Source organism: Pseudophryne corroboree, unplaced genomic scaffold (genome assembly GCF_028390025.1).
Source record: "Pseudophryne corroboree isolate aPseCor3 unplaced genomic scaffold, aPseCor3.hap2 scaffold_1279, whole genome shotgun sequence".
In the NCBI taxonomy this organism is placed as follows: Eukaryota; Metazoa; Chordata; class Amphibia; order Anura; family Myobatrachidae; genus Pseudophryne; species Pseudophryne corroboree.
In genome coordinates this window covers 40,055-158,848 of record NW_026967904.1, presented here as the reverse complement: position 1 = coordinate 158,848, position 118,794 = coordinate 40,055, and the positions used below count along the sequence as shown (strand labels likewise).

At 45.0% G+C, this 118,794-nt stretch overlaps 53 non-coding genes and 5 pseudogenes across 53 annotated transcripts; 31 read left to right on the top strand and 27 right to left on the bottom strand.

The window, feature by feature from the left end:
• Positions 1 to 47,368: 47,368 nt before the first annotated feature.
• On the bottom strand, positions 47,369 to 47,547 carry LOC134993439 (U1 spliceosomal RNA; annotated as a pseudogene).
• Positions 47,548 to 55,683: 8,136 nt separating this feature from the next.
• TRNAN-AUU (transfer RNA asparagine (anticodon AUU)) lies at positions 55,684 to 55,757 on the top strand. The gene has a single exon. It is a non-coding gene; the product is annotated as a tRNA-Asn (tRNA).
• Positions 55,758 to 61,120: 5,363 nt separating this feature from the next.
• Positions 61,121 to 61,236, bottom strand: LOC134993445 (U5 spliceosomal RNA). The gene has a single exon (XR_010197240.1). It is a non-coding gene; the product is annotated as a U5 spliceosomal RNA (small nuclear RNA).
• Positions 61,237 to 61,511: 275 nt separating this feature from the next.
• LOC134993440 (U5 spliceosomal RNA) lies at positions 61,512 to 61,627 on the bottom strand. Its single transcript, XR_010197235.1, has one exon. It is a non-coding gene; the product is annotated as a U5 spliceosomal RNA (small nuclear RNA).
• Positions 61,628 to 61,901: 274 nt separating this feature from the next.
• LOC134993444 (U5 spliceosomal RNA) lies at positions 61,902 to 62,017 on the bottom strand. Its single transcript, XR_010197239.1, has one exon. It is a non-coding gene; the product is annotated as a U5 spliceosomal RNA (small nuclear RNA).
• Positions 62,018 to 62,303: 286 nt separating this feature from the next.
• On the bottom strand, positions 62,304 to 62,419 carry LOC134993442 (U5 spliceosomal RNA). The gene has a single exon (XR_010197237.1). It is a non-coding gene; the product is annotated as a U5 spliceosomal RNA (small nuclear RNA).
• A 270-nt stretch (positions 62,420 to 62,689) lies between these two features.
• On the bottom strand, positions 62,690 to 62,805 carry LOC134993441 (U5 spliceosomal RNA). The gene has a single exon (XR_010197236.1). It is a non-coding gene; the product is annotated as a U5 spliceosomal RNA (small nuclear RNA).
• Positions 62,806 to 62,949: 144 nt separating this feature from the next.
• Positions 62,950 to 63,112, top strand: LOC134993427 (U1 spliceosomal RNA). Its single transcript, XR_010197226.1, has one exon. It is a non-coding gene; the product is annotated as a U1 spliceosomal RNA (small nuclear RNA).
• A 671-nt stretch (positions 63,113 to 63,783) lies between these two features.
• Positions 63,784 to 63,947, top strand: LOC134993460 (U1 spliceosomal RNA). Its single transcript, XR_010197254.1, has one exon. It is a non-coding gene; the product is annotated as a U1 spliceosomal RNA (small nuclear RNA).
• A 152-nt stretch (positions 63,948 to 64,099) lies between these two features.
• LOC134993429 (U1 spliceosomal RNA) lies at positions 64,100 to 64,262 on the top strand. The gene has a single exon (XR_010197228.1). It is a non-coding gene; the product is annotated as a U1 spliceosomal RNA (small nuclear RNA).
• Positions 64,263 to 64,933: 671 nt separating this feature from the next.
• On the top strand, positions 64,934 to 65,097 carry LOC134993453 (U1 spliceosomal RNA). The gene has a single exon (XR_010197248.1). It is a non-coding gene; the product is annotated as a U1 spliceosomal RNA (small nuclear RNA).
• Positions 65,098 to 65,249: 152 nt separating this feature from the next.
• LOC134993434 (U1 spliceosomal RNA) lies at positions 65,250 to 65,412 on the top strand. Its single transcript, XR_010197233.1, has one exon. It is a non-coding gene; the product is annotated as a U1 spliceosomal RNA (small nuclear RNA).
• A 671-nt stretch (positions 65,413 to 66,083) lies between these two features.
• LOC134993472 (U1 spliceosomal RNA) lies at positions 66,084 to 66,247 on the top strand. Its single transcript, XR_010197266.1, has one exon. It is a non-coding gene; the product is annotated as a U1 spliceosomal RNA (small nuclear RNA).
• A 152-nt stretch (positions 66,248 to 66,399) lies between these two features.
• LOC134993428 (U1 spliceosomal RNA) lies at positions 66,400 to 66,562 on the top strand. The gene has a single exon (XR_010197227.1). It is a non-coding gene; the product is annotated as a U1 spliceosomal RNA (small nuclear RNA).
• Positions 66,563 to 67,232: 670 nt separating this feature from the next.
• Positions 67,233 to 67,396, top strand: LOC134993469 (U1 spliceosomal RNA). The gene has a single exon (XR_010197263.1). It is a non-coding gene; the product is annotated as a U1 spliceosomal RNA (small nuclear RNA).
• A 152-nt stretch (positions 67,397 to 67,548) lies between these two features.
• On the top strand, positions 67,549 to 67,711 carry LOC134993433 (U1 spliceosomal RNA). The gene has a single exon (XR_010197232.1). It is a non-coding gene; the product is annotated as a U1 spliceosomal RNA (small nuclear RNA).
• Positions 67,712 to 68,325: 614 nt separating this feature from the next.
• Positions 68,326 to 68,489, top strand: LOC134993443 (U1 spliceosomal RNA). The gene has a single exon (XR_010197238.1). It is a non-coding gene; the product is annotated as a U1 spliceosomal RNA (small nuclear RNA).
• A 152-nt stretch (positions 68,490 to 68,641) lies between these two features.
• LOC134993435 (U1 spliceosomal RNA) lies at positions 68,642 to 68,783 on the top strand (annotated as a pseudogene).
• Positions 68,784 to 69,474: 691 nt separating this feature from the next.
• Positions 69,475 to 69,638, top strand: LOC134993432 (U1 spliceosomal RNA). Its single transcript, XR_010197231.1, has one exon. It is a non-coding gene; the product is annotated as a U1 spliceosomal RNA (small nuclear RNA).
• Positions 69,639 to 72,357: 2,719 nt separating this feature from the next.
• LOC134993490 (U1 spliceosomal RNA) lies at positions 72,358 to 72,521 on the top strand. Its single transcript, XR_010197283.1, has one exon. It is a non-coding gene; the product is annotated as a U1 spliceosomal RNA (small nuclear RNA).
• A 152-nt stretch (positions 72,522 to 72,673) lies between these two features.
• On the top strand, positions 72,674 to 72,836 carry LOC134993474 (U1 spliceosomal RNA). Its single transcript, XR_010197268.1, has one exon. It is a non-coding gene; the product is annotated as a U1 spliceosomal RNA (small nuclear RNA).
• Positions 72,837 to 73,510: 674 nt separating this feature from the next.
• Positions 73,511 to 73,674, top strand: LOC134993450 (U1 spliceosomal RNA). The gene has a single exon (XR_010197244.1). It is a non-coding gene; the product is annotated as a U1 spliceosomal RNA (small nuclear RNA).
• Positions 73,675 to 73,826: 152 nt separating this feature from the next.
• On the top strand, positions 73,827 to 73,989 carry LOC134993487 (U1 spliceosomal RNA). Its single transcript, XR_010197280.1, has one exon. It is a non-coding gene; the product is annotated as a U1 spliceosomal RNA (small nuclear RNA).
• A 674-nt stretch (positions 73,990 to 74,663) lies between these two features.
• Positions 74,664 to 74,827, top strand: LOC134993479 (U1 spliceosomal RNA). Its single transcript, XR_010197272.1, has one exon. It is a non-coding gene; the product is annotated as a U1 spliceosomal RNA (small nuclear RNA).
• Positions 74,828 to 74,979: 152 nt separating this feature from the next.
• LOC134993480 (U1 spliceosomal RNA) lies at positions 74,980 to 75,142 on the top strand. The gene has a single exon (XR_010197273.1). It is a non-coding gene; the product is annotated as a U1 spliceosomal RNA (small nuclear RNA).
• A 674-nt stretch (positions 75,143 to 75,816) lies between these two features.
• LOC134993471 (U1 spliceosomal RNA) lies at positions 75,817 to 75,980 on the top strand. Its single transcript, XR_010197265.1, has one exon. It is a non-coding gene; the product is annotated as a U1 spliceosomal RNA (small nuclear RNA).
• Positions 75,981 to 76,132: 152 nt separating this feature from the next.
• Positions 76,133 to 76,284, top strand: LOC134993438 (U1 spliceosomal RNA; annotated as a pseudogene).
• Positions 76,285 to 76,969: 685 nt separating this feature from the next.
• On the top strand, positions 76,970 to 77,133 carry LOC134993449 (U1 spliceosomal RNA). Its single transcript, XR_010197243.1, has one exon. It is a non-coding gene; the product is annotated as a U1 spliceosomal RNA (small nuclear RNA).
• Positions 77,134 to 77,285: 152 nt separating this feature from the next.
• On the top strand, positions 77,286 to 77,448 carry LOC134993486 (U1 spliceosomal RNA). Its single transcript, XR_010197279.1, has one exon. It is a non-coding gene; the product is annotated as a U1 spliceosomal RNA (small nuclear RNA).
• Positions 77,449 to 78,122: 674 nt separating this feature from the next.
• On the top strand, positions 78,123 to 78,286 carry LOC134993467 (U1 spliceosomal RNA). The gene has a single exon (XR_010197261.1). It is a non-coding gene; the product is annotated as a U1 spliceosomal RNA (small nuclear RNA).
• Positions 78,287 to 78,438: 152 nt separating this feature from the next.
• LOC134993478 (U1 spliceosomal RNA) lies at positions 78,439 to 78,601 on the top strand. The gene has a single exon (XR_010197271.1). It is a non-coding gene; the product is annotated as a U1 spliceosomal RNA (small nuclear RNA).
• Positions 78,602 to 79,275: 674 nt separating this feature from the next.
• Positions 79,276 to 79,439, top strand: LOC134993470 (U1 spliceosomal RNA). Its single transcript, XR_010197264.1, has one exon. It is a non-coding gene; the product is annotated as a U1 spliceosomal RNA (small nuclear RNA).
• Positions 79,440 to 79,591: 152 nt separating this feature from the next.
• Positions 79,592 to 79,743, top strand: LOC134993437 (U1 spliceosomal RNA; annotated as a pseudogene).
• Positions 79,744 to 80,428: 685 nt separating this feature from the next.
• Positions 80,429 to 80,592, top strand: LOC134993454 (U1 spliceosomal RNA). The gene has a single exon (XR_010197249.1). It is a non-coding gene; the product is annotated as a U1 spliceosomal RNA (small nuclear RNA).
• A 152-nt stretch (positions 80,593 to 80,744) lies between these two features.
• On the top strand, positions 80,745 to 80,907 carry LOC134993482 (U1 spliceosomal RNA). Its single transcript, XR_010197275.1, has one exon. It is a non-coding gene; the product is annotated as a U1 spliceosomal RNA (small nuclear RNA).
• A 674-nt stretch (positions 80,908 to 81,581) lies between these two features.
• LOC134993466 (U1 spliceosomal RNA) lies at positions 81,582 to 81,745 on the top strand. The gene has a single exon (XR_010197260.1). It is a non-coding gene; the product is annotated as a U1 spliceosomal RNA (small nuclear RNA).
• A 152-nt stretch (positions 81,746 to 81,897) lies between these two features.
• On the top strand, positions 81,898 to 82,060 carry LOC134993488 (U1 spliceosomal RNA). Its single transcript, XR_010197281.1, has one exon. It is a non-coding gene; the product is annotated as a U1 spliceosomal RNA (small nuclear RNA).
• Positions 82,061 to 82,888: 828 nt separating this feature from the next.
• On the bottom strand, positions 82,889 to 83,051 carry LOC134993495 (U1 spliceosomal RNA). The gene has a single exon (XR_010197288.1). It is a non-coding gene; the product is annotated as a U1 spliceosomal RNA (small nuclear RNA).
• A 152-nt stretch (positions 83,052 to 83,203) lies between these two features.
• Positions 83,204 to 83,367, bottom strand: LOC134993465 (U1 spliceosomal RNA). The gene has a single exon (XR_010197259.1). It is a non-coding gene; the product is annotated as a U1 spliceosomal RNA (small nuclear RNA).
• Positions 83,368 to 84,041: 674 nt separating this feature from the next.
• On the bottom strand, positions 84,042 to 84,204 carry LOC134993489 (U1 spliceosomal RNA). The gene has a single exon (XR_010197282.1). It is a non-coding gene; the product is annotated as a U1 spliceosomal RNA (small nuclear RNA).
• Positions 84,205 to 84,356: 152 nt separating this feature from the next.
• On the bottom strand, positions 84,357 to 84,520 carry LOC134993468 (U1 spliceosomal RNA). Its single transcript, XR_010197262.1, has one exon. It is a non-coding gene; the product is annotated as a U1 spliceosomal RNA (small nuclear RNA).
• A 674-nt stretch (positions 84,521 to 85,194) lies between these two features.
• On the bottom strand, positions 85,195 to 85,357 carry LOC134993494 (U1 spliceosomal RNA). Its single transcript, XR_010197287.1, has one exon. It is a non-coding gene; the product is annotated as a U1 spliceosomal RNA (small nuclear RNA).
• Positions 85,358 to 85,509: 152 nt separating this feature from the next.
• Positions 85,510 to 85,673, bottom strand: LOC134993464 (U1 spliceosomal RNA). The gene has a single exon (XR_010197258.1). It is a non-coding gene; the product is annotated as a U1 spliceosomal RNA (small nuclear RNA).
• A 674-nt stretch (positions 85,674 to 86,347) lies between these two features.
• On the bottom strand, positions 86,348 to 86,510 carry LOC134993493 (U1 spliceosomal RNA). Its single transcript, XR_010197286.1, has one exon. It is a non-coding gene; the product is annotated as a U1 spliceosomal RNA (small nuclear RNA).
• Positions 86,511 to 86,662: 152 nt separating this feature from the next.
• Positions 86,663 to 86,826, bottom strand: LOC134993463 (U1 spliceosomal RNA). Its single transcript, XR_010197257.1, has one exon. It is a non-coding gene; the product is annotated as a U1 spliceosomal RNA (small nuclear RNA).
• Positions 86,827 to 87,500: 674 nt separating this feature from the next.
• On the bottom strand, positions 87,501 to 87,663 carry LOC134993492 (U1 spliceosomal RNA). The gene has a single exon (XR_010197285.1). It is a non-coding gene; the product is annotated as a U1 spliceosomal RNA (small nuclear RNA).
• A 152-nt stretch (positions 87,664 to 87,815) lies between these two features.
• On the bottom strand, positions 87,816 to 87,979 carry LOC134993462 (U1 spliceosomal RNA). The gene has a single exon (XR_010197256.1). It is a non-coding gene; the product is annotated as a U1 spliceosomal RNA (small nuclear RNA).
• A 674-nt stretch (positions 87,980 to 88,653) lies between these two features.
• LOC134993491 (U1 spliceosomal RNA) lies at positions 88,654 to 88,816 on the bottom strand. Its single transcript, XR_010197284.1, has one exon. It is a non-coding gene; the product is annotated as a U1 spliceosomal RNA (small nuclear RNA).
• A 152-nt stretch (positions 88,817 to 88,968) lies between these two features.
• Positions 88,969 to 89,132, bottom strand: LOC134993461 (U1 spliceosomal RNA). The gene has a single exon (XR_010197255.1). It is a non-coding gene; the product is annotated as a U1 spliceosomal RNA (small nuclear RNA).
• A 674-nt stretch (positions 89,133 to 89,806) lies between these two features.
• On the bottom strand, positions 89,807 to 89,969 carry LOC134993477 (U1 spliceosomal RNA). The gene has a single exon (XR_010197270.1). It is a non-coding gene; the product is annotated as a U1 spliceosomal RNA (small nuclear RNA).
• A 153-nt stretch (positions 89,970 to 90,122) lies between these two features.
• Positions 90,123 to 90,284, bottom strand: LOC134993446 (U1 spliceosomal RNA). The gene has a single exon (XR_010197241.1). It is a non-coding gene; the product is annotated as a U1 spliceosomal RNA (small nuclear RNA).
• A 674-nt stretch (positions 90,285 to 90,958) lies between these two features.
• On the bottom strand, positions 90,959 to 91,121 carry LOC134993481 (U1 spliceosomal RNA). The gene has a single exon (XR_010197274.1). It is a non-coding gene; the product is annotated as a U1 spliceosomal RNA (small nuclear RNA).
• Positions 91,122 to 91,273: 152 nt separating this feature from the next.
• On the bottom strand, positions 91,274 to 91,438 carry LOC134993483 (U1 spliceosomal RNA). The gene has a single exon (XR_010197276.1). It is a non-coding gene; the product is annotated as a U1 spliceosomal RNA (small nuclear RNA).
• A 670-nt stretch (positions 91,439 to 92,108) lies between these two features.
• Positions 92,109 to 92,271, bottom strand: LOC134993430 (U1 spliceosomal RNA). The gene has a single exon (XR_010197229.1). It is a non-coding gene; the product is annotated as a U1 spliceosomal RNA (small nuclear RNA).
• A 152-nt stretch (positions 92,272 to 92,423) lies between these two features.
• LOC134993447 (U1 spliceosomal RNA) lies at positions 92,424 to 92,587 on the bottom strand. Its single transcript, XR_010197242.1, has one exon. It is a non-coding gene; the product is annotated as a U1 spliceosomal RNA (small nuclear RNA).
• A 972-nt stretch (positions 92,588 to 93,559) lies between these two features.
• LOC134993458 (U1 spliceosomal RNA) lies at positions 93,560 to 93,723 on the bottom strand. The gene has a single exon (XR_010197253.1). It is a non-coding gene; the product is annotated as a U1 spliceosomal RNA (small nuclear RNA).
• Positions 93,724 to 94,415: 692 nt separating this feature from the next.
• LOC134993473 (U1 spliceosomal RNA) lies at positions 94,416 to 94,557 on the bottom strand (annotated as a pseudogene).
• A 152-nt stretch (positions 94,558 to 94,709) lies between these two features.
• LOC134993426 (U1 spliceosomal RNA) lies at positions 94,710 to 94,873 on the bottom strand. The gene has a single exon (XR_010197225.1). It is a non-coding gene; the product is annotated as a U1 spliceosomal RNA (small nuclear RNA).
• Between the last annotated feature and the right edge of the window lie 23,921 nt (positions 94,874 to 118,794).

Here is a 118,794-nt window from a genome sequence, read left to right as displayed (position 1 = left end):
AATGCAATGGTACAAGACAGCTTTTCCTTGCCAATATCTCTCTTTTGCAAAGAGCTGCGCATTGGAAAATTCAGGGCTATGTCGTGTAGATGATGGCCTAACAGGAGGCTTTAAAATTTTCTTTCTAGTGTCCTTCGTTTGGGAGAAAAATGCAAAGGTACAAGACAGCTTTTCCTTGCCAATATCTCTCTTTTGCAAAGAGCTACGCATTGGAAAATTCAGGGCTATGTCGTGTAGATGATGGCCTAACAGGAGGCTTTAAAATTTTCTTTCTAGTGACCTTCGTTTGGGAGAAAAATGCAAAGGTACAAGACAGCTTTTCCTTGCCAATATCTCTCTTTTGCAAAGAGCTGCGCATTGTAAAATTCAGGGCTATGTCGTGTAGATGATGGCCTAACAGGAGGCTTTAAAATGTTCTTTCTAGTGTCCTTCGTTTGGGAGAAAAATGCAATGGTACAAGACAGCTTTTCCTTGCCAATATCTCTCTTTTGCAAAGAGCTGCGCATTGGAAAATTCAGCGCTATGTCGTGTAGATGATGGCCTAACAGGAGGCTTTAAAATTTTCTTTCTAGTGACCTTCGTTTGGGAGAAAAATGCAAAGGTACAAGACAGCTTTTCCTTGCCAATATCTCTCTTTTGCAAAGAGCTGCGCATTGTAAAATTCAGGGCTATGTCGTGTAGATGATGGCCTAACAGGAGGCTTTAAAATGTTCTTTCTAGTGTCCTTCGTTTGGGAGAAAAATGCAATGGTACAAGACAGCTTTTCCTTGCCAATATCTCTCTTTTGCAAAGAGCTGCGCTTTGGAAAATTCAGGGCTATGTCGTGTAGATGATGGCCTAACAGGAGGCTTTAAAATTTTCTTTCTAGTGCCCTTCGTTTGGGAGAAAAATGCAATGGTACAAGACAGCTTTTCCTTGCCAATATCTCTCTTTTGCAAAGAGCTGCGCATTGGAAAATTCAGGGCTATGTCGTGTAGATGATGGCCTAACAGGAGGCTTTAAAATTTTCTTTCTAGTGTCCTTCGTTTGGGAGAAAAATGCAAAGGTACAAGACAGCTTTTCCTTGCCAATATCTCTCTTTTGCAAAGAGCTACGCATTGGAAAATTCAGGGCTATGTCGTGTAGATGATGGCCTAACAGGAGGCTTTAAAATTTTCTTTCTAGTGACCTTCGTTTGGGAGAAAAATGCAAAGGTACAAGACAGCTTTTCCTTGCCAATATCTCTCTTTTGCAAAGAGCTGCGCATTGGAAAATTCAGGGCTATGTCGTGTAGATGATGGCCTAACAGGAGGCTTTAAAATTTTCTTTCTAGTGACCTTCGTTTGGGAGAAAAATGCAAAGGTACAAGACAGCTTTTCCTTGCCAATATTTCTCTTTTGCAAAGAGATGCGCATTGGAAAATTCAGGGCTATGTCGTGTAGATGATGGCCTAACAGGAGGCTTTAAAATTTTCTTTCTAGTGACCTTCGTTTGGGAGAAAAATGCAAAGGTACAAGACAGCTTTTCCTTGCCAATATCTCTCTTTTGCAAAGAGCTGCGCATTGGAAAATTCAGGGCTATGTCGTGTAGATGATGGCCTAACAGGAGGCTTTAAAATTTTCTTTCTAGTGCCCTTCGTTTGGGAGAAAAATGCAATGGTACAAGACAGCTTTTCCTTGCCAATATCTCTCTTTTGCAAAGAGCTGCGCATTGGAAAATTCAGGGCTATGTCGTGTAGACGATGGCCTAAAAGGAGGCTTTAAAATTTTCTTTCTAGTGTCCTTCATTTGGGAGAAAAATGCAAAGGTACAAGACAGCTTTTCCTTGCCAATATCTCTCTTTTGCAAAGAGCTACGCATTGGAAAATTCAGGGCTATGTCGTGTAGATGATGGCCTAACAGGAGGCTTTAAAATTTTCTTTCTAGTGTCCTTCGTTTGGGAGAAAAATGCAAAGGTACAAGACAGCTTTTCCTTGCCAATATCTCTCTTTTGCAAAGAGCTACGCATTGGAAAATTCAGGGCTATGTCGTGTAGATGATGGCCTAACAGGAGGCTTTAAAATTTTCTTTCTAGTGACCTTCGTTTGGGAGAAAAATGCAATGGTACAAGACAGCTTTTCCTTGCCAATATCTCTCTTTTGCAAAGAGCTGCGCATTGGAAAATTCAGGGCTATGTCGTGTAGATGATGGCCTAACAGGAGGCTTTAAAATTTTCTTTCTAGTGTCCTTCGTTTGGGAGAAAAATGCAAAGGTACAAGACAGCTTTTCCTTGCCAATATCTCTCTTTTGCAAAGAGCTACGCATTGGAAAATTCAGGGCTATGTCGTGTAGATGATGGCCTAACAGGAGGCTTTAAAATTTTCTTTCTAGTGTCCTTCGTTTGGGAGAAAAATGCAAAGGTACAAGACAGCTTTTCCTTGCCAATATCTCTCTTTTGCAAAGAGCTACGCATTGGAAAATTCAGGGCTATGTCGTGTAGATGATGGCCTAACAGGAGGCTTTAAAATTTTCTTTCTAGTGACCTTCGTTTGGGAGAAAAATGCAAAGGTACAAGACAGCTTTTCCTTGCCAATATCTCTCTTTTGCAAAGAGCTGCGCATTGGAAAATTCAGGGCTATGTCGTGTAGATGATGGCCTAACAGGAGGCTTTAAAATGTTCTTTCTAGTGTCCTTCGTTTGGGAGAAAAATGCAATGGTACAAGACAGCTTTTCCTTGCCAATATCTCTCTTTTGCAAAGAGCTGCGCATTGGAAAATTCAGGGCTATGTCGTGTAGATGATGGCCTAACAGGAGGCTTTAAAATTTTCTTTCTAGTGTCCTTCGTTTGGGAGAAAAATGCAAAGGTACAAGACAGCTTTTCCTTGCCAATATCTCTCTTTTGCAAAGAGCTACTCATTGGAAAATTCAGGGCTATGTCGTGTAGATGATGGCCTAACAGGAGGCTTTAAAATTTTCTTTCTAGTGCCCTTCGTTTGGGAGAAAAATGCAAAGGTACAAGACAGCTTTTCCTTGCCAATATCTCTCTTTTGCAAAGAGCTGCGCATTAAAAAATTCAGGGCTATGTCGTGTAGATGATGGCCTAACAGGAGGCTTTAAAATTTTCTTTCTAGTGCCCTTCGTTTGGGAGAAAAATGCAATGGTACAAGACAGCTTTTCCTTGCCAATATCTCTCTTTTGCAAAGAGCTGCGCATTGGAAAATTCAGGGCTATGTCGTGTAGATGATGGCCTAACAGGAGGCTTTAAAATTTTCTTTCTAGTGTCCTTCGTTTGGGAGAAAAATGCAAAGGTACAAGACAGCTTTTCCTTGCCAATATCTCTCTTTTGCAAAGAGCTACGCATTGGAAAATTCAGGGCTATGTCGTGTAGATGATGGCCTAACAGGAGGCTTTAAAATTTTCTTTCTAGTGACCTTCGTTTGGGAGAAAAATGCAAAGGAACAAGACAGCTTTTCCTTGCCAATATCTCTCTTTTGCAAAGAGCTGCGCATTGGAAAATTCAGGGCTATGTCGTGTAGATGATGGCCTAACAGGAGGCTTTAAAATTTTCTTTCTAGTGTCCTTCGTTTGGGAGAAAAATGCAATGGTACAAGACAGCTTTTCCTTGCGAATATCTCTCTTTTGCAAAGAGCTGCGTATTGGAAAATTCAGGGCTATGTCGTGTAGATGATGGCCTAACAGGAGGCTTTAAAATTTTCTTTCTAGTTTCCTTCGTTTGGGAGAAAAATGCAAAGGTACAAGACAGCTTTTCCTTGCCAATATCTCTCTTTTGCAAAGAGCTACGCATTGGAAAATTCAGGGCTATGTCGTGTAGATGATGGCCTAACAGGAGGCTTTAAAATTTTCTTTCTAGTGACCTTCGTTTGGGAGAAAAATGCAATGGTACAAGACAGCTTTTCCTTGCCAATATCTCTCTTTTGCAAAGAGCTGCGCATTGGAAAATTCAGGGCTATGTCGTGTAGATGATGGCCTAACAGGAGGCTTTAAAATTTTCTTTCTAGTGTCCTTCGTTTGGGAGAAAAATGCAAAGGTACAAGACAGCTTTTCCTTGCCAATATCTCTCTTTTGCAAAGAGCTACGCATTGGAAAATTCAGGGCTATGTCGTGTAGATGATGGCCTAACAGGAGGCTTTAAAATTTTCTTTCTAGTGACCTTCGTTTGGGAGAAAAATGCAAAGGTACAAGACAGCTTTTCCTTGCCAATATCTCTCTTTTGCAAAGAGCTGCGCATTGTAAAATTCAGGGCTATGTCGTGTAGATGATGGCCTAACAGGAGGCTTTAAAATGTTCTTTCTAGTGTCCTTCGTTTGGGAGAAAAATGCAATGGTACAAGACAGCTTTTCCTTGCCAATATCTCTCTTTTGCAAAGAGCTGCGCATTGGAAAATTCAGGGCTATGTCGTGTAGATGATGGCCTAACAGGAGGCTTTAAAATTTTCTTTCTAGTGACCTTCGTTTGGGAGAAAAATGCAAAGGTACAAGACAGCTTTTCCTTGCCAATATCTCTCTTTTGCAAAGAGCTGCGCATTGTAAAATTCAGGGCTATGTCGTGTAGATGATGGCCTAACAGGAGGCTTTAAAATGTTCTTTCTAGTGTCCTTCGTTTGGGAGAAAAATGCAATGGTACAAGACAGCTTTTCCTTGCCAATATCTCTCTTTTGCAAAGAGCTGCGCTTTGGAAAATTCAGGGCTATGTCGTGTAGATGATGGCCTAACAGGAGGCTTTAAAATTTTCTTTCTAGTGCCCTTCGTTTGGGAGAAAAATGCAATGGTACAAGACAGCTTTTCCTTGCCAATATCTCTCTTTTGCAAAGAGCTGCGCATTGGAAAATTCAGGGCTATGTCGTGTAGATGATGGCCTAACAGGAGGCTTTAAAATTTTCTTTCTAGTGTCCTTCGTTTGGGAGAAAAATGCAAAGGTACAAGACAGCTTTTCCTTGCCAATATCTCTCTTTTGCAAAGAGCTACGCATTGGAAAATTCAGGGCTATGTCGTGTAGATGATGGCCTAACAGGAGGCTTTAAAATTTTCTTTCTAGTGACCTTCGTTTGGGAGAAAAATGCAAAGGTACAAGACAGCTTTTCCTTGCCAATATCTCTCTTTTGCAAAGAGCTGCGCATTGGAAAATTCAGGGCTATGTCGTGTAGATGATGGCCTAACAGGAGGCTTTAAAATTTTCTTTCTAGTGACCTTCGTTTGGGAGAAAAATGCAAAGGTACAAGACAGCTTTTCCTTGCCAATATTTCTCTTTTGCAAAGAGATGCGCATTGGAAAATTCAGGGCTATGTCGTGTAGATGATGGCCTAACAGGAGGCTTTAAAATTTTCTTTCTAGTGACCTTCGTTTGGGAGAAAAATGCAAAGGTACAAGACAGCTTTTCCTTGCCAATATCTCTCTTTTGCAAAGAGCTGCGCATTGGAAAATTCAGGGCTATGTCGTGTAGATGATGGCCTAACAGGAGGCTTTAAAATTTTCTTTCTAGTGCCCTTCGTTTGGGAGAAAAATGCAATGGTACAAGACAGCTTTTCCTTGCCAATATCTCTCTTTTGCAAAGAGCTGCGCATTGGAAAATTCAGGGCTATGTCGTGTAGACGATGGCCTAAAAGGAGGCTTTAAAATTTTCTTTCTAGTGTCCTTCGTTTGGGAGAAAAATGCAAAGGTACAAGACAGCTTTTCCTTGCCAATATCTCTCTTTTGCAAAGAGCTACGCATTGGAAAATTCAGGGCTATGTCGTGTAGATGATGGCCTAACAGGAGGCTTTAAAATTTTCTTTCTAGTGTCCTTCGTTTGGGAGAAAAATGCAAAGGTACAAGACAGCTTTTCCTTGCCAATATCTCTCTTTTGCAAAGAGCTACGCATTGGAAAATTCAGGGCTATGTCGTGTAGATGATGGCCTAACAGGAGGCATTAAAATTTTCTTTCTAGTGACCTTCGTTTGGGAGAAAAATGCAATGGTACAAGACAGCTTTTCCTTGCCAATATCTCTCTTTTGCAAAGAGCTGCGCATTGGAAAATTCAGGGCTATGTCGTGTAGATGATGGCCTAACAGGAGGCTTTAAAATTTTCTTTCTAGTGTCCTTCGTTTGGGAGAAAAATGCAAAGGTACAAGACAGCTTTTCCTTGCCAATATCTCTCTTTTGCAAAGAGCTACGCATTGGAAAATTCAGGGCTATGTCGTGTAGATGATGGCCTAACAGGAGGCTTTAAAATTTTCTTTCTAGTGACCTTCGTTTGGGAGAAAAATGCAAAGGTACAAGACAGCTTTTCCTTGCCAATATCTCTCTTTTGCAAAGAGCTGCGCATTGTAAAATTCAGGGCTATGTCGTGTAGATGATGGCCTAACAGGAGGCTTTAAAATGTTCTTTCTAGTGTCCTTCGTTTGGGAGAAAAATGCAATGGTACAAGACAGCTTTTCCTTGCCAATATCTCTCTTTTGCAAAGAGCTGCGCATTGGAAAATTCAGGGCTATGTCGTGTAGATGATGGCCTAACAGGAGGCTTTAAAATTTTCTTTCTAGTGACCTTCGTTTGGGAGAAAAATGCAAAGGTACAAGACAGCTTTTCCTTGCCAATATCTCTCTTTTGCAAAGAGCTGCGCATTGGAAAATTCAGGGCTATGTCGTGTAGATGATGGCCTAACAGGAGGCTTTAAAATTTTCTTTCTAGTGACCTTCGTTTGGGAGAAAAATGTAAAGGTACAAGACAGCTTTTCCTTGCCAATATCTCTCTTTTGCAAAGAGCTGCGCATTGGAAAATTCAGGGCTATGTCGTGTAGATGATGGCCTAACAGGAGGCTTTAAAATTTTCTTTCTAGTGACCTTCGTTTGGGAGAAAAATGCAAAGGTACAAGACAGCTTTTCCTTGCCAATATCTCTCTTTTGCAAAGAGATGCGCATTGGAAAATTCAGGGCTATGTCGTTGTAGATGATGGCCTAACAGGAGGCTTTAAAATTTTCTTTCTAGTGACCTTCGTTTGGGAGAAAAATGCAAAGGTACAAGACAGCTTTTCCTTGCCAATATCTCTCTTTTGCAAAGAGCTGCGCATTGGAAAATTCAGGGCTATGTCGTGTAGATGATGGCCTAACAGGAGGCTTTAAAATTTTCTTTCTAGTGACCTTCGTTTGGGAGAAAAATGCAATGGTACAAGACAGCTTTTCCTTGCCAATATCTCTCTTTTGCAAAGAGCTGCGCATTGGAAAATTCAGGGCTATGTCGTGTAGATGATTGCCTAAAAGGAGGCTTTAAAATTTTCTTTCTAGTGTCCTTCGTTTGGGAGAAAAATGCAAAGGTACAAGACAGCTTTTCCTTGCCAATATCTCTCTTTTGCAAAGAGCTACGCATTGGAAAATTCAGGGCTATGTCGTGTAGATGATGGCCTAACAGGAGGCTTTAAAATTTTCTTTCTAGTGTCCTTCGTTTGGGAGAAAAATGCAAAGGTACAAGACAGCTTTTCCTTGCCAATATCTCTCTTTTGCAAAGAGCTACGCATTGGAAAATTCAGGGCTATGTCGTGTAGATGATGGCCTAACAGGAGGCTTTAAAATGTTCTTTCTAGTGTCCTTCGTTTGGGAGAAAAATGCAATGGTACAAGACAGCTTTTCCTTGCCAATATCTCTCTTTTGCAAAGAGCTGCGCATTGGAAAATTCAGGGCTATGTCGTGTAGATGATGGCCTAACAGGAGGCTTTAAAATGTTCTTTCTAGTGTCCTTCGTTTGGGAGAAAAATGCAATGGTACAAGACAGCTTTTCCTTGCCAATATCTCTCTTTTGCAAAGAGCTGCGCATTGGAAAATTCAGGGCTATGTCGTGTAGATGATGGCCTAACAGGAGGCTTTAAAATTTTCTTTCTAGTGTCCTTCGTTTGGGAGAAAAATGCAAAGGTACAAGACAGCTTTTCCTTGCCAATATCTCTCTTTTGCAAAGAGCTACTCATTGGAAAATTCAGGGCTATGTCGTGTAGATGATGGCCTAACAGGAGGCTTTAAAATTTTCTTTCTAGTGCCCTTCGTTTGGGAGAAAAATGCAAAGGTACAAGACAGCTTTTCCTTGCCAATATCTCTCTTTTGCAAAGAGCTGCGCATTAAAAAATTCAGGGCTATGTCGTGTAGATGATGGCCTAACAGGAGGCTTTAAAATTTTCTTTCTAGTGCCCTTCGTTTGGGAGAAAAATGCAATGGTACAAGACAGCTTTTCCTTGCCAATATCTCTCTTTTGCAAAGAGCTGCGCATTGGAAAATTCAGGGCTATGTCGTGTAGATGATGGCCTAACAGGAGGCTTTAAAATTTTCTTTCTAGTGTCCTTCGTTTGGGAGAAAAATGCAATGGTACAAGACAGCTTTTCCTTGCCAATATCTCTCTTTTGCAAAGAGCTGCGCATTGGAAAATTCAGGGCTATGTCGTGTAGATGATGGCCTAACAGGAGGCTTTAAAATTTTCTTTCTAGTGTCCTTCGTTTGGGAGAAAAATGCAAAGGTACAAGACAGCTTTTCCTTGCCAATATCTCTCTTTTGCAAAGAGCTGCGCATTGGAAAATTCAGGGCTATGTCGTGTAGATGATGGCCTAACAGGAGGCTTTAAAATGTTCTTTCTAGTGTCCTTCGTTTGGGAGAAAAATGCAATGGTACAAGACAGCTTTTCCTTGCCAATATCTTTTTTTTGCAAAGAGCTGCGCATTGGAAAATTTAGGGCTATGTCGTGTAGATGATGGCCTAACAGGAGGCTTTAAAATTTTCTTTCTAGTGTCCTTCGTTTGGGAGAAAAATGCAATGGTACAAGACAGCTTTTCCTTGCCAATATCTCTCTTTTGCAAAGAGCTGCGCATTGGAAAATTCAGGGCTATGTCGTGTAGATGATGGCCTAACAGGAGGCTTTAAAATTTTCTTTCTAGTGTCCTTCGTTTGGGAGAAAAATGCAAAGGTACAAGACAGCTTTTCCTTGCCAATATCTCTCTTTTGCAAAGAGCTACGCATTGGAAAATTCAGGGCTATGTCGTGTAGATGATGGCCTAACAGGAGTCTTTAAAATTTTCTTTCTAGTGACCTTCGTTTGGGAGAAAAATGCAATGGTACAAGACAGCTTTTCCTTGCCAATATCTCTCTTTTGCAAAGAGCTGCGCATTGGAAAATTCAGGGCTATGTCGTGTAGATGATGGCCTAACAGGAGGCTTTAAAATGTTCTTTCTAGTGTCCTTCGTTTGGGAGAAAAATGCAATGGTACAAGACAGCTTTTCCTTGCCAATATCTCTCTTTTGCAAAGAGCTGCGCATTGGAAAATTCAGGGCTATGTCGTGTAGATGATGGCCTAACAGGAGGCTTTAAAATGTTCTTTCTAGTGTCCTTCGTTTGGGAGAAAAATGCAATGGTACAAGACAGCTTTTCCTTGCCAATATCTCTCTTTTGCAAAGAGCTGCGCATTGGAAAATTCAGGGCTATGTCGTGTAGATGATGGCCTAACAGGAGGCTTTAAAATTTTCTTTCTAGTGTCCTTCATTTGGGAGAAAAATGCAAAGGTACAAGACAGCTTTTCCTTGCCAATATCTCTCTTTTGCAAAGAGCTACGCATTGGAAAATTCAGGGCTATGTCGTGTAGATGATGGCCTAACAGGAGGCTTTAAAATTTTCTTTCTAGTGACCTTCGTTTGGGAGAAAAATGCAATGGTACAAGACAGCTTTTCCTTGCCAATATCTCTCTTTTGCAAAGAGCTGCGCATTGGAAAATCCAGGGCTATGTCGTGTAGATGATGGCCTAACAGGAGGCTTAAAAATTTTCTTTCTAGTGTCCTTCGTTTGGGAGAAAAATGCAAAGGTACAAGACAGCTTTTCATTGCCAATATCTCTCTTTTGCAAAGAGCTACGCATTGGAAAATTCAGGGCTATGTCGTGTAGATGATGGCCTAACAGGAGGCTTTAAAATTTTCTTTCTAGTGACCTTCGTTTGGGAGAAAAATGCAAAGGTACAAGACAGCTTTTCCTTGCCAATATCTCTCTTTTGCAAAGAGCTGCGCATTGGAAAATTCAGGGCTATGTCGTGTAGATGATGGCCTAACAGGAGGCTTTAAAATGTTCTTTCTAGTGTCCTTCGTTTGGGAGAAAAATGCAATGGTACAAGACAGCTTTTCCTTGCCAATATCTCTCTTTTGCAAAGAGCTGCGCATTGGAAAATTCAGGGCTATGTCGTGTAGATGATGGCCTAACAGGAGGCTTTAAAATTTTCTTTCTAGTGACCTTCGTTTGGGAGAAAAATGCAAAGGTACAAGACAGCTTTTCCTTGCCAATATCTCTCTTTTGCAAAGAGCTGCGCATTGGAAAATTCAGGGCTATGTCGTGTAGATGATGGCCTAACAGGAGGCTTTAAAATTTTCTTTCTAGTGTCCTTCGTTTGGGAGAAAAATGCAAAGGTACAAGACAGCTTTTCCTTGCCAATATCTCTCTTTTGCAAAGAGCTGCGCATTGGAAAATTCAGGGCTATGTCGTGTAGATGATGGCCTAACAGGAGGCTTTAAAATGTTCTTTCTAGTGTCCTTCGTTTGGGAGAAAAATGCAATGGTACAAGACAGCTTTTCCTTGCCAATATCTCTCTTTTGCAAAGAGCTGCGCATTGGAAAATTCAGGGCTATGTCGTGTAGATGATGGCCTAACAGGAGGCTTTAAAATTTTCTTTCTAGTGCCCTTCGTTTGGGAGAAAAATGCAATGGTACAAGACAGCTTTTCCTTGCCAATATCTCTCTTTTGCAAAGAGCTGCGCATTGGAAAATTCAGGGCTATGTCGTGTAGATGATGGCCTAACAGGAGGCTTTAAAATTTTCTTTCTAGTGTCCTTCGTTTGGGAGAAAAATGCAAAGGTACAAGACAGCTTTTCCTTGCCAATATCTCTCTTTTGCAAAGAGCTACGCATTGGAAAATTCAGGGCTATGTCGTGTAGATGATGGCCTAACAGGAGGCTTTAAAATTTTCTTTCTAGTGACCTTCGTTTGGGAGAAAAATGTAAAGGTACAAGACAGCTTTTCCTTGCCAATATCTCTCTTTTGCAAAGAGCTGCGCATTGGAAAATTCAGGGCTATGTCGTGTAGATGATGGCCTAACAGGAGGCTTTAAAATTTTCTTTCTAGTGACCTTCGTTTGGGAGAAAAATGCAAAGGTACAAGACAGCTTTTCCTTGCCAATATCTCTCTTTTGCAAAGAGATGCGCATTGGAAAATTCAGGGCTATGTCGTTGTAGATGATGGCCTAACAGGAGGCTTTAAAATTTTCTTTCTAGTGACCTTCGTTTGGGAGAAAAATGCAAAGGTACAAGACAGCTTTTCCTTGCCAATATCTCTCTTTTGCAAAGAGCTGCGCATTGGAAAATTCAGGGCTATGTCGTGTAGATGATGGCCTAAAAGGAGGCTTTAAAATTTTCTTTCTAGTGTCCTTCGTTTGGGAGAAAAATGCAAAGGTACAAGACAGCTTTTCCTTGCCAATATCTCTCTTTTGCAAAGAGCTACGCATTGGAAAATTCAGGGCTATGTCGTGTAGATGATGGCCTAACAGGAGGCTTTAAAATTTTCTTTCTAGTGTCCTTCGTTTGGGAGAAAAATGCAAAGGTACAAGACAGCTTTTCCTTGCCAATATCTCTCTTTTGCAAAGAGCTACGCATTGGAAAATTCAGGGCTATGTCGTGTAGATGATGGCCTAACAGGAGGCTTTAAAATTTTCTTTCTAGTGACCTTCGTTTGGGAGAAAAATGCAAAGGTACAAGACAGCTTATCCTTGCCAATATCTCTCTTTTGCAAAGAGCTGCGCATTGGAAAATTCAGGGCTATGTCGTGTAGATGATGGCCTAACAGGAGGCTTTAAAATGTTCTTTCTAGTGTCCTTCGTTTGGGAGAAAAATGCAATGGTACAAGACAGCTTTTCCTTGCCAATATCTCTCTTTTGCAAAGAGCTGCGCATTGGAAAATTCAGGGCTATGTCGTGTAGATGATGGCCTAACAGGAGGCTTTAAAATTTTCTTTCTAGTGTCCTTCGTTTGGGAGAAAAATGCAAAGGTACAAGACAGCTTTTCCTTGCCAATATCTCTCTTTTGCAAAGAGCTACTCATTGGAAAATTCAGGGCTATGTCGTGTAGATGATGGCCTAACAGGAGGCTTTAAAATTTTCTTTCTAGTGCCCTTCGTTTGGGAGAAAAATGCAAAGGTACAAGACAGCTTTTCCTTGCCAATATCTCTCTTTTGCAAAGAGCTGCGCATTAAAAAATTCAGGGCTATGTCGTGTAGATGATGGCCTAACAGGAGGCTTTAAAATTTTCTTTCTAGTGCCCTTCGTTTGGGAGAAAAATGCAATGGTACAAGACAGCTTTTCCTTGCCAATATCTCTCTTTTGCAAAGAGCTGCGCATTGGAAAATTCAGGGCTATGTCGTGTAGATGATGGCCTAACAGGAGGCTTTAAAATTTTCTTTCTAGTTTCCTTCGTTTGGGAGAAAAATGCAATGGTACAAGACAGCTTTTCCTTGCCAATATCTCTCTTTTGCAAAGAGCTGCGCATTGGAAAATTCAGGGCTATGTCGTGTAGATGATGGCCTAACAGGAGGCTTTAAAATTTTCTTTCTAGTGTCCTTCGTTTGGGAGAAAAATGCAAAGGTACAAGACAGCTTTTCCTTGCCAATATCTCTCTTTTGCAAAGAGCTGCGCATTGGAAAATTCAGGGCTATGTCGTGTAGATGATGGCCTAACAGGAGGCTTTAAAATGTTCTTTCTAGTGTCCTTCGTTTGGGAGAAAAATGCAATGGTACAAGACAGCTTTTCCTTGCCAATATCTTTTTTTTGCAAAGAGCTGCGCATTGGAAAATTTAGGGCTATGTCGTGTAGATGATGGCCTAACAGGAGGCTTTAAAATTTTCTTTCTAGTGTCCTTCGTTTGGGAGAAAAATGCAATGGTACAAGACAGCTTTTCCTTGCCAATATCTCTCTTTTGCAAAGAGCTGCGCATTGGAAAATTCAGGGCTATGTCGTGTAGATGATGGCCTAACAGGAGGCTTTAAAATTTTCTTTCTAGTGTCCTTCGTTTGGGAGAAAAATGCAAAGGTACAAGACAGCTTTTCCTTGCCAATATCTCTCTTTTGCAAAGAGCTACGCATTGGAAAATTCAGGGCTATGTCGTGTAGATGATGGCCTAACAGGAGTCTTTAAAATTTTCTTTCTAGTGACCTTCGTTTGGGAGAAAAATGCAATGGTACAAGACAGCTTTTCCTTGCCAATATCTCTCTTTTGCAAAGAGCTGCGCATTGGAAAATTCAGGGCTATGTCGTGTAGATGATGGCCTAACAGGAGGCTTTAAAATGTTCTTTCTAGTGTCCTTCGTTTGGGAGAAAAATGCAATGGTACAAGACAGCTTTTCCTTGCCAATATCTCTCTTTTGCAAAGAGCTGCGCATTGGAAAATTCAGGGCTATGTCGTGTAGATGATGGCCTAAGAGGAGGCTTTAAAATGTTCTTTCTAGTGTCCTTCGTTTGGGAGAAAAATGCAATGGTACAAGACAGCTTTTCCTTGCCAATATCTCTCTTTTGCAAAGAGCTGCGCATTGGAAAATTCAGGGCTATGTCGTGTAGATGATGGCCTAACAGGAGGCTTTAAAATTTTCTTTCTAGTGTCCTTCATTTGGGAGAAAAATGCAAAGGTACAAGACAGCTTTTCCTTGCCAATATCTCTCTTTTGCAAAGAGCTACGCATTGGAAAATTCAGGGCTATGTCGTGTAGATGATGGCCTAACAGGAGGCTTTAAAATTTTCTTTCTAGTGACCTTCGTTTGGGAGAAAAATGCAATGGTACAAGACAGCTTTTCCTTGCCAATATCTCTCTTTTGCAAAGAGCTGCGCATTGGAAAATCCAGGGCTATGTCGTGTAGATGATGGCCTAACAGGAGGCTTTAAAATTTTCTTTCTAGTGTCCTTCGTTTGGGAGAAAAATGCAAAGGTACAAGACAGCTTTTCCTTGCCAATATCTCTCTTTTGCAAAGAGCTACGCATTGGAAAATTCAGGGCTATGTCGTGTAGATGATGGCCTAACAGGAGGCTTTAAAATTTTCTTTCTAGTGACCTTCGTTTGGGAGAAAAATGCAAAGGTACAAGACAGCTTTTCCTTGCCAATATCTCTCTTTTGCAAAGAGCTGCGCATTGGAAAATTCAGGGCTATGTCGTGTAGATGATGGCCTAACAGGAGGCTTTAAAATTTTCTTTCTAGTGACCTTCGTTTGGGAGAAAAATGCAAAGGTACAAGACAGCTTTTCCTTGCCAATATCTCTCTTTTGCAAAGAGCTGCGCATTGGAAAATTCAGGGCTATGTCGTGTAGATGATGGCCTAACAGGAGGCTTTAAAATTTTCTTTCTAGTGTCCTTCGTTTGGGAGAAAAATGCAAAGGTACAAGACAGCTTTTCCTTGCCAATATCTCTCTTTTGCAAAGAGCTGCGCATTGGAAAATTCAGGGCTATGTCGTGTAGATGATGGCCTAACAGGAGGCTTTAAAATGTTCTTTCTAGTGTCCTTCGTTTGGGAGAAAAATGCAATGGTACAAGACAGCTTTTCCTTGCCAATATCTCTCTTTTGCAAAGAGCTGCGCATTGGAAAATTCAGGGCTATGTCGTGTAGATGATGGCCTAACAGGAGGCTTTAAAATGTTCTTTCTAGTGTCCTTCGTTTGGGAGAAAAATGCAATGGTACAAGACAGCTTTTCCTTGCCAATATCTCTCTTTTGCAAAGAGCTGCGCATTGGAAAATTCAGGGCTATGTCGTGTAGATGATGGCCTAACAGGAGGCTTTAAAATTTTCTTTCTAGTGACCTTCGTTTGGGAGAAAAATGCAATGGTACAAGACAGCTTTTCCTTGCCAATATCTCTCTTTTGCAAAGAGCTGCGCATTGGAAAATCCAGGGCTATGTCGTGTAGATGATGGCCTAACAGGAGGCTTTAAAATTTTCTTTCTAGTGTCCTTCGTTTGGGAGAAAAATGCAAAGGTACAAGACAGCTTTTCCTTGCCAATATCTCTCTTTTGCAAAGAGCTACGCATTGGAAAATTCAGGGCTATGTCGTGTAGATGATGGCCTAACAGGAGGCTTTAAAATTTTCTTTCTAGTGACCTTCGTTTGGGAGAAAAATGCAAAGGTACAAGACAGCTTTTCCTTGCCAATATCTCTCTTTTGCAAAGAGCTGCGCATTGGAAAATTCAGGGCTATGTCGTGTAGATGATGGCCTAACAGGAGGCTTTAAAATGTTCTTTCTAGTGTCCTTCGTTTGGGAGAAAAATGCAATGGTACAAGACAGCTTTTCCTTGCCAATATCTCTCTTTTGCAAAGAGCTGCGCATTGGAAAATTCAGGGCTATGTCGTGTAGATGATGGCCTAACAGGAGGCTTTAAAATGTTCTTTCTAGTGTCCTTCGTTTGGGAGAAAAATGCAATGGTACAAGACAGCTTTTCCTTGCCAATATCTCTCTTTTGCAAAGAGCTGCGCATTGGAAAATTCAGGGCTATGTCGTGTAGATGATGGCCTAACAGGAGGCTTTAAAATGTTCTTTCTAGTGTCCTTCGTTTGGGAGAAAAATGCAATGGTACAAGACAGCTTTTCCTTGCCAATATCTCTCTTTTGCAAAGAGCTGCGCATTGGAAAATTCAGGGCTATGTCGTGTAGATGATGGCCTAACAGGAGGCTTTAAAATTTTCTTTCTAGTGACCTTCGTTTGGGAGAAAAATGCAATGGTACAAGACAGCTTTTCCTTGCCAATATCTCTCTTTTGCAAAGAGCTGCGCATTGGAAAATCCAGGGCTATGTCGTGTAGATGATGGCCTAACAGGAGGCTTTAAAATTTTCTTTCTAGTGTCCTTCGTTTGGGAGAAAAATGCAAAGGTACAAGACAGCTTTTCCTTGCCAATATCTCTCTTTTGCAAAGAGCTACGCATTGGAAAATTCAGGGCTATGTCGTGTAGATGATGGCCTAACAGGAGGCTTTAAAATTTTCTTTCTAGTGACCTTCGTTTGGGAGAAAAATGCAAAGGTACAAGACAGCTTTTCCTTGCCAATATCTCTCTTTTGCAAAGAGCTGCGCATTGGAAAATTCAGGGCTATGTCGTGTAGATGATGGCCTAACAGGAGGCTTTAAAATGTTCTTTCTAGTGTCCTTCGTTTGGGAGAAAAATGCAATGGTACAAGACAGCTTTTCCTTGCCAATATCTCTCTTTTGCAAAGAGCTGCGCATTGGAAAATTCAGGGCTATGTCGTGTAGATGATGGCCTAACAGGAGGCTTTAAAATTTTCTTTCTAGTGACCTTCGTTTGGGAGAAAAATGCAAAGGTACAAGACAGCTTTTCCTTGCCAATATCTCTCTTTTGCAAAGAGCTGCGCATTGGAAAATTCAGGGCTATGTCGTGTAGATGATGGCCTAACAGGAGGCTTTAAAATTTTCTTTCTAGTGTCCTTCGTTTGGGAGAAAAATGCAAAGGTACAAGACAGCTTTTCCTTGCCAATATCTCTCTTTTGCAAAGAGCTGCGCATTGGAAAATTCAGGGCTATGTCGTGTAGATGATGGCCTAACAGGAGGCTTTAAAATTTTCTTTCTAGTGTCCTTCGTTTGGGAGAAAAATGCAATGGTACAAGACAGTTTTTCCTTGCCAATATCTCTCTTTTGCAAAGAGCTGCGCATTGGAAAATTCAGGGCTATGTCGTGTAGATGATGGCCTAACAGGAGGCTTTAAAATTTTCTTTCTAGTGACCTTCGTTTGGGAGAAAAATGCAAAGATACAAGACAGCTTTTCCTTGCCAATATCTCTCTTTTGCAAAGAGCTGCGCATTGGAAAATTCAGGGCTATGTCGTGTAGATGATGGCCTAACAGGAGGCTTTAAAATTTTCTTTCTAGTGACCTTCGTTTGGGAGAAAAATGCAAAGGTACAAGACAGCTTTTCCTTGCCAATATCTCTCTTTTGCAAAGAGCTGCGCATTGGAAAATTCAGGGCTATGTCGTGTAGATGATGGCCTAACAGGAGGCTTTAAAATTTTCTTTCTAGTGCCCTTCGTTTGGGAGAAAAATGCAATGGTACAAGACAGCTTTTCCTTGCCAATATCTCTCTTTTGCAAAGAGCTGCGCATTGGAAAATTCAGGGCTATGTCGTGTAGATGATGGCCTAACAGGAGGCTTTAAAATTTTCTTTCTAGTGTCCTTCGTTTGGGAGAAAAATGCAAAGGTACAAGACAGCTTTTCCTTTCCAATATCTCTCTTTTGCAAAGAGCTACGCATTGGAAAATTCAGGGCTATGTCGTGTAGATGATGGCCTAACAGGAGGCTTTAAAATTTTCTTTCTAGTGACCTTCGTTTGGTAGAAAAATGCAAAGGTACAAGACAGCTTTTCCTTGCCAATATCTCTCTTTTGCAAAGAGCTGCGCATTGGAAAATTCAGGGCTATGTCGTGTAGATGATGGCCTAACAGGAGGCTTTAAAATTTTCTTTCTAGTGTCCTTCGTTTGGGAGAAAAATGCAAAGGTACAAGACAGCTTTTCCTTGCCAATATCTCTCTTTTGCAAAGAGCTGCGCATTGGAAAATTCAGGGCTATGTCGTGTAGATGATGGCCTAACAGGAGGCTTTAAAATTTTCTTTCTAGTGTCCTTCGTTTGGGAGAAAAATGCAAAGGTACAAGACAGCTTTTCCTTGCCAATATCTCTCTTTTGCAAAGAGCTGCGCATTGGAAAATTCAGGGCTATGTCGTGTAGATGATGGCCTAACAGGAGGCTTTAAAATTTTCTTTCTAGTGTCCTTCGTTTGGGAGAAAAATGCAAAGGTACAAGACAGCTTTTCCTTGCCAATATCTCTCTTTTGCAAAGAGCTGCGCATTGGAAAATTCAGGGCTATGTCGTGTAGATGATGGCCTAACAGGAGGCTTTAAAATTTTCTTTCTAGTGTCCTTCGTTTGGGAGAAAAATGCAATGGTACAAGACAGTTTTTCCTTGCCAATATCTCTCTTTTGCAAAGATCTGCGCATTGGAAAATTCAGGGCTATGTCGTGTAGATGATGGCCTAACAGGAGGCTTTAAAATTTTCTTTCTAGTGACCTTCGTTTGGGAGAAAAATGCAAAGATACAAGACAGCTTTTCCTTGCCAATATCTCTCTTTTGCAAAGAGCTGCGCATTGGAAAATTCAGGGCTATGTCGTGTAGATGATGGCCTAACAGGAGGCTTTAAAATTTTCTTTCTAGTGACCTTCGTTTGGGAGAAAAATGCAAAGGTACAAGACAGCTTTTCCTTGCCAATATCTCTCTTTTGCAAAGAGCTGCGCATTGGAAAATTCAGGGCTATGTCGTGTAGATGATGGCCTAACAGGAGGCTTTAAAATTTTCTTTCTAGTGCCCTTCGTTTGGGAGAAAAATGCAATGGTACAAGACAGCTTTTCCTTGCCAATATCTCTCTTTTGCAAAGAGCTGCGCATTGGAAAATTCAGGGCTATGTCGTGTAGATGATGGCCTAACAGGAGGCTTTAAAATTTTCTTTCTAGTGTCCTTCGTTTGGGAGAAAAATGCAAAGGTACAAGACAGCTTTTCCTTTCCAATATCTCTCTTTTGCAAAGAGCTACGCATTGGAAAATTCAGGGCTATGTCGTGTAGATGATGGCCTAACAGGAGGCTTTAAAATTTTCTTTCTAGTGACCTTCGTTTGGTAGAAAAATGCAAAGGTACAAGACAGCTTTTCCTTGCCAATATCTCTCTTTTGCAAAGAGCTGCGCATTGGAAAATTCAGGGCTATGTCGTGTAGATGATGGCCTAACAGGAGGCTTTAAAATTTTCTTTCTAGTGTCCTTCGTTTGGGAGAAAAATGCAATGGAACAAGACAGCTTTTCCTTGCCAATATCTCTCTTTTGCAAAGAGCTGCGCATTGGAAAATTCAGGGTTATGTCGTGTAGATGATGGCCTAACAGGAGGCTTTAAAATTTTCTTTCTAGTGTCCTTCGTTTGGGAGAAAAATGCAATGGTACAAGACAACAGCTTTTCCTTGCCAATATCTCTCTTTTGCAAAGAGCTGCGCATTGGAAAATTCAGGGCTATGTCGTGTAGATGATGGCCTAACAGGAGGCTTTAAAATTTTCTTTCTAGTGTCCTTCGTTTGGGAGAAAAATGCAAAGGTACAAGACAGCTTTTCCTTGCCAATATCTCTCTTTTGCAAAGAGCTGCGCATTGGAAAATTCAGGGCTATGTCGTGTAGATGATGGCCTAACAGGAGGCTTTAAAATTTTCTTTCTAGTGTCCTTCGTTTGGGAGAAAAATGCAATGGTACAAGACAGCTTTTCCTTGCCAATATCTCTCTTTTGCAAAGAGCTGCGCATTGGAAAATTCAGGGCTATGTCGTGTAGATGATGGCCTAACAGGAGGCTTTAAAATTTTCTTTCTAGTGACCTTCGTTTGGGAGAAAAATGCAAAGGTACAAGACAGCTTTTCCTTGCCAATATCTCTCTTTTGCAAAGAGCTGCGCATTGGAAAATTCAGGGCTATGTCGTGTAGATGATGGCCTAACAGGAGGCTTTAAAATTTTCTTTCTAGTGACCTTCGTTTGGGAGAAAAATGCAAAGGTACAAGACAGCTTTTCCTTGCCAATATCTCTCTTTTGCAAAGAGCTGCGCATTGGAAAATTCAGGGCTATGTCGTGTAGATGATGGCCTAACAGGAGGCTTTAAAATTTTCTTTCTAGTGCCCTTCGTTTGGGAGAAAAATGCAATGGTACAAGACAGCTTTTCCTTGCCAATATCTCTCTTTTGCAAAGAGCTGCGCATTGGAAAATTCAGGGCTATGTCGTGTAGATGATGGCCTAACAGGAGGCTTTAAAATTTTCTTTCTAGTGTCCTTCGTTTGGGAGAAAAATGCAAACATCTACACGTTATAGCCCTGAATTTTCCAATGCCTATCTCTTTGCAAAAGAGAGATATCGGCAAGGAAAAGCTGTATTGTACCTTTGCATTTTTCTACCAAACGAAGGACACTAGAATGAAAATTTTAAAGCCTCCTATTAGTGCTTCATCTACACGTTATAGCCCTGAATTTTCCAATGCCTATCTCTTTGCAAAAGAGAGATATCGGCAAGGAAAAGCTGTATTGTACCTTTGCATTTTTCTCCCAAACGAAAGACACTAGAATGAAAATGTTAAAGCCTCCTGTTAGTGCTTCATCTACATGTTATAGCCCTGCATTTTCCAATGCCTATCTCTTTGCAAAAGAGAGATATCGGCAAGGAAAAGCTGCATTGTACTTTTGCATTTTTCTCCCAAACGAAAGACACTAGAATTAAAATTTTAAAGCCTCCTGTTAGTGCTTCATCTACACGTTATAGCCCTGAATTTTCCAATTCCTAGCTCTTTGCAAAAGAGAGATATTGGCAAGGAAAAGCTGTATTGTACCTTTGCATTTTTCTCCCAAACGAAAGACACTAGAATGAAAATTTTAAAGCCTCCTGTTAGTGCTTCATCTACACGTTATAGCCCTGAATTTTCCAATGCCTATCTCTTTGCAAAAGAGAGATATCGGCAAGGAAAAGCTGTATTGTACCTTTGCATTTTTCTCCCAAACGAAGGACACTAGAATGAAAATTTAAAAGCCTCCTGTTAGTGCTTCATCTACACGGTATAGCCCTGAATTTTCCAATGCCTAGCTCTTTGCAAAAGAGAGATATTGGCAAGGAAAAGCTGTATTGTACCTTTGCTTTTTTCTCCCAAACGAAGGACACTAGAATGAAAATTTTAAAGCCTCCTGTTAGTGCTTCATCTACACGTTATAGCCCTGAATTTTCCAATGCCTATCTCTTTGCAAAAGAGAGATATCGGCAAGGAAAAACTGTATTGTACCTTTGCATTTTTCTCCCAAACGAAAGACACTAGAATGAAAATTTTAAAGCCTACTGTTAGTGCTTCATCTACACGTTATAGCCCTGAATTTTCCAATGCCTAGCTCTTTGCAAAAGAGAGATATCGGCAAGGAAAAGCTGTATTGTACCTTTGCATTTTTCTCCCAAACGAAAGACACTAGAATGAAAATTTTAAAGCCTCCTGTTAGTGCTTCATCTACACGTTATAGCCCTGAATTTTCCAATGCCTATCTCTTTGCAAAAGAGAGATATCGGCAAGGAAAAGCTGTATTGTACCTTTGCATTTTTCTCCCAAACGAAGGACACTAGAATGAAAATTTAAAAGCCTCCTGTTAGTGCTTCATCTACACGGTATAGCCCTGAATTTTCCAATGCCTAGCTCTTTGCAAAAGAGAGATATTGGCAAGGAAAAGCTGTATTGTACCTTTGCATTTTTCTCCCAAACGAAGGACGCTAGAATGAAAATTTTAAAGCCTCCTGTTAGTGCTTCATCTACACGTTATAGCCCTGAATTTTCCAATGCCTAGCTCTTTGCAAAAGAGAGATATCGGCAAGGAAAAGCTGTATTGTACCTTTGCATTTTTCTCCCAAACGAAAGACACTAGAATGAAAATTTTAAAGCCTCCTGTTAGTGCTTCATCTACACGTTATAGCCCTGCATTTTCCAATGCCTATCTCTTTGCAAAAGAGAGATATTGGCAAGGAAAAGCTGTATTGTACCTTTGCATTTTTCTCCCAAACGAAAGACACTAGAATGAAAATTTTAAAGCCTACTGTTAGTGCTTCATCTACACGTTATAGCTCTGAATTTTCCAATTCCTATCTCTTTGCAAAAGAGAGATATCGGCAAGGAAAAGCTGTATTGTACCTTTGCATTTTTCTACCAAACGAAGGACACTAGAATGAAAAATTTAAAGCCTCCTATTAGTGCTTCATCTACACGTTATAGCCCTGAATTTTCCAATGCCTATCTCTTTGCAAAAGAGAGATATCGGCAAGGAAAAGCTGTATTGTACCTTTGCATTTTTCTCCCAAACGAAAGACACTAGAATGAAAATTTTAAAGCCTCCTGTTAGTGCTTCATCTACACGTTATAGCCCTGAATTTTCCAATTCCTAGCTCTTTGCAAAAGAGAGATATTGGCAAGGAAAAGCTGTATTGTACCTTTGCATTTTTCTCCCAAACGAAAGACACTAGAATGAAAATTTTAAAGCCTCCTGTTAGTGCTTCATCTACACGTAATAGTCCTGAATTTTCCAATGCCTATCTCTTTGCAAAAGAGAGATATCGGCAAGGAAATGCTGTATTGTACCTTTGCATTTTTCTCCCAAACGAAAGACACTAGAATGAACATTTTAAAGCCTCCTGTTAGTGCTTCATCTACACGTTATAGCCCTGCATTTTCCAATGCCTATCTCTTTGCAAAAGAGAGATATCGGCAAGGAAAAGCTGCATTGTACTTTTGCATTTTTCTCCCAAACGAAAGACACTAGAATGAAAATTTTAAAGCCTCCTGTTAGTGCTTCATCTACACGTTATAGCCCTGAATTTTCCAATGCCTATCTCTTTGCAAAAGAGAGATATCGGCAAGGAAAAGCTGTATTGTACCTTTGCCTTTTTCTCCCAAACGAAGGACACTAGAATGAAAATTTTAAAGCCTCCTATTAGTGCTTCATCTACACGTTATAGCCCTGCATTTTCCAATGCCTATCTCTTTGCAAAAGAGAGATATCGGCAAGGAAAAGCTGTATTGTACCTTTGCATTTTTCTCCCAAACGAAGGACACTAGAATGAAAATTTAAAAGCCTCCTGTTAGTGCTTCATCTACACGGTATAGCCCTGAATTTTCCAATGCCTAGCTCTTTGCAAAAGAGAGATATTGGCAAGGAAAAGCTGTATTGTACCTTTGCATTTTTCTCCCAAACGAAGGACACTAGAATGAAAATTTTAAAGCCTCCTGTTAGTGCTTCATCTACACGTTATAGCCCTGAATTTTCCAATGCCTAGCTCTTTGCAAAAGAGAGATATCGGCAAGGAAAAGCTGTATTGTACCTTTGCATTTTTCTCCCAAACGAAAGACACTAGAATGAAAATTTTAAAGCCTCCTGTTAGTGCTTCATCTACACGTTATAGCCCTGCATTTTCCAATGCCTATCTCTTTGCAAAAGAGAGATATTGGCAAGGAAAAGCTGTATTGTACCTTTGCATTTTTCTCCCAAACGAAAGACACTAGAATGAAAATTTTAAAGCCTACTGTTAGTGCTTCATCTACACGTTATAGCTCTGAATTTTCCAATTCCTATCTCTTTGCAAAAGAGAGATATCGGCAAGGAAAAGCTGTATTGTACCTTTGCATTTTTCTACCAAACGAAGGACACTAGAATGAAAAATTTAAAGCCTCCTATTAGTGCTTCATCTACACGTTATAGCCCTGAATTTTCCAATGCCTATCTCTTTGCAAAAGAGAGATATCGGCAAGGAAAAGCTGTATTGTACCTTTGCATTTTTCTCCCAAACGAAAGACACTAGAATGAAAATTTTAAAGCCTCCTGTTAGTGCTTCATCTACACGTTATAGCCCTGAATTTTCCAATTCCTAGCTCTTTGCAAAAGAGAGATATTGGCAAGGAAAAGCTGTATTGTACCTTTGCATTTTTCTCCCAAACGAAAGACACTAGAATGAAAATTTTAAAGCCTCCTGTTAGTGCTTCATCTACACGTAATAGTCCTGAATTTTCCAATGCCTATCTCTTTGCAAAAGAGAGATATCGGCAAGGAAATGCTGTATTGTACCTTTGCATTTTTCTCCCAAACGAAAGACACTAGAATGAACATTTTAAAGCCTCCTGTTAGTGCTTCATCTACACGTTATAGCCCTGCATTTTCCAATGCCTATCTCTTTGCAAAAGAGAGATATCGGCAAGGAAAAGCTGCATTGTACTTTTGCATTTTTCTCCCAAACGAAAGACACTAGAATGAAAATTTTAAAGCCTCCTGTTAGTGCTTCATCTACACGTTATAGCCCTGAATTTTCCAATGCCTATCTCTTTGCAAAAGAGAGATATCGGCAAGGAAAAGCTGTATTGTACCTTTGCCTTTTTCTCCCAAACGAAGGACACTAGAATGAAAATTTTAAAGCCTCCTATTAGTGCTTCATCTACACGTTATAGCCCTGCATTTTCCAATGCCTATCTCTTTGCAAAAGAGAGATATCGGCAAGGAAAAGCTGTATTGTACCTTTGCATTTTTCTCCCAAACGAAGGACACTAGAATGAAAATTTAAAAGCCTCCTGTTAGTGCTTCATCTACACGGTATAGCCCTGAATTTTCCAATGCCTAGCTCTTTGCAAAAGAGAGATATTGGCAAGGAAAAGCTGTATTGTACCTTTGCATTTTTCTCCCAAACGAAGGACACTAGAATGAAAATTTTAAAGCCTCCTGTTAGTGCTTCATCTACACGTTATAGCCCTGAATTTTCCAATGCCTAGCTCTTTGCAAAAGAGAGATATCGGCAAGGAAAAGCTGTATTGTACCTTTGCATTTTTCTCCCAAACGAAAGACACTAGAATGAAAATTTTAAAGCCTCCTGTTAGTGCTTCATCTACACGTTATAGCCCTGCATTTTCCAATGCCTATCTCTTTGCAAAAGAGAGATATTGGCAAGGAAAAGCTGTATTGTACCTTTGCATTTTTCTCCCAAACGAAAGACACTAGAATGAAAATGTTAAAGCCTACTGTTAGTGCTTCATCTACACGTTATAGCTCTGAATTTTCCAATGCCTATCTCTTTGCAAAAGAGAGATATCGGCAAGGAAAAGCTGTATTGTACCTTTGCATTTTTCTACCAAACGAAGGACACTAGAATGAAAATTTTAAAGCCTCCTGTTAGTGCTTCATCTACACGTAATAGCCCTGAATTTTCCAATGCCTATCTCTTTGCAAAAGAGAGATATCGGCAAGGAAAAGCTGCATTGTACTTTTGCATTTTTCTCCCAAACGAAAGACACTAGAATGAAAATTTTAAAGCCTCCTGTTAGTGCTTCATCTACACGTAATAGCCCTGAATTTTCCAATGCCTATCTCTTTGCAAAAGAGAGATATCGGCAAGGAAATGCTGTATTGTACCTTTGCATTTTTCTCCCAAACGAAAGACACTAGAATGAAAATTTTAAAGCCTCCTGTTAGTGCTTCATCTACACGTTATAGCCCTGCATTTTCCAATGCCTATCTCTTTGCAAAAGAGAGATATCGGCAAGGAAAAGCTGCATTGTACTTTTGCATTTTTCTCCCAAACGAAAGACACTAGAATGAAAATTTTAAAGCCTCCTGTTAGTGCTTCATCTACACGTTATAGCCCTGCATTTTCCAATGCCTATCTCTTTGCAAAAGAGAGATATCGGCAAGGAAAAGCTGTATTGTACCTTTGCATTTTTCTCCCAAACGAAAGACACTAGAATGAAAATTTTAAAGCCTCCTGTTAGTGCTTCATCTACACGTTATAGCCCTGAATTTTCCAATTCCTAGCTCTTTGCAAAAGAGAGATATTGGCAAGGAAAAGCTGTATTGTACCTTTGCATTTTTCTCCCAAACGAAAGACACTAGAATGAAAATTTTAAAGCCTCCTGTTAGTGCTTCATCTACACGTAATAGTCCTGAATTTTCCAATGCCTATCTCTTTGCAAAAGAGAGATATCGGCAAGGAAATGCTGTATTGTACCTTTGCATTTTTCTCCCAAACGAAAGACACTAGAATGAACATTTTAAAGCCTCCTGTTAGTGCTTCATCTACACGTTATAGCCCTGCATTTTCCAATGCCTATCTCTTTGCAAAAGAGAGATATCGGCAAGGAAAAGCTGCATTGTACTTTTGCATTTTTCTCCCAAACGAAAGACACTAGAATGAAAATTTTAAAGCCTCCTGTTAGTGCTTCATCTACACGTTATAGCCCTGAATTTTCCAATGCCTATCTCTTTGCAAAAGAGAGATATCGGCAAGGAAAAGCTGTATTGTACCTTTGCCTTTTTCTCCCAAACGAAGGACACTAGAATGAAAATTTTAAAGCCTCCTATTAGTGCTTCATCTACACGTTATAGCCCTGCATTTTCCAATGCCTATCTCTTTGCAAAAGAGAGATATCGGCAAGGAAAAGCTGTATTGTACCTTTGCATTTTTCTCCCAAACGAAGGACACTAGAATGAAAATTTAAAAGCCTCCTGTTAGTGCTTCATCTACACGGTATAGCCCTGAATTTTCCAATGCCTAGCTCTTTGCAAAAGAGAGATATTGGCAAGGAAAAGCTGTATTGTACCTTTGCATTTTTCTCCCAAACGAAGGACACTAGAATGAAAATTTTAAAGCCTCCTGTTAGTGCTTCATCTACACGTTATAGCCCTGAATTTTCCAATGCCTAGCTCTTTGCAAAAGAGAGATATCGGCAAGGAAAAGCTGTATTGTACCTTTGCATTTTTCTCCCAAACGAAAGACACTAGAATGAAAATTTTAAAGCCTCCTGTTAGTGCTTCATCTACACGTTATAGCCCTGCATTTTCCAATGCCTATCTCTTTGCAAAAGAGAGATATTGGCAAGGAAAAGCTGTATTGTACCTTTGCATTTTTCTCCCAAACGAAAGACACTAGAATGAAAATGTTAAAGCCTACTGTTAGTGCTTCATCTACACGTTATAGCTCTGAATTTTCCAATGCCTATCTCTTTGCAAAAGAGAGATATCGGCAAGGAAAAGCTGTATTGTACCTTTGCATTTTTCTACCAAACGAAGGACACTAGAATGAAAATTTTAAAGCCTCCTATTAGTGCTTCATCTACACGTTATAGCCCTGAATTTTCCAATGCCTATCTCTTTGCAAAAGAGAGATATCGGCAAGGAAAAGCTGTATTGTACCTTTGCATTTTTCTCCCAAACGAAAGACACTAGAATGAAAATTTTAAAGCCTCCTGTTAGTGCTTCATCTACACGTTATAGCGCTGCATTTTCCAATGCCTATCTCTTTGCAAAAGAGAGATATCGGCAAGGAAAAGCTGCATTGTACTTTTGCATTTTTCTCCCAAACGAAAGACACTAGAATGAAAATTTTAAAGCCTCCTGTTAGTGCTTCATCTACACGTAATAGCCCTGAATTTTCCAATGCCTATCTCTTTGCAAAAGAGAGATATCGGCAAGGAAATGCTGTATTGTACCTTTGCATTTTTCTCCCAAACGAAAGACACTAGAATGAAAATTTTAAAGCCTCCTGTTAGTGCTTCATCTACACGTTATAGCCCTGCATTTTCCAATGCCTATCTCTTTGCAAAAGAGAGATATCGGCAAGGAAAAGCTGCATTGTACTTTTGCATTTTTCTCCCAAACGAAAGACACTAGAATGAAAATTTTAAAGCCTCCTGTTAGTGCTTCATCTACACGTTATAGCCCTGCATTTTCCAATGCCTATCTCTTTGCAAAAGAGAGATATCGGCAAGGAAAAGCTGCATTGTACTTTTGCATTTTTCTCCCAAACGAAAGACACTAGAATGAAAATTTTAAAGCCTCCTGTTAGTGCTTTATCTACACGTTATAGCCCTGAATTTTCCAATGCCTATCTCTTTGCAAAAGAGAGATATCGGCAAGGAAAAGCTGTATTGTACCTTTGCACTTTTCTCCCAAACGAAGGACACTAGAATAAAAATTTAAAAGCCTCCTGTTAGTGCTTCATCTACACGTTATAGCCCTGAATTTTCCAATGCCTATCTCTTTGCAAAAGAGAGATATCGGCAAGGAAAAGCTGTATTGTACCTTTGCATTTTTCTCCCAAACGAAGGACAATAGAATGAAAATTTTAAAGCCTCCTGTTAATGCTTCATCTACACGTTATAGCCCTGAATTTTCCAATGCCTATCTCTTTGCAAAAGAGAGATATCGGCAAGGAAAAGCTGTATTGTACCTTTGCCTTTTTCTCCCAAACGAAGGACACTAGAATGAAAATTTTAAAGCCTCCTATTAGTGCTTCATCTACACGTTATAGCCCTGAATTTTTCAATGCCTATCTCTTTGCAAAAGAGAGATATCGGCAAGGAAAAGCTGTATTGTACCTTTGCATTTTTCTCCCAAACGAAGGACACTAGAATGAAAATTTTAAAGCCTCCTGTTAGTGCTTCATCTACACGTTATAGCCCTGCATTTTCCAATGCCTATCTCTGCAAAAGAGAGATATCGGCAAGGAAATGCTGTATTGTACCTTTGCATTTTTCTCCCAAACGAAAGACACTAGAATGAAAATTTTAAAGCCTCCTGTTAGTGCTTCATCTACACGTTATAGCCCTGCATTTTCCAATGCCTATCTCTTTGCAAAAGAGAGATATCGGCAAGGAAAAGCTGCATTGTACTTTTGTATTTTTCTCCCAAACGAAAGACACTAGAATGAAAATTTTAAAGCCTTCTGTTAGGGCTTCATCTACACGTTATAGCCCTGCATTTTCCAATGCCTATCTCTTTGCAAAAGAGAGATATCGGCAAGGAAAAGCTGCATTGTACTTTTGCATTTTTCTCCCAAACGAAAGACACTAGAATGAAAATTTTAAAGCCTCCTGTTAGTGCTTCATCTACACGTTATAGCCCTGAATTTTCCAATGCCTATCTCTTTGCAAAAGAGAGATATCGGCAAGGAAAAGCTGTATTGTACCTTTGCATTTTTCTCCCAAACGAAGGACACTAGAATAAAAATTTAAAAGCCTCCTGTTAGTGCTTCATCTACACGTTATAGCCCTGAATTTTCCAATGCCTATCTCTTTGCAAAAGAGAGATATCGGCAAGGAAAAGCTGTATTGTACCTTTGCATTTTTCTCCCAAACGAAGGACAATAGAATGAAAATTTTAAAGCCTCCTGTTAATGCTTCATCTACACGTTATAGCCCTGAATTTTCCAATGCCTATCTCTTTGCAAAAGAGAGATATCGGCAAGGAAAAGCTGTATTGTACCTTTGCATTTTTCTCCCAAACGAAAGACACTAGAATGAAAATTTTAAAGCCTCCTGTTAGTGCTTCATCTACACGTTATAGCCCTGCATTTTCCAATGCCTATCTCTTTGCAAAAGAGAGATATCGGCAAGGAAAAGCTGTATTGTACCTTTGCATTTTTCTCCCAAACGAAAGACACTAGAATGAAAATTTTAAAGCCTCCTGTTAGTGCTTCATCTACACGTAATAGCCCTGAATTTTCCAATGCCTATCTCTTTGCAAAAGAGAGATATCGGCAAGGAAATGCTGTATTGTACCTTTGCATTTTTCTCCCAAACGAAAGACACTAGAATGAAAATTTTAAAGCCTCCTGTTAGTGCTTCATCTACACGTTATAGCCCTGCATTTTCCAATGCCTATCTCTTTGCAAAAGAGAGATATCGGCAAGGAAAAGCTGTATTGTACCTTTGCATTTTTCTCCCAAACGAAAGACACTAGAATGAAAATTTTAAAGCCTCCTGTTAGTGCTTCATCTACACGTAATAGCCCTGAATTTTCCAATGCCTATCTCTTTGCAAAAGAGAGATATCGGCAAGGAAATGCTGTATTGTACCTTTGCATTTTTCTCCCAAACGAAAGACACTAGAATGAAAATTTTAAAGCCTCCTGTTAGTGCTTCATCTACACGTTATAGCCCTGAATTTTCCAATGCCTATCTCTTTGCAAAAGAGAGATATCGGCAAGGAAAAGCTGCATTGTACTTTTGCATTTTTCTCCCAAACGAAAGACACTAGAATGAAAATTTTAAAGCCTCCTGTTAGTGCTTCATCTACACGTTATAGCCCTGCATTTTCCAATGCCTATCTCTTTGCAAAAGAGAGATATCGGCAAGGAAAAGCTGCATTGTACTTTTGCATTTTTCTCCCAAACGAAAGACACTAGAATGAAAATTTTAAAGCCTCCTGTTAGTGCTTTATCTACACGTTATAGCCCTGAATTTTCCAATGCCTATCTCTTTGCAAAAGAGAGATATCGGCAAGGAAAAGCTGTATTGTACCTTTGCACTTTTCTCCCAAACGAAGGACACTAGAATAAAAATTTAAAAGCCTCCTGTTAGTGCTTCATCTACACGTTATAGCCCTGAATTTTCCAATGCCTATCTCTTTGCAAAAGAGAGATATCGGCAAGGAAAAGCTGTATTGTACCTTTGCATTTTTCTCCCAAACGAAGGACAATAGAATGAAAATTTTAAAGCCTCCTGTTAATGCTTCATCTACACGTTATAGCCCTGAATTTTCCAATGCCTATCTCTTTGCAAAAGAGAGATATCGGCAAGGAAAAGCTGTATTGTACCTTTGCCTTTTTCTCCCAAACGAAGGACACTAGAATGAAAATTTTAAAGCCTCCTATTAGTGCTTCATCTACACGTTATAGCCCTGAATTTTTCAATGCCTATCTCTTTGCAAAAGAGAGATATCGGCAAGGAAAAGCTGTATTGTACCTTTGCATTTTTCTCCCAAACGAAGGACACTAGAATGAAAATTTTAAAGCCTCCTGTTAGTGCTTCATCTACACGTTATAGCCCTGCATTTTCCAATGCCTATCTCTGCAAAAGAGAGATATCGGCAAGGAAATGCTGTATTGTACCTTTGCATTTTTCTCCCAAACGAAAGACACTAGAATGAAAATTTTAAAGCCTCCTGTTAGTGCTTCATCTACACGTTATAGCCCTGCATTTTCCAATGCCTATCTCTTTGCAAAAGAGAGATATCGGCAAGGAAAAGCTGCATTGTACTTTTGTATTTTTCTCCCAAACGAAAGACACTAGAATGAAAATTTTAAAGCCTTCTGTTAGGGCTTCATCTACACGTTATAGCCCTGCATTTTCCAATGCCTATCTCTTTGCAAAAGAGAGATATCGGCAAGGAAAAGCTGCATTGTACTTTTGCATTTTTCTCCCAAACGAAAGACACTAGAATGAAAATTTTAAAGCCTCCTGTTAGTGCTTCATCTACACGTTATAGCCCTGAATTTTCCAATGCCTATCTCTTTGCAAAAGAGAGATATCGGCAAGGAAAAGCTGTATTGTACCTTTGCATTTTTCTCCCAAACGAAGGACACTAGAATAAAAATTTAAAAGCCTCCTGTTAGTGCTTCATCTACACGTTATAGCCCTGAATTTTCCAATGCCTATCTCTTTGCAAAAGAGAGATATCGGCAAGGAAAAGCTGTATTGTACCTTTGCATTTTTCTCCCAAACGAAGGACAATAGAATGAAAATTTTAAAGCCTCCTGTTAATGCTTCATCTACACGTTATAGCCCTGAATTTTCCAATGCCTATCTCTTTGCAAAAGAGAGATATCGGCAAGGAAAAGCTGTATTGTACCTTTGCATTTTTCTCCCAAACGAAAGACACTAGAATGAAAATTTTAAAGCCTCCTGTTAGTGCTTCATCTACACGTTATAGCCCTGCATTTTCCAATGCCTATCTCTTTGCAAAAGAGAGATATCGGCAAGGAAAAGCTGTATTGTACCTTTGCATTTTTCTCCCAAACGAAAGACACTAGAATGAAAATTGTAAAGCCTCCTGTTAGTGCTTCATCTACACGTTATAGCCCTGAATTTTCCAATGCCTATCTCTTTGTTATCATGCTGTTAACTGGGTTCAGATCACAAGTTGTACGGTGTGATTGGTGTGGCTGGTATGAGTCTTACCCGGGATTCAAAATCCTTCCTTATTGTGTACGCTCGTCCGGGCACAGTATCCTAACTGAGGCTTGGAGGAGGGTCATAGGGGGAGGAGCCAGTGCACACCAGCTAGTCCTAAAGCTTTTACTTTGTGCCCAGTCTCCTGCGGAGCCGCTATTCCCCATGGTCCTTTCGGAGTCCCCAGCATCCACTACGGACTATGAGAAATAGAATTATCGGTAAGTAAATTCTTATTTTCTGGACTGTGTCCAGGATCATCCTTAGGAATAGAAGACGTGTCTTCGGGATCAGCTGCGATTTTGGAATATTAAGAATCCAACCGTGCTGCCGCAACACTACCTGAGATAGTGCTACCCCGACTACCAACTGTTCCCTGGATCTTGCCCTTATCCGGAGATCGTCCAAGTAAGGGATAATTAAAACTCCCTTCCTTCGAAGGAGTATCATCATTTCGGCCATTACTTTGGTAAAGACCCGGGGTGCCGTGGACAAACCAAACGGCAGCGTCTGAAACTGATAGTGACAGTTCTGTACCACAAACCTGAGGTACCCTTGGTGAGAAGGGTAATTTGGGACATGGAGATAAGCATCCTTGATGTCCAGAGACACCATATAATCCCCTTCTTCCCGGTTTGCCATCACCGCTCTGAGTGACTCCATCTTGAATTTGAACCTTTGTATGTAAGTGTTCAAGGATTTCAGATTTAAATTAGGTCTCACCGAGCCGTCCGGCTTCGGTACCACAAACAGCGTGGAATAATACCCCTTTCCCTGTTGTAGGAGGGGTACCTTGATTATCACCTGCTGGGAATACAGCTTGTGAATGGCTTCCCATACCGCCTCCCTGTCGGAGGGAGACGTCGGTAAAGCAGACTTTAGGAAAACGGCGAAGGGGAGACGTCTCGAATTCCAATTTGTACCCCTGAGATACCACCTGAAGGATCCAGGGGTCCACCTGTGAGTGAGCCCACTGCACGCTGAAATTTATGAGACGGGCCCACACCGTTTCTGTTCCTGGGAACTGGCTGTTTGCTGCAGCCTTTTTCCTCTCCCTCTGCCTCGGGGCAGAAATGAGGAGCCTTTTGCCCGCTTGCCCTTATGGGGCCCAAAGGACTGCGCCTGATAATACGGCGTCTTCTTATGTTGAGAGGCTACCTGGGGTAAAAATGTGGATTTCCCAGCTGTTGCCGTGGCCACCAGGTCTGTTAGACCTACCCCAAATAACTCCTCCCTTTTATAAGGCGATACTTCCATATGCCTTTTGGAATCAGCATCACCTGACCACTGTCTTGTCCATAACCCTCTTCTGGCAGAAATGGACAGCGCACTTACTCTTGATGCCAGTCGGCAAATATCCCTCTGTGCATCACGCATATATAGAAAGCATCTTTTAAATGCTCTATAGTCAGTAATATACTGTCCCTATCTAGGGTATCAATATTGTCAGTCAGGGAATCCGACCAAGCCACCCCAGCACTGCACATCCAGGCTGAGGCGATTGCTGGTCGCAGTATCACACCCGTGTGAGTGTATATACATTTTAGGATATTTTACTGCTTTCTGTCAGCAGGTTCCTTAAGGGCGGCCGTATCCGGGGACGGTAGTGCCACCTGTTTAGACAAGCGTGTGAGCGCTTTATTCACCCTAGGGGGTGTTTCCCAATGTGCCCTATCCTCTGGCGGGAAGGGGTATGATGCTAATAACTTTTTAGGAATTAACAGTTTTTATCGGGGGAAACCCACGCATCATCACACACTTCATTTAATTCCTCAGATGCAGGAAAAACTACAGGCAGTTTTTTCTCACCCAACATAATACCCTTTTTAGTGGTACTGGTATTATCAGAAATGTGTAAAAACATTTTCCATAGCCTCAATCATGTAACGTGTGGCCCTACTGGAAGTCACATTCGTCTCTTAATCGTCGACACTGGAATCAGTATCCGTGTCGGCGTCTGTATCTGCCATCTGCGGTAACGGGCGTTTTAGAGCCCCTGATGGCTTTTGAGACACCTGGACAGGCACAGGCTGAGTAGCCGGCTGTCTCATGTCATCAATCTTTTGTAAAGAGCTGACACTGTCACGTAATTCCTTCCATAAGCTCAGCCACTCAGGTGTCGACTCCCTAGGGGGTGACAACTCCATTACAGGCAATTGCTCCGCCTCCATTTTCCTCCTCATACATGTCGACACAATCGTACCGACACACAGCACACACACAGTGAATGCTCTGATAGAGGACAGGACCCCACTAGCCCTTTGGGGAGACAGAGGGAGAGTATGCCAGCACACACCAGAGCGCTAATAATATATATACAGGGATAACCTTATATAAGTGTTTTTCCCCTTATAGCTGCTGTATTGTTATACTACGCCTAATTAGTGCCCCCCTCTCTTTTTTAACCCCTTTCTGTAGTGTAGTAACTGCAGGGGAGAGCCAGGGAGCTTCCCTCCAACGGAGCTGTGAGAGAAAATGGCGCCAGTGTGCTGAGGAGATAGGCTCCGCCCCCTTCTCGGCGGCCTTTTCTCCCGTTTTTCTGTGGAATCTGGCAGGGGTTAAAATTCAAAAAAAGAAATATTTGAAGGGGACTTATCCTGCGCTTCTTGATAAGATCACCGTCACACTGGGCTCCCAGAAGTGTTAGGGCTCGTATGGATGGCCGGTCTCACAGTTTCTAAGAGTACTCAGGAACAATTCAGACGAAGTAACAGCTGAGTCCCAGTTGAAGGAGTGCGCAGGTCGATTCATGGACCGCGGCTTCATATACAGCTTTAAATCCTTGTGCACTGACAGCAAAATCAGTTGTGAACCAAAGTGTGAGAATTGAGCCTGTGCTTACTATTGATGATGGAAGCTGGAATCCTGATAGTCTGTGAAAGTTTCAGAATTTTAGGGTTTCTGAACTTCTGTTTTCAGTGCCTGATTCCTGTGTCTAGGATCTTGTTTGGAAGCCTTGTCATCCGGTACCTGAACATTCCCTTTGCTTGCTTTGCATTGCCTTGCCCTGCCAAGTACTTAAAGACTCAGACAAAATTGTGGAGGTTTAGTACAAGGTCCAAATGGTACAATCGAAAGTCCTGGGTTTCCACATGGGTATCCAAACTATGCGAACTGCACGTGGATAATAATAACTGGTGAGAGAAACAGGATTCAATTGTCATTTCACATCTTTGCCCTGGAGGAAGATTTTGATATTTTATCAGTTTACGATGGACAGCCTCAACAAGGAAATTTAAAAGTCAGACTATCAGGATTCCAGCTTCCATCATCAATAGTAAGCACAGGCTCAATTCTCACACTTTGGTTCACAACTGATTTTGCTGTCAGTGCACAAGGATTTAAAGCTGTATATGAAGCCGCGGTCCATGAATCGACCTGCGCACTCCTTCAACTGGGACTCAGCTGTTACTTCGTCTGAATTGTTCCTGAGTACTCTTAGAAACTGTGAGACCGGCCATCCATACGAGCCCTAACACTTCTGGGAGCCCAGTGTGACGGTGATCTTATCAAGAAGCGCAGGATAAGTCCCCTTCAAATATTTCTTTTTTTGCATGTACACCACTGGGTGAAGGAATTGGGAACCTTCTACTGAAGGGGGTGTGTCCAGCTGCTATATTAGTGCGCACTAAGAATTTTCCTAAAACTCTGTTTTCTACCTAGGGGTTAAAATTCATCCATATAGCCCTGGGGGCTATATGTGATGTATTTTCGCCAGCCAAGGTGTTTCTATTGCTGCTCAGGGCGCCCCCCCCTAGCGCCCTGCACCCTCAGTGACCGAAGTGTGAAGTGTGTTGAGGAGCAATGGCGCACAGCTGCAGTGCTGTGCGCTACCTTGGTGAAGACAGGATGTCTTCTGCCGCCGATTTTCCGGACCTCTTCTTGCTTCTGGCTCTGTAAGGGGGCCGGCGGCGCGGCTCTGGGACCGAGCTCCGAGGCTGGGCCTGTGTTCGGTCCCTCTGGAGCTAATGGTGTCCAGTAGCCTAAGAAGCCCAATCCACTCTGCACGCAGGTGAGTTCGCTTCTTCTCCCCTTAGTCCCTCGATGCAGTGAGCCTGTTGCCAGCAGGTCTCACTGAAAATAAAAAACCTAAAACTAAACTTTCACTAAGAAGCTCAGGAGAGCCCCTAGTGTGCACCCTTCTCGGCCGGGCACAAAAATCTAACTGAGGCTTGGAGGATTGTCATAGGGGGAGGAGCCAGTGCACACCAGGTAGTCCTAAAGCTTTACTTTTGTGCCCAGTCTCCAGCGGAGCCGCTAATCCCCATGGTCCTTACGGAGTTCCCAGCATCCACTAGGACGTCAGAGAAACACTGATAGAGTACATTATATTTATGAATTAATTGCTTCCAGATTCTGCAGCAGCATCATCAGCACCACCAGTGTTACTCACAGTCACTTCACACTGACTGCTGCACAACACATCACTTAATTTCCGGGCCGCCCGCCACCTGGTGAAGAGACATGGGAGATGAAGGACCAGCAGTGCCACGTTGAGCGGAAGTATTGTGAATTAGTTACCCACACACTCCTTGTGACACCTGCTCCCCGTCTGCCCTCCCACCCGCCGCCTGCCGTCCGGAACCCGCACTGACAAGTAAGTCTCAGCAGAATGTGTCTGCCAGCAGCTCCCAGTCCCTCCTAGAGGAACACTGCCAGTGGTGTGGCGGCCGCGGCACACTAGGACTGAGAGACCGCAGCAGGAGGAAAGCACAGGTGGGCGGGAGGAGAGCATGGGCGGACATCACCATGTCACATTGCAAGGTGACGCCAGTCCCCCCAGTGAGGCCGCCGACGAATGCACTCAGCATAGTATTAGCAGCAGGCAGAGGGGGGTCGGGTGCAGCGGTGGTGGGAGGTACGGAAATGAGCTGCAGGCTAGGCTCCACCGATCACACACTCAGCGATCACTGTGCTACAGCAAGCGTGGCGTGCAGCGGTGCTGGACATGAGGGAGTGCCTGTGCGCACCAGGCACCCCCTGTACGCACGCCTATGCGCTACCACCACCCATATGCCACACTACATCACTATGCTACAGCCCTCCCATATGCTGCACTTCATAATTACACTATACCCCCCATACAACATACTACATCACCACACTACACTACTCACAATAAAATTAAAACATCCCAGTTCCTCATTCTTAATGAGCTCACGTGAGTTCTCTCCCCAACGGAGCTCCAGACCAAGTAACAATGAAGACACCAGCAGCGTGTAGGGGGCAGGCCTGGTCCACTTGTCAGGAGAGAGCAGTCACAGGAGGGTAAGAAGGGGGCGGGGCCTAGTCCTACAGACGGGAGAGAGCACAGACAGGAGAGAGCAAGGTACAGGGGTAGAAGGGGACGGAGCCTATTCTTACAGGCTTTCAAAATTCGACTTTAAAATTCGACATTTGACAAATTCGACTTTTCTGCAATGGTACAAATGCGGCAATTCGACAAAAGTATATTCAATTGAAGTTTGTAAATTCGACAACAGTGCTTTTAAACAGTAAATTCGTCATTTTCAATCCGCCACACTTTGCTGGCGGAATCTAATAAAAAAAATTTAAAAACATGTTTTTTTTTGCAGTTTTTTTTTTTTTGGTAATAGCATATCTATTTATATTAGAAGGGATTAGGTACTTGGTTTGTCTTTTTTGGAGGCACAAGTATTATTTATATATTTTTTAAAATATTATTTATTTTTTAAATGGAATGTGAAAAACCCGAAAAAAAAATTGCGTGGGTCCCCCCTCCAAAGCATAACCAGCCTCGGGCTCTTCGAGCCGGTCCTGGTTCTAAAAATCTGGGGGGAAAACGGACAGGGGATCCCCCGTATTTTTAAAACCAGCACCGGGCTCTGTGCCTGGTGCTGGTGCAAAAAATACGGGGAACAAAAAGAGTAGGGGTCCCCCGTATTTTTTACACCAGCATCGGGCTCCACTAGCTGGACAGATAATGCCACAGCCGGGGGTCACTTTTATACAGTGCCCTGCGGCCGTGGCATTAAATATCCAACTAGTCACCCCTGGCCGGGGTACCCTTGGGGAGTGGGGACCCCCAGCCACCCAAGGGCCAGGGGTGAAGCCCGAGGCTGTCCCCCCCATCCAAGGGCTGCGGATGGGAGGCTGATAGCCTTGAGAAAATTTAAATAATATTGTTTTTTCTAGTAGTACTACAAGTCCCAGCAAGCCTCCCCCGCAAGCTGGTACTTGGAGAACCACAAGTACCAGCATGCAGGAGAAAAACGGGCCCGCTGGTACCTGTAGTTCTACTGGGGAAAAAATACCCAAATAAAAACAGGACACAGACACCGTAAAAATATAACTTTATTTCCCACCTGCCGACACACCCATACTTACCTATGTTGACATGAAGCAGTCGGTCCTCTTCTCCAAGTAGAATCCACGGGTACCTGAAAATAAAAGATAATTATACTCACCTGATCCAGGTTCCAGATTAAATCCACATACTTGGCAAAACAACAAACCGAACACCCGGACCAGACGGACTGAAAGGGGTCCCATGTTTACACATGGGATCCCTTTCCACGAATGCAGACATCCGAATCTCGCGAGAATCCGACAGCGGGATGATGACGTTCGTGCGCGCTCGGGCTAGCCGAGCAAGGCGGGAAGGTTCGAACCTGCCTCGGACCCGTGTAAAATGGGTGAAGTTCGGGGGGTTCGGATTCCGACGAACCGAACCCACTCATCACTAGTATGTACGTGAGTGTCAGGTGCCGTGCCCGTACATATGTGTCAGTGCCGTGCGTGTACGTACGTGTGTGTCAAGTGTCGTGCGTGTACGTGTGTGTGTGTGTCAGGTGGCGCGTACCTACATGTGTGTATGTCAGGTGCTGTGCATGTGTGTACGTACAGGCGTGTGTCAGGTGCCGCGCGTGTACGTACGTGTGTGTGTGTGCCAGGAGCCGCGCGTGTACATGCGTGTGGGTGTCAGGAGCCGTGCGTATACGTACATACGTGTAAGTGTCAGGTGCCGTGCGTATACGTACATACGTGTGTGTGTCAGGAGCCGCGCGTGTTCGTACATGTGTGTGTGTGTGTCAGGAGCCACGCGTGTGTGTGTGTGTGTGTCAGGAGCCGCGCGTGTTCGTACATGTGTGTCAGGTGCCGCACGTGTATGTGTGTGTGTGTGTGTTAAATTCCGCGTGTGTACGTACGTATGTGTGTGCCTGGAGCCGCGCGTGTACATACATGTGTGTGTGTGTCAGGTGCTGTACGTGTATGTGTGTGTCTCAGGTGCTGCACGTGTATATGCGTGTATCTCAGGTGCTGCATTTGTATGCGTCAGCTGCCACGTGGGTGTCAGGTGTTGAGCGTGTATGTGTTTGTGTCGCATCTGTATGTGTGTGACTGTCAGGTGCTGCACGTGTATGTGTGTGTCAGGTGCTGCATGTATATATGTGTGTGTTAGGTGCTGTTCATGTATGTGGGAGTGGCAGGTGCTACATGTGTATATATGTGTGAGTGGCAGGTGCTGCGTGTGTATACGAGTGTGTGTGAGGTGCTGCGAGTGTATGTGTGTGTTAGGTGCTCTGAGTGTATATGATTGTGTGTCAGGTGCTGTGCGTGTGTGCGTTAAATGCCACATGTATGTATGTATGTGTGTCAGGTGCTGCGTGTGTGTGTGGGTGTGTCAGGTGCTGCATGTCTGTGTGTGTGGGTGTGTCAGGTGCTGCATGTGTGTGTGTGTGTCTGTCAGGTGCTGCATGTGTGTGTCAGGTGCTGCATGTCTGCGTGTGTGTCAGGCGCTGCATGTCTGTGTCAGGTGCTGCGTGTGTGTGTGTGTCAGGTGCTGTGTGTGTGTGTGTGTCAGGTGCTGCGTATGTGTGTGTGTGTCAGGTGCTGCGTGTCTGTGTCAGGTGCTGCGTGTCTGCGTGTGTGTGTCAGGTGCTGCGTGTCTGCGTGTGTGTGTCAGGTGCTGCGTGTCTGCGTGTGTGTGTCAGGTGCTGCGTGTCTGCGTGTGTGTGTCAGGTGCTGCGTGTGTGAGTGTGTGTGTCAGGTGCTGCGTGTCTGCGTGTGTGTGTCAGGCGCTGCATGTCTGTGTGTCAGGTGCTGCGTGTGTGTGTGTCAGGTGCTGTGTGTGTGTGTCAGGTGCTGCGTGCCGTGTGCGTGTGTCAGGTGCGTGAGTGTGCGTGTGTCAGGTGCGTGAGTGTGTGTGTGTCAGGTGCGTGAGTGTGTGTGTGTGTGTCAGGTGCGTGAGTGTGTGTGTCAGGTGCGTGAGTGTGTGTGTGTCAGGCGTTGCGTGTCTGTGTGTGTCAGGCGCTGCGTGTCTGTGTGTGTAAGGCGCTGCGTGTGAGTGTGTGCGTGTGTGTCAGGTCCGTGTGAGTGTCAGGTGCTGCGTCTGTGTGTGTGTGTCAGGTGCTGCGTGTGTGCGTGTGTGTCAGGCGCTGCGTGTGCGTGTGTCAGGCGCTGCAGGGAGGGCGGGGGGGACGGACAGCAGGGAGGGCGGGGGGGGGACGGACACACAGTAGGGAGGGCGGGGGGAGAACGGACACACAGCAGAGAGGAGGAGGGGGGGTGGCCGGACACAGCGGGAGGAGGGGGGGTGGCCGGACACAGCGGGAGGAGGGGGTGGCCGGACACAGCGGGAGGAGGGGGGGTGGCCGGACACAGCGGGAGGAGGGGGGGTGGCCGGACACAGCGGGAGGGGGGGGTGGCCGGACACAGCGGGAGGGGGGGATGGACGGACACAGCGAGAGGGGGGGGTGGCCGGACACAGCGGGAGGGGGGGGGGCCGGACACAGCGGGAGGAGGGGAGGGTGGCCGGACACAGCGGGAGGAGGGGAGGGTGGTCGGACACAGCGGGAGGAGGGGAGGGTGGCCGGACACACAGCAGGGAGGGCGCGGGGGGGAACACACTGCAGGGAGGAGGGGGGGGGACACACAGCAGGGAGGGCAAGGGGGGGGGGCGACGGACACACAGCAGGGGGGGGGGGAGGGAGACGGACACACAGCAGGGAGGGCAAGAGGGGGAGGGGGGGGTGACTGGTGACCATAGAGACCTTGATAAATACCGCATACTGCAGGGAGGGAGGGCCGGACACAGCGGGAGGAGGAGGAGGGAGGAGTGGCCGGACACAGCTGCCCGAGGCGCCTCCTACTGCCAGCCGCACCACTGACGCGGGGAGGAGACGCAGGCAGCCACCAGGGAAGGTCCGGCGGGCGGCCGGGCACACAGCGGGCGAGCGGGCGGGCGAGCGAGCGGGCGGGCGGGCGGGAGGGGAGGGTGGCCGGGCGGGCGGGAGGGGCGGGTGGCCGGACACGCGGGGGAGAAGTGGAAGCTGGGTACACAGCGGTGGGCTGCCTGACAGAACTCACCCAGTGCTACGATCTCCTCCCGCTTCATGGACCTCAATGAACTCACACGCCGGGAACCGCTGGCTGTCCTCCTGCAGCTCCACGTGACTCCTTCCCGCTCTGTCTCCTCGTGCCCAACTGCCAGAGCTACTCTCTGTACACCCCCTGCTGGCGGTCACTGCGCAGGCGCAACAAATTGAAATGCCCTATCTCTATAATGGGGCGTATTTCTCTTAATTAAAAAAACCCTATAACTTTCTGAAAAACCACAACCCCAAAAGGCACTACACTGGGGCATACTCTATCTAGTAAAACAAACCCCAAGTCTTAATTCGTCCTCTATCCTGAGTTATGCCTTCCCAAAAAAATCTTCATTCACTCTATGGGAAAACGTTGTCAAAAAGCCACAGAGGGAGTGGCAGAAAAAAACTGACAGTTGGAACTTTAGCTTACTCCCAATTCCTCATTTTTTATTATTTTGCCCTGAAATTTGTCCTGCAGCAGCGGGTGACGATTCTACGCGTCCATGCCAAATTTCAGCTCAGTACGTCCAATCAGTTTTGAGGTGTAGCCCCTCAAACACCATGCCCCCATCTCAGAAGTTCCCTATGGGAGAATTCCGTTTGTTCGATTCAGCCTTAATATAAGGGCACGACCGTGCCCTTATAATTGACAGTATTGTTTTCTTTCAAAAATCCACTTAATTTTCTTTACCCGATTATTAAAATGGTAATTGACAAAAACAAACTACATTGTCACCAGAAGAGCAATACAAAATGTACAAGTGATATATTAAAATCATCTTTCCAGCTTGAATTTCAATGATGCATTGGGGCAACGATTTTGTGAGAAACATCTTCACCCTTAAATAAAGATTTTCTTAATTCCTTACCTGTGTGCTAATTAGATATCACCTTGTTTTCACATTAAACAGACTTCCACATGAGAAAACAGCAAAGATGCAGTGGCGTTAATGTTTCCTGGTGTCAACCTGTATTATTTCCGTAGATATTGAAATGAGGATGCATCTTGCTGCCTTTCCAATGAAGCAAGTTTAATTTAGTAATAGGTGAAAAACCATCCCTACAAAGATGTTAATCAGATACTTGGCTTTGTGGACACTTTTCAGAGAACAAATTAGTTAGCATAAAAATAAAGCCAGAAAATGAAGAGCTGTTTAATCACTCAATTGGATTTTTCTGCCAGCATATTTCTTTTTCTCTGCAACCCACTGCTAAATTGTGCTTCCTAGCTGTTTTTATAAAATCACTGAATCAAATCTAACTCTGATTACATCAGAGAAGGCCAGGTACCCTACACCATAACAGGGGGTTTGAAATTTTGACTTGTCTACTTAAAGATCACCAAAATCTGATAACAAGGTCAATTAAGTCCCTGGGTGGAATTGAACCACCAACCTTTTGGTTAATAGCCTTACACACTAACTGATTGCGCCACAGCGACACTTTGCAAAAGTAGTTACTGACAAAGGCTAATAAGCATTCATCTAGAACGATTCCTAGAAACATTTTAAAAAGTCAATAATGTGGAGAGTTTTTGTAAGATGTTTCTTCCATCAACCAATGAAGAAACACATTGGTACTTTCCCATGATGAGTGAGTGCTTCAGGATCTCTTGCACTTACATGTGCAGCAGAGTACTGTAATGGAAGCATGCTGGGTCCATAACCCAGAGGTAGGCAGATTGAAACTATCCTCTGCTATATGCATTTTTTTTTGTTAATTAAAGTAATCCAAAACTGGGATTGATATTTTTGCTCTTTTATTTTTACTTAAAGTACAATAACTTTTACCATTTTAATTTGTTTTAATAGTATATTGACAGTATTGTTTTCTTTCAAAAATCCAATTAATTTTCTTTACCCGATTATTAAAATGGTAATTGACAAAAGCAAACTACATTGTCACCAGAAGAGCAATACAAAATGTACAAGTGATATATTAAAATCATCTTTCCAGCTTGAATTTCAATGATGCATTGGGGCAACGATTTTGTGAGAAACATCTTCACCCTTAAATAAAGATTTTCTTAATTCCTTACCTGTGTGCTAATTAGATATCTCCTTGATTTCACATTAAACAGACTTCCACATGAGAAAGCAGCAAGGATGCAGTGGCGTTGATGTTTCCTGGTGTCAACCTGTATTATTTCAGTAGATATTGAAATGAGGATGCATCTTGCTGCCTTTCCAATTAAGCAAGTTTAATTTAGTAATAGGTGAAAAACCATCCCTACAAAGATGTTAATCAGATACTTGGCTTTGTGGACACTTTTCAGAGAACAAATTTGTTAGCATAAAAATAAAGCCAGAAAATGAAGAGCTGTTTAATCACTCAATTGGATTTTTTTGCCAGCATATTTCTTTTTCTCTGCAACCCACTGCTAAATTGTGCTTCCTAGCTGTTTTTATAAAATCACTGAATCAAATCTAACTCTGATTACATCAGAGAAGGCCAGGTACCCTACACCATAACAGGGGTTTTTGAAATTTTGACTTGTCTACTTAAAGATCAACAAAATCTGATAACAAGGTCAATTACGTCCCTGGGTGGGATTGAACCACCAACCTTTTGGTTAATTGCCGTACACACTAACTGATTGCGCCACAGCGATACTTTTCAAAAGTACATACTGACAAAGGCTAATAAGCATTCATCTAGAACGTTTCCTATAAAAACTTTAAATAGTCAATAATCTGGAGAGTTTTTGTAAGATGTTTCTTCCATCAACCAATGAAGAAACACATTGGTACTTTCCCATGATGAGTGAGTGCTTCAGGATCTCTTGCACTTACATGTGCAGCAGAGTACTGTAATGGAAGCATGCTGGGTCCATAACCCAGAGGTAGGCAGATTGAAACTATCCTCTGCTATATGCATTTTTTTTGTTAATTAAAGTAATCCAAAACTGGGATTGACATTTTTGCTCTTTTATTTTTACTTAAAGTACAATAACTTTTACCATTTTAATTTGTTTTAATAGTATATTGACAGTATTGTTTTCTTTCAAAAATCCAATTAATTTTCTTTACCCGATTATTAAAATGGTAATTGACAAAAACAAACTACATTGTCACCAGAAGAGCAATACAAAATGTACAAGTGATATATTAAAATCATCTTTCCAGCTTGAATTTCAATGATGCATTGGGGCAACGATTTTGTGAGAAACATCTTCACCCTTAAATAAAGATTTTCTTAATTCCTTACCTGTGTGCTAATTAGATATCACCTTGTTTTCACATTAAACAGACTTCCACATGAGAAAACAGCAAAGATGCAGTGGCGTTAATGTTTCCTGGTGTCAACCTGTATTATTTCCGTAGATATTGAAATGAGGATGCATCTTGCTGCCTTTCCAATGAAGCAAGTTTAATTTAGTAATAGGTGAAAAACCATCCCTACAAAGATGTTAATCAGATACTTGGCTTTGTGGACACTTTTCAGAGAACAAATTTGTTATCATAAAAATAAAGCCAGAAAATGAAGAGCTGTTTAATCACTCAATTGGATTTTTCTGCCAGCATTTTTCTTTTTCTCTGCAACCCACTGCTAAATTGTGCTTCCTAGCTGTTTTTTTATAAAATCACTTAATCAAATCTAACTCTGATTACATCAGAGAAGGCCAGGTACCCTACACCATAAGAGGGGGTTTGCAATTTTGACTTGTCTACTTAAATATCACCAAAATCTGATCACAAGGTCAATTACGTCCCTGGGTGGGATTAAACCACCAACCTTTTGATTAATAGCTGAACACACTAACCGATTGCGCCACAGAGACGCTTTGCAAAAAGTACATACTGACAAAGACTAATAAGCATTCATCTAGAACGTTTCCTAGAAAAACTTTAAAAAGTCAATAATCTGGAGAGTTTTTGTAAGATGTTTCTTCCAGCAACCAATGAAGAAACACATTGGTACTTTCGCATGATGAGTGAGTGCTTCAGGATCTCTTGCACTTACATGTGTAGCAGAGTACTGCACTGGAAGCATGCTGGGCCCATAACCCAGAGGTAGGCAGATTGAAACTATCCTTTGCTATATGCATTTTTTTTTGTTCATTAAAGTAATCCAAAACTGGGATTGATATTTTAGCTTTTAGTTTTACTTAAAGTACAATAACTTTTACCATTTTAATTTGTTTTAATAGTATATTGACAGTATTGTTTTCTTTCAAAAATCCAATTAATTTTCTTTACCCGATTATTAAAATGGTAATTGACAAAAACAAACTACATTGTCACCAGAAGAGCAATACAAAATGTACAAGTGATATATTAAAATCATCTTTCCAGCTTGAATTTCAATGACGCATTGGGGCAACGATTTTGTGAGAAACATCTTCACCCTTAAATAAAGATTTTCTTAATTCCTTACCTGTGTGCTAATTAGATATCACCTTGTTTTCACATTAAACAGACTTCCATATGAGAAAACAGCAAAGATGCAGTGGCTTGGATTTTTGAAAGAAAACAATACTGTCAATATACTATTAAAACAAATTAAAATGGTAAAAGTTATTGTACTTTAAGTAAAAATAAAAGCTAAAATATCAATCCCAGTTTTGGATTACTTTAATGAACAAAAAAATAATGCATATAGCAAAGGATAGTTTCAATCTGCCTACCTCTGGGTTATGGGCCCAGCATGCTTCCATTGCAGTACTCTGCTGCACATGTAAGTGCAAGAGATCCTGAAGCACTCACTCATCATGCGAAAGTACCAATGTGTTTCTTCATTGGTTGCTGGAAGAAACATCTTACAAAAACTCTCCAGATTATTGACTTTTTAAAGTTTTTCTAGGAAACGTTCTAGATGAATGCTTATTAGTCTTTGTCAGTATGTACTTTTTGCAAAGTGTCTCTGTGGCGCAATCGGTTAGTGTGTTCAGCTATTTATCAAAAGGTTGGTGGTTCAATCCCACCCAGGGACGTAATTGACCTTGTGATCGGATTTTGGTGATATTTAAGTAGACAAGTCAAAATTGCAAACCCCCTCCTATGGTGTAGGGTACCTGGCCTTCTCTGATGTAATCAGAGTTAGATTTGATTAAGTGATTTTATAAAAAAAAACAGCTAGGAAGCACAATTTAGCAGTGGGTTGCAGAGAAAAAGAAAAATGCTGGCAGAAAAATCCAATTGAGTGATTAAACAGCTCTTCATTTTCTGGCTTTATTTTTATGATAACAAATTTGTTATCTGAAAAGTGTCCACAAAGCCAAGTATCTGATTAACATCTTTGTAGGGATGGTTTTTCACCTATTACTAAATTAAACTTGCTTCATTGGAAAGGCAGCAAGATGCATCCTCATTTCAATATCTACGGAAATAATACAGGTTGACACCAGGAAACATTAACGCCACTGCATCTTTGCTGTTTTCTCATGTGGAAGTCTGTTTAATGTGAAAACAAGGTGATATCTAATTAGCACACAGGTAAGGAATTAAGAAAATCTTTATTTAAGGGTGAAGATGTTTCTCACAAAATCGTTGCCCCAATGCATCATTGAAATTCAAGCTGGAAAGATGATTTTAATATATCACTTGTACATTTTGTATTGCTCTTCTGGTGACAATGTAGTTTGTTTTTGTCAATTACCATTTTAATAATCGGGTAAAGAAAATTAATTGGATTTTTGAAAGAAAACAATACTGTCAATATACTATTAAAACAAATTAAAATGGTAAAAGTTATTGTACTTTAAGTAAAAATAAAAGAGCAAAAATATCAATCCCAGTTTTGGATTACTTTAATTAACAAAAAAAAAATGCATATAGCAGAGGATAGTTTCAATCTGCCTACCTCTGGGTTATGGATTATGGACCCAGCACTTCCATTACAGTACTCTGCTGCACATGTAAGTGCAAAAGATCCTGAAGCACTCACTCATCATGGGAAAGTACCAATGTGTTTCTTCATTGGTTGATGGAAGAAACATCTTACAAAAACTCTCCACATTATTGACTTTTTAAAATGTTTCTAGGAATCGTTCTAGATGAATGCTTATTAGCCTTTGTCAGTATGGACTTTTGCAAAGTGTTGCTGTGGCGCAATCAGTTAGTGTGTAAGGCTATTAACCAAAAGGTTGGTGGTTCAATCCCACCCAGGGACTTAATTGACCTTGTTATCAGATTTTGGTGATCTTTAAGTAGACAAGTCAAAATTTCAAACCCCCTGTTATGGTGTAGGGTACCTGGCCTTCTCTGATGTAATCAGAGTTAGATTTGATTCAGTGAATTTATAAAAACAGCTAGGAAGCACAATTTAGCAGTGGGTTGCAGAGAAAAAGAAATATGCTGGCAGAAAAATCCAATTGAGTGATTAAACAGCTCTTCATTTTCTGGCTTTATTTTATGCTAACAAATTTGTGCTCTGAAAAGTGTCCACAAAGCCAAGTATCTGATTAACACCTTTGTAGGGATGGTTTTTCACCTATTATTAAATTAAACTTGCTTCATTGGAAAGGCAGCAAGTGATGTCATCCAAGCAGTGGGTCAAAGTTGGCTTCAAACCTCGTCTGCTTATGAAAAGAGAAAAGGGGTATGCAGGGCATGGCGGCCTTTTGCGGTGCTTGGATGACCCCTAGTTCGCATTAAATAATGCAGTCGAGTTTCCCACATTTGGGGAAATCACAGGGGTCAGCATACCCAGAATGCAATGAATGAACCGCTCCCTGGGAGAACAGTCTTCATGACCATGGTATCTCCTATGCAAAATAAGTATGATTTGGGATAGGGCTGGGGAGGGCCTCTGCTCAGGCACATCTCTGTCAAGTAAAGGAGATTCAACTGAGGCAGCACAAGGGAACTCTCATCTGGGGACAACAACTGCAGGGAGAACACATATTTTCAGATGAACATGGGAGGGCAGAAGGCTGCCTAATACTGAAGCACCCCCAAACAACAAACCAAATGCAACAACTAGTGCAAGCATTCCTGGGGGAAGGCCTGCAGCAGATGGATTTGCATATGGCGATGTCATCCAAGCAGTGGGTCAAAGTTGGCTTCAACCCTCGTCTGCATATGAAAAGAGAAAAGGGGCGTGCAGGGCATGGCGGCCTTTTGCGGCACTTGGATGACCCCTAGTTCACATTTCTTGCAGCAGCTGGGCACTGTAACAGCTCCAGAGCTGCTCTGTATGGCAAGTAAAAGGGTGTGGGCCCTGCAGCACTACCTGTAGTTCGCATTGTGCGAGACCCCTAGTTCGCATTAAACACCCCCACCCTCCTTCGGTGTGGGGCTCATGTTGGCCATGCCCCAGCCCCTGAAGCATTCACGCTGATTTCTTGCAGCAGCTGGGCACTGTAACAGCTCAAGAGCTGCTCTGTAAGGCAAGTAAAAGGGTGTGGGCCCTGCAGCACTACCTGTAGTTTGCATTGTGCTTTGGAAGGCACAAAGTAAGCAGACGGGAGGAGAAGTCAGGATAGTGCACAAGGGTATAGACGGGAGGGGCTCAAGAAAAAAGAAGTGGAAACAGACAGCAAACTAGGCTTCCAATGCACAATGCAAACTACAGGTAGTGCTGCAGGGCCCACACCCTTTTACTTGCCTTACAGAGCAGCTCTGGAGCTGTTTAATCACTCAATTGGATTTTTCTGCCAGCATAATTTTTCTCTTACGTCCTAGAGGATGCTGGGGACTCCGTAAGGACCATGGGGGATAGACGGGCTCCGCAGGAGACATGGGCACTTTAAGAAAGACTTTAGATCTGGGTGTGCACTGGCTCCTCCCTCTATGCCCCTCCTCCAGACCTCAGTTTACTACTGTGCCCAGAGGAGACTGGGTGCTTTTCAGGGAGCTCTCCTGAGTTTCCTGACAGAAAGTATATTTGTTAGATTTTTTTATTTTCAGGGAGCCTGCTGGCAACAGACTCTCTGCATCGAGGGGCGGAGGGGAGAGATGCACACCTACTTCTGTGAGTTGATAGGCTCTGCTTCTTAGGCTACTGTACAGCATTAGCTCCAGAGGGATCGGTACGCAGGTCTCACCCTCGCCGTCCGTCCCAGCGCCGCGCCGCCGTCCCCCTCGCAGAGCCGGAAGATAGAAGCCGGGTGAGTATGAGAAGAAAAGAAGACTTCAGAGGCGGCGGAAGACTTCATGATCTTCACTGAGGTAACGCACAGCAGTAAAGCTGTGCTCCATTGCTCCCATACACCTCTCACACGGCAGTCAGTGTAAGGGTGAAGGGCGCAGGGGGGACGCCCTGGGCAGCAATATAGACCTCTCTTTGGCAAATTAAATATATATGCAGCTAGGCACTGTATATATATATATAAGAGCCCCCGCCATTTTTTTACTATATTTGAGCGGGACAGAAGCCCGTCGCTGAGGGGGTGGGGCTTCTCCCTCAGCACTCACCAGCGCCATTTTCTCCACGGCACCGCTGAGGGGAAGCTCCACGGACTCTCCCCTGCTTATACCACGGTAGAAAGAGGGTCTTAAAGAAGAGGGGGGCACATAATTAGGCGCATATATATATGGAAATACAGCGCTACTGGGTAAACATAAAATTATTGTGTTTTTTTCCTGGGTCATATAGCGCTGGGGTGTGTGCTGGCATACTCTCTCTCTCTGTCTCTCCAAAGGGCCTTGTTGGGGAACTGTCCTCAGATAAGAGGATTCCCTGAGTGTATGGTGTGTCGGTACACGTGTGTCGACATGTCTGAGGTAGAAGGCTCTCCTAGAGAGGAGCAGGAGCAAATTAATGTGGTGTCTCCATCGACAACGCCGACACCTGACTGGATGGATATGTGGAATGTTTTAAGTGCTAATGTAAACTTATTACACAAGAGATTAGACAAAGCTGAAGCTAGGGAACAGTCAGGGAGTCAACCCATGCCTGTCCCTATGTCGCAGGGACCTTCGGGTCTCAAAAGCGCCCACTATCCCAAATAGTTGACACAGATACCGACACGGATTCTGACTCCAGTGTCGACTACTATGATGCAAAGTTACAGCCAAAATTGGCTAAATGTATTCGATATATGATTATTGCACTAAAAGATGTTTTGCACATCACAGAGTCCCCTGTCCCTGACACGAGGGTACACATGTATAAGGGAAAGAAACCTGAGATAACCTTTCCCCCCTCACATGAGTTGAACGAATTATGTGAAAAAGCTTGGGAATCTCCAGACAAAAAGCTGCAGATTCCCAAAAGGATTCTTATGGCGTATCCTTTCCCGCCAATGGACAGGATACGGTGGGAATCCTCCCCTAGGGTGGATAAAGCATTGACACGCTTATCCAAAAAGGTAGCGCTGCCATCCCAGGATACGGCTACCATCAGGGACCCTGCTGACCGCAAGCAGGAGGTTACCCTAAAGTCCATTTACACACATTCTGGTACCTTACTCAGACCGGCAATTGCGTCGGCCGGGGTTGTAGCGCGGTGGCAGCATGGACAGATACCTTATCAGCAGAGATTGAGACCCTAGATAAGGATGCTATGTTATTGACCATAGGGCATATAAAAGATGCTGTCCTATATATGAGAGATGCTCAAAGTGACATTAGTCTACTGGGTTCTAGAATAAACGCTATGTCGATTTCTGCTAGATGAGTCCTATGGACCCGGCAATGGACAGGTGATGCCGACTCAAAAAGGCATATGGAGGTTTTACCTTACAGGGGTGAGGAATTGTTTGGGGAAGGTCTCTCGGACCTAGTCTCCACAGCTACAGCTGGTAAATCAAATTTTTTGCCTTATATTCCCTCACAGCCTAAGAAAGCACCACATTATCAAATGCAGTCCTTTCGATCACAGAGAAACAAGAAAGTACGAGGTGCGTCGTTTCTTGCCAGAGGTAAGGGCAGAGGGAAGAAGCTGCACAACACAGCTAGTTCCCAGGAACAGAAGTCCTCCCCGGCCTCTACAAAATCCACTGCATGACGCTGGGGCTCCGCTAAAGGAGTCCGCCCAGTTGGGGGCACGTCTTCGAGTTTTCAGCCACATCTGGGTTCATTCGCAGGTGGATCCCTAGGCAATAGAAATTGTTTCTCAGGGTTACAAGCTGAAATTCGAAGAGGTGCCTCCTCGCCGGTTTTTCAAATCGGCCCTACCATCTTCTCCCCAGGAAAGGGAGATAGTGTTAAATGCAATTCACAAATTGTATCTTCAACAGGTGGTGGTCAAGGTTCCCCTGCTTCAACAAGGAAAGGGAAATTATTCTACCCTGTTTGTAGTCCCAAAACCGGACGGTTTGGTCAGACCCATATTAAATTTAAAATCCCTGAACCTATACTTGAAAAGGTTCAAGTTCAAGATGGAATCGCTAAGAGCGGTCATCGCCAGCCTAGAAGGGGGGGATTTTATGATATCTCTGGACATAAAGGATGCATACCTTCATGTACTCATTTATCCACCTCATCAGGCGTACCTAAGATTTGCGGTACAGTATTGTCATTACCAATTTCAGACGTTGCCGTTTGGTCTCTCCAGAATTTTCTCCAAGAATTTTCACCAAGGTAATGACGGAAATTATGGTGCTCCTGCGAAAGCAAGGTGTCACAATTATCCCGTACTTGAACGATCTCCTCATAAAAGCGAGATCAAGAGAGCAGTTGCTGAACAGCGTATAACTTTCACTGAAGGTGTTACAGCAACACGGCTGGATTCTCAATATCCCGAAGTCGCAGTTGGTTCCTACGACTCGTCTGACTTTGCTTGGGCATTATTCTGGATACGGACCAGAAAAGGGTTTATCTTCCGATAGAAAAGGCCCAGGAACTCATGACTCTGGTCAGGAACCTATTGAAACCAAAACAGGTGTCAGTGCATCACTGCACTCGAGTCCTGGGAATGATGGTGGCATCATACGAGGCCATTCCCTTCGGCAGGTTCTATGTGAGGATCTTGCAATGGGACCTACTGGACAAGTGGTCCGGGTCACATCTACAGATTCATCAGTTGATCACCCTGTCCCCCAGGGCCAGGGTATCTCTCCTGTGGTGGCTGCAGAGTGCTCACCTTCTAGAGGGCCGCAGGTTCGGCATTCAGGACTGGATCCTGGTGACCACGAACGCGAGCCTCCGAGGTTGGGGAGCAGCCACACAGGGAAGAAATTTCCAAGGTCTTTGGTCAAGTCAGGAGACTTGTCTTCACATCAACATCCTGGAGCTAAGGGCCATATACAACGCCCTATGTCAAGCGGAGACCTTACTTCGCGACCAACCAGTTCTGATCCAGTCAGACAACGTCACCGCAGTAGTTCATGTAAACCGCCAAGGCGGCACAAGGAGCAGAGTGGCGATGGCGGAAGCCACCAGAATTCTTCGCTGGGCGGAGAATCATGTAAGCGCACTGTCAGCAGTGTTCATTCCGGGAGTGGACAACTGGGAAGCAGACTTCCTCAGCAGACACAACCTACATCCAGGAGAGTGGGGACTCCATCAGGAAGTCTTCGCACAGATTGCAAGTCGGTGGGGACTGTTCCAGATAGACATGATGGCGTCCCGCCTCAACAAAAAGCTACAGAGGTATTGCACCAGGTCAAGAGACCCTCAGGCAGTAGCTGTAGACGCCCTAGTGACACCGTGGGTGTTCCGGTCGGTCTATGTATTTCCTCCTCTACCTCTCATACCCAAGGTGTTGATAATAGTAAGAAAAAGAGGAGTAAGAACAATTCTCATTGTTTCAGATTGGCCGCGAAGGACCTGGTATCCAGATCTGCAGGAAATGCTCACAGAAGATCCGTGGCCACTTCCTCTAAGACAGGACCTGTTGCAACAGGGGCCCTGTCTGTTCCAAGACTTACCGCGGCTGCGTTTGACGGCATGGCGGTTGAACGCCGGATCCTAGCGGAAAAGGGTATTCCAGATGAGGTCATTCCTACGCTAATAAAGGCTAGGAAGGACGTGACATCTAAACATTATCACTGTATATGGCGAAAATATGTTTCTTGGTGTGAGGCCAGGAATGCTCATACGGAAGAATTCCACCTGGGCCACTTCCTTCACTTCCTACAAACTGGAGTGAATTTGGGCCTAAAATTAGGCTCTATTAAGGTTCAGATTTTGGCCTTATCCATTTTCTTTCAAAAGGAATTGGCCTCTCTTCCTGAAGTAAGTACAAACTTTTGTGAAGGGAGTACTGCATATTCAGCCTCCTTTTGTACCTCCGGTGGTCCCTTGGGACCTTAACGTGGTGTTAAGGTTATGGTTTGAACCACTTAAAATGGTGGAGTTTAAATATCTCACTTGGAAGGTGGTCATGTTATTAGCCTTGGCTTCCGCTAGGCGAGTGTCGGAATTAGCAGCTTTATCACATAAAATCCCCTATCTGGTTTTCCATATGGATAGAGCGGAATTGCAGACCCGTCCTCAATTCCTGCTAAAAGTGGACTCATCCTTTCATATGAACCAACCTATCGTGATGCCTGTGGCTACGCGTGACTTGGAGGATTCCGAGTCCCTTGATGTGGTCAGGGCTTTGAAAATTTACGTGGCCAGAACGGCTAGAGTCAGAAAAACAGAAGCACTGTTTGTCCTGTATGCAGCCAACAAGATTGGCACCCCTGCTTCAAAGCAGACTATTGCTCTCTGGATCTGTAACACGATTCAGCAGGCGCATTCTATGGCGGGATTGCCGTTGCCTAATTCAGTCAAGGCCCATTCCACTAGGAAGGTGGGCTCTTCTTGGGCAGCTGCCCGAGGGGTCTCGGCACTACAGCTGTGCCGAGCTGCTACTTGGTCGGGTTCAAACACCTTTGCAAAGTTCTATAAGTTTGATACCCTGGCTGAGGAGGACCTCCTGTTTGCTCAATCGGTGCTGCAGAGTCATCCGCAGGAGCCCGTTTGGGAGCTTTGGTATAATCCCCATGGTCCTTACGGAGTCCCCAGCATCCTCTAGGACGTAAGAGAAAATAAGATTTTAAACCTACCGGTAAATCTTTTTCTCGTAGTCCGTAGAGGATGCTGGGTGCCCGTCCCAAGTGCGGACTACTTCTGCAAGACTTGTATATAGTTATTGCTTACATAAGGGTTATATGTTAGTTTTCATCGGTCTTGGACTGATGCTATGTTGTTTTCATACTGTTAACTGGGTAGTATATCACAAGTTATACGGTGTGATTGGTGTGGCTGGTATGAATCTTGACCTTGGATTAACAAAAATCCTTTCCTCGTACTGTCCGTCTCCTCTGGGCACAGTTTCTCTAACTGAGGTATGGAGGAGGGGCATAGAGGGAGGAGCCAGTGCACACCCAGATCTAAAGTCTTTCTTAAAGTGCCCATGTCTGCTGCGGAGCCCGTCTATCCCCCATGGTCCTTACGGAGTCCCCATCATCCTCTACGGACTACGAGAAAAAAATGTTACCGGTAGGTTTAAAATGTTATTTTTTTCTCTGCAACCCACTGCTAAATTGTGCTTCCTAGCTGTTTTTTATAAAATCACTTAATTAAATCTAACTCTGATTATGTCAGAGAAGGCCAGGTACCCTACACCATAAGAGGGGGTTTGAAATTTTGACTTGTCTACTTAAAGATCACCAAAATCTGATCACAAGGTCAATTACATCCCTGGGTGGGATTGAACCACCAACCTTTTGGTTAATAGCCCATGTAAGTGAAAGAGATCCTGAAGCACTCACTCATCATGGGAAAGTACCAATGTGTTTCTTACAAAAATTCTCCAGATTATTGACTTTTTAAAGTTTTTCTAGGAAACGTTCTAGATGAATGCTTATTAGCCTTTGTCAGTATCTACTTTTGCAAGGTGTCTATGTGGCGCAATCGGTTAGCATGTTTGGCTTTTAACCAAAAGGTTGGTGGTTCAATCCCACCCAGGGATGTATTTGACCTTGTAATCAGATTTTGGTGATCTTTAAGTAGACAAGTCAAAATTTCAAACCCCCTCTTATGGTGTAGGGTACCTGGCCTTCTCTGATGTAATCAGAGTTAGATTTGATTAAGTGATTTTATAAAAAACAGCTAGGAAGCACAATTTAGCAGTGGGTTGCAGAGAAAAAAAATTATGCTGGCAGAAAAGTCCAATTGAGTGATTAAACAGCTCTTCATTTTCTGATTTTATGTTTATGCTAACAAATTTGCTCTCTGAAAAGTGTCCACAAAGCCAAGTCTCTGATTAACACCTTTGTAGGAATGGTTTTTCACCTATTACTGAATTAAACTTGCTTCATTGGAAAGGCAGCAAGATGCATCCTCATTTCAATGTCTACTGAAATAATACAGGTTGACACCAGGAAACATAAACGTCACTGCATCCTTGCTGCTTCCTCATGGGGAAGTCTGTTTAATGTGAAAACAAGGTGATATCTAATCAGCACACAGGTAAGGAATTAAGAAAATCTTTCTTTATGGGTGAAGATGTTTCTCAAAAAATTGTTGCACCAAAGCATCATTGAAATTCAAGTGGAAAGATGATTTTAATATATCACTTGTACATTTTGTACTGCTCTTCTGGTGACAATGTAGTTTGTTTTTGTCAATTACCATTTTAATAATAGGGTAAAGAAAATTAAGTGGATTTTTGAAAGAAAACAATACTGTCAATAAACTATTAAAACAAATTAAAATGGTAAAAGTTATTGTACTTTAAGTAAAAATAAAAGAGCCAAAATATCAATCCCAGTTTTGGATTACTTTAATTAACAAAAAACAATGCATATAGCAGAAGATAGTTTCAATCTGCCTACCTCTGGGTTATGGGCCCAGCATGCTTCCGTTGCAGTACTCTGCTGCTTATGTAAGTGCAAGAGATCCTGAAGCACTCACTCATCATGGGAAAGTAGCAATGTGTTTCTTACAAAAACTCTCCAGATTATTGACTTTTTAAAGTTTTTCTAGGAAACGTTCTAGATTGATGCTTATTAGCCTTTGTCAGAATAAACTTTTACGAGGTGTCTCTGTGGTGCAATCGGTTAGCATGTTTGGCTATTAACCAAAAGGTTGGTGGTTCAATCCCACCCAGGGATGTAATTGACCTTGTGATCAGATTTTGGTGATCTTTAAGTAGACAAGTCAAAATTTCAAACCCCCTCTTATGATGTAGGGTACCTGGCCTTCTCTGATGTAATCAGAGTTAGATTTGATTAAGTGATTTTATAAAAAACAGCTAGGAAGCACAATTTAGCAGTGGGTTGCAGAGAAAAAAAAATTATGCTGGCAGAAAAGTCCAATTGAGTGATTAAACAGCTCTTCATTTTCTGACTTTATTTTTATGCTAACAAATTTGCTCTCTGAAAAGTGTCCACAAAGCCAAGTCTCTGATTAACACCTTTGTAGGAATGTTTTTTCACCTATTACTGAATTAAACTTGCTACATTGGAAAGGCAGCAAGATGCATCCTCATTTCAATGTCTACTGAAATAATACAGGTTGACACCAGGAAACATAAACGTTACTGCATCCTTGCTGCTTTCTCATGTGGAAGTCTGTTTAATGTGAAAACAAGGTAATATCTAATCAGCACACAGGTAAGGAATTAAGAAAATCTTTCTTTATGGGTGAAGATGTTTCTCACAAAATTGTTGTCCCAATGCATCATTGAAATTCAAGATGGAAGATGATTTTAATATATCACTTGTACATTTTGCATTGCTCTTCTGGTGACAATGTAGTTTGTTTTTGTCAATTACCATTTCAGTAATAGGGTAAAGAAAATTAAGTGCATTTTTTAAAGAAAACAATGCTGTCAATATACTATTAAAACAAATTAAAATGATAAAAGTTATTGTACTTTAAGTAAAAATAAAAGAGCCAAAATATCAATCCCAGTTTTTGATTACTTTAATTATAAAAAAAAAATGCACATAGCAGAGGATAGTTTCGATCAATCGACCTCTGGGTTATGGGCCTAGCATCCTTCCATTGCACTACTCTGCTGCTCATGGAAGTCCGAGAGATCCTGAAGACTAAATTGATTAAAGGCCTAAAAGTACTGGACTATAAGGAAAGACTTACTAGGCTGAATATGTATACACTAGAAAAGAGGTGCCTAAGAGGAGATATTATTAATATCTTCAAATATGTAAAGATACATAACAAAGAGTTATCAGAGGAATTATTTATTAAAAGAACACGTGGTCACTCGCTGCGACTGGAGGAAAGTTCAGAACGCAATGGAGGAAAGGGTTCTTAACTGTTAGGGCAATCAGGATGTGGAATTCCCTGCCAGGGAAGGTGGTAATGGCGGACTCTGTAATTGGATTTAAAAAAGGAATGGATACATTTCTGAATGAAAAAGCTATCCAAGGTTATAATACTTAAAATATCAACAAGGTTAATCCGGGGGTAACATGAGTTATAGTAGCTAACTAGTCATAAAACATTATTCAGCAAGTATGTAGAATCATCACAACTTAAAACAGGTTGAACACGATGGGCAATTTGCCTCTATTCAACCTCAAAAACTATGTTACTATATGTTACTATATTACTGTAGTATACAGAACACCACAATGCAATGAGCAGTGATAGTGAGCACTGATGAGGATACTAGAACTGACACTGAGCAGCAAGATGCAGCACTGGACTATTAGTAATGTACTGTAGTATGCTGAGCACCACAATGCAGCACAAGACAATGAGCAGTGATACTGAGCACTGATGAGGATACTACTGAGAACTGACACTGAGCAGGAGAGACACACTACTAGTATTACTGAGCAGCAATAAGTAACCACTGATACTGAGCACTGATATTGAGATTTCCACTGAGAGAACATAGCCACGTCCTCTCCGCTCTCTCTTCAATGCACGAGTAAAAATGGCGGCAACGCGCAGCTCTATATATAATATCCGAATCTCGCGAGAATCCGACAGCGGGATGATGACATTTTCCCTTGTTCAGGTTTTCCGAGTCAGGCGGGAACAACCGAGCCTGCCTCAGACCAGTGTAAACAACGTGGAGTTCGTGGGGAATTCGGTTCTCGGAGAACCGAACCCGCTCCTCTCTACCTTATACCCATCAATTTTTTTTATTTTCAATCTAAGCCCCTGCAGTTTTCTGTAAGCATCTGCTTCGCTATCATGATCAACAAGTCACAAGGGCAAACACTCAGGGCTTGAGGCATAGATCTTTGGACCAGCTGCTACAAGCATGGCAGAGGTGTCACTATCACTGGTGACACCCAGAGAGGTGGCGAGGGAGATTGTAATGCAGTGCGTGCAAATAAGCAGCGCAATGGTAAAAAGGAGGCATGATTTCATAGGTAGGGGCGTGGCCTGGTGGCCTGAATCTACATTTTGTTGCTCCGGGTGTCCCGGGGGTTGGGGGCTGCACCCGGGGACTAGTGTGTAAGCGGTGCTGGCTCCTGCACAGTGACAGGGCATGGCCACCCAGTATGACACCTCCCTTCTTGACCATGCTGTAATTGCAGTCGCACTGCAGTTCAGCGTGATCATAAACAATGGTGTAGCCTCCTGCTGGTGCAGACTGTATGTGCGCGCAGGAAGCCGCCACCATTTTTGTGATCACAGCGGCTGAATGTGATGTCATACAGCCGCTGTGACCACGCCCCCTGTGTCTCCTCCATTGCAGACCCCATTTTGAAGCCTTGCCCCCGCACTGCTCCATCCCTGACTTGGAAATGGAGTGTTGCTGACCCCCCTCTCCCCCCCTGCCCCGATTGACAGGCAGAGGCGATCGCATGCAGGCACATGCATATGCTCTTAGCAATTTTTGCAGTTGGATCGCTTATTGTGATTGCAATCCAACCTGAATCAGGCCCTATTACCTATCACAATGCGCTGCGGGCAGTACAAAATTGGGTTAATATAGGAGAAAAACCCCCAGACCTGTGCTCCTTAACTGTACCTGGTGGCTAGTGGAGCGGCTGCCCAGTAATCAGTGTCCACCCCAGTGCGCACACGGCCCACCCCCTATGGCCACGCTCCCCTTTATCAGCGGCCTCGTGATCCGGAAGGGCGGTGTGTGTGTGTGACTGACCTTAGGAAGAAACCGGAGCCTCCGCTGCAGTGACCCAGCAACCAGGGCACGGGAGTATACAGCGCCGCTGGGAGTGATGAAGCTGCAGTAAAGATGTCTATTAGACCTAGCCTGCTGCAGCCCTTGTAGATTATCATAAAACAAGTTCTTCTTTTCTTGTCAAAATTAATAGCTAAGAATAGGCTGCCTGAGGCAGGCCCCTGTTAAGTGGCCTGCTACTGAAGGCACCAACTACAAACTGAGCTCCCTGTTCATGGAAGCGGGGTTATAGAGGAGGATGCGCTGAGCATCTTGGGAACAGTCAAAAGCTTTGAGCCGGTTGGTGCCTCAGATCAAGATCCTACTCTACACCCCAATGTGAATCCTTGTGGAGTCCAGTGTACCCCACAGAAGAAATTAATGTGTCACACCCATTGGCAGCAACCTAAGAATAGCTGCTGACGGGCACAATTGAGAAAGGAAGGGGGGGGGGCATTTGAATCCAGCACATAGATGCAATTCAAATATGTAATTTGTACCTTCCTATTTTAAAATATAATGGATGAACCTCACCCTGTGAGAACAATCTTCATGATCAAGAGATCTAATATGTAAAATAAGTATGAGTTGGGATAGGGCTGGGGAGGGTGGCAGCTCGGGCAGCCCCTCCCCCGTCAAGTTAAGGAGATTCAACTGAGGAAGCACAAGGGAACTCTCGTCTGGGGACAACAACTGCAGGGAGACCACATCTTTTCAGATGAACATGGGAGGGCGGAAGGCTGCCTAATACTTAAGCACCATCAAATATCAAACCATATCCAACAACTAGTACAAGCATTCCTGGGGGAAGGTCTGCAGCAGACGGATTTGCATACGGTGATGTCATCCAAGCAGTGGGCCAAAGTTGGCTGGAACCCTCATCTGCATATAAAAAGAGAAAAGGGGCATGCAGGGCATGGCGGCCTTTTGCAGTGCTTGGATGACCCCTAGTTCGCATTAAACACCCCCACCCTCCTTTGGTGTGGGGCTCATGTTGGCCATGCCCCATCCCCTGAAGCATTCATGCTGATTTCTTGCAACAGCTGGGCACTGTAACAGCTCCAGAGCTGCTCTGTAAGGCAAGTAAAAGGGTGTGGGCCCTGCAGCACCACCTGTAGTTCGCATTGTGCGTTGGAAGGCACAAAGTAAGCAGACGGGAGGAGAAGTCAGGATAGTACACAAGGGCATCCTTTTTTCTTAGTCCATAGAGGATGCTGGGGTCACATTAAGAACCATGGGGTATAGACGGGATCCGCAAGAGACATGGGCACTTTAAGACTTTCAAAGGGTGTGAACTGGCTCCTCCCTCTTTGCCCCTCCTCCAGAATCCAGTTATAGGAACTGTGCCCAGGGAGACGGACATTTCGAGGAAAGGATTTATTGTTAAACTAAGGTGAGCATCTTACCAGCTCACACCTTAAGCATGCCGCAGAACGTGGCATTCAACAGAACACAAGCCAACGGCATGAACAATTGCAGCAAAAAGCTGACCAGAACCGTAACACAACATGTGTATAACCACAAGTAATAACTGCAGACACAGTATGGACTGGGACGGGTGCCCAGCATCCTCTACGTACTAAGAGAAAAGGATTTACCGGTAGGTATTAAAATCCTATTTTCTCATACGACCTAGAGGATGCTGGGGTCACATTAAGAACCATGGGGTTATACCAAAGCTCTTGAACGGGTGGGAGAGTGCGTACGACTCTGCAGCACCGAATGACCCAACTTGAGGTTATCATCAGCCAAGGTATCAAACTTGTAAAACTTAGCAAAAGTGTTTACTAAATAGCTGCTCTACAAAGTTGCAATGCCGAGACTCCCCGACCAGCTGCCCAGGATGAACCCACCTTTCTAGTAGAATGGGTCTTCACCTAATTCAGTAACGGCAATCCTGCCGTGGAATGAGCATGCTGAATCTTACCACAGATCCAGCGCATAATGGTCTGCATGGAAGCAGGACACCCAATCCTGTTGGGAGCATACAGGACAAACAGAGCCTCTGTTTTCCTAATCTGAACCGTTCTGGTGACATAAATTTTCAAAGTTCTGACCACAGCCAGAGACTTTGACTCAACGAAGGTGTCAGTGGCCAAAGACACCATGTGGAAAGATGAACCACCTTTGGCAGAAATTGATGACGTGTCCTCAATTCTGCTCTATCTTCATGAAAGATCAAATAAAGGCTCTTGTGATACTGCATGGTTTGTACTGTTTTCCATGTGCTCCCAGATCTTTCAAGCAAGTAGCATGGTCAAGAAAGTTCTGTTTGAAAAGAAACAAACATTTACTGTCATTGTTATGCAAATAAACTTACATTAAAGCTAACAAGAAAGCACACTCGTTCTGTCTTTAAACTGATAAAAGAAACCCCAATAATATGGGGCATGCAAAAATTGAGATAAAACTCAGTTTTGCTCCTCTCCACGGAAATCTTTAATAAAAGGCGAAATATTTGTTAGTTCTGAAGAGAAACCAGAGCATGACCAAGATTCCACCTGTCGCCTGAGTGCCATGCCAGCAGTTCTCATTCAGCTCAAAGTGAGCACCCAATTTGAATGAAAGAAAGCAGATTTCTCACCAGGCTTCCCCTTGCTATAAACATGGTTTGTACTCTTTTCCATGTGCTCCCAGATCTTTCAAACAATTAGTGTGGTCAAGAAAGTTCTGTTTGAAAAGAAACAAACATTTACTGTCATTTCTATGCAAATGAGCTTACATTAAAGCACACTCGTTCTATCTTTAAACCGATAAAATAAAACCCCAATAAGATGGGGCATGCAAAAATTGAGATAAAACTCAGTTTTGCTCCTCTCCACGGAAATCTTTAGTAAAAGGCGAAAGATTTGTTCGTTCTGAAGAGAAACCAGAGCATGACCAAGATTCTACCTGTCGCCTGAGTGCCATGCCAGCAGTCCTCATTCAGCTCAAAGTGAGCACCCAATTTGAAAGAAAGAAAGCAGATTTCTCACCAGGCTTCCCCTTGCTATAAACATGGTTTGTACTCTTTTCCATGTGCTCCCAGATCTTTCAAGCAATTAGTATAGTCAAGAAAGTTCTGTTTGAAAAGAAACAAACATTTACTGTCATTTCTATGCAAATGAGCTTACATTAAAGCACACTCGTTCTATCTTTAAACTGATAAAAGAAACCCCAATAAGATGGGGCATGCAAAAATTGAGATAAAACTCAGTTTTGCTCCTCTCCACGGAAATCTTTAATAAAAGGCGATAGATTTGTTCGTTCTGAAGAGAAACCAGAGCATGACTAAGATTCCACCTGTCGCCTGAGTGCCATGCCAGCAGTCCTCATTCAGCTCAAAATGAGCACCCAATTTGAAAGAAAGAAAGCAGATTTCTCACCAGACTTCCCCTTGCTATAAGCATGGTTTGTACTCTTTTCCATGTGCTCCCAGATCTTTCAAGCAATTAGTATGGTCAAGAAAGTTCTGCTTGAAAAGAAACAGACATTTATTGTCATTGTTATGCAAATAAACTTACATTAAAGCTAACAAGAAAGCACACTCGTTCTGTCTTTAATCTGATAAAAGAAACCCCAATAATATGGGGCATGCAAAAATTGAGATAAAGCTCAGTTTTGCTCCTCTCCACAGAAATCTTTAGTAAAAGGCGAAAGATTTGTTCGTTCTGAAGAGAAACCAGAGCATGACCAAGATTCCACCTGTCGCCTGAGTGCCGTGCCAGCAGTCCTCATTCAGATCAAAGTGAGCGCCCAATTTGAAAGAAAGCAGATTTCTCACCTGTCTTCTCCTTGCTATAAGCATGGTTTGTACTGTATTCCATGTGCTCCCAGATCTTTCAATCAAGTAGCATGGTCAAGAAAGTTCTGTTTGAAAAGAAACAAACATTTACTGTCATTTCTATGCAAATGAGCTTACATTAAAGCACACTCATTCTATCTTTAAACCGATAAAAGAAACCCCAAAAAGATGGGGCATGCAAAAATTGAGATAAAACTCGGTTTTGCTCCTCTCCACGGAAATCTTTAGTAAAAGGCGAAAGATTTGTTCGTTCTGAAGAGAAACCAGAGCATGACCAAGATTTTTATCTGAAAATATGTGTTCTCCCTGCAGTTGTTGTCCCCAGATGAGAGTTCCTTTGTGCTGACTCAGTTGAATCTCCTTTACTTGACAGGGGGATGCTCGAGCAGCGACCCTCCCCAGCTCTAGCCCAACTCCTACTTACCTGCCAGGTGAGATACTATGATCATGAAGGTGCTTCTCCCAGGGCAAGGCTCACCCATTGCACTCTGGGTGTGCTGCTTCTGCGATTTCCCCAAATGTGGGAAACTTGACTGCATAATTTGTGTTTCCCCTGGTCGGCTCTCGTATAATTCAGATCTCTTTGTCTCAGGTCTCTCTCCAGCCTAGTTTGCTGTCTGTTTCCACTTCTCTTTTCTTGAGCCGCTCCCTTCTATGCCCTTGCGCACTATCCTGACTTCTCCCGTCTGCTTACTTCGTGCCTTCCAACGCACAATGCAAACTACAGGTAGTGCTGCAGGGCCCACACCCTTTTACTTGCCTTACAGAGCGTCTCTGGAGCAGTTACAGTGCCCAGCTGCTGCAAGAAATCAGCTTGAATGCTTCAGGGGCTGGGGCATAGCCAACATGAGCCCCACACCGAAGGAGGGTGGAGGTGTGTAATGCGAACTAGGGGTCATCCAAGCGCCGCAAAAGGCCGCCATGCCCTGCACGCCCCTTGTCTCTTTTCATATGCAGACGAGGGTTGAAGCCAACTTTGACCCACTGTTTGGATGACATCACCATATGCAAATCCATCTGCTGCAGGCCTTCCCCCAGGAATGCTTGCACTAGTTGTTGCATTTGGTTTGTTGTTTGGGGGTGCTTCAGTATTAGGCAGCCTTCTGCCCTCCCATGTTCATCTGAAAATATGTGTTCTCCCTGCAGTTGTTGTCCCCAGATGAGAGTTCCCTTGTGCTGCCTCAGTTGAATCTCCTTTACTTGACAGAGATGTGCCTGAGCAGCGGCCCTCCCCAGCCCTATCCCAAATCATACTTATTTTGCATAGGCGATACCATGGTCATGAAGATTGTTCTCCCAGTGTGAGGTTCATTCATTGCATTCTGGGTATGCTGACCCCTGTGATTTCCCCAAATGTGGGAAACTCGACTGCATTATTTGTGGTAGTGGGGGACTGTGTTTGTGCTTTCCTCTGGTCAGCTCTGGTAAAAATCAGATTTCTTTATCTCAGATCTTCCTCTAGCCTTGTTCTTCTTTCGAGAGTTCCCTTGTGCTGCCTCAGTTGGATCTCTTTCACTTGACAGGGGGGTACCCGAGCAGCGACCCTCCCCAGCTCTAGCCCAACTCCTACTTACCTGCCAGGTGAGATACTATGATCATGAAGGTGCTTCTCCCAGGGCAAGGCTCACCCATTGCACTCTGGTTGTGCTGCCCCTGCGATTTCCCCAAATGTGGGAAACTTGACTGCATAATTTGTGTTTCCCTTGGTCGGCTCTCGTATAATTCAGATCTCTTTGTCTCAGGTCTCTCTCCAGCCTAGTTTGCTGTCTGTTTCCACTTCTCTTTTCTTGAGCCGCTCCCTTCTATGCCCTTGCGCACTATCCTGACTTCTCCCGTCTGCTTACTTCGTGCCTTCCAACGCACAATGCAAACTACAGGTAGTGCTGCAGGGCCCACACCCTTTTACTTGCCGTACAGAGCAGCTCTGGAGCAGTTACAGTGCCCAGCTGCTGCAAGAAATCAGCTTGAATGCTTCAGGGGCTGGGGCATAGCCAACATGAGCCCCACACCGAAGGAGGGTGGAGGTGTGTAATGCGAACTAGGGGTCAGCCAAGCGCCGCAAAAGGCCGCCATGCCCTGCACGCCCCTTTTCTCTTTTCATATGCAGACGAGGGTTGAAGCCAACTTTGACCCACTGCTTGGATGGCATCACCATATGCAAATCCATCTGCTGCAGGCCTTCCCCCAGGAATGCTTGCACTAGTTGTTGCATTTGGTTTGTTGTTTGGGGGTGCTTCAGTATTAGGCAGCCTTCTGCCCTCCCATGTTCATCTGAAAATATGTGTTCTCCCTGCAGTTGTTGTCCCCAGATGAGAGTTCCCTTGTGCTGCCTCAGTTGAATCTCCTTTACTTGACAGAGATGCGCCTGAGCAGCGGCCCTCCCCAGCCCTATCCCAAATCATACTTATTTTGCATAGGAGAGACCATGGTCTTGAAGATTGTTCTCCCAGGGTGAGGTTCATTCATTGCATTCTGGGTATGCTGACCCCTGTGATTTCCCCAAATGTGGGAAACTCGACTGCATTATTTGTGGTAGTGGGGGACTGTGTTTGTGCTTTCCTCTGGTCAGCTCTGGTAAAAGTCAGATTTATTTGTTTCAGATCTTCCTCTAGCCTTGTTCTTCTTTCGAGAGTTCCCTTGTGCTGCCTCAGTTGGATCTCCTTCACTTGACAGGGGTGTGCCCGAGCAGCGACCCTCCCCAGCTCTAGCCCAACTTCTACTTACCTGCCAGGTGAGATACTATAATCATGAAGGTGCTTCTCCCAGGGCAAGGCTCACCCATTGCACTCTGGATGTGCTGCCCCTGCGATTTCCCCAAATGTGGGAAACTTGACTGCATAATTTGTGTTTCCCCTGGTCGGCTCTCGTATAATTCAGATCTCTTTGTCTCAGGTCTCTCTCCAGCCTAGTTTGCTGTCTGTTTCCACTTCTCTTTTCTTAAGCCGCTCCATTCTATGGCCTTGCGCACTATCCTTACTTCTCCCGTCTGCTTACTTTGTGCCTTCCAATACACAATGCAAACTACAGGTAGTGCTGCAGGGCCCACACCCTTTTACTTGCCGTACAGAGCAGCTCTGGAGCTGTTACAGTGCCCAGCTACTGCAAGAAATCAGCTTGAATGCTTCAGGGGCTGGGGCATAGCCAACATGAGCCCCACACCGAAGGAGAATGGAGGTGTTTAATGCGAACTAGGGGTCATCCAAGCGCCGCAAAAGGCCGCCATGCCCTGCACGCCCCTTTTCTCTTTTCATATGCAGACGAGGGTTGAAGCCAACTTTGACCCACTGCTTGGATGACATCACCATATGCAAATCCATCTGCTGCAGGCCTTCCCCCAGGAATGCTTGCACTAGTTGTTGCATTTGGTTTGTTGTTTGGGGGTGCTTCAGTATTAGGCAGCCTTCTGCCCTCCCATGTTCATCTGAAAATATGTGTTCTCCCTGCAGTTGTTGTCCCCAGATGAGAGTTCCCTTATGCTGCCTCAGTTGAATCTCCTTTACTTGACAGAGATGTGCCTGAGCAGCGGCCCTCCCCAGCCCTATCCCAAATCATACTTATTTTGCATAGGAAATACCATGGTCATGAAGATTATTCTCCCAGTGTGAGGTTCATTCATTGCATTCTGGGTATGCTGACCCCTGTGATTTCCCCAAATGTGGGAAACTCGACAGCATTATTTGTGGTAGTGGGGGACTGTGTTTGTGTTTTCCTCTGGTCAGCTCTGGTAAAAGTCAGATTTCTTTGTCTCAGATCTTCCTCTAGCCTTGTTCTTCTTTCGAGAATTCCCTTGTGCTGCCTCAGTTGGATCTCCTTCACTTGACAGGGGGGTACCCGAGCAGCGACCCTCCCCAGCTCTAGCCCAACTCCTACTTACCTGCCAGGTGAGATACTATGATCACGTAGGTGCTTCTCCCAGGGCAAGGCTCACCCATTGCACTCTGGGTGTGCTGCTCCTGCGATTTCCCCAAATGTGGGAAACTTGACTGCATAATTTGTGTTTCCCCTGGTCGGCTCTCGTATAATTCAGATCTCTTTGTCTCAGGTCTCTCTCCAGCCTAGTTTGCTGTCTGTTTCCACTTCTCTTTTCTTAAGCCGCTCCATTCTATGGCCTTGCGCACTATCCTTACTTCTCCCGTCTGCTTACTTTGTGCCTTCCAATGCACAATGCAAACTACAGGTAGTGCTGCAGGGCCCACACCCTTTTACTTGCCGTACAGAGCAGCTCTGGAGCTGTTACAGTGCCCAGCTACTGCAAGAAATCAGCTAGAATGCTTCAGGGGCTGGGGCATAGCCAACATGAGCCCCACACCGAAGGAGGGTGGAGGTGTTTAATGCGAACTAGGGGTCATCCAAGCGCCGCAAAAGGCCGCCATGCCCTGCACGCCCCTTTTCTCTTTTCATATGCAGACAAGGGTTGAAGCCAACTTTGACCCACTGCTTGGATGACATCACCATATGCAAATCCATCTGCTGCAGGCCTTCCCCCAGGAATGCTTGCACTAGTTGTTGCATTTGGTTTGTTGTTTGGGGGTGCTTCAGTATTAGGCAGCCTTCTGCCCTCCCATGTTCATCTGAAAATATGTGTTCTCCCTGCAGTTGTTGTCCCCAGTGAGAGTTCCCTTATGCTGCCTCAGTTGAATCTCCTTTAATTGACAGAGATGTGCCTGAGCAGCGGCCCTCCCCAGCCCTATCCCAAATCATACTTATTTTGCATAGGAGATACCATGGTCATGAAGATTATTCTCCCAGTGTGAGGTTCATTCATTGCATTCTGGGTATGCTGACCCCTGTGATTTCCCCAAATGTGGGAAACTCGACAGCATTATTTGTGGTAGTGGGGGACTGTGTTTGTGTTTTCCTCTGGTCAGCTCTGGTAAAAGTCAGATTTCTTTGTCTCAGATCTTCCTCTAGCCTTGTTCTTCTTTCGAGAATTCCCTTGTGCTGCCTCAGTTGGATCTCCTTCACTTGACAGGGGGGTACCCGAGCAGCGACCCTCCCCAGTTCTAGCCCAACTCCTACTTACCTGCCAGATGAGATACTATGATCACGTAGGTGCTTCTCCCAGGGCAAGGCTCACCCATTGCACTCTGGGTGTGCTGCTCCTGCGATTTCCCCAAATGTGGGAAACTTGACTGCATAATTTGTGTTTCCCCTGGTCGGCTCTCGTATACTTCAGATCTCTTTGTCTCAGGTCTCTCTCCAGCCTAGTTTGCTGTCTGTTTCCACTTCTCTTTTCTTAAGTGCCTTCCAATGCACAATGCAAACTACAGGTAGTGCTGCAGGGCCCACACCCTTTTACTTGCCGTACAGAGCAGCTCTGGAGCTGTTACAGTGCCAAGCTGCTGCAAGAAATCAGCTTGAATGCTTCAGGGGCTGGGGCATAGCCAACATGAGCCCCACACCGAAGGAGGGTGGGGGTGTTTAATGCGAACTAAGGGTCATCCAACGCCGCAAAAGGCCGCCATGCCCTGCATACCCCTTTTCTCTTTTCATATGCAGATGAGGGTTCCAGCCAACTTTGGCCCACTGCTTGGATGACATCACCGTATGCAAATCCGTCTTCTGCAGAACTTCCCCCAGGAATGCTTGTACTAGTTGTTGCATTTGGTTTGTTGTTTGGGGGTGCTTCAGTATTAGGCAGCCTTCTGCCCTCCCATGTTCATCTGAAAATATGTGTTCTCCCTGCAGTTGTTGTCCCCAGATGGGAGTTCCCTTGTGCTGCCTCAGTTGAATCTCCTTTACTTGACAGAGATGTGCCTGAGCAGCGGCCCTCCCCAGCCCTATCCCAAATCATACTTATTTTGCATAGGAGATACCATGGTCATGAAGATTGTTCTCCGAGGGTGAGGTTCATTCATTGCATTTTGGGTATGCTGACCCCTGTGATTTCCCCAAATGTGGGAAACTCGACTGCATTATTTGTGGTAGTGGGGGACTGTGTTTGTGCTTTCCTCTGGTCAGCTCTGGTAAAAGTCAGATTTCTTTGTCTCAGATTTTCCTCTAGCCTTGTTCTTCTTTCGAGAGTTCCCTTGTGCTGCCTCAGTTGGATCTCCTTCACTTGACAGGGGGGTACCCGAGCAGCAACCCTCCCCAGCTCTAGCCCAACTCCTACTTATCTGCCAGGTGAGATACTATGATCATGAAGGTGCTTCTCCCAGGGCAAGGCTCACCCATTGCACTCTGGGTGTGCTGCTCCTGCGATTTCCCCAAATGTGGGACACTTGACTGCATAATTTGTGTTTCCCCTGGTCGGCTCTCATATAATTTAGATCTCTTTGTCTCAGGTCCCTCTCCAGCCTAGTTTGCTGCCTGTTTCCACTTCTCTTTTCTTGAGCCGCTCCCTTCTATGCCCTTGTGCACTATCCTGACTTCCCCGTCTGCTTACTTTGTGCCTTCCAACGCACAATGCAAAATACAGGTAGTGCTGCAGGGCCCACACCCTTTTACTTGCTTTACAGAGCAGCTCTGGAGCTGTTACAGTGCCCAGCTGCTGCAAGAAATCAGCTTGAATGCTTCAGGGGCTTGGGCATAGCCAACATGAGCCCCACACCGAAGGAGGGTGGAGGTGTTTAATGCGAACTAGGGGTCATCCAAGCGCCGCAAAAGGCCGCCATGCCCTGCACACCCCTTTTTTATTTTCATATGCAGACGAGGGTTGAAGCCAACTTTGACCCACTGCTTGGATGACATCACCATATGCAAATCCATCTGCTGCAGGCCTTCCCCCAGGAATGCTTGCACTAGTAGTTGCATTTGGTTTGTTTTTTGGGGGTGCTTCAGTATTAGGCAGCCTTCTGCCCTCCCATGTTCATCTGAAAATATGTGTTCTCCCTGCAGTTGTTGTCCCCAGATGAGAGTTCCCTTGTGCTGCCTCAGTTGAATCTCCTTTACTTGACAGAGATGTGCCTGAGCAGCGGCCCTCCCCAGCCCTATCCCAAATCATACTTATTTTGCATAGGAGATACCATGGTCATGAAGATTGTTCTCCCAGGGTGAGGTTCATTCATTGCATTCTGGGTATGCTGACCCCTGTGATTTCCCCAAATGTGGGAAACTCGGCTGCATTATTTGTGGTAGTGGGGGACTGTGTTTGTGCTTTCCTCTGGTCAGCTCTGGTAAAAGTCAGATTTCTTTGTCTCAGATCTTCCTCTAGCCTTGTTCTTCTTTCGAGAGTTCCCTTGTGCTGCCTCAGTTGGATCTCCTTCACTTGACAGGGGGTGCCCGAGCAGCAATCCTCCACAGCTCTAGCCCAACTCCTACTTACCTGCCAGGTGAGATACTATGATCTTCACTGTTAGGGCAATCAGGATGTGGAATTCCCTGCCAGGGAAGGTGGTAATGGCGGACTCTGTAATTGGATTTAAAAAAGGAATGGATACATTTCTGAATGAAAAAGCTATCCAAGGTTATAATACTTAAAATATCAACATGGTTAATCCGGGGGTAACATGAGTTATAGTAGCTAACTAGTCATAAAACATTATTCAGCAAGTATGTAGAATCATCACAACTTAAAACAGGTTGAACACGATGGGCAATTTGCCTCTATTCAACCTCAAAAACTATGTTACTATATGTTACTATATTACTATGTTACTGTAGTATACAGAACACCACAATGTAATGAGCAGTGATAGTGAGCACTGATGAGGATACTAAAACTGACACTGAGCAGCAAGATGCAGCACTGGACTATTAGTAATGTACTGTAGTATGCTGAGCACCACAATGCAGCACAAGACAATGAGCAGTGATACTGAGCACTGATGAGGATACTACTGAGAACTGACACTGAGCAGGAGAGACACACTACTAGTATTACTGAGCAGCAATAAGTAACCACTGATACTGAGCACTGATATGGAGATTTCCACTGAGAGAACATAGCCACGTCCTCTCCGCTCTCTCTTCAATGCACGAGTAAAAATGGCGGCAACGCGCAGCTCTTTATATGGAATCCGAATCTCGCGAGAATCCGACAGCGGGATGATGACATTTTCCCTTGTTCAGGTTTTCCGAGTCAGGCGGGAACAACCGAGCCTGCCTCGGACCAGTGTAAACCACGTGGAGTTCGTCGGGAATTCGGTTCTCGGAGAACCGAACCCGCTCCTCTATATATACTATATTACTATGTTACTGTAGTATACAGAACACCACAATGCAATGAGCAGTGATAGTGAGCACTGATGAGGATACTAGAACTGACACTGAGCAGCAAGATGCAGCACTGGACTATTAGTAATGTACTGTAGTATGCTGAGCACCACAATGCAGCACAAGACAATGAGCAGTGATACTGAGCACTGATGAGGATACTACTGAGAACTGACACTGAGCAGGAGAGACACACTACTAGTATTACTGAGCAGCAATAAGTAACCACTGATACTGAGCACTGATATTGAGATTTCCACTGAGAGAACATAGCCACGTCCTCTCCGCTCTCTCTTCAATGCACGAGTAAAAATGGCAGCAACGCGCAGCTCTTTATATGGAATCCGAATCTCGCGAGAATCCGACAGCGGGATGATGACATTTTCCCTTGTTCAGGTTTTCAGAGTCAGGCGGGAACAACCGAGCCTGCCTCGGACCAGTGTTAACCACGTGGAGTTCGTGGGGAATTCGGTTCTCGGAGATCCGAACCCGCTCCTCTCTACCTTATACCCATCAATTTTTTTATTTTCAGTCTAAGCCCCTGCAGTTTTCTGTAAGCATCTGCTTCGCTATGATGATCAACAAGTCACAAGGGCAAACACTCAGGGCTTGAGGCGTAGATCTTAGGACCAGCTGCTACAAGCATGGCAGAGGTGTCACTATCACTGGTGAGACCCAGAGAGGTGGCGAGGGAGATTGTAATGCAGTGCGCGCAGATAAACAGCGCAATGGTAAAAAGGAGGCATGGTTTCATAGGTAGGGGCGTGGCCTGGTGGCCTGAATCTACATTTTGTTGCTCCGGGAGTCCCGGGGGTTGGGGGCTGCACCCGGGGACTAGTGTGTGAGCGGTGCTGGCTCCTGCACAGTGACAGGGCATGGCCACCCAGCATGACGCCTCCCTTCTTGACCATGCTGTAATTGCAGTCGCACTGCAGTTCAGCGTGATCATAAAAAATGGTGTAGGCTCCTGCTGGTGCAGACTGTAGAGAAAAGCTGCTGTGACCACGCCCCCTGTGTCTCCTCCGTTGCAGACCCCATTTTGAAGCCTTGCCCCCGGACTAAGAGAAAAGAATGCCCTTGCGCACTATCCTGACTTCTCCTCCCGTCTGCTTAATTTGTGCCTTCCAACGCACAATGCGAACAACAGGTGGTGCTGCAGGGCCCACACTCTTTTACTTGCCTTACAGAACAGCTCTGGAGCTGTTACAGTGCCCAGCTGCTGCAAGAAATCAGCTTGAATGCTTCAGGGGATGGGGCATGGCCAACATGAGCCCCACACCAAAGGAGGGTGGGGGTGTTTAATGCGAACTAGGGGTCATCCAAGCACTGCAAAAGGCCGCCATGCCCTGCATGCCCCTTTTCTCTTTTCATATGCAGATGAGGGTTCCAGTCAACTTTGGCCCACTGCTTGGATAACATCACCATATGCAAATCCGTCTGCTGCAGACCTTCCCCCAAGAGTGCTTGTACTAGTTGTTGCATATGGTTTGATATTTGATGGTGCTTCAGTATTAGGCAGCCTTCCGCCCTCCCATGTTCATCTGAAAAGATGTGGTCTCCCTGCAGTTGTTGTCCCCAGATGAGAGTTCCCTTGTGCTGCCTCAGTTGAATCTCCTTTACTTGACAGAGATGTGCCTGAGCAGCGGCCCTCACCAGCCCTATCCCAAATCATACTTATTTTGCATAGGAGATACCATGGTCATGAAGATTGTTCTCCCAGGGTGAGGTTCATTCATTGCATTCTGGGTATGCTGACCCCTGTGATTTTCCCAAATGTGGGAAACTCGACTGCATTATTTGTGGTAGTGGGGGACTGTGTTTGTGCTTTCCTCTGGTCAGCTCTGGTAAAAGTCAGATTTCTTTGTCTCAGATCTTCCTCTAGCCTTGTTCTTCTTTCGAGAGTTCCCTGGTGCTGCCTCAGTTGGATCTCCTTCACTTCACAGGGGGGAACCCGAGCAGCGACCCTCCCCAGCTCTAGCCCAACTCCTACTTACCTGCCAGGTGAGATACTATGATCATGAAGGTGTTTCTCCCAGGGCAAGGCTCACCCATTGCACTCTGGGTGTGCTGCCCCTGCGATTTCCCCAAATGTGGGAAACTTGACTGCATAATTTGTGTTTCCCCTGGTCGGCTCTCGTATAATTCAGATCTCTTTGTCTCAGGTCTCTCTCCAGCCTAGTTTGCTGTCTGTTTCCACTTCTCTTTTCTTCAGCCGCTCCCTTCTATACCCTTGTGCACTATCCTGACTTCTCCTCCAGTCTGCTTACTTTGTGCCTTCCAATGCACAATGCAAACTACAGGAAGTGCTGCAGGGCCCACACCCTTTTACTTGCCTTACAGAGCAGCTCTGGAGCTGTTACAGTGCCCAGCTGCTGCAAGAAATCAGCTTGAATGCTTCAGGGGATGGGGCATGGCCAACATGAGCCCCACACCAAAGGAGGGTGGAGGTGTTTAATGCGAACTAGGGGTCATCCAAGCACCGCAAAAGGCCGCCATGCCCTGCACGCCCATTTTCTCTTTTCATATGCAGATGAGGGTTGAAGCCAACTTTGACCCACTGCTTGGATGACATCACCGTATGCAAATCCGTCTTCTGCAGAACTTCCCCCAGGAATGCTTGCACTAGTTGTTGCATTTGGTTTGTTGTTTGGGGGTGCTTCAGTATTAGGCAGCCTTCTGCCCTCCCATGTTCATCTGAAAATATGTGTTCTCCCTGCAGTTGTTGTCCCCAGATGAGAGTTCCCTTGTGCTGCCTCAGTTGAATCTCCTTTACTTGACAGAGATGTGCATGAGCAGCGGCCCTCCCCAGCCCTATTCCAAATCATACTTATTTTGCATAGGAGATACCATGGTCATGAAGATTGTTCTCCCAGGGTGAGGTTCATTCATTGCATTTTGGGTATGCTGACCCCTGTGATTTCCCCAAATGTGGGAAACTTGACTGCATTATTTGTGGTAGTGGGGGACTGTGTTTGTGCTTTCCTCTGGTCAGCTCTGGTAAAAGTCAGATTTCTTTGTCTCAGATTTTCCTCTAGCCTTGTTCTTCTTTCGAGAGTTCCCTTGTGCTGCCTCAGTTGGATCTCCTTCACTTTACAGGGGGGTACCCGAGCAGCGACCCTCCCCAGCTCTAGCCCAACTCCTACTTACCTGCCAGGTGAGATACTATGATCATGAAGGTGCTTCTCCCAGGGAAAGGCTCACCCATTGCACTCTGGGTGTGCTGCCCCTGCGATTTCCCCAAATGTGGGAAACTTGACTGCATAATTTGTGTTTCCCTTGGTCGGCTCTCGTATAATTCAGATCTCTTTGTCTCAGGTCTCTCTCCAGCCTAGTTTGCTGTCTGTTTCCACTTCTCTTTTCTTCAGCCGCTCCCTTCTATACCCTTGTGCACTATCCTGACTTCTCCTCCCGTCTGCTTACTTTGTGCCTTCCAATGCACAATGCAAACTACAGGTAGTGCTTCAGGGCCCACACCCTTTTACTTGCCTTACAGAGCAGCTCTGGAGCTGTTACAGTGCCCAGCTGCTGCAAGAAATCAGCTTGAATGCTTCAGGGGATGGGGCATGGCCAACATGAGCCCCACACCAAAGGAGGGTGGGGGTGTTTAATGCGAACTAGGGGTCATCCAAGCACTGCAAAAGGCCGCCATGCCCTGCATGCCCCTTTTCTCTTTTCATATGCAGATGAGGGTTCCAGTCAACTTTGGCCCACTGCTTGGATAACATCACCATATGCAAATCCGTCTGCTGCAGACCTTCCCCCAGGAGTGCTTGTACTAGTTGTTGCATATGGTTTGATATTTGATGGTGCTTCAGTATTAGGCAGCCTTCCGCCCTCCCATGTTCATCTGAAAAGATGTGGTCTCCCTGCAGTTGTTGTCCCCAGATGAGAGTTCCCTTGTGCTGCCTCAGTTGAATCTCCTTTGCTTGACAGAGATGTGCCTGAGCAGCGGCCCTCACCAGCCCTATCCCAAATCATACTTATTTTGCATAGGAGATACCATGGTCATGAAGATTGTTCTCCCAGGGTGAGGTTCATTCATTGCATTCTGGGTATGCTGACCCCTGTGATTTTCCCAAATGTGGGAAACTCGACTGCATTATTTGTGGTAGTGGGGGACTGTGTTTGTGCTTTCCTCTGGTCAGCTCTGGTAAAAGTCAGATTTCTTTGTCTCAGATCTTCCTCTAGCCTTGTTCTTCTTTCGAGAGTTCCCTGGTGCTGCCTCAGTTGGATCTCCTTCACTTCACAGGGGGGAACCCGAGCAGCGACCCTCCCCAGCTCTAGCCCAACTCCTACTTACCTGCCAGGTGAGATACTATGATCATGAAGGTGCTTCTCCCAGGGCAAGGCTCACCCATTGCACTCTGGGTGTGCTGCCCCTGCGATTTCCCCAAATGTGGGAAACTTGACTGCATAATTTGTGTTTCCCCTGGTCGGCTCTCGTATAATTCAGATCTCTTTGTCTCAGGTCTCTCTCCAGCCTAGTTTGCTGTCTGTTTCCACTTCTCTTTTCTTCAGCCGCTCCCTTCTATACCCTTGTGCACTATCCTGACTTCTCCTCCCGTCTGCTTACTTTGTGCCTTCCAATGCACAATGCGAACTACAGGTAGTGCTGCAGGGCCCACACCCTTTTACTTGCCTTACAGAGCAGCTCTGGAGCTGTTACAGTGCCCAGCTGCTGCAAGAAATCAGCTTGAATGCTTCAGGGGCTGGGGCATAGCCAACATGAGCCCCACACCAAAGGAGGGTGGAGGTGTTTAATGCAAACTAGGGGTCAGCCAAGCGCCGCAAAAGGCCACCATGCCCTGCACGCCCCTTTTCTCTTTTCATATGCAGACGAGGGTTGAAGCCAACTTTGACCCACTGCTTGGATGACATCACCATATGCAAATCCATCTGCGGCAGGCCTTCCCCCAGGAATGCTTGCACTAGTTGTTGCATTTGGTTTGTTGTTTGGGGGTGCTTCAGTATTAGGCAGCCTTCTGCCCTCCCATGTTCATCTGAAAATATATGTTCTCCCTGCAGTTGTTGTCCCAAGATGAGAGTTCCCTTGTGCTGCCTCAGTTGAATCTCCTTTACTTGACAGAGATGTGCATGAGCAGCGGCCCTCCCCAGCCCTATTCCAAATCATACTTATTTTGCATAGGAGATACCATGGTCATGAAGATTTTTCTCCCAGGGTGAGGTTCATTCATTGCATTTTGGGTATGCTGACCCCTGTGATTTCCCCAAATGTCGGAAACTTGACTGCATTATTTGTGGTAGTGGGAGACTGTGTTTGTGCTTTCCTCTGGTCAGCTCTGGTAAAAGTCAGATTTCTTTGTCTCAGATTTTCCTTTAGCCTTGTTCTTCTTTCGAGAGTTCCCTTGTGCTGCCTCAGTTGGATCTCCTTCACTTTACAGGGGGGTACCCGAGCAGCGACCCTCCCCAGCTCTAGCCCAACTCCTACTTACCTGCCAGGTGAGATACTATGATCATGAAGGTGCTTCTCCCAGGGCAAGGCTCACCCATTGTACTCTGGGTGTGATGCTCCTGCGATTTCCCCAAATGTGGGAATCTTGACTGCATAATTTGTGTTTCCCCTGGTCGGCTCACGTATAATTCAGATCTCTTTGTCTCAGGTCTCTCTCCAGCCTAGTTTTCTGTCTGTTTCCACTTCTCTTTTCTTCAGCCGCTCCCTTCTATACCCTTGTGCACTATCCTGACTTCTCCTCCCATCTGCTTACTTTGTGCCTTCCAATGCACAATGCAAACTACAGGTAGTGCTGCAGGGCCCACACCCTTTTACTTGCCTTACAGAGCAGCTCTGGAGCTGTTACAGTGCCCAGCTGCTGCAAGAAATCAGCTTGAATGCTTCAGGGGCTGGGGCATAGCCAACATGAGCCCCACACCGAAGGAGGGTGGAGGTGTTTAATGCGAACTAGGGGTCATCCAAGCACCGCAAAAGGCCGCCATGCCCTGCACGCCCCTTTTCTCTTTTCATATGCAGATGAGGGTTGAAGCCAACTTTGACCCACTGCTTGGATGACATCACCGTATGCAAATCCATCTTCTGCAGAACTTCCCCCAGGAATGCTTGCACTAGTTGTTGCATTTGGTTTGTTGTTTGGGGGTGCTTCAGTATTAGGCAGCCTTCTGCCCTCCCATGTTCATCTGAAAATATGTGTTCTCCCTGCAGTTGTTGTCCCCAGATGAGAGTTCCCTTGTGCTGCCTCAGTTGAATCTCCTTTACTTGACAGAGATGTGCATGAGCAGCGGCCCTCCCCAGCCCTATTCCAAATCATACTTATTTTGCATAGGAGATACCATGGTCATGAAGATTGTTCTCCCAGGGTGAGGTTCATTCATTGCATTTTGGGTATGCTGACCCCTGTGATTTCCCCAAATGTGGGAAACTTGACTGCATTATTTGTGGTAGTGGGGGACTGTGTTTGTGCTTTCCTCTGGTCAGCTCTGGTAAAAGTCAGATTTCTTTGTCTCAGATTTTCCTCTAGCCTTGTTCTTCTTTCGAGAGTTCCCTTGTGCTGCCTCAGTTGGATCTCCTTCACTTTACAGGGGGGTACCCGAGCAGCGACCCTCCCCAGCTCTAGCCCAACTCCTACTTACCTGCCAGGTGAGATACTATGATCATGAAGGTGCTTCTCCCAGGGAAAGGCTCACCCATTGCACTCTGGGTGTGCTGCCCCTGCGATTTCCCCAAATGTGGGAAACTTGACTGCATAATTTGTGTTTCCCTTGGTCGGCTCTCGTATAATTCAGATCTCTTTGTCTCAGGTCTCTCTCCAGCCTAGTTTGCTGTCTGTTTCCACTTCTCTTTTCTTCAGCCGCTCCCTTCTATACCCTTGTGCACTATCCTGACTTCTCCTCCCGTCTGCTTACTTTGTGCCTTCCAATGCACAATGCAAACTACAGGTAGTGCTTCAGGGCCCACACCCTTTTACTTGCCTTACAGAGCAGCTCTGGAGCTGTTACAGTGCCCAGCTGCTGCAAGAAATCAGCTTGAATGCTTCAGGGGATGGGGCATGGCCAACATGAGCCCCACACCAAAGGAGGGTGGGGGTGTTTAATGCGAACTAGGGGTCATCCAAGCACTGCAAAAGGCCGCCATGCCCTGCATGCCCCTTTTCTCTTTTCATATGCAGATGAGGGTTCCAGTCAACTTTGGCCCACTGCTTGGATAACATCACCATATGCAAATCCGTCTGCTGCAGACCTTCCCCCAGGAGTGCTTGTACTAGTTGTTGCATATGGTTTGATATTTGATGGTGCTTCAGTATTAGGCAGCCTTCCGCCCTCCCATGTTCATCTGAAAAGATGTGGTCTCCCTGCAGTTGTTGTCCCCAGATGAGAGTTCCCTTGTGCTGCCTCAGTTGAATCTCCTTTGCTTGACAGAGATGTGCCTGAGCAGCGGCCCTCACCAGCCCTATCCCAAATCATACTTATTTTGCATAGGAGATACCATGGTCATGAAGATTGTTCTCCCAGGGTGAGGTTCATTCATTGCATTCTGGGTATGCTGACCCCTGTGATTTTCCCAAATGTGGGAAACTCGACTGCATTATTTGTGGTAGTGGGGGACTGTGTTTGTGCTTTCCTCTGGTCAGCTCTGGTAAAAGTCAGATTTCTTTGTCTCAGATCTTCCTCTAGCCTTGTTCTTCTTTCGAGAGTTCCCTGGTGCTGCCTCAGTTGGATCTCCTTCACTTCACAGGGGGGAACCCGAGCAGCGACCCTCCCCAGCTCTAGCCCAACTCCTACTTACCTGCCAGGTGAGATACTATGATCATGAAGGTGCTTCTCCCAGGGCAAGGCTCACCCATTGCACTCTGGGTGTGCTGCCCCTGCGATTTCCCCAAATGTGGGAAACTTGACTGCATAATTTGTGTTTCCCCTGGTCGGCTCTCGTATAATTCAGATCTCTTTGTCTCAGGTCTCTCTCCAGCCTAGTTTGCTGTCTGTTTCCACTTCTCTTTTCTTCAGCCGCTCCCTTCTATACCCTTGTGCACTATCCTGACTTCTCCTCCCGTCTGCTTACTTTGTGCCTTCCAATGCACAATGCGAACTACAGGTAGTGCTGCAGGGCCCACACCCTTTTACTTGCCTTACAGAGCAGCTCTGGAGCTGTTACAGTGCCCAGCTGCTGCAAGAAATCAGCTTGAATGCTTCAGGGGCTGGGGCATAGCCAACATGAGCCCCACACCAAAGGAGGGTGGAGGTGTTTAATGCAAACTAGGGGTCAGCCAAGCGCCGCAAAAGGCCACCATGCCCTGCACGCCCCTTTTCTCTTTTCATATGCAGACGAGGGTTGAAGCCAACTTTGACCCACTGCTTGGATGACATCACCATATGCAAATCCATCTGCGGCAGGCCTTCCCCCAGGAATGCTTGCACTAGTTGTTGCATTTGGTTTGTTGTTTGGGGGTGCTTCAGTATTAGGCAGCCTTCTGCCCTCCCATGTTCATCTGAAAATATATGTTCTCCCTGCAGTTGTTGTCCCAAGATGAGAGTTCCCTTGTGCTGCCTCAGTTGAATCTCCTTTACTTGACAGAGATGTGCATGAGCAGCGGCCCTCCCCAGCCCTATTCCAAATCATACTTATTTTGCATAGGAGATACCATGGTCATGAAGATTTTTCTCCCAGGGTGAGGTTCATTCATTGCATTTTGGGTATGCTGACCCCTGTGATTTCCCCAAATGTCGGAAACTTGACTGCATTATTTGTGGTAGTGGGAGACTGTGTTTGTGCTTTCCTCTGGTCAGCTCTGGTAAAAGTCAGATTTCTTTGTCTCAGATTTTCCTTTAGCCTTGTTCTTCTTTCGAGAGTTCCCTTGTGCTGCCTCAGTTGGATCTCCTTCACTTTACAGGGGGGTACCCGAGCAGCGACCCTCCCCAGCTCTAGCCCAACTCCTACTTACCTGCCAGGTGAGATACTATGATCATGAAGGTGCTTCTCCCAGGGCAAGGCTCACCCATTGTACTCTGGGTGTGATGCTCCTGCGATTTCCCCAAATGTGGGAATCTTGACTGCATAATTTGTGTTTCCCCTGGTCGGCTCACGTATAATTCAGATCTCTTTGTCTCAGGTCTCTCTCCAGCCTAGTTTTCTGTCTGTTTCCACTTCTCTTTTCTTCAGCCGCTCCCTTCTATACCCTTGTGCACTATCCTGACTTCTCCTCCCATCTGCTTACTTTGTGCCTTCCAATGCACAATGCAAACTACAGGTAGTGCTGCAGGGCCCACACCCTTTTACTTGCCTTACAGAGCAGCTCTGGAGCTGTTACAGTGCCCAGCTGCTGCAAGAAATCAGCTTGAATGCTTCAGGGGCTGGGGCATAGCCAACATGAGCCCCACACCGAAGGAGGGTGGAGGTGTTTAATGCGAACTAGGGGTCATCCAAGCACCGCAAAATGCCGCCATGCCCTGCACGCCCCTTTTCTCTTTTCATATGCAGATGAGGGTTGAAGCCAACTTTGACCCACTGCTTGGATGACATCACCGTATGCAAATCCATCTTCTGCAGAACTTCCCCCAGGAATGCTTGCACTAGTTGTTGCATTTGGTTTGTTGTTTGGGGGTGCTTCAGTATTAGGCAGCCTTCTGCCCTCCCATGTTCATCTGAAAATATGTGTTCTCCCTGCAGTTGTTGTCCCCAGATGAGAGTTCCCTTGTGCTGCCTCAGTTGAATCTCCTTTACTTGACAGAGATGTGCATGAGCAGCGGCCCTTCCCAGCCCTATTCCAAATCATACTTATTTTGCATAGGAGATACCATGGTCATGAAGATTGTTCTCCCAGGGTGAGGTTCATTCATTGCATTTTGGGTATGCTGACCTCTGTGATTTCCCCAAATGTGGGAAACTTGACTGCATTATTTGTGGTAGTGGGGGACTGTGTTTGTGCTTTCCTCTGGTCAGCTCTGGTAAAAGTCAGATTTCTTTGTCTTAGATTTTCCTCTAGCCTTGTTCTTCTTTCGAGAGTTCCCTTGTGCTGCCTCAGTTGGATCTCCTTCACTTTACAGGGGGGTACCCGAGCAGCGACCCTCCCCAGCTCTAGCCCAACTCCTACTTACCTGCCAGGTGAGATACTATGATCATGAAGGTGCTTCTCCCAGGGCAAGGCTCACCCATTGCACTCTGGGTGTGCTGCTCCTGCGATTTCCCCAAATGTGGGAAACTTGACTGCATAATTTGTGTTTCCCCTGGTCGGCTCTCGTATAATTCAGATCTCTTTGTCTCAGGTCTCTCTCCAGCCTAGTTTGCTGTCTGTTTCCACTTCTCTTTTCTTGAGCCGCTCCCTTCTATGCCCTTGCGCACTATCCTGACTTCTCCTCCTGTCTGCTTACTTTGTGCCTTCCAACGCACAATGCGAACTACAGGTAGTGCTGCAGGGCCCACACCCTTTTACTTGCCTTACAGAGCAGCTCTGGAGCTGTTACAGTGCCCAGCTGCTGCAAGAATTCAGCTTGAATGCTTCAGGGGCTGGGGCATAGCCAACATGAGCCCCACACCAAAGGAGGGTGGAGGTGTTTAATGCAAACTAGGGGTCAGCCAAGCGCCGCAAAAGGCCACCATGCCCTGCACGCCCCTTTTCTCTTTTCATATGCAGACGAGGGTTGAAGCCAACTTTGACCAACTGCTTGGATGACATCACCATATGCAAATCCATCTGCGGCAGGCCTTCCCCCAGGAATGCTTGCACTAGTTGTTGCATTTGGTTTGTTGTTTGGGGGTGCTTCAGTATTAGGCAGCCTTCTGCCCTCCCATGTTCATCTGAAAATATATGTTCTCCCTGCAGTTGTTGTCCCAAGATGAGAGTTCCCTTGTGCTGCCTCAGTTGAATCTCCTTTACTTGACAGAGATGTGCATGAGCAGCGGCCCTCCCCAGCCCTCTTCCAAATCATACTTATTTTGCATAGGAGATACCATGGTCATGAAGATTTTTCTCCCAGGGTGAGGTTCATTCATTGCATTTTGGGTATGCTGACCCCTGTGATTTCCCCAAATGTGGGAAACTCGACTGCATTATTTGTGGTAGTGGGAGGCTGTGTTTGTGATTTCTTCTGGTCAGCTCTAGTAAAAGTCAGATTTCTTTGTTTCAGATTTTCCTTTAGCCTTGTTCTTCTTTCGAGAGTTCCCTTGTGCTGCCTCAGTTGGATCTCCTTCACTTAACAGGGGGGTGTCCAAGCAGCGACCCTCCCTAGCTCTAGCCCAACTCCTACTTACCTGCCAGGTGAGATACTATGATCATGAAGGTGCTTCTCCCAGGGCAAGGCTCACCCATTGCACTCTGGGTGTGCTGCCCCTGCGATTTCCCTAAATGTGGGAAACTTGACTGCATAATTTGTGTTTCCCCTGGTCGGCTCTCGTATAATTCAGATCTCTTTGTCTCAGATCTCTCTCCAGCCTAGTTTGCTGTCTGTTTCCACTTCTCTTTTCTTCAGCCGCTCCCTTCTATACCCTTGTGCACTATCCTGACTTCTCCTCCCGTCTGCTTACTTTGTGCCTTCCAATGCACAATGCAAACTACAGGTAGTGCTGCAGGGCCCACACCCTTTTACTTGCCTTACAGAGCGTCTCTGGAGCTGTTACAGTGCCCAGCTGCTGCAAGAAATCTGCTTGAATGCTTCAGGGGATGGGACATGGCCAACATGAGCCCCACACCAAAGGAGGGTGGAGCAGAAGGCTGCCTAATACTGAAGCACCCCCAAACAACAAACCAAATGCAACAACTAGTGCAAGCATTCCTGGGGGAAGGCCTGCCGCAGATGGATTTGCATATGGTGATGTCATCCAAGCAGTGGGTCAAAGGTGGCTTCAACCCTCGTCTGCATATAAAAACAGAAAAGGGGCGTGCAGGGCATGGTGGCCTTTTGCGGCGCTTGACTGACCCCTAGTTTGCATTAAACACCTCCACCCTCCTTCGGTGTGGGGCTCATGTTGGCTATGCCCCAGCCCCTGAAGCATTCAAGCTGATTTCTTGCAGCAGCTGGCCACTGTAACAGCTCCAGAGCTGCTCTGTAAGGCAAGTAAAAGGGTGTGGGCCCTGCAGCACTACCTGTAGTTTGCATTGTGCATTGGAAGGCACAAAGTAAGCAGACGGGAGGAGAAGTCAGGATAGTGCACAAGGGTATAGAAGGGAGCGGCTGAAGAAAAGAGAAGTGGAAACAGACAGCAAACTAGGCTGGAGAGAGACCTGAGACAAAGAGATCTGAATTATACGAGAGCCGACCAGGGGAAACACAAATTATGCAGTCAAGTTTCCCACATTTGGGGAAATCGCAGGAGCAGCACACCCAGAGTACAATGGGTGAGCCTTGCCCTGGGAGAAGCACCTTCATGATCATAGTATCTCACCTGGCAGGTAAGTAGGAGTTGGGCTAGAGCTGGGGAGGGTCGCTGCTCGGGTACCCCCCTGTAAAGTGAAGGAGATCCAACTGAGGCAGCACAAGGGAACTCTCGAAAGAAGAACAAGGCTAAAGGAAAATCTGAGACAAAGAAATCTGACTTTTACCAGAGCTGACCAGAAGAAATCACAAACACAGCCTCCCACTACCACAAATAATGCAGTCAAGTTTCCCACATTTGGGGAAATCACAGGGGTCAGCATACCCAAAATGCAATGAATAAACCTCACCCTGGGAGAAAAATCTTCATGACCATGGTATCTCCTATGCAAAATAAGTATGATTTGGAATAGGGCAGGGGAGGGCCGCTGCTCATGCACATCTCTGTCAAGTAAAGGAGATTTAACTGAGGCAACACAAGGGAACTCTCATCTGGGGACAACAACTGCAGGGAGAACATATATTTTCAGATGAACATGGGAGGGCAGAAGGCTGCCTAATACTGAAGCACCCCCAAACAACAAACCAAATGCAACAACTAGTGCAAGCATTCCTGGGGGAAGGCCTGCCGCAGATGGATTTGCATATGGTGATGTCATCCAAGCAGTGGGTCAAAGTTGGCTTCAACCCTCGTCTGCATATGAAAAGAGAAAAGGGGCGTGCAGGGCATGGCGGCCTTTTGCGGTGCTTGGATGACCCCTAGTTCGCATTAAACACCTCCACCCTCTTTTGGTGTGGGGCTCATGTTGGCCATGCCCCATCCCCTGAAGCATTCAAGCAGATTTCTTGCAGCAGCTGGGCACTGTAACAGCTCCAGAGCTGCTCTGTAAGGCAAGTAAAAGGGTGTGGGCCCTGCAGCACTACCTGTAGTTTGCATTGTGCATTGGAAGGCACAAAGTAAGCAGACGGGAGGAGAAGTCAGGATAGTGCACAAGGTTATAGAAGGGAGCGGCTGAAGAAAAGAGAAGTGGAAACAGACAGCAAACTAGGCTGGAGAGAGACCTGAGACAAAGAGATCTGAATTATACGAGAGCCGACCAGGGGAAACACAAATTATGCAGTCAAGTTTCCCACATTTGGGGAAATCGCAGGGGCAGCACACCCAGAGTGCAATGGGTGAGCCTTGCCCTGGGAGAAGCACCATCATGATCATAGTATCTCACCTGGCAGGTAAGTAGGAGTTGGGCTAGAGCTGGGGAGGGTCTCTGCTCGGGCACCCCCCTGTCAAGTGAAGGAGATCCAACTGAGGAAGCACAAGGGAACTCTCAAAAGAAGAACAAGGCTAGAGGAAGATCTGAAACAAAGAAATCTGACTTTTACCAGAGCTGACCAGAGGAAAACACAAACACAGTCCCCCACTACCACAAATAAAGCAGTCGAGTTTCCCACATTTGGGGAAATCACAGGGGTCAGCATACCCAGAATGCAATGAATGAACCTCACCCTGGGAGAATAATCTTCATGACCATGGTATGTCCTATGCAAAATAAGTATGATTTGGGATAGAGCTGGGGTGGGCCGCTGCTCAGGCACATCTCTGTCAAGTTAAGGAGATTCAACTGAGGCAGCACAAGGGAACTCTCATCTGGGGACAACAACTGCAGGGAGAACACATATTTTCAGATGAACATGGGAGGGCAGAAGGCTGCCTAATACTGAAGCACCCCCAAACAACAAACCAAATGCAACAACTAGTGCAAGCATTCCTGGGGGAAGTTCTGCAGAAGACGGATTTGCATACGGTGATGTCATCCAAGCAGTGGGTCAAAGTTGGCTTCAACCCTCATCTGCATATGAAAAGAGAAAAGGGGCGTGCAGGGCATGGCGGCTTTTTGCGGTGCTTGGATGACCCCTAGTTCGCATTAAACACCTCCACCTTCCTTTGGTGTGGGGCTCATGTTGGCCATGCCCCATCCCCTGAAGCATTCAAGCTGATTTCTTGCAGCAGCTGGGCACTGTAACAGCTCCAGAGCTGCTCTGTAAGGCAAGTAAAAGGGTGTGGGCCCTGCAGCACTACCTGTAGTTTGCATTGTGCATTGGAAGGCACAAAGTAAGCAGACGGGAGGAGAAGTCAGGATAGTGCACAAGGGTATAGAAGGGAGCGGCTGAAGAAAAGAGAAGTGGAAACAGACAGCAAACTAGGCTGGAGAGAGACCTGAGACAAAGAGATCTGAATTATACGAGAGCCGACCAGGGGAAACACAAATTATGCAGTCAAGTTTCCCACATTTGGGGAAATCGCAGGAGCAGCACACCCAGAGTACAATGGGTGAGCCTTGCCCTGGGAGAAGCACCTTCATGATCATAGTATCTCACCTGGCAGGTAAGTAGGAGTTGGGCTAGAGCTGGGGAGGGTCGCTGCTCGGGTACCCCCCTGTAAAGTGAAGGAGATCCAACTGAGGCAGCACAAGGGAACTCTCGAAAGAAGAACAAGGCTAAAGGAAAATCTGAGACAAAGAAATCTGACTTTTACCAGAGCTGACCAGAGGAAAGCACAAACACAGTCTCCCACTACCACAAATAATGCAGTCAAGTTTCCCACATTTGGGGAAATCACAGGGGTCAGCATACCCAAAATGCAATGAATGAACCTCACCCTGGGAGAAAAATCTTCATGACCATGGTATCTCCTATGCAAAATAAGTATGATTTGGAATAGGGCTGGGGAGGGCCGCTGCTCATGCACATCTCTGTCAAGTAAAGGAGATTCAACTGAGGCAGCACAAGGGAACTCTCATCTTGGGACAACAACTGCAGGGAGAACACATATTTTCAGATGAACATGGGAGGGCAGAAGGCTGCCTAATACTGAAGCACCCCCAAACAACAAACCAAATGCAACAACTAGTGCAAGCATTCCTGGGGGAAGTTCTGCAGAAGACGGATTTGCATACGGTGATGTCATCCAAGCAGTGGGTCAAAGTTGGCTTCAACCCTCATCTGCATATGAAAAGAGAAAAGGGGCGTGCAGGGCATGGCGGCCTTTTGCGGTGCTTGGATGACCCCTAGTTCGCATTAAACACCTCCACCCTCCTTTGGTGTGGGGCTCATGTTGGCCATGCCCCATCCCCTGAAGCATTCAAGCTGATTTCTTGCAGCAGCTGGGCACTGTAACAGCTCCAGAGCTGCTCTGTAAGGCAAGTAAAAGGGTGTGGGCCCTGCAGCACTACCTGTAGTTTGCATTGTGCATTGGAAGGCACAAAGTAAGCAGACGGGAGGAGAAGTCAGGATAGTGCACAAGGGTATAGAAGGGAGTGGCTGAAGAAAAGAGAAGTGGAAACAGACAGCAAACTAGGCTGGAGAGAGACCTGAGACAAAGAGATCTGAATTATACGAGAGCCGACCAGGGGAAACACAAATTATGCAGTCAAGTTTCCCACATTTGGGGAAATCGCAGGAGCAGCACACCCAGAGTACAATGGGTGAGCCTTGCCCTGGGAGAAGCACCTTCATGATCATAGTATCTCACCTGGCAGGTAAGTAGGAGTTGGGCTAGAGCTGGGGAGGGTCGCTGCTCGGGTACCCCCCTGTAAAGTGAAGGAGATCCAACTGAGGCAGCACAAGGGAACTCTCGAAAGAAGAACAAGGCTAAAGGAAAATCTGAGACAAAGAAATCTGACTTTTACCAGAGCTGACCAGAGGAAAGCACAAACACAGTCTCCCACTACCACAAATAATGCAGTCAAGTTTCCCACATTTGGGGAAATCACAGGGGTCAGCATACCCAAAATGCAATGAATGAACCTCACCCTGGGAGAAAAATCTTCATGACCATGGTATCTCCTATGCAAAATAAGTATGATTTGGAATAGGGCTGGGGAGGGCCGCTGCTCATGCACATCTCTGTCAAGTAAAGGAGATTCAACTGAGGCAGCACAAGGGAACTCTCATCTTGGGACAACAACTGCAGGGAGAACACATATTTTCAGATGAACATGGGAGGGCAGAAGGCTGCCTAATACTGAAGCACCTCCAAACAACAAACCAAATGCAACAACTAGTGCAAGCATTCCTGGGGGAAGGCCTGCCGCAGATGGATTTGCATATGGTGATGTCATCCAAGCAGTGGGTCAAAGTTGGCTTCAACCCTCGTCTGCATATGAAAACAGAAAAGGGGCGTGCAGGGCATGGTGGCCTTTTGCGGCGCTTGTCTGACCCCTAGTTTGCATTAAACACCTCCACCCTCCTTCGGTGTGGGGCTCATGTTGGCTATGCCCCAGCCCCTGAAGCATTCAAGCTGATTTCTTGCAGCAGCTGGGCACTGTAACAGCTCCAGAGCTGCTCTGTAAGGCAAGTAAAAGGGTGTGGGCCCTGCAGCACTACCTGTAGTTTGCATTGTGCATTGGAAGGCACAAAGTAAGCAGACGGGAGGAGAAGTCAGGATAGTGCACAAGGGTATAGAAGGGAGCGGCTGAAGAAAAGAGAAGTGGAAACAGACAGCAAACTAGGCTGGAGAGAGACCTGAGACAAAGAGATCTGAATTATACGAGAGCCGACCAGGGGAAACACAAATTATGCAGTCAAGTTTCCCACATTTGGGGAAATCGCAGGAGCAGCACACCCAGAGTACAATGGGTGAGCCTTGCCCTGGGAGAAGCACCTTCATGATCATAGTATCTCACCTGGCAGGTAAGTAGGAGTTGGGCTAGAGCTGGGGAGGGTCGCTGCTCGGGTACCCCCCTGTAAAGTGAAGGAGATCCAACTGAGGCAGCACAAGGGAACTCTCGAAAGAAGAACAAGGCTAAAGGAAAATCTGAGACAAAGAAATCTGACTTTTACCAGAGCTGACCAGAGGAAAGCACAAACACAGTCTCCCACTACCACAAATAATGCAGTCAAGTTTCCCACATTTGGGGAAATCACAGGGGTCAGCATACCCAAAATGCAATGAATGAACCTCACCCTGGGAGAAAAATCTTCATGACCATGGTATCTCCTATGCAAAATAAGTATGATTTGGAATAGGGCTGGGGAGGGCCGCTGCTCATGCACATCTCTGTCAAGTAAAGGAGATTCAACTGAGGCAGCACAAGGGAACTCTCATCTTGGGACAACAACTGCAGGGAGAACACATATTTTCAGATGAACATGGGAGGGCAGAAGGCTGCCTAATACTGAAGCACCTCCAAACAACAAACCAAATGCAACAACTAGTGCAAGCATTCCTGGGGGAAGGCCTGCCGCAGATGGATTTGCATATGGTGATGTCATCCAAGCAGTGGGTCAAAGTTGGCTTCAACCCTCGTCTGCATATGAAAACAGAAAAGGGGCGTGCAGGGCATGGTGGCCTTTTGCGGCGCTTGTCTGACCCCTAGTTTGCATTAAACACCTCCACCCTCCTTCGGTGTGGGGCTCATGTTGGCTATGCCCCAGCCCCTGAAGCATTCAAGCTGATTTCTTGCAGCAGCTGGGCACTGTAACAGCTCCAGAGCTGCTCTGTAAGGCAAGTAAAAGGGTGTGGGCCCTGCAGCACTACCTGTAGTTTGCATTGTGCATTGGAAGGCACAAAGTAAGCAGACGGGAGGAGAAGTCAGGATAGTGCACAAGGGTATAGAAGGGAGCGGCTGAAGAAAAGAGAAGTGGAAACAGACAGCAAACTAGGCTGGAGAGAGACCTGAGACAAAGAGATCTGAATTATACGAGAGCCGACCAGGGGAAACACAAATTATGCAGTCAAGTTTCCCACATTTGGGGAAATCGCAGGAGCAGCACACCCAGAGTACAATGGGTGAGCCTTGCCCTGGGAGAAGCACCTTCATGATCATAGTATCTCACCTGGCAGGTAAGTAGGAGTTGGGCTAGAGCTGGGGAGGGTCGCTGCTCGGGTACCCCCCTGTAAAGTGAAGGAGATCCAACTGAGGCAGCACAAGGGAACTCTCGAAAGAAGAACAAGGCTAAAGGAAAATCTGAGACAAAGAAATCTGACTTTTACCAGAGCTGACCAGAGGAAAGCACAAACACAGTCTCCCACTACCACAAATAATGCAGTCAAGTTTCCCACATTTGGGGAAATCACAGGGGTCAGCATACCCAAAATGCAATGAATGAACCTCACCCTGGGAGAAAAATCTTCATGACCATGGTATCTCCTATGCAAAATAAGTATGATTTGGAATAGGGCTGGGGAGGGCCGCTGCTCATGCACATCTCTGTCTAGTAAAGGAGATTCAACTGAGGCAGCACAAGGGAACTCTCATCTTGGGACAACAACTGCAGGGAGAACACATATTTTCAGATGAACATGGGAGGGCAAAAGGCTGCCTAATACTGAAGCACCCCCAAACAACAAACCAAATGCAACAATTAGTGCAAGCATTCCTGGGGGAAGTTCTGCAGAAGACGGATTTGAATACGGTGATGTCATCCAAGCAGTGGGTCAAAGTTGGCTTCAACCCTCATCTGCATATTAAAAGAGAAAAGGGGCGTGCAGGGCATGGCGGCCTTTTGCGGTGCTTGGATGACCCCTAGTTCGCATTAAACACCTCCACCCTCCTTTGGTGTGGGGCTCATGTTGGCCATGCCCCATCCCCTGAAGCATTCAAGCTGATTTCTTGCAGCAGCTGGGCACTGTAACAGCTCCAGAGCTGCTCTGTAAGGCAAGTAAAAGGGTGTGGGCCCTGCAGCACTACCTGTAGTTTGCATTGTGCATTGGAAGGCACAAAGTAAGCAGACGGGAGGAGAAGTCAGGATAGTGCACAAGGGTATAGAAGGGAGCGGCTGAAGAAAAGAGAAGTGGAAACAGACAGCAAACTAGGCTGGAGAGAGACCTGAGACAAAGAGATCTGAATTATACGAGAGCCGACCAGGGGAAACACAAATTATGCAGTCAAGTTTCCCACATTTGGGGAAATCGCAGGGGCAGCACACCCAGAGTGCAATGGGTGAGCCTTGCCCTGGGAGAAGCACCTTCATGATCATAGTATCTCACCTGGCAGGTAAGTAGGAGTTGGGCTAGAGCTGGGGAAAGTCGCTGTTCGGGCACCCCCCTGTCAAGTGAAAGAGATCCAACTGAGGCAGCACAAGGGAACTCTCGAAAGAAGAACAAGGCTAGAGGAAGATCTGAGACAAAGAAATCTGACTTTTTCCAGAGCTGACCAGAGGAAAGCACAAACACTGTCCCCACTACCACAAATAATGCAGTCGAGTTTCCCACATTTGGGGAAATCACAGGGGTCAGCATACCCAAAATGCAATGAATGAACCTCACCCTGGGAGAACAATCTTCATGACCATGGTATCTCCTATGCAAAATAAGTATGATTTGGGATAGGGCTGGGGAGGGCCGCTGCTCATGCACATCTCTGTCAAGTAAAGGAGATTCAACTGAGGCAGCACAAGGAAACTCTCATCTGGGGACAACAACTGCAGGGAGAACACATATTTTCAGATGAACATGGGAGGGCAGAAGGCTGCCTAATACTGAAGCACCCCCAAACAACAAACCAAATGCAACAACTAGTACAAGCATTCCTGGGGGAAGTTCTGCAGAAGACGGAATTGCATACGGTGATGTCATCCAAGCAGTGGGCCAAAGTTGGCTGGAACCCTCATCTGCATATGAAAAGAGAAAAGGGGTATGCAGGGCATGGCGGCCTTTTGCGGCGCTTGGATGACCCTTAGTTCGCATTAAACACCTCCACCCTCCTTCGGTGTGGGGCTCATGTTGGCCATGCCCCATCCCCTGAAGCATTCAAGCTGATTTCTTGCAGCAGCTTGGCACTGTAACAGCTCCAGAGCTGTTCAGTAAGGCAAGTAAAAGGGTGTGGGCCCTGCAGCACTACCTGTAGTTTGCATTGCGCATTGGAAGGCACAAAGTAAGCAGACAGGAGGAGAAGTCAGGATAGTGCACAAGGGTATAAAAGGGAGCGGCTCAAGAAAAGAGAAGTTGAAACAGACAGCAAACTAGGCTGGAGAGAGACCTGAGACAAAGAGATCTGAATTATACGAGACCTGACCAGGGGAAACACAAATTATGCAGTCAAGTTTCCCACATTTGGGGAAATCGCAGGGGCAGCACACCCAGAGTGCAATGGGTGAGCCTTGCCCTGGGAGAAGCACCTTCATGATCATAGTATCTCACCTGGCAGGTAAGTAGGAGTTGGGCTAGAGCTGGGGAGGGTCGCTGCTCGGGCACCCCCCTGTCAAGTGAAGGAGATCCAACTGAGGCAGCACAAGGAAACTCTCGAAAGAAGAACAAGGCTAGAGGAAGATCTGAAACAAAGAAATTTGACTTTTACCAGAGCTGACCAGAGGAAAACACAAACACAGTCCCCCACTACCAACAAATAAAGCAGTCGCGTTTCCCACATTTGGGGAAATCACAGGGGTCAGCATACCCAGAATGCAATGAATGAACCTCACCCTGGGAGAGTAATCTTCATGACCATGGTATCTCCTATGCAAAATAAGTATGATTTGGGATAGGGCTGGGGAGGGCCGCTGCTCATGCACATCTCTGTCAAGTAAAGGAGATTCAACTGAGGCAGCACAAGGGAACTCTCATCTGGGGACAACAACTGCAGGGAGAACACATATTTTCAGATGAACATGGGAGGGCAGAAGGCTGCCTAATACTGAAGCACCCCCAAACAACAAACCAAATGCAACAACTAGTGCAAGCATTCCTGGGGGAAGTTCTGCAGAAGACGGATTTGCATACGGTGATGTCATCCAAGCAGTGGGTCAAAGTTGGCTTCAACCCTCATCTGCATATGAAAAGAGAAAAGGGGCGTGCAGGGCATGGCGGCCTTTTGCGGTGCTTGGATGACCCTAGTTCGCATTAAACACCCCCACCCTCCTTTGGTGTGGGGCTCATGTTGGCCATGCCCCATCCCCTGAAGCATTCAAGCTGATTTATTGCAGCAGCTGGGCACTGTAACAGCTCCAGAGCTGCTATGAACGGCAAGTAAAAGAGTGTGGGCCCTGCAGCACTACCTGTAGTTTGCATTGTGCATTGGAAGGCACAAAGTAAGCAGACGGGAGAAGTCAGGATAGTGCGCAAGGGCATAGAAGGGAGCGGCTCAAGAAAAGAGAAGTTGAAACAGACAGCAAACTAGGCTGGAGAGAGACCTGAGACAAAGAGATCTGAATTATACGAGAGCCGACCAGGGGAAACACAAATTATGCAGTCAAGTTTCCCACATTTGGGGAAATCGCAGGAGCAGCACACCCAGAGTGCAATGGGTGAGCCTTGCCCTGGGAGAAGCACCTTCCTGATTATAGTATCTCACCTGGCAGGTAAGTAGGAGTTGGGCTAGAGCTTGGGAGGGTCGCTGCTCGGGCACCCCCCTGTCAAGTGAAGGAGATCCAACTGAGGCAGCACAAGGAAACTCTCGAAAGAAGAACAAGGCTAGAGGAAGATCTGAGACAAAGAAATCTGACTTTTACCAGAGCTGACCAGAGGAAAGCACAAACACAGTCCCCCACTACCACAAATAATGCAGTCGAGTTTCCCAAATTTGGGAAAATCACAGGGGTCAGCATACCCAGAATGCAATGAATGAACCTCACCCTGGGAGAACAATCTTCATGACCATGGTATCTCCTATGCAAAATAAGTATGATTTGGGATAGGGCTGGGGAGGGCCGCTGCTCAGGCACATCTCTGTCAAGTAAAGGAGATTCAACTGAGGCAGCACAAGGGAACTCTCATCTGGGGACAACAACTGCAGGGAGAACACATATTTTCAGATGATCATGGGAGGGCAGAAGGCTGCCTAATACTGAAGCACCCCCAAACAACAAACCAAATGCAACAACTAGTGCAAGCATTCCTGGGGGAAGGCCTGCAGCAGATGGATTTGCATACGGTGATGTCATCCAAGTAGTGGGTCAAAGTTGGCTTCAACCCTCGTCTGCATATGAAAAGAGAAAAGGGGCGTGCAGGGCATGGCGGCCTTTTGCGGCGCTTGGATGACCCCTAGTTCGCATTAAACACCTCCACCCTCCTTCGGTGTGGGGCTCATGTTGGCTATGCCCCAGCCCCTGAAGCATTCAAGCTGATTTCTTGCAGCAGCTGGGCACTGTAACAGCTCCAGAGCTGCTCTGTACGGCAAGTAAAAGGGTGTGGGCCCTGCAGCACTACCTTTAGTTTGCATTGTGCATTGGAAGGCACAAAGTAAGCAGACAGGAGGAGAAGTCAGGATAGTGCACAAGGGTATAAAAGGGAGGGGCTCATGAAAAAAGAAGTGGAAACAGACAGCAAACTAGGCTGGAGAGAGACCTGAGACAAAGAGATCTGAATTATACGAGAGCCGACCAGGGGAAACACAAATTATGCAGTCAAGCTTCCCACATTTGGGGAAATCAGAGTGCAATGGGTGAGCCTTGCCCTGGGAGAAGCACCTTCATGATCAAAGTGTCTCACCTGGCAGGTAAGTAGGAGTTGGGCTAGAGCTGGGGAGGGTCGCTGCTCTGGCACCCCCCTGTCAAGTGAAAGAGATCCAACTGAGGCAGCACAAGGGAACTCTCGAAAGAAGAACAAGGCTAGAGGAAGATCTGAGACAAATAAATCTGACTTTTACCAGAGCTGTCCAGAGGAAAGCACAAACACAGTCCCCCACTACCACAAATAATGCAGTCGTGTTTCCCACATTTGGGGAAATCACAGGGGTCAGCATACCCAGAATGCAATGAATGAACCTCACCCTGGGAGAACAATCTTCATGACCATGGTATCGCCTATGCAAAATAAGTATGATTTGGGATAGGGCTGGGGAGGGCCGCTGCTCAGGCACATCTCTGTCAAGTAAAGGAGATTCAACTGAGGCAGCACAAGGGAACTCTCATCTGGGGACAACAACTGCAGGGAGAACACATATTTCCAGATAAACATGGGAGGGCAGAAGGCTGCCTAATACTGAAGCACCCCCAAACAACAAACCAAATGCAACAACTAGTACAAGCATTCCTGGGGGAAGGCCAGCAGCAGATGGATTTGCATATGGTGATGTCATCCAAGCAGTGGGTCAAAGTTGGCTTCAACCCTCGTCTGCATATGAAAAGAGAAAAGGGGCGTGCAGGGCATGGCGGCCTTTTGCGGCGCTTGGATGACCCCTAGTTCGCATTAAACACCTCCACCCTCCTTCGGTGTGGGGCTCATGTTGGCTATGCCCCAGCCCCTGAAGCATTCAAGCTGATTTCTTGCAGCAGCTGGGCACTGTAACAGCTCCAGAGCTGCTCTGAACGGCAAGTAAAAGGGTGTGGGCCCTGCAGCACTACCTGTAGTTTGCATTGTGCATTGGAAGGCACAAAGTAAGCAGACGGGAGAAGTCAGGATAGTGCGCAAGGGCATAGAAGGGAGCGGCTCAAGAAAAGAGAAGTTGAAACAGACAGCAAACTAGGCTGGAGAGAGACCTGAGACAAAGAGATCTGAATTATATGAGAGCCGACCAGGGGAAACACAAATTATGCAGTCAAGTTTCCCACATTTGGGGAAATCGCAGGAGCAGCACACCCAGAGTGCAATGGGTGAGCCTTGCCCTGGGAGAAGCACCTACATGATCATAGTATCTCACCTGCCAGGTAAGTAGAAGTTGGGCTAGAGCTGGGGAGGGTCGCTGCTCGGGTACCCCCCTGTCAAGTGAAGGAGATCCAACTGAGGCAGCACAAGGGAACTCTCGAAAGAAGAACAAGGCTAGAGGAAGATCTGAGACAAATAAATCTGACTTTTACCAGAGCTGACCAGAGGAAAGCACAAACACAGTCCCCCACTACCACAAATAATGCAGTCGAGTTTCCCACATTTGGGGAAATCACAGGGGTCAGCATACCCAGAATGCAATGAATGAGCCTCACCCTGGGAGAACAATCTTCATGACCATGGTATCTCCTATGCAAAATAAGTATGATTTGGGATAGGGCTGGGGAGGGCCGCTGCTCAGGCACATCTCTGTCAAGTAAAGGAGATTCAACTGAGGCAGCACAAGGGAACTCTCATCTGGGGACAACAACTGCAGGGAGAACACAAATTTTCAGATGAACATGGGAGGGCAGAAGGCTGCCTAATAATGAAGCACCCCCAAACAACAAACCAAATGCAACAACTAGTGCAAGCATTCCTGGGGGAAGGCCTGCAGCAGATGGATTTGCATACGGTGATGTCATCCAAGCAGTGGGTCAAAGTTGGCTTCAACCCTCGTCTGCATATGAAAAGAGAAAAGGGGCGTGCAGGGCATGGCGGCCTTTTGCGGCGCTTGGATGACCCCTAGTTCGCATTAAACACCTCCACCCTCCTTCGGTGTGGGGCTCATGTTGGCTATGCCCCAGCCCCTGAAGCATTCAAGCTGATTTCTTGCAGCAGCTGGGCACTGTAACAGCTCCAGAGCTGCTCTGTACGGCAAGTAAAAGGGTGTGGGCCCTGCAGCACTACCTGTAGTTTGCATTGTGCATTGGAAGGCACAAAGTAAGCAGGCAAGGTCCAGAGAACAGTTAGAGGTCGGAGTAGCACTATCTCAAGTAGTACTACGACAGCACGGATGGATTCTAAATATTCCAAAATCGCAGCTGATTCCGACGACACGTCTGCTGTTCCTAGGGATGATTCTGGACACAGTACAGAAAAAGGTGTTTCTCCCGGAGGAGAAAGCCAAGGAGTTATCCGACATAGTCAGGAACCTCCTAAGACCAGGCCAAGTGTCAGTACATCAATGCACAATGGTCCTGGGAAAGATGGTGGCTTCTTACGAAGCGATTCCATTCGGCAGATTCCACGCAAGAACTTTTCAGTGGGATCTGCTGGACAAATGGTCCGGATCGCATCTTCAAATGCATCAGCGGATAACCCTGTCTCCAAGGACAAGGGTGTCTCTCCTGTGGTGGTTACAGAGTGCTCATCTCCTAGAGGGCCGCAGATTCGGCATTCAGGATTGGGTCCTGGTGACCACGGATGCCAGCCTGAGAGGCTGGGGAGCAGTCACACAGGGAAGAAATTTCCAGGGCTTGTGGTCAAGCATGGAAACGTCACTTCACATAAATATCCTGGAACTAAGGGCCATTTACAATGCCCTAAGTCAGGCAAGACCTCTGCTTCAGGGTCAGCCGGTGTTGATCCAGTCGGACAACATCACGGCAGTCGCCCACGTAAACAGACAGGGCGGCACAAGAAGCAGGAGGGCAATGATGGAAGTGGCAAGGATTCTTCGCTGGGCGGAGAATCATGTGATAGCACTGTCAGCAGTGTTCATTCCGGGAGTGGACAACTGGGAAGCAGACTTCCTCAGCAGACACGATCTTCACCCGGGGGAGTGGGGACTTCACCCAGAAGTCTTCCACATGATTGTGAACCGTTGGGAAAAACCAAAGGGTGGACATGATGGCGTCCCGCCTCAACAAAAAACTGGACAGATATTGCGCCAGGTCAAGGGACCCTCAGGCAATAGCTGTGGACTCTCTGGTAACACCGTGGGTGTACCAGTCAGTGTATGTGTTCCCTCCTCTTCCTCTCATACCAAAAGTACTGAGAATCATAAGAAGGAGAGGAGTAAAGACTATACTCGTGGCTCCGGATTGGCCAAGAAGGACTTGGTACCCGGAAATTCAAGAGATGCTCACGGAAGACCCGTGGCCTCTACCTCTAAGAAAGGACCTGCTCCAGCAGGGACCATGTCTGTTCCAAGACTTACCGCGGCTGCGTTTGACGGCATGGCGGTTGAACGCCGGATCCTGAAGGAAAAAGGCATTCCGGATGAAGTCATCCCTACCCTGATCAAAGCCAGGAAGGATGTAACCATACAACATTATCACCGTATTTGGCGTAAATATGTTGCGTGGTGCGAGGCCAGGAAGGCCCCTACAGAGGAATTTCAACTGGGTCGTTTCCCGCATTTCCTGCAAACAGGACTGTCTATGGGCTTCAAATTAGGGTCCATTAAGGTTCAAATTTCGGCCCTGTCAATATTCTTCCAAAAAGAACTGGCTTCTGTTCCTGAAGTTCAGACGTTTGTCAAGGGAGTACTGCATATACAGCCTCCTTTTGTGCCTCCAGTGGCACCTTGGGATCTCAATGTAGTTTTGGGATTCCTAAAATCACATTGGTTTGAACCACTCACCACTGTGGACTTAAAATATCTCACATGGAAAGTGGTAATGCTGTTAGCCCTGGCTTCAGCCAGGCGTGTCTCAGAATTGACCAAAACAAAAAACTGCAACAAACGAGTGCCTAATCATCAAAATAAAAAGTGAAAACCAATACGTGTTTCATAGAATTAAATAATCACAATTTTATGTTCCTGATAGTCTGCGCTTGCCGGAATACTATGTGTAGTATTGTGGTGATAGCATAGAAAAAGAACAAACGGCTGCGCTGAATATCAGGAACGAAACATGATGTACAGAGAGCCAACGTAAAAAATAACAATGTTTATTAATAAAACATATAAAAAGATTAATTGTCAAATAACCGGTGAAAAATATATACAAATATATATAAGAACAGTCACTAGACGTGAACTAGTGGTATATTGTAATGACTCAGCTTATTGGGGTGAAAAGTTCCGTGATTCACTTGTTAGATAGTTGATAAATACCAGGTGTGTTGGTAGGATCCTAATGAATAAAAAAGTCCCTCAGTTGAAATTGATATTCAATACCTTTCCAAAATGGGCTGGTAAGAGCCGAGCGTCCTCGGCTTCAATGTCCTGCAATGCCCATATACGCTGTGCAGCGGAAAGGAATGGATCGTCTCTCTCACAACCCGGTCGTGGCGGCGTGTGCGCTGAAGCCGCTGATGTCGGATGCTGTAGAAGGAGGGTGCAGCGGGGACCAAGGAACACCTGGAAGATTTCACCTGAGCTGAGTGTGGATAGGGGCGGGTCCTGACGCGTTTCGTCACGTTCACGTGACTTTCTCAAAGGTAGAATGTTCTTATATATATTTATATATATTTTTCACCGGTTATTTGACAATTAATCTTTTTATATGTTTTATTAATAAACATTGTTATTTTTTACGTTGGCTCTCTGTACATCGTGTCTCAGAATTGGCGGCTTTATCCTATAAAAGCCCTTACCTAATTTTTCATATGTGGTGCCTGCGGCTACTAGGGACTTGGAGGATTCCAAGTTGCTGGACGTAGTCAGGGCCCTGAAAATATATGTTTCCAGGACGGCTGGAGTCAGAAAATCTGATTCGCTGTTTATCCTGTATGCACCCAGCAAGCTGGGTGCTCCTGCTTCTAAGCAGACGATTGCTCGTTGGATTTGTAGTACAATTCAGCTTGCACATTCTGTGGCAGGCCTGCCACAGCCAAAATCTGTAAAAGCCCATTCCACACGGAAAGTGGGCTCATCTTGGGCGGCTGCCCGAGGGGTCTCGGCTTTACAACTTTGCCGAGCAGCTACTTGGTCAGGGGAAAACATGTTTGCTAAATTCTACAAATTTGATACCCTGGCTGAGGAGGACCTGGAGTTCTCTCATTCGGTGCTGCAGAGTCATCCGCACTCTCCCACCCGGTTGGGAGCTTTGGTATAATCCCCATGGTCCTTTCGGAGTCCCCAGCATCCACTAGGACGTTAGAGAAAATAAGAATTTACTTACCGATAATTCTATTTCTCATAGTCTGTAGTGGATGCTGGGCGCCCATCCCAAGTGCGGATTGTCTGCATTACTTGTACATAGTTATTGTTACAAAAATCGGGTTATTGTTGTTGTGAGCCATCTTTTCAGAGGCTCCTTCTGTTATCATGCTGTTAACTGGGTTCAGATCACAAGTTGTACGGTGTGATTGGTGTGGCTGGTATGAGTCTTACCCGGGATTCAAAATCCTTCCTTATTGTGTACGCTCGTCCGGGCACAGTATCCTAACTGAGGCTTGGAGGAGGGTCATAGGGGGAGGAGCCAGTGCACACCAGCTAGTCCTAAAGCTTTTACTTTGTGCCCAGTCTCCTGCGGAGCCGCTATTCCCCATGGTCCTTTCGGAGTCCCCAGCATCCACTACGGACTATGAGAAATAGAATTATCGGTAAGTAAATTCTTATTTTCTGGACTGTGTCCAGGATCATCCTTAGGAATAGAAGACGTGTCGTCGGAATCAGCTGCGATTTTGGAATATTAAGAATCCAACCGTGCTGCCGCAACACTACCTGAGATAGTGCTACCCCGACTACCAACTGTTCCCTGGATCTTGCCCTTATCCGGAGATCGTCCAAGTAAGGGATAATTAAAACTCCCTTCCTTCGAAGGAGTATCATCATTTCGGCCATTACTTTGGTAAAGACCCGGGGTGCCGTGGACAAACCAAACGGCAGCGTCTGAAACTGATAGTGACAGTTCTGTACCACAAACCTGAGGTACCCTTGGTGAGAAGGGTAATTTGGGACATGGAGATAAGCATCCTTGATGTCCAGAGACACCATATAATCCCCTTCTTCCCGGTTTGCCATCACCGCTCTGAGTGACTCCATCTTGAATTTGAACCTTTGTATGTAAGTGTTCAAGGATTTCAGATTTAAATTAGGTCTCACCGAGCCGTCCGGCTTCGGTACCACAAACAGCGTGGAATAATACCCCTTTCCCTGTTGTAGGAGGGGTACCTTGATTATCACCTGCTGGGAATACAGCTTGTGAATGGCTTCCCATACCGCCTCCCTGTCGGAGGGAGACGTCGGTAAAGCAGACTTTAGGAAAACGGCGAAGGGGAGACGTCTCAAATTCCAATTTGTACCCCTGAGATACCACCTGAAGGATCCAGGGGTCCACCTGTGAGTGAGCCCACTGCACGCTGAAATTTATGAGACGGGCCCCCACCGTTTCTGTTCCTGGGAACTGGCTGTTTGCTGCAGCCTTTTTCCTCTCCCTCTGCCACGGGGCAGAAATGAGGAGCCTTTTGCCCGCTTGCCCTTATGGGGCCCAAAGGACTGCGCCTGATAATACGGCGTCTTCTTATGTTGAGAGGCTACCTGGGGTAAAAATGTGGATTTCCCAGCCGTTGCCGTGGCCACCAGGTCTGTTAGACCTACCCCAAATAACTCCTCCCTTTTATAAGGCGATACTTCCATATGCCTTTTGGAATCAGCATCACCTGACCACTGTCTTGTCCATAACCCTCTTCTGGCAGAAATGGACAGCGCACTTACTCTTGATGCCAGTCGGCAAATATCCCTCTGTGCACAACGCATATATAGAAAGCATCTTTTAAATGCTCTATAGTCAGTAATATACTGTCCCTATCTAGGGTATCAATATTGTCAGTCAGGGAATCCGACCAAGCCACCCCAGCACTGCACATCCAGGCTGAGGCGATTGCTGGTCGCAGTATCACACCCGTGTGAGTGTATATACATTTTAGGATATTTTACTGCTTTCTGTCAGCAGGTTCCTTAAGGGCGGCCGTATCCGGGGACGGTAGTGCCACCTGTTTAGACAAGCGTGTGAGCGCTTTATTCACCCTAGGGGGTGTTTCCCAATGTGCCCTATCCTCTGGCGGGAAGGGGTATGATGCTAATAACTTTTTAGGAATTAACAGTTTTTATCGGGGGAAACCCACGCATCATCACACACTTCATTTAATTCCTCAGATGCAGGAAAAACTACAGGCAGTTTTTTCTCACCCAACATAATACCCTTTTTAGTGGTACTGGTATTATCAGAAATGTGTAAAAACATTTTCCATAGCCTCAATCATGTAACGTGTGGCCCTACTGGAAGTCACATTCGTCTCTTAATCGTCGACACTGGAATCAGTATCCGTGTCGGCGTCTGTATCTGCCATCTGCGGTAACGGGCGTTTTAGAGCCCCTGATGGCTTTTGAGACACCTGGACAGGCACAGGCTGAGTAGCCGGCTGTCTCATGTCATCAATCTTTTGTAAAGAGCTGACACTGTCACGTAATTCCTTCCATAAGCTCAGCCACTCAGGTGTCGACTCCCTAGGGGGTGACAACTCCATTACAGGCAATTGCTCCGCCTCCACACCATTTTCCTCCTCATACATGTCGACACAATCGTACCGACACACAGCACACACACAGGGAATGCTCTGATAGAGGACAGGACCCCACTAGCCCTTTGGGGAGACAGAGGGAGAGTATGCCAGCACACACCAGAGCGCTATATATATATATATATATACAGGGATAACCTTATATAAGTGTTTTTCCCCTTATAGCTGCTGTATTGTTATACTACGCCTAATTAGTGCCCCCCTCTCTTTTTTAACCCCTTTCTGTAGTGTAGTAACTGCAGGGGAGAGCCAGGGAGTTTCCCTCCAACGGCGCTGTGAGAGAAAATGGCGCCAGTGTGCTGAGGAGATAGGCTCCGCCCCCTTCTCGGCGGCCTTTTCTCACGTTTTTCTGTGGAATCTGCCAGGGGTTAAAATTCATCCATATAGCCCTGGGGGCTATATGTGATGTATTTTCGCCAGCCAAGGTGTTTCTATTGCTGCTCAGGGCGCCCCCCCCTAGCGCCCTGCACCCTCAGTGACCGAAGTGTGAAGTGTGCTGAGGAGCAATGGCGCACAGCTGCAGTGCTGTGCGCTACCTTGGTGAAGACAGGATGTCTTCTGCCGCCGATTTTCCGGACCTCTTCTTGCTTCTGGCTCTGTAAGGGGGCCGGCGGCGCGGCTCTGGGACCGAGCTCCGAGGCTGGGCCTGTGTTCGGTCCCTCTGGAGCTAATGGTGTCCAGTAGCCTAAGAAGCCCAATCCACTCTGCACGCAGGTGAGTTCGCTTCTTCTCCCCTTAGTCCCTCGATGCAGTGAGCCTGTTGCCAGCAGGTCTCACTGAAAATAAAAAACCTAAAACAAAACTTTCACTAAGAAGCTCAGGAGAGCCCCTAGTGTGCACCCTTCTCGGCCGGGCACAAAAATCTAACTGAGGCTTGGAGGATTGTCATAGGGGGAGGAGCCAGTGCACACCAGGTAGTCCTAAAGCTTTACTTTTGTGCCCAGTATCCTGCGGAGCCGCTAATCCCCATGGTCCTTACGGAGTTCCCAGCATCCACTAGGACGTCAGAGAAACACTGATAGAGTACATTATATTTATGAATTAATTGCTTCCAGATTCTGCAGCAGCATCATCAGCACCACCAGTGTTACTCACAGTCACTTCACACTGACTGCTGCACAACACATCACTTAATTTCCGGGCCGCCCGCCACCTGGTGAAGAGACATGGGAGATGAAGGACCAGCAGTGCCACGTTGAGCGGAAGTATTGTTAATTAGTTACCCACACACTCCTTGTGACACCTGCTCCCCGTCTGCCCTCCCACCCGCCGCCTGCCGTCCGGAACCCGCACTGACAAGTAAGTCTCAGCAGAATGTGTCTGCCAGCAGCTCCCAGTCCCTCCTAGAGGAACACTGCCAGTGGTGTGGCGGCCGCGGCACACTAGGACTGAGAGACCGCAGCAGGAGGAAAGCACAGGTGGGCGGGAGGAGAGCATGGGCGGACATCACCACGTCACATTGCAAGGTGACGCCAGTCCCCCCAGTGAGGCCGCCGACGAATGCACTCAGCATAGTATTAGCAGCAGGCAGAGGGGGGTCGGGTGCAGCGGTGGTGGGAGGTACGGAAATGAGCTGCAGGCTAGGCTCCACCGATCACACACTCAGCGATCACTGTGCTACTCAAGCGTGGCGTGCAGCGGTGCTGGACATTAGGGAGTGCCTGTGCGCACCAGGCACCCCCTGTACGCACGCCTATGCGCTACCACCCCCCATATGCCACACTACATCACTATGCTACAGCCCTCCCATATGCTGCACTTCATAATTACACTATACCCCCCATACAACATACTACATCACCACACTACACTACTCACAATAAAATTAAAACATCCCAGTTCCTCATTCTTAATGAGCTCACGTGAGTTCTCTCCCCAACGGAGCTCCAGACCAAGTAACAATGAAGACACCAGCAGCGTGTAGGGGGCAGGCCTGGTCCACTTGTCAGGAGAGAGCAGTCACAGGAGGGTAAGAAGGGGGCGGGGCCTAGTCCTACAGACGGGAGAGAGCACAGACAGGAGAGAGCAAGGTACAGGGGTAGAAGGGGACGGAGCCTATTCTTACAGGCTTTCAAAATTCGACTTTAAAATTTGACATTTGACAAATTCGACTTTTCTGCAATGGTACAAATGCGGCAATTCGACAAAAGTATATTCAATTGAAGTTTGTAAATTCGACAACAGTGCTTTTAAACAGTAAATTCGTCATTTTCAATCCGCCACACTTTGCTGGCGGAATCTAATAAAAATTTTTTAAAAACATGTTTTTTTTTATGCAGTTTTTTTTTTTTGGTAATAGCATATCTATTTATATTAGAAGGGATTAGGTACTTGGTTTGTCTTTTTTGGAGGCACAAGTATTATTTATATATTTTTTAAAATATTATTTATTTTTTAAATGGAATGTGAAAAACCCGAAAAAAAAATTGCGTGGGTCCCCCCTCCAAAGCATAACCAGCCTCGGGCTCTTCGAGCCGGTCCTGGTTCTAAAAATCCGGGGGAAAAACGGACAGGGGATCCCCCGTATTTTTAAAACCAGCACCGGGCTCTGCGCCTGGTGCTGGTGCAAAAAATACGGGGGACAAAAAGAGTAGGGGTCCCCCGTATTTTTTACACCAGCATCGGGCTCCACTAGCTGGACAGATAATGCCACAGCCGGGGGTCACTTTTATACAGTGCCCTGCGGCCGTGGCATTAAATATCCAACTAGTCACCCCTGGCCGGGGTACCCTGGGGGAGTGGGGACCCCTTCAATCAAGGGGTCCCCCCCCCCAGCCACCTAAGGGCCAGGGGTGAAGCCCGAGGCTGTCCCCCCCATCCAAGGGCTGCGGATGGGAGGCTGATAGCCTTGAGAAAATTTAAAGAATATTGTTTTTTCTAGTAGTACTACAAGTCCCAGCAAGCCTCCCCCGCAAGCTGGTACTTGGAGAACCACAAGTACCAGCATGCAGGAGAAAAACGGGCCCGCTGGTACCTGTAGTTCTACTGGGGGAAAAATACCCAAATAAAAACAGGACACAGACACCGTGAAAGTATAACTTTATTTCCCACCTGCCGACACACACATACTTACCTATGTTGACATGAAGCAGTCGGTCCTCTTCTCCAAGTAGAATCCACGGGTACCTGAAAATAAAAGATAATTATACTCACCTGATCCAGGTTCCAGATTAAATCCACGTACTTGGCAAAACAACAAACCGAACACCCGGACCAGACGGACTGAAAGGGGTCCCATGTTTACACATGGGATCCCTTTCCACGAATGCAGACATCCGAATCTCGCGAGAATCCGACAGCGGGATGATGACGTTCGTGCGCGCTCGGGCTAGCCGAGCAAGGCGGGAAGGTTCGAACCTGCCTCGGACCCGTGTAAAATGGGTGAAGTTCGGGGGGTTCGGATTCCGACGAACCGAACCCACTCATCACTAGTATGTACGTGATTGTCAGGTGCCGTGCGCGTACATACGTGTCAGTGCCGTGCGTGTACGTACGTGTGTGTCAAGTGTCGTGCGTGTACGTGTGTGTGTGTGTGTGTGTCAGGTGGCGCGTACCTACATGTGTGTATGTCAGGTGCTGTGCATGTGTGTACGTACAGGCGTGTGTCAGGTGCCGCGCGTGTACGTACGTGTGTGTGTGTGTGTGTGTGCCAGGAGCCGCGCGTGTACATGCGTGTGGGTGTCAGGAGCCGTGCGTATACGTACATACGTGTAGGTGTCAGGTGCCGTGCGTATACGTATATACGTGTGTGTGTCAGGAGCCGAGCGTGTTCGTACATGTGTGTGTGTGTGTGTGTGTGTGTGTGTGTGTCAGGAGCCACGCGTGTGTGTGTGTCAGGAGCCACGCGTGTTCGTACATGTGTGTCAGGTGCCGCACGTGTAAGTGTGTGTGTGTTTTAAATTCCGCGTGTGTACGTACGTATGTGTGTGCCTGGAGCCGCGCGTGTACATACATGTGTGTGTGTGTCAGGTGCTGTACGTGTATGTGTGTGTCTCAGGTGCTGCACGTGTATATGTGTGTATCTCAGGTGCTGCATTTGTATGTGTCAGCTGCCACGTGGGTGTCAGGTGTTGAGCGTGTATGTGTTTGTGTCGCATCTGTATGTGTGTGACTGTCAGGTGCTGCACGTGTATGTGTGTGTCAGGTGCTGCATGTATATATGTGTGTGTTAGGTGCTGTTCATGTATGTGGGAGTGGCAGGTGCTACATGTGTATATATGTGTGAGTGGCAGGTGCTGCGTGTGTATACGAGTGTGTGTGAGGTGCTGCGAGTGTATGTGTGTGTTAGGTGCTCTGAGTGTATATGATTGTGTGTCAGGTGCTGTGCGTGTGTGCGTTAAATGCCACATGTATGTATGTGTGTCAGGTGCTGCGTGTGTGTGTGGGTGTGTCAGGTGCTGCATGTCTGTGTGTGTGGGTGTGTCAGGTGCTGCATGTGTGTGTGTGTGTGTGTGTGTGTCTGTCAGGTGCTGCATGTGTGTGTCAGGTGCTGCATGTCTGCGTGTGTGTGTCAGGCGCTGCATGTCTGTGTCAGGTGCTGCGTGTGTGTGTGTCAGGTGCTGTGTGTGTGTGTCAGGTGCTGCGTATGTGTGTGTGTGTCAGGTGCTGCGTGTCTGTGTCAGGTGCTGCGTGTCTGCGTGTGTGTGTCAGGTGCTGCGTGTCTGCGTGTGTGTGTCAGGTGCTGCATGTCTGCGTGTGTGTGTCAGGTGCTGCGTGTGTGTGTGTGTGTCAGGTGCTGCGTGTCTGCGTGTGTGTGTCAGGTGCTGCGTGTCTGCGTGTGTGTGTCAGGCGCTGCATGTCTGTGTGTCAGGTGCTGCGTGTGTGTGTGTGTGTCAGGTGCTGTGTGTGTGTCAGGTGCTGCGTGCCGTGTGCGTGTGTCAGGTGCGTGAGTGTGCGTGTGTCAGGTGCGTGAGTGTGTGTGTGTCAGGTGCGTGAGTGTGTGTGTGTGTGTCAGGTGCGTGAGTGTGTGTGTCAGGTGCGTGAGTGTGTGTGTGTCAGGCGCTGCGTGTCTGTGTGTGTCAGGCGCTGCGTGTCTGTGTGTGTCAGGCGCTGCGTGTGAGTGTGTGCGTGTGTGTCAGGTCCGTGTGAGTGTCCGGTGCTGCGTCTGTGTGTGTGTGTCAGGTGCTGCGTGTGTGCGTGTGTGTCAGGCGCTGTGTGTGCGTGTGTCAGGCGCTGCAGGGAGGGCGGGGGGGGACGGACACACAGCAGGGAGGGCGGGGGGAGAACGGACACACAGCAGAGAGGAGGAGGGGGGGTGGACGGACACAGCGGGAGGAGGGGGGGTGGCCGGACACAGCGGGAGGAGGGGGGGGTGGCCGGACACAGCGGGAGGAGGGGGGGTGGCCGGACACAGCGGGAGGGGGGGGGGTGGACGGACACAGCGGGAGGGGGGGGTGGACGGACACAGCGGGAGGGGGGGTGGCCGGACACAGCGGGAGGGGGGGGTGGCCGGACACAGCGGAAGGAGGGGAGGGTGGCCGGACACAGCGGGAGGAGGGGAGGGTGGCCGGACACAGCGGGAGGGGGGGGGGTGGCCAGACACAGCGGGAGTGGGGGGGGTGGCCGGTCACAGCGGGAGGGGGGGGTGGCCGGACACAGCGGGAGGTAGGGCGTGGACGGACACAGCGAGAGGGGGGGGTGGCCGGACACAGCGGGAGGGGGGGTGGCCGGACACAGCGGGAGGAGGGGAGGGTGGCCGGACACAGCGGGAGGAGGGGAGGGTGGCCGGACACACAGCAGGGAGGGCGCGGGGGGGAACACACTGCAGGGAGGAGGGGGGGACACACAGCAGGGAGGGCAAGGGGGGGGGGCGACGGACACACAGCAGGGGGGGGAGACGGACACACAGCAGGGAGGGCGAGAGGGGGAAGGGGGGGTGACTGGTGACCATAGAGACCTTGATAAATACCGCATACTGCAGGGAGGGAGGGCCAGACACAGCGGGAGGAGGAGGAGGGAGGAGTGGCCGGACACAGCTGCCCGAGACGCCTCCTACTGCCAGCCACACCACAGACGCGGGGAGGAGATGCAGGCAGCCACCAGGGAAGGTCCGGCGGGCGGCCGGGCACACAGCGGGCAAGCGGGCGGGCGAGCGGGGCGAGCGGGCGGGCGGGCGGGCGGGAGGGGAGGGTGGCCGGGCGGGCGAGAGGGGAGGGTGGCCGGACACGCGGGGGAGAAGTGGAAGCTGGGTACACAGCGGTGGGCTGCCTGACAGAACTCACCCAGTGCTACGCAGCTCCGGCGATCTCCTCCCGCTTCATGGACCTCAATGAACTCACACGCCGGGAACCGCTGGCTGTCCTCCTGCAGCTCCACGTGACTCCTTCCCGCTCTGTCTCCTCGTGCCCAACTGCCAGAGCTACTCTCTGTACACCCCCTGCTGGCGGTCACTGCGCAGGCGCAATAAATTGAAATGCCCTATCTCTATAATGGGGCATATTTCTCTTAATTAAAAAAACCCTATAACTTTCTGAAAAACCACAACCCCAAAAGGCACTACACTGGGGCATACTCTATCTAGTAAAACAAACCCCAAGTCTTAATTCGTCCTCTATATTGAGTTATGCCTTCCCAAAAAAATCTTCATTCACTCTATAGGAAAACGTTGTCAAAAAGCCACAGAGGGAGTGGCAGAAAAAAACTGACAGTTGGAACTTTAGCTTACTCCCAATTCCTCATTTTTTATTATTTTGCCCTGAAATTTGGCCTGCAGCAGCGGGTGACGATTCTACGCGTCCATGCCAAATTTCAGCTCAGTACGTCCTATCAGTTTTGAGGTGTAGCCCCTCAAACACCATGCCCCCATCTCAGAAGTTCCCTATGGGAGAATTCCGTTTGTTCGATTCAGCCTTAATATAAGGGCACGACCGTGCCCTTATAATTGACAGTATTGTTTTCTTTTAAAAATCCACTTAATTTTCTTTACCCGATTATTAAAATGGTAATTGACAAAAAACAAACTACATTGTCACCAGAAGAGCAATACAAAATGTACAAGTGATATATTAAAATCATCTTTCCAGCTTGAATTTCAATGATGCATTGGGGCAACGATTTTGTGAGAAACATCTTCACCCTTAAATAAAGATTTTCTTAATTCCTTACCTGTGTGCTAATTAGATATCACCTTGTTTTCACATTAAACAGACTTCCACATGAGAAAACAGCAAAGATGCAGTGGCGTTAATGTTTCCTGGTGTCAACCTGTATTATTTCCGTAGACATTGAAATGAGGATGCATCTTGCTGCCTTTCCAATGAAGCAAGTTTAATTTAGTAATAGGTGAAAAACCATCCCTACAAAGATGTTAATCAGATACTTGGCTTTGTGGACACTTTTCAGAGAACAAATTTGTTATCATAAAAATAAAGCCAGAAAATGAAGAGCTGTTTAATCACTCAATTGGATTTTTCTGCCAGCATATTTCTTTTTCTCTGCAACCCACTGCTAAATTGTGCTTCCTAGCTGTTTTTATAAAATCACTGAATCAAATCTAACTCTGATTACATCAGAGAAGGCCAGGTACCCTACACCATAACAGGGGTTTTCGAAATTTTGACTTGTCTACTTAAAGATCAAAAAAATCTGATAACAAGGTCAATTACATCCCTGGGTGGGATTGAACCACCAACCTTTTGGTTAATAGCCGTACACACTAAGTGATTGCGCCACAGCGACACTTTGCAAAAGTACATACTGACAAAGGCTAATAAGCATTCATCTAGAACGTTTCCTATAAAAACTTTAAATAGTCAATAATCTGGAGAGTTTTTGTAAGATGTTTCTTCCATCAACCAATGAAGAAACACATTGGTACTTTCCCATGATGAGTGAGTGCTTCAGGATCTCTTGCACTTACATGTGCAGCAGAGTACTGTAATGGAAGCATGCTGGGTCCATAACCCAGAGGTAGGCAGATTGAAACTATCCTCTGCTATATGCATTTTTTTTTGTTAATTCAAGTAATCCAAAACTGGGATTGATATTTTTGCTCTTTTATTTTTACTTAAAGTACAATAACTTTTACCATTTTAATTTGTTTTAATAGTATATTGACAGTATTGTTTTCTTTCAAAAATCCAATTAATTTTCTTTACCCGATTATTAAAATGGTAATTGACAAAAACAAACTACATTGTCACCAGAAGAGCAATACAAAATGTACAAGTGATATATTAAAATCATCTTTCCAGCTTAAATTTCAATGATGCATTGGGGCAACGATTTTGTGAGAAACATCTTCACCCTTAAATAAAGATTTTCTTAATTCCTTACCTGTGTGCTAATTAGATATCACCTTGTTTTCACATTAAACAGACTTCCACATGAGAAAACAGCAAAGATGCAGTGGCGTTAATGTTTCCTGGTGTCAACCTGTATTATTTCCGTAGATATTGAAATGAGGATGCATCTTGCTGCCTTTCCAATGAAGCAAGTTTAATTTAGTAATAGGTGAAAAACCATCCCTACAAAGATGTTAATCAGATACTTGGCTTTGTTGACACTTTTCAGAGAACAAATTTGTTATCATAAAAATAAAGCCAGAAAATGAAGAGCTGTTTAATCACTCAATTGGATTTTTCTGCCAGCATTTTTCTTTTTCTCTGCAACCCACTGCTAAATTGTGCTTCCTAGCTGTTTTTTTTATAAAATCACTTAATCAAATCTAACTCTGATTACATCAGAGAAGGCCAGGTACCCTACACCATAAGAGGGGGTTTGCAATTTTGACTTGTCTACTTAAATATCACCAAAATCTGATCACAAGGTCAATTACGTCCCTGGGTGGGATTGAACCACCAACCTTTTGATTAATAGCTGAACACACTAACCGATTGCGCCACAGAGACACTTTGCAAAAAGTATATACTGACAAAGACTAATAAGCATTCATCTAGAACGTTTCCTAGAAAAACTTTAAAAAGTCAATAATCTGGAGAGTGTTTGTAAGATGTTTCTTCCAGCAACCAATGAAGAAACACATTGGTACTTTCGCATGATGAGTGAGTGCTTCAGGATCTCTTGCACTTACATGTGCAGCAGAGTACTGCAATGGAAGCATGCTGGGTCCATAACCCAGAGGTAGGCAGATTGAAACTATCCTTTGCTATATGCATTTTTTTTTTGTTCATTAAAGTAATCCAAAACTGGGATTGATATTTTAGCTTTTATTTTTACTTAAAGTACAATAACTTTTACCATTTTAATTTGTTTTAATAGTATATTGACAGTATTGTTTTCTTTCAAAAATCCACTTAATTTTCTTTACCCTATTATTAAAATGGTAATTGACAAAAACAAACTACATTGTCACCAGAAGAGCAATACAAAATGTACAAGTGATATATTAAAATCATCTTTCCAGCTTGAATTTCAATGATGCATTGGGGCAACGATTTTGTGAGAAACATCTTCACCCTTAAATAAAGATTTTCTTAATTCCTTACCTGTGTGCTAATTAGATATCACCTTGTTTTCACATTAAACAGACTTCCACATGAGAAAGCAGCAAGGATGCAGTGGCGTTAATGTTTCCTGGTGTCAACCTGTATTATTTCAGTAGATATTGAAATGAGGATGCATCTTGCTGCCTTTCCAATGAAGCAAGTTTAATTTAGTAATAGGTGAAAAACCATCCCTACAAATATGTTAATCAGATACTTGGCTTTGTGGACACTTTTCAGAGAACAAATTAGTTAGCATAAAAATAAAGCCAGAAAATGAAGAGCTGTTTAATCACTCAATTGGATTTTTCTGCCAGCATATTTCTTTTTCTCTGCAACCCACTGCTAAATTGTGCTTCCTAGCTGTTTTTATAAAATCACTGAATCAAATCTAACTCTGATTACATCAGAGAAGGCCAGGTACCCTACACCATAACAGGGGGTTTGAAATTTTGACTTGTCTACTTAAAGATCACCAAAATCTGATAACAATGTCAATTAAGTCCCTGGGTGGGATTGAACCACCAACCTTTTGGTTAATAGCCTTACACACTAACTGATTGCGCCACAGTGACACTTTGCAAAAGTACATACTGACAAAGGCTAATAAGCATTCATCTAGAACGATTCCTAGAAACATTTTAAAAAGTCAATAATGTGGAGAGTTTTTGTATGATGTTTCTTCCATCAACCAATGAAGAAACACATTGGTACTTTCCCATGATGAGTGAGTGCTTCAGGATCTCTTGCACTTACATGTGCAGCAGAGTACTGTAATGGAAGCATGCTGGGTCCATAACCCAGAGGTAGGCAGATTGAAACTATCCTCTGCTATATGCATTTTTTTTTTGTTAATTAAAGTAATCCAAAACTGGGATTGATATTTTTGCTCTTTTATTTTTACTTAAAGTACAATAACTTTTACCATTTTAATTTGTTTTAATAGTATATTGACAGTATTGTTTTCTTTCAAAAATCCAATTAATTTTCTTTACCCGATTATTAAAATGGTAATTGACAAAAGCAAACTACATTGTCACCAGAAGAGCAATACAAAATGTACAAGTGATATATTAAAATCATCTTTCCAGCTTGAATTTCAATGATGCATTGGGGCAACGATTTTGTGAGAAACATCTTCACCCTTAAATAAAGATTTTCTTAATTCCTTACCTGTGTGCTAATTAGATATCACCTTGTTTTCACATTAAACAGACTTCCACATGAGAAAGCAGCAAGGATGCAGTGGCGTTAATGTTTCCTGGTGTCAACCTGTATTATTTCAGTAGATATTGAAATGAGGATGCATCTTGCTGCCTTTCCAATGAAGCAAGTTTAATTTAGTAATAGGTGAAAAACCATCCCTACAAAGATGTTAATCAGATACTTGGCTTTGTGGACACTTTTCAGAGAACAAATTTGTTAGCATAAAAATAAAGCCAGAAAATGAAGAGCTGTTTAATCAGTCAATTGGATTTTTTTGCCAGCATATTTCTTTTTCTCTGCAACCCACTGCTAAATTGTGCTTCCTAGCTGTTTTTATAAAATCACTGAATCAAATCTAACTCTGATTACATCAGAGAAGGCCAGGTACCCTACACCATAACAGGGGTTTTCGAAATTTTGACTTGTCTACTTAAATATCACCAAAATCTGATCACAAGGTCAATTACGTCCCTGGGTGGGATTGAACCACCAACCTTTTGATTAATAGCTGAACACACTAACCGATTGCGCCACAGAGACACTTTGCAAAAAGTACATACTGACAAAGACTAATAAGCATTCATCTAGAACGTTTCCTAGAAAAACTTTAAATAGTCAATAATCTGGAGAGTTTTTGTAAGATGTTTCTTCCATCAACCAATGAAGAAACACATTGGTACTTTCCCATGATGAGTGAGTGCTTCAGGATCTCTTGCACTTACATGTGCAGCAGAGTACTGTAATGGAAGCATGCTGGGTCCATAACCCAGAGGTAGGCAGATTGAAACTATCCTCTGCTATATGCATTTTTTTTTGTTAATTAAAGTAATCCAAAACTGGGATTGATATTTTTGCTCTTTTATTTTTACTTAAAGTACAATAACTTTTACCATTTTAATTTGTTTTAATAGTATATTGACAGTATTGTTTTCTTTCAAAAATCCAATTAATTTTCTTTACCCGATTATTAAAATGGTAATTGACAAAAACAAACTACATTGTCACCAGAAGAGCAATACAAAATGTACAAGTGATATATTAAAATCATCTTTCCAGCTTGAATTTCAATGATGCATTGGGGCAACGATTTTGTGAGAAACATCTTCACCCTTAAATAAAGATTTTCTTAATTCCTTACCTGTGTGCTAATTAGATATCACCTTGTTTTCACATTAAACAGACTTCCACATGAGAAAGCAGCAAGGATGGAGTGGCGTTAATGTTTCCTGGTGTCAACCTGTATTATTTCAGTAGATATTGAAATGAGGATGCATCTTGCTGCCTTTCCAATGAAGCAAGTTTAATTTAGTAATAGGTGAAAAACCATCCCTACAAATATGTTAATCAGATACTTGGCTTTGTGGACACTTTTCAGAGAACAAATTAGTTAGCATAAAAATAAAGCCAGAAAATGAAGAGCTGTTTAATCACTCAATTGGATTTTTCTGCCAGCATATTTCTTTTTCTCTGCAACCCACTGCTAAATTGTGCTTCCTAGCTGTTTTTATAAAATCACTGAATCAAATCTAACTCTGATTACATCAGAGAAGGCCAGGTACCCTACACCATAACAGGGGGTTTGAAATTTTGACTTGTCTACTTAAAGATCACCAAAATCTGATAACAAGGTCAATTAAGTCCCTGGGTGGGATTGAACCACCAACCTTTTGGTTAATAGCCTTACACACTAACTGATTGCGCCACAGCGACACTTTGCAAAAGTACATACTGACAAAGGCTAATAAGCATTCATCTAGAACGATTCCTAGAAACATTTTAAAAAGTCAATAATGTGGAGAGTTTTTGTATGATGTTTCTTCCATCAACCAATGAAGAAACACATTGGTACTTTCCCATGATGAGTGAGTGCTTCAGGATCTCTTGCACTTACATGTGCAGCAGAGTACTGTAATGGAAGCATGCTGGGTCCATAACCCAGAGGTAGGCAGATTGAAACTATCCTCTGCTATATGCATTTTTTTTTTGTTAATTAAAGTAATCCAAAACTGGGATTGATATTTTTGCTCTTTTATTTTTACTTAAAGTACAATAACTTTTACCATTTTAATTTGTTTTAATAGTATATTGACAGTATTGTTTTCTTTCAAAAATCCAATTAATTTTCTTTACCCGATTATTAAAATGGTAATTGACAAAAGCAAACTACATTGTCACCAGAAGAGCAATACAAAATGTACAAGTGATATATTAAAATCATCTTTCCAGCTTGAATTTCAATGATTCATTGGGGCAACGATTTTGTGAGAAACATCTTCACCCTTAAATAAAGATTTTCTTAATTCCTTACCTGTGTGCTAATTAGATATCACCTTGTTTTCACATTAAACAGACTTCCACATGAGAAAGCAGCAAGGATGCAGTGGCGTTAATGTTTCCTGGTGTCAACCTGTATTATTTCAGTAGATATTGAAATGAGGATGCATCTTGCTGCCTTTCCAATGAAGCAAGTTTAATTTAGTAATAGGTGAAAAACCATCCCTACAAAGATGTTAATCAGATACTTGGCTTTGTGGACACTTTTCAGAGAACAAATTAGTTAGCATAAAAATAAAGCCAGAAAATGAAGAGCTGTTTAATCACTCAATTGGATTTTTCTGCCAGCATATTTCTTTTTCTCTGCAACCCACTGCTAAATTGTGCTTCCTAGCTGTTTTTATAAAATTACTGAATCAAATCTAACTCTGATTACATCAGAGAAGGCCAGGTACCCTACACCATAACAGGGGGTTTGAAATTTTGACTTGTCTACTTAAAGATCACCAAAATCTGATAACAAGGTCAATTAAGTCCCTGGGTGGGATTGAACCACCAACCTTTTGGTTAATAGCCTTACACACTAACTGATTGCGCCACAGCGACACTTTGCAAAAGTACATACTGACAAAGGCTAATAAGCATTCATCTAGAACGATTCCTAGAAACATTTTAAAAAGTCAATAATGTGGAGAGTTTTTGTAAGATGTTTCTTCCATCAACCAATGAAGAAACACATTGGTACTTTCCCATGATGAGTGAGTGCTTCAGGATCTCTTGCACTTACATGTGCAGCAGAGTACTGTAATGGAAGCATGCTGGGTCCATAACCCAGAGGTAGGCAGATTGAAACTATCCTCTGCTATATGCAATTTTTTTTGTTAATTAAAGTAATCCAAAACTGGGATTGATATTTTTGCTCTTTTATTTTTACTTAAAGTACAATAACTTTTACCATTTTAATTTGTTTTAATAGTATATTGACAGTATTGTTTTCTTTCAAAAATCCAATTAATTTTCTTTACCCGATTATTAAAATGGTAATTGACAAAAACAAACTACATTGTCACCAGAAGAGCAATACAAAATGTACAAGTGATATATTAAAATCATCTTTCCAGCTTGAATTTCAATGATGCATTGGGGCAACGATTTTGTGAGAAACATCTTCACCCTTAAATAAAGATTTTCTTAATTCCTTACCTGTGTGCTAATTAGATATCACCTTGTTTTCACATTAAACAGACTTCCACATGAGAAAACAGCAAAGATGCAGTGGCGTTAATGTTTCCTGGTGTCAACCTGTATTATTTCCGTAGATATTGAAATGAGGATGCATCTTGCTGCCTTTCCAATGAAGCAAGTTTAATTTAGTAATAGGTGAAAAACCATCCCTACAAAGATGTTAATCAGATACTTGGCTTTGTGGACACTTTTCAGAGAACAAATTTGTTATCATAAAAATAAAGCCAGAAAATGAAGAGCTGTTTAATCACTCAATTGGATTTTTCTGCCAGCATTTTTCTTTTTCTCTGCAACCCACTGCTAAATTGTGCTTCCTAGCTGATTTTTTATAAAATCACTTAAACAAATCTAACTCTGATTACATCAGAGAAGGCCAGGTACCCTACACCATAAGAGGGGGTTTGCAATTTTGACTTGTCTACTTAAATATCACCAAAATCTGATCACAAGGTCAATTACGTCCCTGGGTGGGATTGAACCACCAACCTTTTGATTAATAGCTGAACACACTAACCGATTGCGCCACAGAGACACTTTGCAAAAAGTACATACTGACAAAGACTAATAAGCATTCATCTAGAACGTTTCCTAGAAAAACTTTAAAAAGTCAATAATCTGGAGAGTTTTTGTAAGATGTTTCTTCCAGCAACCAATGAAGAAACACATTGGTACTTTCGCATGATGAGTGAGTGCTTCAGGATCTCTTGCACTTACATGTGCAGCAGAGTACTGCAATGGAAGCATGCTGGGCCCATAACCCAGAGGTAGGCAGATTGAAACTATCCTTTGCTATATGCATTTTTTTTTTGTTCATTAAAGTAATCCAAAACTGGGATTGATATTTTAGCTTTTATTTTTACTTAAAGTACAATAACTTTTACCATTTTAATTTGTTTTAATAGTATATTGACAGTATTGTTTTCTTTCAAAAATCCACTTAATTTTCTTTACCCTATTATTAAAATGGTAATTGACAAAAACAAACTACATTGTCACCAGAAGAGCAATACAAAATGTACAAGTGATATATTAAAATCATCTTTCCAGCTTGAATTTCAATGATGCATTGGGGCAACGATTTTGTGAGAAACATCTTCACCCTTAAATAAAGATTTTCTTAATTCCTTACCTGTGTGCTAATTAGATATCACCTTGTTTTCACATTAAACAGACTTCCACATGAGAAAACAGCAAAGATGCAGTGGCGTTAATGTTTCCTGGTGTCAACCTGTATTATTTCCGTAGATATTGAAATGAGGATGCATCTTGCTGCCTTTCCAATGAAGCAAGTTTAATTTAGTAATAGGTGAAAAAACATCCCTACAAAGATGTTAATCAGATACTTGGCTTTGTGGACACTTTTCAGAGAACAAATTTGTAATCATAAAAATAAAGCCAGAAAATGAAGAGCTGTTTAATCACTCAATTGGATTTTTCTGCCAGCATTTTTCTTTTTCTCTGCAACCCACTGCTAAATTGTGCTTCCTAGCTGTTTTTTTATAAAATCACTTAATCAAATCTGATTACATCAGAGAAGGCCAGGTACCCTACACCATAAGAGGGGGTTTGCAATTTTGACTTGTCTACTTAAATATCACCAAAATCTGATTACAAGGTCAATTACGTCCCTGGGTGGGATTGAACCACCAACCTTTTGATTCATAGCTGAACACACTATCCGATTGCGCCACAGAGACACTTTGCGAAAAGTACATACTGACAAAGATTAATAAGCATTCATCTAGAACGTTTCCTAGAAAAACTTTAAAAAGTCAATAATCTGGAGAGTTTTTGTAAGATGTTTCTTCCAGCAACCAATGAAGAAACACATTGGTACTTTCGCATGATGAGTGAGTGCTTCAGGATCTCTTGCACTTACATGTGCAGCAGAGTACTGCAATGGAAGCATGCTGGGCCCATAACCCAGAGGTAGGCAGATTGAAACTATCCTTTGCTATATGCATTTTTTTTTTGTTCATTAAAGTAATCCAAAACTGGGGTTGATATTTTAGCTTTTATTTTTACTTAAAGTACAATAACTTTTACCATTTTAATTTGTTTTAGTGCAAATGGCATATCAGCAGTCAGCACTAACTGGTGACATGCCATTTGTACAAGTAAGCCATGTGTGACTAATATATAAACATACTTTATTAAATAACACCTCAAACTATCATACCCAGGATTCAAACCTATAACCTGTTGAATTCTAATCAAACACCCTACCCATGGAGCTACTTGATCCTGCATCTTTTCTAACCTCCAAAAACAGATTCAGTTGCATTTTCCAGCGTGTTTTGTTTGCGCCTTTGCAAATGTCTTACATCGACAAACTTATTTAGTACTATTTTGCAAATAGGGTTACATTGTCGCAACATTGTGTTCCCTAATTGCTTGATTTTTTAAATGCAACAATGCAGACACCTGATAATTGCTCTGTGGAGTCTTATTTTGTGTTTTGTGTTTAGTCTTTAGATCTGAATTTGAATGTACTTGTGAACTAACTTAATTTCCTACTTCTAAATTCATTCCTAAATTCACTACTTACATGAATCCTGTAGTTGGGCATTTTGGGACTTCGATTGTGGGCATTGTTTTGTGTCCAGACCAGCAGCAGGTGGTGTGCATTTGCTGGAAAGGCATCGAAGACCTCCGATATGCTGCATCTCCTGATGTGTGTCTCCCTCAAGTGGCTGTCAGCAAATGCCTGCTAGACACCCCATTCCAAGCTGATTGTGACATCATGGAACATGCATCATAGAACAGGCATGCTAAAACATGGGTCTTCAACCTGCGACCCTCCAGCTGCTGTGGAACTACACATCCCAGCATGCCCTGCCTCAGTTTTAGCATACCTTAATAGCAAAACTGTGGCAGGGCATGCTGGGATGTGTAGTTTCACAGCAGCTGGAGGGCCACAGGATGAAGACCCATGTGCTAGAGCCAAGCCGCAGGTACATTGAATGCTAGCAAGCTGAATATTTAAATCCTTTTTGTTCCGCAGCATTCCAATGCGGAAGATTCCATGGAACCAGAGATCCTTCCATTGAGAAGGACATGCTGCCTGGATGACTACACTGTGCAAATTAAATCACGGAGCCAGTTGGCTTGTGGGTGGCTCTGGTGACTGGGTGGTTGGGTGGGTGGTGTGTCGGAAGTGGAGCGCATGCAAATGATTGTGTATCATCCAGCTAGTGAGAGAGAAAACTCATGCAGGAGTGTGCCTGCTTGTCAGTGGGTTATGCACCTTGCCAGACGTTAAATCTACATAGAGCAGCTGGAGGGGACAAGAGCAGGTTTGCAAAATATAGATAGAAGAGCATATATGCTGGCGCATTCTCCATGATTGTGTCAGCTTATGTTTTGGTGCACTGCACTTTCCTCCACTAAGTTTTAGCCATTTTTGTTAAGCTCAAGTGTAGTTGCTTCTCGGCCTTTTGGCTGTGATCTTGTATCGTGGTTGAAGGGTCTGCTGGAGGGAGGGATTGTTTTCTTCATTGGCGAAAGACCAAAGATATTCCAGGATGGAAGGCTTGGGAACACTATCTGTTTTTCAGTTGTGGAAGAGCACAGAGGTCGGATTGGACTACATTCTATAGTAAAGGATATCTTTCTATTTATTGACCCTCCCCTTATATGTGTCTGTGTTACAATAAAGCTTC